This window comes from Ahaetulla prasina, chromosome 1 (assembly GCF_028640845.1).
Source record: "Ahaetulla prasina isolate Xishuangbanna chromosome 1, ASM2864084v1, whole genome shotgun sequence".
NCBI classification, from domain to species: Eukaryota; Metazoa; Chordata; class Lepidosauria; order Squamata; family Colubridae; genus Ahaetulla; species Ahaetulla prasina.
The window spans coordinates 207,432,175-207,561,867 of NC_080539.1; the positions used below are offsets into that span (position 1 = coordinate 207,432,175).

The following is a 129,693-nucleotide window of genomic DNA, read 5'->3' on the forward strand; positions in this document are numbered from 1 at the left end:
GAAAGATGAGCCTCCATAAGCTCCTGTAAAAAATTCCTTAAACCTTCTTTGATATCTTCTTTTAATTTCCGTATCTGAACTGAAGAAATTTCCAGTATTTTAGAAGTAGTTAATTCTCTTTGCTTGAAAGCCATTTTTAAACTAAGTAATACCAAAAACAAGAAGAAAAAAAGAAAAAGAAAAAAGAAAAATTCAGTAAACTTTTCTTCTTAAACACTGTAATAAAAAGATAAAAAAGAGACAAAAAAATTCCATTTAAAAAAATATCTTGTTATATTCTTCTTAAAGGTTCCACTCCAGAGCCCTTTGTTACAATAGACTTTAATTGTTTGGCTGCCATCTTCTATAAAATTGTTTATTTATTTATTTATTTCCAACTTAATATTCACTTTAAATCTTTTTTTTTTATTGAAAAAGTTTTAAAAGACTTTAAATCTTCTTAACCTCCTAAAACACAGTCTTTTAAAGCAATATTTAAAAATCTCCCCTAGATTCTATCAGCAGGCAGCAAACAGCATGCAATTTACCAGCGGCAGACGGCAAGCAGTAAAAGTTCTGTCACTTTCGCTTTCCACTCGTTAGCTTGTTAACAGTTTAGTTTAGTTGCTATTTTCAAGCTTGTTACAAAGTAACGAGGAATTGGCTTGGCTACTTGCATAAAGTTCTCCCACTTTCGTTCTGTCCGGTATAATCCTTTATTGTCCAGAATAGATCTCGGCGTTTGGTCGTGGTGATTGAATCTGCCAAAGCAGAAAAATCCTCGGATCTGGAGCACTTTGGGTTGCTGGAGGGAACTTAACCCTTCAAACCCCTTTTTTCTCAGGGGTTTTAGGGAAGTTCTACCTCTACCCTGCAGCCCACCTCCTCTTCTTTTTCCAAAGAGGGTTTTTTTTGAACCGCTGGACAGAAGATTTAAGCTGTCCTAATGATTCCACATAATCCAGAGGTTGGTGATCGTAAAGATCGGCGCCATCACCTACGGTGCCAAACCGGAAGCCCCATAAAGTGGTACTAATACTTCATGTGAAATGTGCCATCACTGGAATAAGACTTTTTAGAAGTTTAGTTTGCACCCGACAGATTTATGGCTCATGCTTCATATATAAGGGGAATATCTATTTTTAATGTTAGGAATATTTAGCTAAAACATATTGTAAGCACACCCAAGAATATATACTGTAGAGATGGTAATAAATAGAAAAACAATTTTGTTGGGGAAAATGTATTCTCCAAATAATTTCTCTCTCTAGAGTTTTTAAAATAAAGACAGAAATATACTGATATTGAAAAAGCTGAGGTGTTGAAGGAGGCACATTGGGCCTCTGGTGGCTCAACAGACTAATGCAGTCTGTTATTAACAGCAGCTGCTTGCAATTACTGCAGGTTTAAGCCCCACCAAGTCCAAGGTTGACTCAGCCTTCCATCCTTTATAAGGTAGGTAAAATGAGGACCCAGATTGTTGGGGGCAATAAGTTGACTTTGTATATAATATACAAATGGATGAAGACTATTGCTTGACATAGTGTAAGCCGCCCTGAGTCTTCGGAGAAGGGAAGGATATAAATGCAAATAATTTTTTTTTAAAAAAAAAATGCCTGTAAACTCAAGCCCCTGAAGAAAATAAGATGCCTTAGGGACGAAGTATTAGTAATACCTAGAGTTGCAACAATTTAGAATAGATTTTAGAAGATCAGAGTTAAACATGACTTATAGGCTTGAGTTAAGAGTCACATCTTAAACATCTCTTTCTAAAGACCTGAGGCATTGGAGCTATTGTGTTAGACACATCTCTAGGGACTTAAAAGGAGACCTTTTTATTGAAGGATGCCAGATTGTGCTCTCCTTATTGGAGAGAGTAGAATAGACAAATACCCTTCAGAACAAGGGGTCCCACAAATAATCCAACCATGTTGGATTTTGTAGGTGCTGATCAGCACACTGATTTGCCTCCAGAAGCCTATTGGGAGCTGATGCAGCTTGCAAATTAGAAGTGTCATATAGGTACAATGATATATGCCAACATACATATACCGATATTTCTGCATTCTGCACCTGTTGCAGCTTCTAGATGGTCTTCAAGGACAATCCCATGTGTACATGTTATAATAATCCAATTGGGAGGCAACTAAGGCAAGAGTGACCCTCTCTGGGGTTTCTATCCATGAACTGGTACAACTGGTACGTCAAGTGAAGTTGTATGAAGGCACCCCTGGCCACAGCTACCACTTGCTCTTCAAGCAGTAGCTGTGAGTTCAGGAGGACTTTTTCTTTCCCTGGAATAAATTTGCTGATATGGCTTCTCACATTTGTTACTTACAAATGGAATGGAGAATTTAAGGAAGCCATTTATATACTGATCTAATAAAATGTCCAATCTAAACACAGTGCAAGCTTAAGTATCAAGACATGGAATATTACATATTATATACAGTATAAAATAAGTCCATCTTGCTTACATTTTTTCAAATTGAAGATTGTCACAATCTAATGGAAGTAATATGTTCTAAATGAATTGATTTAGCAATCCCCGAAAGGCTATTTTCTACAACTATGTTGCCTTCTGAAGAGCACAAGAGCTCATTCAGAATACAAAGTGATTGTTTGCTCATTTGATTTTCTTTCTCAGCCTTCATCAGAAATACCTACATGTTTTCAGTTTAAGGCATAATTCACACTATCCTATCAACAAACTAATGGAAGAAATAAATAGTGGTCTCCACACTGCATAAGGACACGATTAAATTGAATCTAATGGTGGATGAAAATTTCATAGGTCCATAGAATATTAGTTGACTGGGTTTATTTGGACCATTGAATTCAAATCAAATTTATTACAGTCCTAAGGCTGGATAAAAACAAAATATTGGAAAAAAATCCTTCTGTATAATAACATCTTTCTGTATATAAGTATATCTGTACTAGAGAAAAACCAATAAGCATAATGGTGTATAAAGAAAGCTAGGGAAATGGTTACTAAAACAAATTCCAATAAAATACTATTAGAAATTCCAATTTTAAATAATGGTATGGTGTATCAGACAAATGGTAACACAGAACTGGGCAAATTGAGAGGTCACTTTTACATCCTTGGGTGAGAGTACTAGCATTAAAGAGAAACTGTATTCCCTACATAGACATTTCTTCAAGACAGGGTATATAAGGGTCTGTCTAGAGTCCTTATATAGGGAACAGTATAGTAGCATATGACCTAGAGTTTCTATTAAACCATCCCCACATAGATATAACCAAAAATGTGTAGGAATACTCTTAAAATGTCCAAAAAAAGAACAGAAGGCAACCTGACTAAAATTTTACTAAAGTAAAATTCTTATAAATTTTTTTTTTATAAAAAAATAATTTTTAAATTGTTTGTGTGATCTTCTATTCTACCTCTCTGTATCATCTGAATTAGTAGAGACATTTATGAGATGCAGTTGTGTACTAGAGAAGGACCAAGAAGCTGAGCTGAAACTTAGGTAGACACAGACATGAGGAAAGGTGGGGTCCTTGTCTGGAAAGCAAGGAGATTGCCTATTAAAAACAGCCATACGTATTTTGTGGGTCAATATACTTTTTACACAATACTAACAGTATAATACAATTAAATTTACATAATCCTAATTTTCCAATTTCTGGAAGATATTCTGAGTGAGATTATACTCCTTCTAAAATAACAAATATGTAAATTTGGGATGCTCTTAGAACCAACATAATCTGGAGGACATAAACAGTTTCTGTAGTAACAAGTATCTTAGTCCTGCTCCAGTGATTTGGCAACTACATGCAATCATTACTATCCATAGACTGATAACCCCAAAAATGTACTAATTTTATGGGTTGCTGCAATTTCCAATTTTCTGGGAGGTTATGGTTTATAAAAATTTTCACAGCATATTAATACTTTTGGGTTCTTTGTTTAGCTCTTAATATCCAAGTAATGATTTTTGTTAATATTCTACTATCAACTTACTTGTCTCTACTGTTTATTATTTTTCTTATTATCTTAAGGACTACACTTAAAATCTTTTTATGCATTTCACGTATCTATTTCATCTTTTCTTCTTTGGTTCTTAATTTCCCTGATACTTTCTAACTTAGATTATTAGGGATATTGGTCAATATTTCATACCAAACTTGAAGTAAATTGCACTGCAGGGATAGGGATAATCAACAAAGATCAGCTAAGCGTTGCCATATCTTTCATATAGCTATCTTATAATGTTATATGAAAAGAAAAACTGTAAAAACCAAGATAAGATTTTTTGACTACGTTCCCATATCTTTTGCCTCTGGACATACTGGCTATAACTGATGGCAATTGATGACAAAAGTATCAGGTGAGCACATCTCTCTCTCTCTCTGAGATAATGCAAACTATTAAATTATTAGAAGATAGGAGAGAAGGTTTCACTCAGGTTTTCCATTTACATTATTAAGACTATGTTCAAGTGTATTCTATAAACAAGTCTTGCAAGACGTACATAATTTTGGACTGCACCATTAAACAATTTCAGAAGAGGTTTAAAGTAATTGGAAGGAGAGAAAAGTTAGATGGTCTGGGACAAAGATAGTCATAATATGATCAAGCCAAGAAGGTGTTAAAGGATGGGAACAAGATAGAAATTTAGATCTGAAAAAGAAAGGTCAACAGGAAACAGCAAAGTAAATCTTCAGTCGCTTACTGCAAGACTTGTGAATAATAAAATAATAACATGAAAAGTATGTCAGATAATATAAAGGGGTTTAATAATTCCATTTTGGATATGGAACTCACTAGGAGGTTTCGGTAAAGACCTTTGCTGTTCCTTTTATTGCTTGAGGATTCATTAGGGAACATTTCCAGGCTTATACAAATCTTAAGCCCAGAACAAGGTTCTGTTGGTATAGTGGAATAATTTCACATAAAGTCAGATCCTGGATAGAAAGCCTGACCTTGTATCCAGAATCCTATGTTAGAGGCTTCTCATTGATGTACATCAACTACCTCTAGATCAGTAATAATTTTTTTAACTAACTCCAGTGCATCTTTCAAAACTGGCACTTGAGAAATGGTAGTGTTGTGTCTGCACCACCCCCCCCCGAGCCAGGCCCCCTGCCAGAAAGTGACTCGGAAAGTGAGGGGGAAGGGCCATCAGGACTTACCTTGGGAGCACTGGCTTCCCTGGCTCAGCTCCAGGAGCCAGAGGCAGGCCAGGTGGAGGAGATAACGAGGCCTCCATCCCCTGACTCTTCCCCCCACAGGCCACGCCTCCAGACCTGGCTGATGGCAATCAGGCCTGGCTGGACCCTAGGTTTCGTAGGCAGGAGAGGCGGGACCAACAGAAGCAGGGGTGGGGCAGGTCTAGGAAGTGCTGAGTCATGGGGCCACACCCCATAGAATATAAAAGCAGCAAGGGCTGCTATACAACTTCGTGGCGAGCAAATCAACTGCTTAGAGGGAGAGAACTAGAGCTGAAGTCCTGTTTGTATCTGGTTTCCTGGCTGACTCATCGGCATCAAGAGAGATAACAGAGACACTTGGCAGACGCTTTCTAGTTTGCTGCCAGAGCTGATAGTTGCCGGCTAATTAAGTCATCGCTCTTGTCTCCCAGACTGAGGAGGGGGACAGAACAGGTAGGCTATTGGTTAGAGGGGGCCTCAATCCAGAGAAGTATGTTTTATAACATTTATATTTACATTTCAATCCTGTGCTCTTACAACAAACCTAATAATGCTGAATGGCCCTTATTCAATTTTGCTTGAGGTGACAGGAAACTGTGGGAAAGGTAGGCGAAGTGACAGTATAATAAACATACAGCATTGTCTGCAGGAATTGACGTTTTCATCAGAAGGACACTCGTTGCTCCCATGTAACACCACTACTATGCAGTCTGCACTGGCTTCCTGTGGTCTTTCGGGTGCGCTTTAAGATTCTGATTATCACCTTTAAAGCGCTCCATGGCTTAGGGCCCGGGTACTTACGGGACTGCCTGCTGTTACCTCATGCCTCCCACCGACCCGTACGCTCACACAGAGAGGGTCTTCTCAGGGTGCCGTCCGCCAAACAATGTCGGCTGGCGGCCCCCAGGGGTAGGAGCTTCTCTGTTGGAGCTCCTACGCTTTGGAACGAACTTCCCCCGGTTTACGCCAAGTGCCTGATCTTCGGACTTTTCGCCGTGAGCTGAAAACGCATTTATTTATCCAAGCGGGACTGGATTAAAAGTTTTACTTAGTTTTAACTGGGGTTAGTTATTAATTTTTAGGTAATGGGGTTTTATCATTTTAATTGTAATTTTAAATTTTGGCCTATTTAAATAAGTTTTTTAATTAATGTTTTACCTTGTATGATATTAGTATTTTATCGGGCTGTAAACCGCCCTGACTCCTTCGGGAGATAGGGCAGTATAAAAATTTGATTAAATAAATAAATAAATAGATAAATAAATAAATAAATAAATAAAAGGACAAAAGCAGCCTCAGATTGTCACAACACAAGCTCTGCCCTTTTTGTAACTGTGATGCACAAATAAAAGTGACACAATGCTCAGTTTGTTCACAGAAAGCACCTTATGGGATAGGCACATTATTATGTGCTTCTAGACAGGTTCTTTCAATTATTGGCTACAGTTTTATCTTAAAAAGTTCATCTGTCTAACTTGGTGGGTAGCTCTTGATCTTCCTATAAATGTGGTATTATTGATAAATTGCCATACAGTGGCTATTCTATTTTATTATTTATATATTTATTTATTTATTTATTTATTTATTTATTTATTTATTTATTTATTTATTTATTTATTTATTTATTTATTTATTTATTTATTTACATTTATATCCCGCCCTTCTCCGAAGACTCAGGGCGGCTTACAATGTATAAGGCAATAGTCTCATTCTATTTGTATATTTACAAAGTCAACTTATTGCCCCCCCAACAATCTGGGTCCTCATTTTACCTACCTTATAAAGGATGGAAGGCTGAGTCAACCTCGGGCTGGGCTTGAACCTGCAGTAATTGCAGGCTACTGTGTTCTAATAACAGGCTTCTTACCAGCCTGAGCTTCTTACCAGCCTGAGCTAAATTATTATATTATTTATTTTGTCAAACACGTATGAAATAACAGATGTAAGTATAAACATGATTATGAATACAATATAAGGATACGAATAAATGGGGACATTAGGACAGGGATGGTAGGCACGTTGGTGCGCTTATGCATGCCCCTTACAAACATCTTAGGAATGGGGTGAGGTCAACAGCAGAAAGTCTAAGGTTAAAGTTATGAGGGTTTGAGGATGAAACCACAGAGTCAGGTAGTGCATTCCAGGTATTGACCACTCTGTTGCTGAAGTTGTATTTTCTCTTGGGGTTTTGGGCTACAAACAGGCCATGGTAACCCTAAGCAAATATGGTTTTTATTTGGCCTTAAGCAAAAAGCTCTGGTCATGGAAACAGCTGAATTTAAGTTCAGATGAGAAACCATAAGAACTGTTATGACTAGCTAGGTATTTTGAGCAATTCACAGTTCATACATACTGCAGGCTAACGTGCTTTGGCCCTTACCATCAGCAGTCCTCAAGGATAGATTCAGAAAAATCCCTTTTGTAGAAATAACTTACTGTCTTCTATCAAGCCCACCAGAGTAACCATTAGGTACATATAAAGTGTCCTGTTCTAGAGAGTTCCTGTTCCGGTGAGTAAGACTAGCCTGCCCCATTATATTGTGCATTATTTTCAGGACATGTTCAATTGATTTCCAGCTTCTCTAGAATAAACATGCTGTCAGAATGTTCCATTCTAGTAACTGCTTTTCCTTTCAGCAAACCTAGCAAGCAGAAATATCACGATCAAATGAAAACAACGATCTCTCATCTCTGGACTGGCAAAATCTGTTCGCAACCTGTATAACTGCTGAAGACCACTATAGAGTTTTCCTACTTGAAATCAATAGAGTCATTAACTATATGTACCACAAACGACCACCAAGATCAGGAAAAGCAAACTACCCATATCAATAAAAAAGCTTCAATCAAAAAAAAAAAAATCCCTCTGGAGAAGAAACAAAAAAGGCTATGTAGCAAATTTCAAAAACCGCTACAAAAATATATGCAACCAAATAAAAACTGAATGCACAAATTACCACACCAAGCAAGAAGAGGACCTTCTGCACACAAATACCAATCGTGCCTTTTATAATTTTGTGAACAATAAACTTAAAGACTCAAGATCCATCCCACCACTAAAAGATTCTAATGGCAAAGAATGCAATGACGAAACAGTTAAAGCAAACTTCTTAAACACATTCTTTGGCTCAGTTTTTGTTAACAGTGATGACACATATCCGACATTCCCCAATCGTACTAACAATGAGTACAACGACTTAACACATATAGACTTCACAGAAGATAATGTCAGAAAAGCTCTTCATAACTTGAAACCATCGCTATCTATTGGACCTGATGGACTATGTGCATACTTCTTAAAAAAACTTTCCACTAATATAGCAGAACCCCTAAGCATAATCTTTGATAAAGCTTTCAAGACCAGTTCCCTTCCCAAACTTTGGTCACTAGCCACAGTCATCCCAATCTTCAAAAAAGGAGATCCCAGCTTAGTTGATAATTACAGACCAATCTCTCTATGCTGCGTCACCTGCAAAGTAATGGAATCAATCATCAACCAATCCATTACCCTCCACTTAGAAACAAACAACCTACTCTCTAATAAACAATTTGGTTTCAGAAAAAAATTATCATGTAACTTACAACTTCTCCACTGTAAAAACATATGGACTACAAATCTTGATCAAGGCAAAACAATAGATACATAGACTTCTGCAAAGCTTTTGACTCAGTAGTACACGATAAACTTATCCTAAAACTAAAATCCTATGGCATTTCAGGACCCCTTCACAATTGGATATCTGCTTTTCTGTCTAACAGACAACAAGTGGTTAAAATTGGCAACGCTCTATCAAATCCTGTTCCTGTCAAGAGTGGCGTTCCTCAAGGCAGCGTTCTTGGACCAACATTCTTCATACTATACATAAATGATCTTTGTGACCATATCTCAAGTAATTGTGATCTCTTTGCTGACGATGTCAAACTATTTAACATCACTGACTATACATCTACCATTCAAAAAGACCTTGATCATCTAACCGCTTGGTCTAAAACTTGGCAACTCCAAATCTCAACCAGCAAATGCTCAGTCTTACATATTGGAAAAAAGAACCCAAACACTAAGTACATGCTTGATGGACATTACCTTACAGATGACCACCACCCTGTTAAAGACCTTGGAGTTTTCATATCAAATGATCTAAATGCCAAAGCCCACTGCAACTACATAGCAAAAAAGGCTCTAAGAATTGTAAACCTAATCTTGCGTAGCTTCTTTTCCAAAAACACTACACTACTAACCAGAACATATAAAACATTTGCTAGGCCAATTCTAGAATACAGCTCGCCTGTCTGGAACCCACACCACATTTCTGACATCAATACAATTGAACATGTCCAGAAATATTTTACAAGAAGAGTTCTCCACTCCTCTGAAAACAACAAAATACCTTATCCCACCAGACTTGAAGTCCTAGGCTTAGAAAACTTGGAACTCCGTCGCCTTCGACAAGACCTAAGTTTAACTCATAGAATCATCTATTGTAATGTCCTTCCTGTTAAAGACTTCTTCAGCTTTAATTGCAATAATACAAGAGCAACCAATAGATTTAAACTTAATGTTAACCGCTTTAATCTAGATTGCAGAAAATACGACTTCTGTAACAGAATCATCAGCGCTTGGAACACATTACCTGACTCTGTGGTCTCTTCCCATAATCCCAAAAGCTTTAACCAAAAACTTTCTACTATTGACCTCACCCCATTCCTAAGAGGACCATAAGGGGTGTGCATAAGAGGACAAACGTGCCTACCGTTCCTGTCCTATTGTTTTTCTTTTCCTTCTTATATATATATGCTTATACTTCCTTATATTTCCTCATATATATGTTTATATACTGTATAATCTTTTTGTGTGATACCTATATATATTGTTGTGACAAATAAATAAATAAAATAAATAAAGTCTCAAAGTGGGGGGGGGAGTTATATAAGCTTCTGGGAGCCAAAAATCTCACAAAGATCTTGTGAAATGTGTTGGGGCTGCATTTAGATATGATAAAGAGAAATGGCTGTGACCAAAGTAAATATTGTTTTTATATCAGAGTAAAAAACACATACTCTTTTTCTTTAATTTCACCATCATTTTCCTCACCAAATTCCTTGTGTGTCCAATCACACTTGGGCAATAAAAAATTCTATTCTATTCTATTCTATTCTATTCTATTCTATTCTATTCTATTCTATTCTATTCTAAATGGACTCTCCCATTCCTTTGCTTATTCCTTGTCTGATCAAAAAAACCATTTAAAATTGCAATTGACTTTCCACAAATTTGTGGGTGTTGAGAAGATGAGATAAATCTGTACTTTATGTAGCAATGTATTAGGGCAAGGACTTAAAACTTACTTTTCTTATAAAAATGTGTTTTTGGTATTCATCAGGTGATCACGAATGCTCCCCCCCAAAAGTTGCAGAAAATACTTCCAGGAAATCAGTTTCTTAATCAGGAATTCATAGTGGGCTGATTACCGTTCAATACATCCGCTGGTCTCTGGATTCCAGTTTTACAGCCATAATAATCAAGTTATTGTTGCTCACTCATTACTCTTCTCACAAAAAGTTCTAAGTGCCCTGCTAATACAACAACTCTTGGCATAGGATGAAAGTGTTTTGCCTTCAGAATGATCACTGTGCATATAAGGTAATCAGAATTAATTTGGAAAAGGATGCTTTCATAAAATCAGATGCTTTTCTGAAGGATTAGGGGAGTTTAAACTTAATCCACTGTGAATCAGATTTTTTCAAATGACCTTAAAACAAGTGACACCTTTAAACTGGATCCCAATATCTGTACAATGTTTGGCCACATGTTAAAGCATTCATATGTCAGCCTGCATGCTAACTGCCATTATTGGAAGTGGAGATTCTCTTTAATATATGAAGTAAGTATATCCTGAATTAAAGTTTATTTTGTTCCTGTCATCAAGTTTATGTTTTGTCAAAATATTTGTATACCTCTTTATGCAAAACAAACTTGAAGCAGCTTCCATTTTGTGTGAAATGATTAAATGGCAAGAATTAAACTTTTAACAAAACATGGATTTTCTGTTCTTATGGCATTCTCAGCTGACATGAGAAAAAACAACAACACTTCACCATTTTCTAAAGAGATGTAAAATACTTCTATCAGAAAACATTTCAACCACGTAACAATTGTTCGGATTTTCTAAATTCAAAGCAAAACACATTACTTTGTCTATCTTAAATATTTCTACTGTTCCAAAAGTTGCAGATGCTTTGTTGTTCTGTGGCTGTGTACTGAGTTGTTTTTCTGCTCCCCCACTCTCCAGATTTGGCTCATGAAAGGACCAATCATTAGGTTAGAATAGTTGGGATGCTGTTGGAGGGAAATAGTAAGGGAAAAGCAGCAGTGAAACAGATGGCTAAATAAAAGAAGGAAACTGCAAACAGCTGCATGTGTTGTGTCTTGCCCGCCCTCAGAGCAGCCGGGGCCTTCTTATCTGCTCCCGAACACGGAGGAATGTATGCCTCCCAGCCTCAGTCCTGGCTCCATGCCCAGGCAAACGGAGCAGCTAGCCCCCTCCCCCTCCTCCACAGCATGTGAGCCTGAGGAGGGTTTATTCCCAACAGCTGCTGATTGGTGTGACCCTCGCATCAGAAGGCTGGATAGGCGGAGGCAACAGAAGGAAGGGAGGGGCAGGCCTTAATGAGTGCTGAGTCATGGAGCCACACCCCATGGCCTATATAAAGGATCTGCTTTCTGGCAGTCTCTGAGTCAGGCAAAAGTCGAACTTATCTTGCTGAAGTCACTTACTGGTCTCCTGCCTGCTCTGAGGACTGCTAGGACTTTGGGCAGAGCTGCAGAGGCAAGCCTGATTCGGATTTCCCTGACCTGGCCGTCAGCGGAGGAGTGGGACACGACAGCATGCTAGCCAGACTGCCAGGAAAATTACCATTATTTTAATAGATTAACTTTGAGGGAGTTAGAATTCATGTCAATGAGTTGTATGAATGCAAAATATGCTCTGCTTTCTTTTGCAGTTGCCAGATAATACAAAGAAGTGGAATGTTGCTTTGATTAAATTGTTGAACTTTGATGGGTATATGCATACATCACCAGAGATGTGCAAGTCTGCTATGTTGAGTCTGTGTGTTTATTGAGTTTGAGCAACATATTTGTATTTGCTTTTGGCCCTTGTTGATGTTGTTGACCTTCCTATTTGAAAATTTCTGGCATGGATGGACTTGCAAAATTTTGGGGTACATTTGAGCATATTCTTGTGCTCTGTTGATAATGAGTGACCAGAATTTATTTCAAAATGCTAAGAAGCTGGGTTGGTTTGGTGAGATTGTTGCTAAGCTTGATGCACAGTTGCTTTTTTGCCTTCATAATGCTTGGCTTGCACTTAGGACATATTTTGCTTGCTGGTTGTAAAGTCTCTGACTATAACAGTGTTGCCTGTTCTGCTGCTATATCTGAATGGTTTGTGTATTAATGCAAGAATTATAAGCAAGCAAAAATTAGCAGCAAAATGAATTCCATTTTAAGAAGTTATAAAAACATACCCACAGAATGTAATTTGTGTCTTCCTGGCAGAGCTTTTATTTTATTTATCTCCAGTCTGCGAAGTGTCTCTAACTAAGGGCAGAGTTTTAGCGATAGCAAGCAATAGCACTTAGACTTATATACTACTTTACAGTACTTTACAGCCCTCTCTAAGCGGTTTTACAGAGTCAGCATATTGCCCCCAACAATTTGGGACTTCATTTTACCTACCTCAGAAGGATGGAAGACTGAATCAACCTTGAGCCTGGTGAGATTTGAACTGCCAAATTGCAGTCAGCCAGCAGTCAGCAGAAGTAGCCCGCAATGCTGCACTCTAACCACTGTAGTTTTGATATGATTAGTGATTTTGTCCTATTAGTATGTTAGATGAATACCTCGGGGTTTATTTAAATAGCTGAATAAATTATTGATAAAAATTATTGATAAAAATAATTTGTTAAATGTGTCTGTTACCTGCCTCCCAGCCATGCTGCGGTGATTCTGTGGCTCCCTTTCTAGCTTTGGTCATTTTTATGTAAACTGCCCAGCCCATAACAGTTAGCATAATCCCATCTATATTTTAGGCCTTCATATATTAGAAAACTCCACAAACCTCTAGCTTTGGAATGTTGCCAGATTGACCATTAAAAGGCATAAAGTACCATTCTTTCTTGTGCAAGTAAAGTACCATACTTTTTTGTTACCTCAAATTAACCTTCTCTTTTCACAGTCTTTTTTTATTTATTTATTTACATTTATATCCCGCCCTTCTCCGAAGACTCAGGGCGGCTTACAGTGTATAAGGCAATAGTCTCATTCTATTTGTATATTTACAAAGTCAACTTATTGCCCCCCCAACAATCTGGGTCCTCATTTTACCTACCTTATAAAGGATGGAAGGCTGAGTCAACCTCGGGCCGGGCTTGAACCTGAAGTAATTGCAGGCTGCTGTGTTCTAATAACAGGCTTCTAACAGCCTGAGCTATTACGGCCCTTTTCACAGTCTCTTTTTTTATCATTACAAAATTGCTCTTAGCCCACTGCTGCCTTGGCCTACGTCTTTTTTCTTCCTCCCTTTTGAAAAATGGCTTCATATGCCTTTTATTATATTTCTTCTTCCCCACAGTTCCCCTGTGTATTCTTTATTCATAGTCATCCTCTCAAAAGGAATTATTTCCTGCCTCTCCAGAGTCTTGGAAGATAAATCAGCTCTGCCACCCACCCACCCACACACAAACACACATTTGCAACTCATTCTGTCACCAATTGTGTAGGCTGAGACAACTCCCAACCCACGTTCTCTGACAGCCTGTTGGCATCTGAGTTTCAATCAATATTCAGAAGAGAGAAATGTGCTCTGTAACTTAAAGACAAAGCAATATACCTCACCCCCTCCTTCATTGCTGGAGTTTCAAGATTTGAGTCTTTTTAAAAGAAAAAGAAAAAAAAAGAGGAACAGAGCAACAGTTGTATGCCACAGTGGGGAGAATTAGAGAGCTAAATGCATTCTCTTTTAGCCTCTGATTGAAATGGGATTCCAGGAAGAAATTTCCAGGTAAGGATGGGAACAAAAATCACATTTCTTTCAAGGATTGTCTGTTCTCCATGTGAAAAGGGGGGAAAATAAGATGAGGCCTGTATTGTGTTTTATTTCTGTTCAGCATGTGGTAGCAATTTCTACTTTTCTGAACAATCCAAGGGAATTCTTTGTAAACTCAGTTTTTTCCTCTTGTTTCTCCTCCCTCCCCCTGCATTTAAGTTTGTATCTAAGAAAAAGGCTACTTTCTCTTTATTAACTTCTTATGGATTGAAATACAACTTGGAAGCAATTTATCTTCCTGGAGGTTGCCCAGGCTCATTTTTTGCAATAGACCAGCACCATCTTGTGGTCTGAAATGTCTTTGAATATTAATAGCTTGGGTTGGTAGGCTGTTCCCAGAGCTGTTTCCAGAAGTGAATTTTAGCAAAAGGTTTCTTGGTTGTGAGCTCTGTGCCTTGCTTTTTTTTTTTTTTTGCTTTTTTTTCTGCCTCTGAAAGCTTCTGAAACAGCTTCAGAAAAAAAGCCTCTGAAGCTCTGTTTGGGGGTTTCTTTTCTGAAGCTTCGTTTCTGATGCTTTTTTCAGCCTCTGAAACCTCCATTTGAGAAGCTGGGCAGGGCTACATTCAGAGTATAAGACACATCCAGATTTTCACCCTTTTTTGCGGGAGAGGGAAAGGTGCGTCTTATACTCCAAAAAGTACGGTATGTTGTTGGTTTGAGCTCTGAGCTTGGCCATTTGGTTGCAAACATTTTGTCCCCATTGGGCTTGTCTGGGGGAACACTGCCCTTTAAAGGACTCAGAAAGGTATTTAAAGGCCAGTGCTTCCCCAGACAAGCACAATCCAAAGCGCACTGAAGATATCACCTCAAATGGGAGTGAAACGTTTGCAACCAAATCGTCAAGCTGGGAGCTCAAACCAACAAGATAATCTTGTGGTCTACTTGAAACACTTTGGGGGGGGGGCTTTTGTGTTTTTTCTTTTAAGTTGCTGTCCCTGAATAGCACAGCTTTATCACGATCAGTATTGCTTATTTAAATTTTAATATTTGAAGGTAAGGGCGCTTATATTTTTATGGTTTCTTCTTTCAAACTACCCTTTAGTTTTATTTATCTCTGATGAAATCGATCTAATTCCCAAGAAAAGGAAAAAGAGCAGGAACCTCTGGTTGTATGTCTATGATATAATCAGGGACCTGCAATATAAATATTATTCCAATGACTAAATTTAATCCATAGATGAAGCAGAAAAAATGACAAAAAACTATTTTTTACAGTAAAAGGAAGAGCTGAGGTTTTGTGGTATGTTATACCTGTTTTCTACCAACATCATCTGATCAGCAGGGATATGGAAAGTCACAGAAGTGTCATAAAAATCATAATAACCGCTGTGTGGTGGACCCAGAAACAGAGTAGTAGTCAAGTAGTAGTAAGTAGTCAAGTTCAAGTAGTAGTCAGAAATTGCCTTAAAAAACCAAGACTTTGCCAACCTTATTCTTAGCTTTTAAATTTCAGAATGGAGGAAATGAGAGATTTAGAATGCCTTGAAATTGTACTTATCATACATCAAACTTTACAGAGAGCTGTGAGGATATGTATGACAGCATAATCAAGCCACAGAAATTCACCATCACTCTCACTGCATCTCTAGCTTGCCATGTGAGTTAGGACTACTGGAAATTGTAATTTAACAATACCTGGAATGTTCTTGGCATGTGAGGGTCAAAAAGCATGATCCTGATGCAAGGTCATAATCATGGCAATCCTTTGGCTATATCACTGGGTACACATTTCCGTTTTGGTGTCATTAAGAGCCATGGTGGCGCAGTGGTTAGAATGCAGTATTGCAGGTTAACTCACTGCTTGCTCCAGGAGTTCGATCCTGACCAGCTCAAGGTTGACTCAGCCTTCCATCCTTCCGGTAAAATGAGGATCCTGTAAACTTGCCTTACACAATGTAAGCCGCCCTGAGTCTTCGGAGAAGGGCGGGATATAAATGTAAATAAAAAAAAAACCCTGCTTAAACAAGGCTGTAAAGCACTGTGAAGCAGTATATAAGTCTACGTGCTATTGCTATCATTACAATTTACCATGGGCACGTCTAGCCACAGGGTCTTTCTCTAATAATGTATGAAATGAAGGAACTTCACAATCACATATATGTGATTGTGAAGTTACCATAGCTTAATACTTTGCTTAGATGTACCACAATGGTAGAACTTCCACAGATACACTTGTAGGCAAGTTTTTAGTGTTCCACCATGCTCATTTTTTTTATTGAGAATAGAATGAGTGAATGTGGAGAAGGAAATTTCAGATGCAAGAAATTAAAATGTCACATGAGAATCTTTGTTTCTTATCTGTGGCTCCGTGACTCTTTTCATAGAATCACCGACTCTAGACTCTCTTCATAACCCTCCTACAAAGGAGAGTTATCCCCTATTTGAAGAATCCCAAGTCTTCCTTACCTTTGTAGGGAAAGACAATTTCCCTACAATCAGTTCTTCTGATCCTGGATGTTGTCAATGGCACCAATGTACTTTCTTGTGTCATTTGGCCTCAGGATCTAGAGTTGAGCAGCAGACGTGTTCTTATATTAAAGGAATCCGTATTATCTATATTTAACCACTAAAATATTCTTTATCTATGATTTAAATGGACATTTTGCAAATGCCAGTCATGACTCAAAGAGAAATCTGCTCAACTTTTCACCAGCTCCCTGAATCAGTATCTGATGGGAAGCTCTCAAGTTAATTTCCCACAGATGTTGCATCTGTTTGGCAGTTTAACATAGGGACCTAATTTTGCATTCCTTGGTTTACACAATGACAACAGCACTGACTCAGCTCAGCTGAGCTGTTTCATGTAACTGTTCACACTGAGCATTTTTTTACTACTTTTATAGGACTATAGATCTGATGATCGGATCTCCGTGGGGTAACTGAGAGTGGCTCATGCAGACAATGGCTGCATGTGTAATCCTTCGTACAGGATTATATCCCTTTTCCCCTTTCATTGGATTAGATGTTATCCCATTAAAAAGAAGAAGCACTGAACATTATGCTCCCGTGCTGAGTTTATTATTCACAACATTTCCAAAGAGAGGAATTGCAAAATCCACCCACCCACCCACCCATTTCTAAAATGTAAAATGATCACTGGGTCTGTGGAAAACAAGTCTATCGACATAAGATGTTCTGTGTTGCCTTGCCCGCAGTTCTAATGATTAGAAAAGGCTTCAGTGCAGGCATGGGTGAAAACATATTGGAGCCACTGTAACTGTTGCCATAAAAGGATCAAAAGAAAGGTGAACAGAAGCAGCAAAGCCACGTCATTCTGAAAAAGAAAAGGGCCACATCACTTTGCAATGGAAATTTTAAAGGATGCTTCATTCAAGTGCTCCTTTGAACATCTAAACAGCTCTAATTATAATCGAAGTAGACCACGGGTGTCAAACTCGCCACGTCACGTAACATTGCCGTCATGTGATGTTTAATGACATTTTTCCATTCAAGTGAGACTGCCAGTTTGACACCCCTGAATTAGACACTTTCCTCTTGCGCAATCCAAGAATTGTTTTAAATTGTTTTAAGATTTTATTTTTTAAAAAACTGATTACTAGTTATGTAAACTCTCAGGATTATTTATTCATTTAAGAAATCGCATGCCCATCCAACTTGCAAAAAAGTTACTCTGAGCTGACTGTAATAAAGGTATTTGATTTATGTACACCCTATTATTTGTTGCAAATATTGCTTTTCTTCTGATAAATTCTGTGTAATTTTTTAATGTCTTAATTTTGTTAATCTAGTATCCCAATACTAAACTATTTTGCTGTATATGTTCCATTACTGAATCTAAAAAATCTTTTTGATGGATAAACATTGGTTTAAAATGTAGCAGCCCCCATGGTTTTGTGGAAGTCTAGATTTGTACATGTGATATCTCTCCTGCGGGAGCTGCATCAATTGCCAATTTGCTTTTGAGTTCAATTCAAGGCATTGATTTTTCACCTTCAACTCCTTACATGGTTTGGGACCAGGTTATTTGAAGGACCATCTTTTCCCAATCAGATCTACCCAAACTACCTGAGCAGGGAGGCAGGGAATTCCACTCTCCTTGGTCCATCAAAAAATGGCTAGAAAAAATAACGGACCAACAGATTGATTGGAAGCCAGAGACATTCTTGTTAGGAATATTTACCAGACATTATACCAAAGACATAAAATACTTAACCTTACATATCATAACGGCCACAAGAATTTCATACGCACAAAATTGGAAAAAAGGAAATACACCAACAGAGGAAGAACTGATAAAGAAAATTTTAGATTATGCCGAGATGGACAAATTAACAAAAGAAATTAAAGAAAAGGAAGATACAGAATATTATGTAATATGGGATAAATTGTACAAGTGGCTGGAGACTAGAAAAAATGAATAGTGATGAAAGGGGAGAAACACTAAGTGCATGATTTATGTAAGATAGTGTATAAAATGTAAAAATTTAATATTATAAGTGATAGGGATTATAGAGTAATAAGGGATAATGGGACAAGAAGGATATACATATTATAAAGGGATTTGGGAGAAAATGTAAATATTAGGAGTTCACCGCTACGAAACAGTTGTAAAAAGGGAATGTATGTTATATGTTTTGTGTTTGTTATGTTGTGTTGTAAAAAACTTATTAAAAAAAAGAAAAAAAGAAGGGTCTTCTTTGTGGTGGCTCAATAATAATAATAATAATAATAATAATAATAATAATAATAATAATAATAATAATAATAATAATAATAATAATAATATAATTTAATTTAATTTGTATACCGCCCTTCTCCCGAAGGACTCAGGGTGGTGCACAGCCAGAATAAAATACAAAAAACAACACATACAATACTAAGAACAACCCTTAAAAAACATATTCAATTGGCCAAATTTAAAATACAATATCACCCTATAAAATTTACAAAAATTTAAAACCCATAAAATCAAGTTAAAATTCTAAAAATTCAAGCCAGTCCAGCAAGGCGGAATAAATAAGTTTTAAGTTCGCGGCGAAAGGTCCTGAGGTCAGGTATTGTTGAACATCATCCTCACAGAGATAATATTGGCCTCAGCACTGACACTCTTTGGCAAGGCCTGAAGACACAGTTCTGCCAATGGGCCTGGAGACCCCAGAATGATATGGAGCCCATCAAGAGGCTTGTTTGATCATTGTCATCAGGGGGAATGTGGGTTTGTTTTTAGTATAGTTTGGGATTTTATTCTTGTAAACTGCTCAGAGTCACTGATGAGTTGGGCAGCCATATATATAACCTTAAATAAATAAATGAAATAAATACATATTATCAGAATATAATTTTAATACATGTGTTTTATTTGCCAATTCAGTTCTGAAATGTTTTTTATATCTTGACAATGATTCCTAAACCCAACAGAGTTAAAGGAGAAGAGAGGAGACAATCTCGATTTGTCCTTTTCATTATAAAACACGTTTATGATTTTAAAAAAATCAATTGACCATTACTATAGCAAATTATGGCTGATTGGATTATTGTGATACTAAAAGCAGTAGATTTTAGAGATGTCTCATCTCCCGCCTGGTATGAGAAATGCCACAATAATAATAAATTAAATAGCTAACAATTTGTTGCTTTTTTTATGACACTGAAAATCAGCCTCCTTAGGCAGCCAATTCATTACAGAAGTCGAAAGCCTATAATAAATCTTCTTTATATTGGAGCATAAAGCAATAGCACTATTAATTATATATCAAGCGCTATAGTTTCTATTAATCATACTCACTCTCTTTGTGTCTGTATATATCTGTGTGCTCGATTATTTGCTTACTTCTAAGAGTCCCAGCAGAAAAAGAGTATTGAAGCCTTTGAACTCTGGTGTTGGAGAAGACTCTGGAGGATACAGTGGACTGCCATGAAAATAAACCAATGGATCATCAAACAAATCAACCCGGACTTCTAACTCTAGGCACAAATTCCCATGCTCTAATTCCCATGTTCTTTGGACACATATAGGTAGCCCTCGACTTACCACCACAACTGAGCCCAAAATTTCTGCTGCAAAGTGAGACAGGTGTTAAGTGACTCTTTCCCCATTATACAACCTTTCTTGCAACAGTTGTTAAATGAATCGCTGCAGTTGTTAAATAAGTAGCACGGTTGTTAAGGGAATCGGGCTTCTCCATGGACTTTGCTTGTCAGAAGTTCTCAAAAAGTGATCCCATAACCCAGGGACACTGCAATGGTCATAAATATGAGTCAGTTGCCAAAGGACTGAATTTTGATTTCATGACCATGGGGATGCTGAAATGGTTGTAAGTGTGCAAAACGGTCATAAGTCACTTTTTTCAATTCTGTTGTAGCTTTGAATGGTCACTAAGTGAATTGTTGTAAGTCGAGGACTGCTTGTAATGTGTCCAAAGTAGAAATATGTCCTATTTTGGGCACATTAGGTGAAGAACTAGCTCTCTGGACAAGGCTTTAATGCTGAGAAAGGTGGAAGGAAAGAGAAGAAGAGGAAGTCCAGCAGCAGGGTGGATGGACTCAGTTACAGTGGCAATGAGTGCGCTGTTGGGAGATTTGAAAGAACAGGTTAGGCAGAAAATCTATGTGATTGTTAGGAAATGACTAGATCAGGGGTGAAATGCTCCCGGTTCGGACCGGATCGGTCGATCCGGTAGTGATGGCGGTGGGTGGTTCGGAGAACCGGTAGCAAAAAATCCCTGGTCTCCATGCCCACCCAATGCCTGGTCGCCCGCTTCCCCACTTGCCGCTCTTTTAAAAAATGCTTTTAAAAAGTAAAAAAAAGAGGCTCTGACGATCCCAGCTGAGCTGCCTGATCGTCAGAGCCTTTTTTTTTTTTTTTAACTTTTACCTACTCGGCCGAATAGGTTGTAAAAAAAATGCTTTTAAAAAGTAAAAAATAAAATAAAAAGATTGCATGCCATAGCTGATCACACCCCCCCCTCCACGGCACGCTGTTCTACTTACCCCATACCTCCTTTTGGCGTGCACTGCGTGCGTGCGCACACCTTGCATTTGGTGCAACCGGTTCAGATTTCACCACTGGGCTAGATGGCACACAATCAAATCAGAGACAATTCCGAGATTCTTAGAAAAGCACTAGGCAAGATAAAAATCTTCAGTAGTGCAGAAGACTGGAAATTTTTGAAGTACATAACATTCCAATGAGGAAACAAACGGAGGGCAACCTAAAAGTCTTTGAAAATAGATAGAGAGTTATTCACTGAATATGGGTTCAAAAGAGCATGAACAGGAAATCACCAAATTTTACCAGCAAAAAACTATAAATACTACAAACGCACATGCCCAGGAATGAGGGTTTTTTTGTATAAAAGTTTTATTTTTTTAAAAAAACACACATAAACGTAAAAGCATTTTTAATCCCATCATTGTGTATTGGTGGTGTGGTTACATATCTCTTGTGCACCTTCAATTTATAGATATCCTTAATTTATCTAAAATTATATTACCTCCATTTAATATCTAAACTTTTAATTAACCAATGGCTATAGCCTTTATTCCTCTCATTCCGTATACATATCCACTAGTAAGTGTTTTATCTGGTAATATCATTCATTCTGTCATTCTAAATCATTCAGTTTGATATTTCAATTAATAGTATTCTTTCTCTAATCTTTACTAACATAACTTTCCTTCTAGCCATTGATAAAATATATCCCACATCTTATAATATTGCTTTTCTTCCTCCTCTCTTATTTCAAGTTTCAATTTACTCATTTCAGCACATTCCATTATTTTCCTAATAATTTCGTTTTGCAAAGATATTTTCTCACTTTTCCAATTTTTAGCAAACACAATCCTAGCTTCTGTTATGATATTCACCATCAAATATCTCACTTCTCTACTATATATTTCTGGTATGATCCCAAGTAGAAAAACTTCTGGTTTAAAGTCTATGTGCTCTTTTATCATTTTTTCCAACCATGTGTGTATTCTAGTCCAATATATTTTGGCTTCCACGCATGTCCACCACATGTGATAATATGATCCAGGTGACTGATGACATTTCCAACATTTTTCAGATTTATTCTTAAACAAGGAATGATGTTTTTATTATGATCATCGACCAGAGTTGCAAACAGAAACACGTTAAAAATAAATATCAATTTAAAAACCAATTTAAAAAACACTTGGTGGGCTCATTGGTGAACAATCAATCATTTGCCTTATTTTTCAGGTAATTTTTACTACATTCAAGGAGACTGAATCACACTGATCTGAGAACTACAACTGTACATTTAAAAGATCAACATTTCTCAAGTATTTTACCATGTAAGGAGTTGTAAGAATAGGCTCTTGAGTCCTTATAGAAGGTACAGTATAACAGGGCATGAATTGTGGTTTCAACAGCTCCTTGTCCACAGGGGCACAGTCAACTCATGGGGAACTTTATTGTATTGGCCCTTCAAAATTGCTGTGGGGAGAACATTGAAGCATGCTAGAGTTAATGCTTTTCAGAATTTGAAAAGAGTTATGTGGTGTATCTCGCTTGTAAAAAAAATCAGGGTAATATTCTTAGGTAGAGCAGACTGGTCCTTTGATTAATAATTAATATTGTTAAATGTGCTGAGTACACGCTCATAACCCATTATTGCACAGGAGGTACATAGGCTCACAAAGTAAACTAAAAGCATTCCCCACCTATGTTTAGAAATGGGGACTGTTGTACTGTTGAGCTCCTTTACTTCAATCTTTAATAAAGTGAAACACATCCTCAAATCTGCTTTTTTCAAAAGGTAACTGGACTTTGTTTTTCTTCGAAGACATTTCGTTTCTCATCCAAGAAGCTTCAGAACTTCAGAATTGAAGAAGCTTCTTGGATGAGAAGCAAAACATCTTCAGGGAAAAACAAAGACCAGTTTGCCTTTTGAAAAAGCACCTTTGGGATAACCATGATCAAGATGACTGAGAATCTCCATACACCCCCTCCAAGCTTTGCACAGCACTATATATTCATACAAACACATTCTCAATCCCATTTTGAATATCCTCAGTATGGAAAGATTTCTAACAGCCAGCTCATATTCCTTTCCTATTTTAGCCCTCACATTCTGCAGGGAAAGGTTTGCGTTACGGCTTTCTAAGTCCTTTTTAAGTCCTACTTCTATATATTGATATCCAACCAATATTGCTCAGAATAAACACCCTACCGTGGCAATAGAAACACCATTGATAAATAAATATTGAGACAGGCCAATGTTTAGACATTAGATGGCAGCATTACATAGCATATAAAGTCTTGTGAACTATAAGCTACAGTGATCATTTTACCGTAATTCAAGCTACTGTATTTCCATTTTTGGAAGCTGAGTGCATGTGTTGAACTGATTATGAAATTTTTCTCTGTGTAATTATGCTCTCACAGTTCTTGGTTCTCTACACTATAGTAGAGTTTATGTAGGCATATATAAATTGTGATCTATAGATAACCATCTGGAAACTAGAAGCCAAATAAAATATAGCGTGTTCCATACAATAAAAGAAATTGAAGATTAAGTAATCTTTGCTATATTTTAATAAGGAAAAAAGCTAAATTGCCAGTTTTTTTTCCTCCTCTTATTTCATCGTGTGATATAGGTAGGATTTCAAATATTTTGAAGTCAAATAATTGACTGAGCATCTGGATTGCCAAAGATCAAAATCAAACTTCAGATCAACTTTAGGTGTGGACTTTCTTAGGAAAGAAAATTAGGTGAAAGAGAGTTGGAGAACAGGTTTTTTTCATTTTTTTAAATTTATTTATCATATTATAAAACCTCCCATTTCCATCACAAAGGGACTTTGGGCAGTGTACAAATATTGACACATGTTCACATTTTTTCTTCTTTCCATCTGACTCCTTAGTTTTGTAAAACACAAAACCACAGATTGTGTAATAAAAAACACCTGCAAAGATCAAGTGAGTCACTAATTTCTGTCTTTCAGATGTTCTGGGATTATATCTTCAAGAAATTCTACCCTGTTTAGCTTATATTTAAGCAGTTTATTTCATTAAAAAGATAATAAAAAACATAATTCTGAAGTAGTAAGTAACCTGATGTTGTTGCTATGTTGATGAAAGAGTCAACCAGCAGATAAATGCATATTATAACTCAGCAATACACAGAGGGTCAATAACCAACCTACCTACCTACCTTCCTTCCTTCCTTCCTTCCTTCCTTCCTTCCTTCCTTCCTTCCTTCCTTCCTTCCTTCCTTCCTTCAAGACTGCTTAACAACCACAACTGGAAGTGCCAAGATTGTAGTCATTGAGTGAAGCAATCATATGATATCTCCCTTAATGACTGCTTTGGTCAACAACTGAGATTCTGGCCTCATTTGTGATCTTAAGGACAGGGCCACCTTATTGTTGCCTAATAAAACTTACTTCTCTTTCCTTCCTGGAAGTACCAGTTTTAAGAATACTTTCTTTAAAAGAAAAAGTAAGCCCTAACTATAGAATAGAATAGAATAGAATAGAATTTTATTGGCCAAGTGTGATTGGACACACAAGGAATTTGTCTTGGTGCATATGCTCTCAGTGTACATAAAAGAAAAGATACATTCATCAAGGTATATTGTTTCTTTCTCTGCACACACTCCACTTTGTAAAAATATGTGTCATTCTGGGGGTTGGGGAGATGCCTTCAGTCAGTATTGACTCCTGGAGACAGCCTGGACTAGTATCTGCAGTTTTCTCAGGAAGATTTTGGAAGTGATTAGTCCTTGCCTCCTTCCTAGAGCTGAGAGAGAAAGACTGGCCTAAGGTCACTCAGCTGGCTTTGTGCTTAAGGTTGGATTAGAACTCACCGTCTCTGGAACCTTGCACCAAATTGGTTCTCATGTGCTATCTAACAGAAAGTATTAATTTACAGTCTACTTTTATTCCAAGAACTCAAGGCAATGAATAATAGAGCGGTCTCTCCTCTCATATTTCTGATACCAACAACTGATTTGGGGCGGGGGAGAGTATCTTGGGGTGCTTACACAACTGAGGACAGAGTAGGACCTGGATCTCCCTGCTTTTAGTCCAACACCTTGACTGTTACACCTTAATGCCTCTCAGGAGATGCATATTTGACAGAGAGGGTGCCTAATTCAATGCCCGTTTATCTGGGAAATAGCATGTTCAATCAGATTTACTTGGAAAATTACTCACATCAGCTTCATTCATATGGGGTTACTTCCAAGTAAATGCATGATAGGGCATATATTAAAACCTCTGAGAAACCCAAAATCCGTAGTTTGCTAATTTAATTGTAAACATTTATTCTGTCAGGCAATGAAACATGTAATGTTTAGTAGGCATTTTAATGTATATATAATTTGTACATGTGTACATTAGCTCCACCTATGTCATGCAAGGACTGTAATTCATATTTGGTGCTGGACAATAAAATACCTGAAATTCATTTCCATTTAAATTTGGCAATTTATATTCCTACTACACGATCATTTTGAAGGATGAAAGAATGATCCAAAACCCGGATTCTGATTTCAGTTGAAGTTATGATAAAACGTGAGATTTGAAAGATAAAGGAGATACTTATAAAACCCTTCTGCACAGAAGAAATAATCTACTTTATTATATTCATTACATTGTATGTCAACTCAGTTCTGGGGTCAAAAGTTTAAATATTGCCTTCCTTCCTTTCTTTCCTTCCTATCACCAGTTATATGATGACGTTATAAAACAATCCTGTTTTACTGCACGAATTCAACTCACGCTTTTAGCTGTAACTGAGGAAGCTGTTCAGATGAGTAGGCAGAAGGCCTTTCATATCTCCTTGTCAAGATGACACTCAAATTCTGTTTTCCAAATGCTACGGGGGTGGTGGGGTGAAACCTTGTCATTTCATTTATTCTTTCTCCCAGTTCCTCAGTAGGTAATATCCCAGTGGAGAACTGTTGAAAGTCAAGCCTGAACTGAAGAACCAGAGGTATCAGTGGATTAGCTAGCTGTAATGAGGAGGGAAGGCAATCTCACATGATCATAGGCAAGTGTGTTTAAACTGGATGTTGGGCCAGGGGAATACAGATAGTCCTCGATGTATGACCACAATTGATCCCAAAATTTAAGTGGGACAAGTGAATTTTGCCCCCATTTTATGGCCTTTCTTGCCACAGTTGTTAAGAGAACCACTGCAGTTATTAAATTAGTAACATGGTTGTTAAGTGAATCTGGCTTCCCCATTGACTTTGCTTGTCAGGAGGTTGCAAAAGCTGATCACTATCCCCTGGGACACTGGAACCATCATAAATATGAATCAGTTGCCAAGCATCCAAATTTTGATCATGTGACCATGGGGATGCAGCAACAGTCATAAGTGTGATAAGTCATAAGTCACTTTTTTTCAATACTGTTATAACTTAGAATGGTCATTAAACAAACTGTTGTTTAAGTCGAGGACTACATGTACTGCAGCTGAGTTACCTCACTTATCATCAAGTTACATTTGGAGGAATATGCAGGGAAGTCTTCCCAACCTTCCTCTGAGGAGCTACAAATTATTTTTGTGTCCACCATTTGTAGCATCTCATATTTGCTCACTACAATCATGTGAAGTAGGTTAAGGCTGGAGAAGCAAAAGGACCTTTACTTGGGTCAACCAAGTGTGTTTATACTTGTGTATTTATTGATGGGATTTATGAATTGCAGGTTTCATCTAACAGGCATCAAGTCAACGTACAACACAGGACTTAGGCAGTTGAGTTTCAAGGTTCCTGTAGCTTCTTTTTCTTCCTCTACAGGAAAGTTTGGGGTAGAATATAGAATATTCTTTATTGGCCAAGTGTGATTGGGCGCACAAGAAATTTGTTTCCAGTTCATAAACTCTCAGCATACACACAAGCAACAAAATGATAAGTCGTAGTTTTCAAAACTTCTATGATTGGAATCTCCAACACTCTACAGTAGTGGCCAAAATTGTGGAAACCTTTTGGGAAAAGTGTATTTTCTAAAACTAGGTAACACCATTTTTTTTTGGAGTAGTACCATAAAATTATATATCAATGGAAAGATAATTTAATCACGAATGTAATGCAATAATTTTTATGAACAATTTGATATTAGAATAGCAGTTACAGTATAAAGAAGAAAAGTGAGACACACAGAAAAAAATAAGATATACACAAAAATTATCATCATAGAAAAAACAAGATATACAAATATATAGTTCTGCAGCTGTTATAATGTGAAACCAAGATTGAATGATTGCTTCTATTAACTGGGTTTTATTGCTGGGTCGCTTCTGACTAAAATCCAGCAGGTTCTGAAGAACCGGTAGTGGAAATTTTGAGTAGTTCGGAGAACCCGCCAATACCACCTCTGGCTGGCCCCAGAATAGGTTGGGAATGGAGATTTTGCAATATCCTTCCCCCAGGAGGGGGAGGGAATGGAGATTTTGCAATATCCTTCTCCTGCCACGCCCCCAAGCCACACTACGCCTACCAAGCCACTCCAACAGAACCGGTAGTAAAAAAATTTGATTTCACCACTGGTACCTTCCCTAGGGCGCTTTTACCCACCTCTCCTTGCCCAGGGGAAAAGCCTCGATCTTCAAGTTTCTGCTTTGGGGGAGGGTCGCCCCAAACCGCCCTGCAACCAGGGCTTGCCACTTCGACCTCTACTGACAGGGTCACCCAGCAAGGGTTAATGGGAGTCGATGCCTAGTTGTTCCAATGGGAAAAAAACAGAAGGGCGGGCAGGCAGGCTCCCAGCCCAGGCAGACAGAACCGCGTGGCTTTTTTGCCTTTGGAAAGGAGAGCGAAAGCTCGGGCGGCCCGAGCGCGCGCGTTCTTTGAGAAAGAAAGAAATGTAATCCTCGACACGGGCGGGGTCTCCTCCTGATGTAACAGGAAACGGAGATGTTTCCCCTTCGGCTGCCGATAAGTTACAACCTCACAAGGCTTCTGAGCGCTCCTGGCGGCAGAAGCCGGCCGTCGTCCGCTTCGGGCACCCTCGAAGACCTTTGCTGATTGGATTGTAACCTAGACCTGTAGGGAGCAACTAGCGAGATCGCGGCTCTTTTTTTTTTTTTAACCGTTTCAACTCCTTTCTCGTTTTTATTTTCCTTTTTTAAACATCTTTTATATATATATATATAAATATATACCTCATTTTTTGGGGGGGTGAGGGGTGATTGTGGTGGGAACTCTTTCTACCCAAACCGGGAAAAGCCAAACTCATTTTGATTCCTGATATTAAGCCCGGGAAGAAAAGCACAGCTTTTGGTGAGTAAAAAGGGGAAAAGGGGGAAGAGATGGTGAAACGTTATGGGGGGGGGGCGGAAAGAGAGAAACGCAACCCTTCTACAGTTGCTTGCGGGGAATAAGATTCATAAAAGGCGGGGGAGGAAATTTCTCGGACCATCCAATTCGCTTTGTGGAAGGGGCGGGGGAGGGAGGCGGGGGGAGCGCCCCTTTTCCCCCCCCGCGCTGTTCAATAAATGAATTGCCTTGCAAATATAAACGGGCGCGCTCTGGTGCGGCTTAGAAGCCCGATCCAAAACTTAAGCTAACCCGTGGTTTGCGGTTTCTTTGACCCACGCGTGCTCCTGCTTCTGCTGCCCGAATCTGGAAGCCTAGCGAATTTGGAAACGTGTGTGAGAGAAACGATCTTCTGAATCGAATCGTGGACCAAGTTCTGTAAGCATCTCTTTCTAAAACACACACACACACGACAAGCGGACGGGAGACGGGAACCAGAACGAGCAAGTTGTGCGGTCTTTGTAGCGACCTCCTACTACCCCTCCGGCCTTTCAGTGGATTCATTTCGGCGTGAGAGTCTCAGCAGCGCGGCTGGTCCCTTCGTCCCTGCGGTCCCAAAGGGAGATAGGAAGTTTTTGTTTGTGTGAGCGTGTGTGCGTGACACAGAGAGAACAAAATGTAAAACGGGGCACTAAAGTTAACAGCTTCATCTGAAGTTGGACAAATCAGACCTGGTGTTTGGGGGACGCTCCTTCCTCAAAACGGCGCGACTGTATAGTCGTGTGAGAAACATCTCTTTAACTATAGTTGTCGCAGGGAGATTTATTTCTGGGAGTAAACCAGCATAGGATGTATAGTGAGAGTCAAATAGAAACTCATGAATAACAAAATCTAACATTGGCTTTAGTTTATTTGGACCCATCAGAGTGACACAAAAAGTGTGCCCGGTTTTTTTAAGCTATTCCTCAAAGAGCAGGGCTTAATTAATTCTGTGGCTTCTCAATTAAGGAACTGAAGTATCAAATCTAAGTTTTAGCCTAGAGGCATGTTACTTATCCCTGACTGTTCTTAATATCTTCCCTGAGGATGAGTTGTGGGAAATGTAAAAGCTTGTGAACTTTTTGCCTTTCGCTATTTGCAGTGAAAGTAATACCATCCTATGGCTGTTGTATTTTATTCTTGCATAGAATCAGGCAATACTCTTATGTTTTAAACAGGAACCTGAGGATTGATTTAGTTTTGCCAGTTGATGCGCTTTTAATGCTTTGAAGTAAAACTGTCCATTGATTTCAGAGGAATATGATGAAGAGTTATTTTAGATTTATGTCTACGGCGATTCTCAATCATCCAGGTCATGATCATCCCAAAGTTACTTTTTCAAAGGCAACTGGACTTCTTGGTTTTTTGTTTTCTTGAAAACGTTTTCATTCCTCATCCAAGAAACTTCTTCACTTCTGGTTGAATGGTTGGGAATGGAAGGATTTCTATCCCTTAGTGGTCATCTGGTCATTAGTTCTCTAATGTAGCTATGTAGTTTAATCCTAAATTTTTTAAATGTGCTGAAAATTTCACACTGAATCTGCTTTTGATTAAGTATGATTAATATGGTGAAGTTGGTGGAAGGTGGTGAAAGTTCATCATTAACCTTTCTCTGAGTTGGAGGTTGATAAATCCTTTTTCTTGTAACTTGTTTTAAAACTTGGCAGTTATGAAAATATGAATGGGTACGACATAATAGGTTGACCCAGAACAATCTTGTCTCTCTGTCTGTCCATCCGTCTGTCCATCCATCCATCCATCCATCTATCTATCTATCTAATATTCCTTCCCCACTCCCCACATTGAATTCTAGAACCACAACTTTCAGCTTTTGGGTGTTTGATTTTCAGTATATAAAAAAGAAAGTGCAAAAGTGATGAACTGTCTACAGTGAACATGCCAAAATAGGAATACTGGTTGCTGAAAGAAAATGCCAACATAAATAATAAATCTGAATGTAGTTCCTGATTTCTGTGGTTGTGGGATGTGACTCAAAAAAACGCTTCCTATTTTGTCCTTTTGAAAGCATTCTTTAGTGCTTGGAGCACAGCCCTGCTTCATTTTGGAAATCTGGAAATCAATGGAAGGTATATCAAGGAACCCTATACAAATAAGTGGTGTCTGAAAAACAGAATGTTGTGCTTTAAAGAGACTGACTTTTGCCTGTACAGACTCTTAAGACAAAACTGACTATATACAACAGTGAAATTAAACAAATATGATTTAAGATTGCCTTTGTAATTCCTGGTCCATTCCAGGTACATCAGGTGTAGAATTCTAAATATTGTGGTACATGCACTGTATTCCCAATTCTCTCTGGAGGGCATCAAGTTAAAAATGGTTTAAGATTTGCACCTTTTTAGTAAACGTATGTTTATCTGGAAAAAAAAGAATTGTTTGGCACAGTTAATTTTCAAGCAAGCACTTTTTAGGTACTTTGAGAGTTTGTATATTCTCGCATAATGACAGTACTCTTGAAAGGGAAATCAATATTATTTTATCTCACAAACGAGGATCAAACGAGAAAGGCTGAAAAGATGAGGTAATTAATTAGACTTAAATCATAAGTCATCTTTTACTTAAATTTCTTGATGATGTAAATATACAGTTCTAGTAACAATAGAACAATTGTAATAGTTTGTAAAATGGTATTGCAGAAAAAATAGCTCTGTTCCTCTGAAATTCTGCCCAGGCATTTAAAGGGCTATTCTGTTTTTTATTCTGTTCCGTTCCGTTTTTTATTCCGTTCCGTTCCATCCCATCCCATCCCATCCCATCCCATCCTTCCTTAACAGAAGAAGACAAGCTTTTTGATGTTGGATCAAATCAAAAGCCCATCTTACACAACATCCTGTTTCCCACAATGAACAACCTTTCATGAGAGCAATTCTTACATGCCACAGGAAAGTCTCAAAGATGCTTCTTAGCAACTCATGGAAAAGACAGCAAGTAGGAAAGCCAAAGAACAGAAAGTTAAAAAAGAGTTCAAATGAGAGTGGTAGTCACTTGTGCAAAAACACTTGAGATGAGTGAAGGGCATCTTCAGCAGATGATTAAAAACAAAAAGATCCATCTACCAGAATAAGGAAAGTCAAAAATATTATTTGAAATTTCTCAGTTTAGTCAGTTACTTTCATTTGGAAGAATTTTCAGTAAAAGCAATTTAGAAGTTAGGCTAAAAAATAAGCTTCTTTGATTAAGAAAGAACAACAATATAAAACAAATTAGTAGATTTATTGCTGATCATATTTTATAGAATTGGAACATGTGAATGGACTTTTGGCCTGAATTGAAAGGGACTTGTTAACTCTAAGCTGGTTAGAATTTTAAAACCATTCTGAGGAAATAAAACACTCAATTTTTAGTTGTTTCTTTGAGTTTCCCAGCCATTTTGGAAAAATTACTGTTCTCTTTCTTTGTATAGAGAAGGATTGGAGGAGGAGTTTTTTTGGTTGTTGCTCTATAGCTCTTAAATTTATGTCATAATTTGCACTTGATGCATAATTATTGTTATTCACCGTTCCATGTGGATTTCAACAATTGTCAGTAAAATGTACTGTCAGTTTTGTATGCAGTATGCACAGTATAATTTACTGACATCTTAAATGCAAATCATCTCTATTCATCTAGACATAGCCATAAATATGGGCATGAAATGGGGGAGAGAGGTAAGTGGGAAATTACCTTGTCTGTTATAAACAATGGTAACCATCCAAATTTCTGAACTGTCTGATCACCTCAAAAATATCACTCTATGAAAACTACATATATATATGTAGATCTTTGGTTATTCGGGTTTTCTCCCGTGTAAAATTGGAAGTGTCTTGGCGACGTTTCGACGAAGTCTCATTCGTCATCTTCAGGCTTCAGCTTTGTGCTTCTGGGAGCAATGTGTGACTGCAGCTGTTTCTTCCTTTTTAACTAGTTTAAGCAGTTAAAAAGAAAGAAACAGCTGCAGTCACACATTGCTCCCAGAAGCACGAAGCTGAAGCCTGAAGATGACGAATGAGACTTCGTCGAAACGTCGCCAAGACACTTCCAATTTTACGCGAGAGAAAACCCGAATAACCAAAGACCTATATACAAACACCTCAGAAAACCTCAGAAAACAAATATATATATATATATATATATATATATATATATATATATATATATATATATATATATATATATATATATATATATATATAGATCTTTGGTTATTCGGGTTTTCTCCCGCGTAAAATTGGAAGTGTCTTGGCGACGTTTCGACCAAGTCGCCAAGTCGCCAAGACACTTCCAATTTTACGCGGGAGAAAACCCGAATAACCAAAGACCTACATACAAACACCCGCGAAAACCTCAGAAAACGTATATACACACACACACACACACACACACACACACATACATACACACACACACACTCTTAATTTAATTAGTTAAATTGTCAACCTGGAAAAAATAGGATTGTTAGAAAGTAATGTTTAAAGACTTAAAACAAACAACAGCTTGGCGCTGTCAGCACTTGTCTTCTAAATAATGCTTGACATTTATACCATATTGCAGGTCTCTAGACTTTTGACATGTATTGTCTAGTTGCAGTCTTTGCAGCTAGCTGGTAAATTTAATCAAAATTGCACTGTGGATGGATAAGACTCGGAGTTAATAGTGAAATTCTGATAGAAGTTGAATTGGTTTCAGGCATTGTACAATGCCACTTATACTGCTCTTATATTTGATGTTCTCACTTTGTTCTCAACCATTTATTGACGTTCATTTTAGATGTGGAACTACTATAATATGGAGTTGTATACATTACATACATTGGAGAAAAAAAATTCTGGATTCCTCCATATCTTATCCTAGTTTAGAAGGGAAAAAAACCTTCTTTTATGGCACAGCAGTGTATGTGGATGGATTTTTTTTCTATTCCTTTTGAACTGCTGAAGGTTCTTCTTTCATATAATTGATTTTACAAATAATACTTTTTTTCTTCCTTCGTATGAGATATGCACTGAAAACTACAGAAATGAATTGCTTTTTAAATAAAATGATTTACAATATGAAATGATCTCTACCCATAGATTGATCCTGCTACTTTATAATATAAATTTCTGACTATGTACTATTCTTTTTTGACTATGTAGGCTGAAACATACATTTTATGCTATTTTTGTCTTTGTAAATGAGAGAGAGAGATGTAATTGCAGACTAAGTTTTGGGAATGATTGACAAAAATTAAAAATAATTGATCACAACTATGATAATCACCAGCATTCTTCCTTCATAAAGGATTAATGCTCTTGATTATTCTAACATAAATTGCCAAATTGTGTATTGATTTCAATATAAGATAAGCAACCTTATTTGAATGATTATAAAAGGAGAAAGAGATGTATATACCGGTAAGTGAAAATATTTTCACCTGTGGACTAAATCTTCCTGTCTAAGTCTGGCTTTCACTGGGATGTTTTGTATAAGGATTCAGATATACATGCCTGTCTTTTATGTGTTCAGTTAATCTTATTTCTTAATTGAATGTGCTGAAATGGAAATCAGAAATGCTTGGGATGTTGTTTCTGTATGTTTCTTTAAAGAAAAGCGGCAGTTTAATTATATAATACACAAGTAATTTTATGTGGGCATATAGGATACTGCATTTACCACATTATCTTTTTCTTTCACTTAAATATACTATGATGGATACATACATATATCTAAAGATAAATATTTTTCTCTGTAATATAAAACTCACAGATCAAGCTCAAACTATTAAATTTTAAGAATAAAAATGAAATTATCATGATTTTGTAAAATTCAGAACACAACAAATTTCATTTTAAATAAATGTATACATTGAATAACTGCAAACACTGTGAATGAAAGGATGAGAATACATCTAATAGGAACAATACTGCTTATGCTACTGCTATTACTAGCATTGCGAAACAAAGTTTTGAAAATAAAACAATTTTTGACCTGCAAATTAGTTACTGGAAATGTCATCCCGGAATAGTTTTCTTTGGAGCCATCAGATTATTATTAATAGAAGTATACTGGATTAAATCATTTGTTTATTGAAGCTTTGAGAGAGGAAGAGGTTAAGCAAACAGTTAACGCTATGTTTAGTCTGTTGTATAATAAGGAACTAGATCATAGAGAAGGAGAGAGTCAGATAATGTCCTCATTATCTGGTTAAGATGAAGTATATAGATTATGCCTGCTAAATTCCTTTGCTTTGTGTAACAGAAAATTGCAGAGATCCTTCCTTGAGGACCACTTATATAGACATACATTATGTTACATAAGCATGCACGCACACGCACACATATCCATTAGTTCTCAACAGCAGACTAAACTTCCCTTCATATTTAAGCTTTTATTTCTATCTATTTTTCATAGAATGATAATGGAGTAGATCCAGATTGTATCCGCTGGAAATTTCATTGAAATTAATGCGAGAAAATGTTTGGGATTGCCATCTGTTTGATTTCAATTCAACTATTGGAATCTATATTCAGTTAACTAAAGATAACTTTTAAAATTCCAAAGAAAACTTCTCTAATGAGTAGAGAATATTGCTGAGCTTTTTGCTTATTTTGAGATCCTATGAATGAAAATTCACATCTCCTATTCTTTTTTATCCATAGACTCCAGCAGGTGTCACTCTGGGGACTGCATTTTAGCAACTTTTGAAGACAAAATTTATGGGGAAAAAATACACCTACTATATAACTCTCTCTTTTAGGAACATTTTTATTGCCAACTTTTCCTTCTTTCTCTGTTCCCTTTTGGCTCTATCAACTTTGTGGTTTCTGAGGCAGTTTCTCATAGATAGCAGTTATATTGGCTACAGCTTAAATTAAAATAAATTAGGCACAATTGCAGTTTGTATTCATCTACTCAAATTGATTGGCATCCAGATCAGGAACATGGACTTACAATTACCTTCAATGCATGCAGACTGGATTGGGGATGGACTGAGCAATGGAGTAAGGCTGATTTAAATGTTTGTTTGCCTCATAAAACAATGCTTCCATAGAATGTTCCTTCATAAGAATGATATTGCTGACATGCATCAGCTACAGAGGAGTGTTCAGATGGGTCACGAGAATATCAATTGGCAGTAGGAAGCAAAGGCCTTGCCAATAAATAAATAGCTGTGCATTATGGGTATTACAAAAAGGTTTGGAGGAAGTCTGATGATGTATGATCTAAGTTTTTTTTAAATATTTTTTCTTTATTTCCAAAGTTAAAATTAAAAAAAACCGGGAAAAAAGAAAAAGCACAACAAACAACACCAATAAAAACAAAAAAAATGTGTACAAAATGCTAACAAATGACGAATCTAATAGTTAACACTGATATTCAATATGAAATGTCCATCCTGGTTGAAGAATATATTGGAAATATCTGGTACATTGTCTTTTCCTTAGATAACAGGTCTACAAGTAATTATAAAATTTCCCATCCATATTGAATAAAAATACCACATTGTGTAGCAAGGTGTCATTGATGTGGAAATCTATTTATCAGTCAGATCGATCCACCATCTGTTCACTGTATAAAAAAGCAGTCAACAGGCAACCCCCAAAATAAAACTGAAACAGGTAACCCCAAAACCTGTGTTAACCATCTGTTACTGTACTTAACATGCAGAAAATGCACAATGAGCATCCAATCTCTTATAAACATATCTAATCCATTGTCTGTAATCAATGTGGATAATTTTGCCATCACTGCCAGCTCAAGTCAATTTTAAAGTCCATTTAAAGTTAGTGTCCCTTTTTTTCCCCAATCCTTAGCATAAACAGCCCTTACGGCAGTCACCATGTAAAGAAATGACATCCCAAACTGTTTTTCTATCAATTTATCCGCAATACTTAGAAGAAAGACTTCAGGTTCCATTACTATTTGCATTTTAAATATTTTCTTCATTGTTATTATTATATTTATCCAATATGATTTAGCACATTTACTGTACAGGACCATCACATATGGTAAAATGTATACCTGAAGTAATCAAGTTTTTTTTAAGAGCATATCTATTTGCTTTCAATAAATGTGTGTGTGTGTGTGTGTGTGTGTGTTTCCACATGCACGTGTGTTGAAACTATCTTAGGGGCAATATATCTTTAATTTAATTGTGATTTTGGTAATTGGGGAAAAAAATACTGGATAATAGAAAGACTGAACTGTAATCATAGAATAAAAGATAACTGAATCTTCTTATATTTGTTCTGACCTAGGTTTCCTGATACAGTAAAAGCACACAATGGGTACCAAAAACCCTCTTCTTATTTCAAGGGCTGTGAATTCTGCTCATTCAGAGCCTGTTCATTCTCAACCTGTTCATTCACAGATGAGTCCCAAATAGTTGTAAAGAGTCTGACAGAAATCTGCCACAGTTCTTCTGATAAGGCTGATAAACACCCACCTTTATCTCCCTTGACAGCTGCCAAGTCTTAATTGGCAATTAATTAAGGCCACACGGAACACAGAGTCAACACGGAGCTGCAGTCTTGAAACTGGCCAGCATGAACAACAGTTGCTTCCTGCAAAGGCCCACATGCCTTTGCTCTTCCTTTATGTCTTATGGGAGGGGCCAATCATCCCCAAACTCTATTCCTGAGTTGACTCTTGTTTTAACTGTTCTTGCCTTCTGGCAGCTCTGTGCATGTGCGCACTGGGAACAGGCTCCCCCTGTTCCTCTGCCTCACTGATGTCCGACTCTGGAGGCTCCGGAATCCACACATAACTCCCAGATGGCCCTGGCCCCATCTCTGCCTCCGATGCAGAACCCTCATCCAAGCCTTCCCCAGGCTCCAGGATTGGCCCATGTTCCTCCCCGCCTCCTCACTGTCCGATTCTGTTGCCAGCTCCGCCGGCTGCCAATGGACCACAACAATATTTGCTGCAAAGAAAATTAGATGCTTCTGCTTGCTATTTCTTTTTTTTTTAGGAAGTTTGTCTTTTTTCTTTGTTTTTCTTTTCTTTCTTTTCTGCTTTTTATTAGTTTGTATTAGTTTTTATGTTCTTTGTAAAACTTTCAGTACATTTTTAAAAAAAAAAAATACACACAGTGTGTGACTAAATTTTGAATACTGTCTAGTGCTGCTGAAATGTAGCCTAGAAGTTGTGAAATGGCTTGGCAATTTATGGTATGCTGATATTATATTATTATTAGAATTTCTAACCAGCTAATCCCTGTACTGGAAGGATGCAGTGAATATAATTAATCAATGGACACATCCAGAAGTTGTAACCTCAGGCTACATAAAACATTCCTGTTTCCTTTCTTTCCTCTGTACGTCCATCCTGTTCCTCTTTTATTTTGTTCCATTTCCTCTGCACCAAAGTTACAAAATTAGTCATTCTGGCAGGCATTTAAAAATGTGGCCAGGCAAACTTTGAAAACTATTTTCTGTTAATTTTCAGGTATATTTCAAAATCATTAACAATTGTATGGTTATTAATATTGGTGATATACTCTTGCTTAAATGCTGCTAAAGAAAAAATGTTAAGTAATTATGCAATCCAAAAATAGCCTCATCAACACATAAATATCTGTTTGGTAAGGCGAGAAATGTGCAAAAGCTGAGCATCTCTCTTCTCAGCTCAGGATGTCATATATATTAGAGCCAAATATTGCCCTTAATTATACCATGGTAGAATTGGTTTAGGCTTCAGCTATTGTGATTAATAGCTGAAGCCTAAACTCAGCTATTGTGACTAATAAACATGATTAGTAGGATGTATGAAAGGGCTTCCTAGGCACACTTTGATTAACGTAATTATGGTTTACACAGTGTGTGAATCCAATTTTTTGAAGGCTTTACATTTGTTATTGTATTTGGAACATACCATGATTGTAAAGTAAGACTTCAACCACAATTTACTGTTGCTTTAAATATTATTTTTCTTTCATGCCGGATATTATAATACTGTGGGGGTGCAGTGGTTAGAATGCAGTACTGCCTGCTAACTCATTGCTCACTCCAGGAGTTCGATCCTGACCTGCTCAAGGTTGACTCAGCCTTCCATCCTTCTGAGGTTGGTAAAAATGAGGAGCCAAATTGTTGGGGGCAATATGCTGACTCTGTGAACTGCTTAGAGAGGGCTGTAAAGCACAATGAAGCAGTACATAAGACTAGGTGCTATTGCTGTTGCTACATAAAAAAGAAAGGCAGAAAATCTGAGAGTTTTTAAATGGTTTATTAAATCAAGTCCCCTTCATAGCCCCAAAACTAGGAAGACTCCACATTCCTTAGGTTTTAACATGTTTATTGAGTTATAAGATAAATTAAGATATAAAATACAAAAATAAATAGAAATGCGGTGGGGAGGAAGAGGGGGAAGAGAACTGAGGAAGGATTAGAAAAAAGAAAAAGAAGCATTGATTTCTGACTCTCTTTGTTGCAGTAAAATCTTCATCAATGACTTGGACAAGGGGATGGAAAACTCATCAATTTGCAGATGACGCCAAGCTGGCAGGAATAGCCAACATTCCAAAAGATAGGCTCAAGTTACAGAAGGTTCTTGACAGACTTGAACATTGGGAGCTATCTAACAAAATGAAATTCAACAGTGAAAAAAGTAAGGTTCTACATTTAGGCAAAAAAACCAAAATGCACAGGTACCGTATATCTGGTACCTTGCTCAATAGTAGTACCTGTGAGAGGGATCTTGGAGTCCTAGTGGACAACCATTTAGATATGAGCCAGCAGTGTGCAGCAGCTGCCAAAAAAGCCAACACAGTTTTTTGGGCTGCATAAACAGAGGGATAGAATCAAGATCACGTGAAGTGTTAATACCACTTTATAATGCCTTGGTAAGGCCACACTTGGAATACTGCATTCAGTTTTGGTCACCACGATGTAAAAAAGATATTGAGACTCTAGAAAGAGTGTAGAGAAGAGCAACAAAGATGATTAGGGGACTGGAGACTAAAACATATGAAGAACGGTTGCAGGAACTGGGTATGTCTAGTTTAATGAAAAGAAGGACTAGGGGAGACATGATAGCAGTGTTCCAATATCTCAGGGGTTGCCACAAAGAAGAGGGAGTCAAACTATTCTCCAAAGCACCTGAGGGTAGAACAAGAAGCAGTGGGGGGAAACTAATCAAGGAGAGAAGCAACTTAGAACTAAGGAGAAATTTCCTGACAGAACAATTAACCAGTGGAACTACTTGCCTGCAGAAGTTGTGAATGCTCCAACACTGGAAATTTTTAAGAAAATGTTGGATAACCATTTGTCTGAAATGGTGTAGGGTTTCCTGCCTGGGAAGGGGGTTGGATTAAAAGACCTCCAAGGTCCCTTCCAACTCTGTTATTATGTTATGTTAAAATAAGGCATTAACATAAATCACAACTTTTTGCTTTTTCATAATAATATAAACAAGCCATTTCTCAAAGGATCTATCAGTCTAATCGGTAAAACCCAAAATCAAAGTTTCATTCTTTTCCACTTCAGGCACAAACTTCGGAAGCCATGTGGAAACAAAAGTACTTATATTTTTTTCTTTAATCAAAATAAGTCAATTTTGCCATTTCAGCCAACTCCATCAACTTGTTGAACCATTCATACATAGTGGAAATCGAAGTGTCCTTCCATTTTTGTGCATACAATAATCTTGCTGCTCTCAACATATATAGTAGAAAAGTTCCAATTTTTTTCTCCAGGTCTTTTCCCATTAAACCCCAAAGGAAAAATTCTGGTTTCATCTTTATCTTCATTTTCAAAATTTTCTGTAATAAAATATGAATCATACGCCTTTTTTTTTTGAAGACTCCATATTCCTTTTGCAGATTGAGCTATTTCTTTGGTTGGGTCACATTGTTCTGTCTCCCAAGTTCATTCCCAATTTATACAAATTCTTCTGTAAAGATTATACCATTTGTTCTAGCTTCTCCAATGATGCAATTTTTTTACAGTCCTCACAAATCCTTTGATGTAATTTGGTATAATACTGACAAATTGACTTAACTGTACTTCTTACAGAAATTTGCAAGTTTATATGAATCATATGCCTTTTAAAAGTCGGGTTTACTTTCCTCTGCCCAAAGTCAAAGGGAAGAATAACGGATCCTTGTCTTGACGTACCATTGGCAGCGATTAATTTTAGAACAAGCTTAGTAAAGTAGAAGTGGGGAAAGAATTTATTAAAATTCTTAAGGTTTTTTTCCTTTCTTTCTGAAATCTTGTGATTTTCTCAATTTGATATCCTACTCTTCTTCTGTGGGATAATCTCCCTGAGCAACATAATTATCCTTATACGATTGATTTATGGAATCTAAGCTTCACAAAACTAAAATCCAGAATTCCCTGACCCTTGCTCAGGTACTATATCACACAATTAATCTCTTTAATTATTCAGCTTGATTCGCAACCTTAAAAAAAGAATTAAATTACCCCTGTCAGATTCATATATTTATTATATCTTTAACTGACCACATGGTCCATGAACTTGAAGCAAGTAAATGAATGGCCATTTCTTAGGACAGTTGGTTGTTTTGCTACAGTAGGTTGAATCAAGTTTTGCAATCCGATAGTCACTGAATTAAGGGACCAGGTTGGCATTTTTGTTGATTTCCCTTTCTTACTACAGCTTCCTGTGTCTTCTAAATAGGTATTCTGGGATGGGGGGTTGGAGATCCTTCCATAATAATTGTGGAAGAGGGAATAAGATGGGGTATAGATGAAAAGTCTCATTTTTTTATTTCTTCTAATGGTGAGCTTTATATGAAACAAAGTTCCTCCAACTCTGATATTCTGTTACGTGCCTCAGAAAATTCAATTTCCTTTTACTTACTTATCAAATATATTGCATATGCCGTTCATTTTGCAGTGCCTTTTCATTCTCCAATGAATATTATTATAAATCTGTGTACAGATTCTTAAACACAGAGACAGTGAAATAAAATACACCATAAGGAGACACACCACTTTGCTTTTATTGCAATATTTTCTTTTAGTCATATGCAAATAAATATCTGTACACAATACAAAACAAATATACTTGATCTGTTTTCATGTTTTCTGGAAAGATAGAACTTGATCTATACCTGTAGAACAGTTTTGCTTTATGACATAGATATGGAGATGAATTTGCTGACACCCAAAGTTTCTCCTGGAGTCCTATTTCAACACATGGAAAACTACATCTCAAAACAGCTATATGGGTAGCAGCATAACTGCATTCTCAATAGATAGAATTCTTTATTGGCCAAGTGTGATTGGACACACAAGGAATTTGTCTTTGGTGCATGTTTGGCAAGCTTTTGCTATGGGTGGATGGGGAGGTCAGAAGAGAAGGAGGAGGATACCTGACTCTTGTGAAAGCATAGCTGATGTTCTAAACTGATTTTGATATTTCATCCATTGGAAGCTCTCCATTTGAGCCTCATTTTTCAGTTAAAGTCCTTGACGTGAAACTTCTCCCAACTCAAAAACTTATTTCAACCAACCATGAAATGGGTTCTTCTCTGTGCATGGGAAAACAACTAAAAGAACTAGTGAAGTTTCTCAGATAATGTGTTGAAGATAAGAGCAGCTGATAAAGCTGTGTCAACAAAAAACAGACAACGTGGAGAGAAACAACCTGATTTTCAAACGAAATGTCCTTATTTTTAATGCTTAAAAAGCAGGACTATTATTTTACAGAGGCCTCAGAACCACATGCAGCATTGGGTCTTTGCTGAAGTTGAGAAGGCTAGTATTGGCACTGCCTTTCAGGGTTGTGAAAGCCTATGTGGAGTAGACCATGAAGGAAAGAGTGCTGAAGAAGACAGCTATGAGATATAGAAGAACAGTGGGGAGGGGACAGCTCATAGGATGTTGGAAATGTATTAAACCCTCTCTAGTCAATCGAATCCCTCATCTGGAATTCTGTTTGAGCTTCAGGAATCATATAAGCAACAGGGCAAGTGAGGAAAGTGGTTCTCTTCACAATGTCAAGCAGAGAAAAAAAGGGTGGGGGCAAAGAAAGTGTTAAAGGATCAATATATAGTTAAATAAGCTATTTTAATTTTTTTAATGCATATATTATTTTAGTCTATGTTTCTTAGAAAAGGCTAGTTGTTGCAAGGTTACTAACTGAGGGTGCTTCACAAAGCTGTAGCCAAGTATGTTTGCTGTTCACTCTGTAATACTTAAAGTTACTCTCTATGCCACTAAATTTTAACTGGCTACAACGCTGGTCAACGATTGTACAGCACACACTGCTTCTTTTGGATTTGGGAAAGTGTTACAGGCTTTCCAGTTAAGAAGGTATCAGAATCCTGTAATTCAAGATACTGGTATGAGTTATTGCTCCTAATAGATCTTTCCTTGATAACCTAAATAAGACCACAATTGGGGTGAAAAAAAGGAGAAAGCTGTAGCCGTAAGAATTTTAGATTCAGAGATCTACTTAACGAAGTGTTGGGTGCACTTATCTCCCAATATTCCATTTCATTCTTGTTTTTCCCCATTATTTCAGCATACTCTTCAAATCAAATTTAATTATTGTGTCCTATGCTATATTTTTGGTGTGTGTGTGTGTGTGTGTGTGTGTGTGTGTGTGTGTGTGTATTCAGGTTTTGGTATGTTCGGGTCTTTTCCCGTGTAAGATTGGAAGTATTTAGGCAACGTTTCGATGAGATCTCACTCATCATCTTAAGGCTTTGGCTTTGTTCTTATGTGAGCAAAGTATATATTTATATATGCATTTTTGAATACAGGGTATGAATGCAGGGTATGTCAGTTACACAAAGACTAGAATAAAAAAAAAAGATATTAACACATGAACTCATAACAGTAACTAGTGACAGTGACAGTAACTATAATATGATAACACTGATAATATTCCAGTCCATTCTATTCCATTTTTATGTATTTATTTATTTACTTTTATACTTATTTATTCATTAATTACATTCTTATGCCACCGATCTCACTATCACATGACTCTCTGTGACATTATGCTCAGGTTAATAATCAGGATTAATAAAGGTCTCCATTGGTGTGTGTGTATGTGTGTGTGTGCCTGTATGTCAATAAAACCAAAATGCTGGCAGTGGTTGAGAAATTGAAGCCCTGTCTCTCTCAACATGTGGGCAATGTGTGCAGTGCATATTAAAAAGGGTCATGTTTTCAATTGCCAAGGTGCATCTGCCCTTTTGATGTAGTTGACATTCTCCGGTGCATCTCTGAAATATATATTGTATCATGTATTCTTGTCATGCGAGGAAGTGGGGATAAAATATATTTTAAAACATTTATGTTATTACGCTGAATATTTAATATCACCTGAAATGTTTCTGTCATGATGCATACCTTGTCTGGCAGTGCTAAAACAACGATCAGCTCCCAAACTGTGGCCTTCGAACCATTGCTGGTCTGCTAGGGTATTTCAAGTAATCATTATACATGTATATATTTGTTTAATAATTTTATTAAAAATTGCAATCACAATGAAGAAAATGAATGCAAACTAAAAAAAATTAAAGAATTAAAAAATAGGTGCATGAAAGAAAAATGGAATAAAATAGAAAAGAAAGAAAAAATAAGAATATAGTAAAGAAAAAGGAAAGAAATATATAAAGAAATGATTTTTCCTTTCTTCATAAGTATAAGCAACTTCAGTAATTTAATCACCTCCTGAAATACAACAAATCATCTTTTCTTCCCATATCCCATCTCTTATCTATAAACAGATCCTTAACACCTCATCATTTCAGTTCTGATATTAGCAAATGTCAATTTAGATGACTACATATTTATGTTAACCTTGAAGAAATAAACCAACTTTATATTCTTTTTTAAAAAACTTTTAACAATCTTAAGCTTTAGTCCCATCAAATAATGTCCTATAACTTAATTTCTTGCCGTTTTTTTCTATGTCCCATCTCATAAAATTCTACAAAGCTTTAACAAGCCTTTTTTTGTAAATCCAATATAGGAAAATTATCCTGGTCACTCTCTTGCTTTCTTATTTTTATGTCCTTTAAGACATCAGCTGCTTTCTTTTGTATGTTCTGAGTAGCACATTTTTCTCTATAACCTGTCATTTTTAAATCCACTTTCAAATCAGTCTTGTCTGGATAAAGTTAGTCCAAGACACCTTTTAAACACAGTCTGTCTATAGAAACAGACTTTCTTAAAATTACCTGTTGGTTTCATTGTTCAAAAACATCCTTCAGTATGTCCAATGTTAAAACTTTTTTCTCCATTCTGCATCTGTAAGTCAAATTTAAGTGGTGTTCTTTAATTGTAATCTTTAGTTCCTGCTAGTATCCAACCTTCAATGTCCCATCCTATCATTAAAAAAAAAGAATTCGAACAAAAGCATTGTCCCATGGGGGAAAACTCTTATAATTAATTCCAAAATCTTACTTCATATCCATCTGGAATCTTTGTCTATTTTTAACTTTCCAGAATCATCTTTTGCTGCTTAATCCAAAAAATTCTTACACTTATGCTTAAAACTTCTTTCACCAGATGCTGTAAAACTTGTTAATCCAATAGTTCCTAATAGCTAAAAAGTAGTGGACAAGCAATTTCAAAAATGATTGCAGGTACTCCTCGACTTACAACAGTTTGCTTAGTGACCATTCGAAGTTACAGTGGCACTGAAAAAAGTGACTTACGTATGACCATTGCAGCATCCCCATGTATTTTACATTCAGATGTTTGACAATTGACTCCCATTTATGCCGGTTGTAGCATCCCAGGGTCATGTGATCTCCTTTTGTGACCTTCTGACAAGCAGTCAATGGGGAAACCAAATTCACTTAACAGCCATGTTACTAATTTAACAACTGCAGTGATTCACTTAACAAACAGGGCAATAAAAGTCATAAAATGGGGCAAAACTCACTTAACAAATTTCTCACTTGTCAACATAAATTTTGGGCTAAATTCTAGTCGTAAGTCGAAGACTACCTGTATTCAGAGATTTTTAGCCAAATGAAAACTTGTTATCTTAAAATCAAACTGGTGTTTGCTTGCGGCACTCAATGTTTTAATCACAGAATATTTTATTTAGGTTTTTTTTTCTGGCTGTCGTTGAGTCAGTAGGTGGGGTTCTTTTTCAAATCATTTTGGCTGCATCATGCTTTGTTTTAATTACTTGATGGTTGCTACAAGAGTAACAGTGGCATCAAACCCTTTTTATTCTTATTTCTTATTCTTTTAATTTTTAAAAGAAAAATCATGGTACTGGGAGTGGGTTTCCACACAGTGGAACTTCCCCGTATGATACATAGTCTAACTATGTTGGGGAAAACACTAGAATAGATCTATGGAGATTCTCAGTCATCCAGGTCATGGTTATCCTAAAGGTGCTTTTTCAAGAGGCAACTGCACTTTCTGCGGGTTTTTTTTTCTTTGAAGATGTTTTGCTTCTCATCCAAGAAACTTCTTCTGAAGAAGCTTCCAGAAGCTTCTTAGATGAGTGAACACCCACCCCCCAGAAAGTCCAGTTGCCTCTTGAAGAAGCACCTTTGGAACAACTAGAATAGATCTTATATTCTAATGTCTGTCTACCGGCAATTGAAATGAGACATTGTCTTCCAACTGATGCAAATTGATGTAATCAGGGAGGAACGGAGTGATTATATTTTATTCCCAACATATCCAGTTTGGAGCAGAAAAGTTCGCTATTTGAAACCTTAAAGAACTACTTTAACAGCTTATCTACTTTACTGAACTAGCTTGATCACTGATCTGTTTCAAAACATCACACAGCACGATGTATTCCTAATCCAGATCATAGTTAATTGTTTTAGTGAAAAAAATATGCTTCAGTACTTCAGAAATAGAAAACATTCTTCAATACTTCAGAAATTTCACATGTTCAGATATTATTCATAAGCCCTCACAAGTGGCTGGATATGTGAGGTCATAAATGGGAATTGTAAATGGCTCATTGGAATGATAATTTCAACATATTTCTTTGAAAAGCTACCATTTAGTCATTGAGTGATCCGAGGACATACAATATTACAACTTTTCCCAATCCTAGTGCCATCCAGATGTGTAAACTTCTGTTCCCAGAATTCTCAGCCATAAATTATCCTGGCTGAGAACCTATGGGAGGGGAAATCCCAGGCTGCAGTATTGTATAATTGCTGCTTGTTTCTGTAGTGTATGGCGTTTTGGCAAACCATCATGTCAGCTGCAAAACTGTGTAGCGCTCTCCCGCCCCCCTCTCTCTTGGTGAGATATGGGAGAAAGTACAGGAGTGGACATAGTCTAAAAAAGATCTTAAAATAATCAATCTTGTCTATTTTTGTTGCTTGAAAAGGCAAGAAATAATCCGGGGAATGCCTATCATAACATGTGCTCATGTTTTTGTTAAAAGTGGGGCAGGATTTTGCATTCCAAATGTTGTTGGATAGCAGTTCCCATCATTCCTAGACTACTGAAAAATTTGGTTTTAGGACTTCATTGAATTATGATTAGCACATATTAAGTAAACAGCAATCTGAGCTATAGTTAGGAGGAAACACGACTAGCTGAAATGAAACCTATGGATTTAAATTAAATACTACTGCTTGTTCTTTCAGTGCACAGTGTATCCCTCATACCCATTATAATGGAATGTTTTCCCAATCAATCATTAGCCCATGTAATAATCTCACAGATTTCTTTGACAAATCAAATTGTTTGTTAACCATTTGTAGAAAATTTTTAGAATTTGCTAGTTTCTTATATGTTCGGTATTGGATTAATAAAATTTATTTATTTATTTATTATTTGCATTTCTATACTGCCCTTCTCCGAAGACTCAGGGCGGTTTACAGCCAAGTTAAAAAGACATATACAAAAATTAAAACACGCTATTTCAATTTAAAAATCTGATTCCATAGGCCGAATATTAAAATAACAACTATAAAACTAAAACTATCAATAAAACCACCCATTAAAATTGCCCTTAGGCCAGCCCTGCTCGGTGAAACAAGAAGGTCTTGAGCTCGCGCTTAAAGGCCCGGAGGTCGGGAAGAAGGCGTAGTCCCAAAGGTAATTCATTCCATAGGGTAGGTGCCCCCACAGAGAAGGCTCTTCCCCTGGGGGCCGCCAGTCGACATTGTTTGGCTGACAGCACCCTGAGGAGACCCTCTCTGTGAGAGCGTACAGGTCGATGGGAGGCTATTGGCGGCAGTAGGCGGTCCCGTAAGTAACCTGGTCCCATGCCATGGAGCGCTTTAAAGGTGATCACCAACACCTTGTATTTGCCATTTATATGGCGAGTAGTGTTGAACTTTGTACCAGGATTTAGCAGTAAGTTTACAGAACTCTGGATCTTTAACTTCCTCAGCTAGTTTTGGCAGCATAATATGGCTGGATTAGAAATTTCACTGCAAAAAGATGCACTTGCAATGCTTCACATAACATCCACATTGCGTGCCCACTGCATTGCAAAGAAATGAGGCATGTGTACGCACCTATACATTTAATAATTAAATAAAAAAGATAGAAAGTATATTCCAGGTTATTTCCTTCAGCCTTTCTGAATTAATGGGCATCTTTCGTTGATGGCCTTGAGAACTACCAAAACTTAAAACATTTTCTGTACTCTGGAAAACAGGCTCAGCTCTTACAAAAACCTAGCTGCTTCTTACCTTCTGTGTCCCTAAGCAGAGAAGTGGAAATAGGTTGTGTGTTACTCTTACTTAATCTTATTATATTTTTCCATATTTCCTTTCTTTAGACCAGAAATGGAAACAACTACAAAAATGTCCTGGAAAAAGGCAGAAGCTGTACTCTTACTCTTTGTCTTGGATTATTTATAGCTTGCTGATTTTTATTGTGCAAAAAAAAAATATCTTAACAGAAAGGCCATTGTAATGAGATTCCCATCCCAATCACCAATAGGAAGTTGGAACAGCTTCTTAACACAGCAGCTAATTTACCTGAACGGAACAGGCTCACTGAATCATTTTGAATGCCTGTCCTTTGCCTCTCTCCAGCCTGCCTCACCCTGACCTCCAGTTTCATTTTCCACACGATCTGCACATTTGGAAGGAAACATCTTTGCATTTTCTTCACTCCTGGGCTTTCCCCCCATCAACAGAACAGCCAGTTTCCTTTTCCTTTCTCAGACCCATTTGATAAGATGACTAATCTTTTCCATACAGTGAAGTGCACATCAACAAACACAATGAAGGACAATTAAGTGTATAGCTGTCATTTGTTCAGAGAGAATCAATGTTTTAGGATAAATTTGTTTAGGAAGAACCAATATTTTACAATAAAGACTGCACAAATTAACCTATTAAGAGTTCTCTGGTCTCCAAAATGTACAACTTCTTAGAGACATAATTTTGCTAGAGAACTGACACTAGTGTGAGTATTTTACAGTTTTTGCACCTTCAGCAACCTGGTAGAGTAATCAGACTGGACATTCAGGAAGATACTGTCTCACACTTCTCCTTCGGCACATCAATGATTACATTTGATTTAACCACAGATTTTTTTTTTATTTTCCCCACTCAGCATGCTGTGATTAATCCAAACTATGGTTATTTTAAACATATTTACTTTAAAGCAGTGATGGCTAACCTTTTTGCCTTCCCGTGCCAAAAGCGTGGGAAGCGGGGGGGGGTCACGTGTGTGTCCCCACACTCATAATTCAATGCACCCCATGCATGCACGCGCAATCCCCAATTTTGGCACACAATGGCATGGTGGGCCCGGTAGGCCCATTTTTTGCCCTCCCCAGGCTCCAGAGACTTTCTTGGAGCCTAGGGAGGGCAAAAATGGCTTTCCGCACCCCCCAGGAGGCCCTCTGGAGGCCAGAAATGGTCGTTTGCTGACTTCCAGTGGGACTGGAAGTCACAAAAATCAGGTAGCTAGTGCGCAAATGCGCACTAGAGCTGAGCTAGGGCAATGCTCGCGTGCCCACTGATATGGCTCCATGTGCCACCTATGGCATGCGTGCCATAGGTTTGTCATCACGGCTTTAAAAGGTATATTCCATAGCTGCTCTGTTTAAAGTAGTCATTGTTAATATGCATAATTCTGGAGGAAAAAAGAGTGCATGAGCTGAGGGAAAGGCTTAACTAATTCACATATACTTGAGCAGATGTTTGAAATCTATGATTACATTTACACTATAATACATTTAGAGTGTATTAATTTGCTTAGGCCCCCTATGGTACAACTTGTGTACATGTTTCTGCCTTCTAAGAGCTGCTGGATAAGGCACCCAGCTAGTTCACCAAGTTTGGAATAGCATTCTCTGAAATAATCTGCAGCTAAATATTTTTTTCTATTTTTTGTACATTTCTTTTTCAGGCAAGTGATCAAATGCAAATGTGTACAATATACAGGACATGTTCAATATGCATATCTACAGATAGCTATGCTGTTGAGCTTTTGGGTTGGTGGTGATGCAGAAATTATGTTGTTTTGTTTACTGGTCAGTCTTTTCAGGTGGAAAAGTCTGTTTTTGCTGTTATATCAAGCACTGAAGTGAATCCATTACTGTTATGGTCTCTGCTTGTTTCTATGAGTGGTTGATAGGCTGATACCTCAGCTTGTCAAAAGTATGCTTAACTGTTTGCTTTCATTATTTGCTCTGGGAAATTTGATTTAAAAAAACCCCTATCCTTGGTTCCCCCTCCACCCCATCCAATCCATTGATGATGTACTCAACTTGGATTGCCATCCCATCACTGCCCTAGGACGAAAGATAAAGGAGGCTGGCAACAACATCCCATTTGTTCCTGTGTCACTTGGACAGTTTCGAATTTGTTCCATGATTTTTAATTAAGATTTTCCCAAAAAACATCTCTTTCCTTTTGGTTACTTCCTCCTCCCGCACCAAAATGTATGATCATTTTACTTTTCCTAGTACAGATAGTCCACAACATATGACCACAATAGAGCCCAAAATGTATGTTAAGTGAGAAAGTTTTGCCCCATTTTATGACTTTTCTTACCACATTTGTTAAGTGAATCACTGCAGTTATTAAATTAGTACTACGGTTGTTAAGTCAGTCTGGTTTCTCCATTGATTTTTTTTTTTATTTGAATTTATATCCCGCCCTTCTCCGAAGACTCAGGGTGGCTTACACTGTGTTAAGCATCCATTTGTATATTATATACAAAGTCAACTTTTATTGCCCCCAACAATCTGGGTCCTCATTTTACCTACCTTATAAAGGATGGAAGGCTGAGTCAACCTTGGGCCTGGTGGGACTTGAACTTGCAGTAATTGCAAGCAGCTGTGTTAATAACAGACAGACTTAGTCTGCTGAGCCACCAGAGGCCCCAGAGGATTTTGCTTGTCAGAAGGTTGCAAAAGGGGATCATGTGACCCCAGGACACTGAAACCGTCATAAATGTGAGTAAGTTGTCAAGCATCCAAATGTAAATCACCTGACCATGGGGATACTACAATGGTCATAAATATGAAAAGTGGTCATAAGTCACTTTTTTCAGTGGCATTGTAACTTTGAATGGTCATTAAATGAACTGTTGTTTCTTGAGGACTACCTGTTTACGGCAGTCTAATACTTCCTTACCAGAGGTGGGTTTCAGCAGATTCTGACCAGTTCTAGAGAACCAATAGCGGAAATTTTGAGTAGTTCGGAGAACTGGTAGTAAAAATTCTGACTGGCCTGCCCCCCATCTATTCTCTGCCTCCCGAGTCCTAGCTGATCAGGAGGAAATGGGGATTTTTGCAGTAACCTGCTCCTGGAGTGGGGAGGGAATGGAGATTTTACAGTATCCTTTCCCTGCCACACCTACCAAGCCACACCCACCAAGCCACACCTACAGAACCAGTAGTAAAAAATTTGAAACCCACCACTGCTCCTTATATAGCAAGTTCTAGAGATGAACCCAATACTGTATCATTGTATTAAAACAGCAACCGCTTTCATATTAGATTCCTTCCAGGTTAATCTTGGAGGGGGTTGAAGATAGCGGTGATTAAGCCAGAGCAAAAACTGAACTGGAGAATCAATATTCGTTTGTGGAGTCCTTGGCTCTATTGTCCCTCTATTGGTATTGGTATTCTTCTCTGACATTCTCATTTTCTCCTTCAAACATGCTCTCCTCTTTTTTTCTAGGGATAGATAACTTGTTACAAAAGTTCATACATTGCCCAGGGCTTATAAAATTATGCTAAAGGTTAGAAAAGTCATAAGTTACCCACCTCTGTTCTAAAAGATCAGGCATGAGTTTTAGGCTTCCTTATTTACCTTTCATTTTTCTTCCTTGGTCTCAAAAGCTTTTTCCTTACGGTTTCTAATTGTCTTAACCAAGTTTTTGGGCAGACCATAGTTAGCATTAGTTCTCAAGAAAAACAAATACCTATATTGTTGTTTTGGATTCAGAGCAACCCTATTCGAGCAACATAGCAAGTTGTGTTCAAACCCATCTGGAAATCAAGAAAGAACTAGCTGTTTATGATTATTTTTTTAAAATAGATATTTCATTATTTTTTATCATAAGCTCCATTAAATAGTCTCAGAAGGGAAAGGCAAAATATAGTTTGTATATAATATGCATAAATACACATAAACTAAAATTAAAGTTACAAATGCTATGTGTGAAAAAGAAGTTGGAAGTAGGGATAAAAAGCCTGAGGCAAGTTTTTCATTATTTGAATTGAACTATTTATTATTAATTCAGTTTTGGCATATTTGTTTTGAGAAATTGAACTGGCGTAGCTTTCTCAAAGATAAATATGAACTTTACATTACCAAATACAATTTCTATGTTTCTACTTTTTCAGAGTTTAAAGCAGATGGAAGATATAAATTGAGATCTTTTTTATGTAAGATACTTTGAAACCTTGCTCTTTCATTACAGATAGTCCTCAACTTACAACCACAATTGAGCTCAACATTTCTGTTGCTAAGTGAGACATTTGTTAAGGTAGTTTTACCCCATTTTATAATAATAATAATAATAATATTTTAATTTGTATACCGCCCTTCTCCCGAAGGACTCAGGGCGGTGAACAGGCAGATAAAATATAAATACACACAGTAATTAAAAACATCCCTTGACCTTTCTTGCCACATTTGTTTAGTGAATCACTGCAGTTGTTAAGTTAGTAATACGGTTGTTAAGTGAATCTGACCTCCCCATTGACTTTTTTTGTCAGAAGGGCACAAAAGGTGATCATGTGACCCGGAGACATTGCAACCGCCATAAATATGAACCAGCTGCCAACTGTCTGAATTTTGATCATGTGACCATGGGGATGTGCAAAGGTCGTAATCAGTGGTGGGTTTCTACCAGTTTGCCCCAGTTCTGGCGAACTGGTAGTAGTGGCAGTGGGAGGCTCTGCCCATCCGCCCGAATGTCATCACGGACGTTCTGTGCATGCGCAGAAGCATTGCGCGTGAGCGAAGCAAGCTCGTGCACGCTCCCGATGCCGAACCAGTAGCGAAGGTAAGTGGAACCCACTACTGGTCATAATCATAAGTGAAAAACAGTCATAAGTCACTTTTTTCAGCACTGTTGTAACTTTGAATGGTCACTAAACAAACTGTTGTAAATCGAGGATTACCTGCTGTTGATATTTCTTTTTAGATTTTCCTTTAGATGGTCTTAAGGTTTTTAATTTAGTCTAGCTCCCTGGAGGTGATTAGCTTTTTTAAATATCCACTGTCCTTTCTCCTTTCCTATATTCCAGGCAGTGCTGTCTCTTTACATTATTCCTTACAACAACAAAAATTAGGGAATAAATTTTATTACAAATAATTATGTGAGAATCAATGCCTTCAGTTTGTTTCCCAATTATCCCACCTCTTTCACAGTAATTCAGACTAGAAAAGAAAATAGCTGGCCATCAACAGGCCAATCAACAAAATAAAAAGTCATACGCAACCAGGCATCATATAAATACTACACATAGAATAGCGCAAAGCACATACTCTGGTAGAGAAAAGTTCCCAGAGGATGGGCTCCAACATGAATCCAAAAGTTCGGAAGACTAAACCTCTAGTCTTGATGATCAACTCAGTTTGGATCCTAGAAAAAAATGTGCTATGACTTGCTCTTGATCTGCAGAAAAAAGCAGGCAGGATGTAGATATGGCTAAATAAACTTGGTTAAGGTGGTTGTTATAGCTTAAAACTTATATTATGGTTAAAACATTTATAAAGGACAGGACAGGATAGGACAGGACAGGACAGGACAGAATACTTTATTCTAAGTCCAAGTGTGATTGGACACACAAGCAATTTGTCTTGTTTAATTTGTTTAATGTGAAATCCACATTCAAAAGAGACCAGAATACTGTGCTTAAAACAGTTGGTCAAGGCAAAGGATTTCTCTATCTTCATCATCTCTTTCCCCATGATTCTGTTGATTATGCATCATCAAGTTTATATCAATCTTAACAACCATATATAATATATTTCCTCCAAGGGGATCTGTCCCTAACCTGATCTCTCAGATCTTCCTAAGATGCACCAATTACCATAGTGACTGAGTCCACCTTCCTTGATGCTAGTCACCCTCTTGTCTTTTCTCCTACCTTTCCCAACTTTAGAACTTTCTCCAGAAAGCTAAGTATTCACATAATGTGTCCAAAGCAAGACAATTTGGGCCTGGTCACTTGTGTCTTGAGTGAGAACTCTGGTTTTATTTTTATTAATTGAACAGAAGGCCTCTTCCCACTTGGATCTAGTCACCCTGTTTAATTCTTGTTTGAAAATTATACAAGCCTGATCCGAGGGAGAGTATCAGAAAATAGGAATGTTATACAAGTAATCCTTGTCTTACAACTACAATAGGAACTGGAAAAGCAGTGCGATCAATAAGCGAGACATCACAAAGTTGACATGCAACTTTCCCTGCCAGCTTCCTTGACTTTGCTTGCCAACAGTAAACTGGTTAGGACACAAATCACATGAGTGCAGGATGTTACAACCATCATAAATGCATAACAGTTGGCAAGCACTCAAATCATGATCACGTGACTATGAGGATGCTGCCATGACAATCAATGCTAGTCGTAAGTAACTTTTTACACTTTTTTCATTATAACTTCAAATGTTTGCTAAACAAATGGCTGTAAATCGAGGACTGCTGTGTCTGAATGGTTTAAGCCTGACAACTCTGTAGAAAACTGTGAAATACGTAGACCATACTGATGATTCAATATCAAATACCAGTTTAAAAATTCCATATGGAACTGTTCATTTAATTACTAGGCATATTAGTTTCTTCCTGTCCTGTTAATATGAGAAGTGCTAAACTGACTACAAGTTCTAGATTATTTATTTTAGAAGAGCTGAGCACAGGGTTGGAAGTAAGATCTGGACAAGAAAATCAAGTGAAACTGGAGGGAAAACTAAGATTCAGCTAAATCAAATCTACTAAACCTAGTCGGAAAATTTTCTTCTAAATATTACTTTTGGAAGATCTATCTTTGTCTAGGAACAGAAAAAAAATCAAGCATAAATTTATTTTATACCAACATGCTATGATCCACCGGAGCATATACCACCATACTTCAGGCTATAGCAGTGAACAGAATTCACTTTGTAGAAGTTAGCATCCATTCAGGAAAGACTTGGCCAGAAATGGCATAAACAGCTTTTGCTTATGCAGTGATTTCCATTCATTGGTCCTGGAAAGATCTGTGCAAATTTCCTGTATCTTCATCCATATTATTTCTTTAATGGGAATCCAAACAGAGAGAACCAAAGTCCATTTCCGGACTTTGTTTTGTATGTATTCATTCATAAATCCATTTTGTCCCAGTTCCACATTCTGACGGAATAAGAAATATCGCATTCCATTTTATAATTTCAAAACTATTTTATCCACAAATTGTGAATTTATGTGTGTGTTTTTAAAAGCTTACTGCAAAATTTGGAAAAAGCCTTCTGATATTCCAGTCTGGGAAGTACTAAATTCATTTTTTTTGTCAGAATATGATAGAGAGGAATTCCCCAAACATCCCTATTTGTAAATAAACTACACAGAGAGGGAAAAATATAATACTCTTTCCCAGTTCATGTGGAGCTGCTTATTTAACTCGGTTGCATTGCAATGTGCCACTGGATTACAACATTGGATGAGAAAGTCCACTGAGATAGAAGGCTTACTAAATGGCTATGAGCCCAATGCTATCTTTTAGCCTAACATACTACACTGAGTTATTGTGAAACTAAAATGAGAGCAGCCAAGCTCAGAGAGCACCGAGGATCCACAGTGTTGAAAAAGGTGAGTTTTACCTATTAGTCCAATTTGCTTCAACAGAAAGGGGGCATTATATTTCCTCCACCTTAAGCAGCAAATATCCTAGACCTAGAGCAATCCTCAGGAGGATGGCAACAAATGTGGGTGAAGTCCTACATAGATAATCTGAATTATTAGTTCGGTTATATCTGGGTATTGACCATCAACTGCTTAGAGGATACCAGGTACCCCTTCCCTTCCATCTTTCAAACAGAAGATACTAATGTGTAAAGAAATCTGGGATTGTTGTATTGGTGAAAATAAATTCAAATGTTCCTCCTCATGCTGGCTGAGAATTTGAGGGATCATAAATCCAACTATCTCCACATCATTAGATAAGGAAAGCCTCAACTAATTCCTATTTCAAGGACCACAAACTTAAAAATGCAGTATTAATTTCCTCATTTTAGAACTATCATTTTTCACTCATTCATTTATATCCTATATCACTGGTTCTCAGCCTGTGGTCTGTGGATTCGGGAGGCCACGATATCATCACAGGGGGTCCACGAAAGCTTGAAGAAATGTTATGATTTAAATCTGGAGTTAAGTCTTGGGTGTCCATGACCCTGGTCTGTGGCCCAAAAGGTATTTAAAGGGGGTACATGGTGAAGAAAAAGTTGAGAACCACAATCCTATATTTACTCTAGAAATTTAAGGGTACACACAGAATACGGTAATTAGAATTCTCATTTTCTTAAAGATGTTTCATCATACAACTAGGTAACATTATCAAATCTAGCAGGAGTAGGATTTGCTTTCTGTTTATATACAGCTTGCCCTATCAATGTTAGCGGGAGGGTTGTTTTCTTCTTGGTAGATCCTTGACTAGGCTGTTATACCTAGTCAAATATATACTGTATATACTGTTTAATTGTTTTCTGAATTTGTAATTCAGAAAAGATTGGGGTATTGTTTACTGCTTGATTGTGGGCCTGGTATTAATGTGATTTTTTCCAACACTGGAAATCTAATGACTTTCTCCAGGATGCCTAAGTGGCTAGTTTAGCAAGTATCAAGGCAATGTGCAATAAACATAGTTGTTTGCCCTTGAGAGAAGTGGGGTGGGAAGAAGAAAGATTCATGACTTAAGGTTATGACTTCATTTCCCAAATGGCAGAATCTAATCTTGATGTTGCTCAATCTTCATTTGAGAAGATTGATGTTTCTTACTTTATTTATCTATTTACAGGATTTATAGCTATTACAATCTACCAGCTCTGAACAACAGTAACTGCAAAAAAACTTTTATTGACATCATTGTTATAAGATATAGCATAATGTTCTTGCCAAAGCTCAACTTTAATTAAATTCAAGATGTTTGTGGTTTTCAGGTATTTAATAAAGCTTAACTTGGTTCTAAATATTTCTAATGTTTTCAAAATAGCAATTAACTCTTCATTTCAGCCATCCCACTCATGAATGATTTGTATCGGTAAATATCCAAACTTCAGATTTTAATTGATTCATATCACAAGAGCCTTATACCTACATAGTAGAGAAGAGAGCATGAGACTGTGAGTTCTAGTCCCACCTTTGACTACTTACTTCAAAGGGTTGTTATTGTAGGGAAAAATGGAAGAAGAAATATTATATATGTCCACTGCCTTAAGTTACTTAAAAAACAATAAAGGCAGGATAAAAATCAAGTCAAATAAATAAATAATGAAGTCACTCAAAAATGCATAATTTTTATCCAAACGTATCCACTTAGATTTGTAATTCAGTAAATGGAATATAAATAGGATGAAAAGCTAACCCATGCTTTTCACCCAGTAGCAAAACATTTTCCTTCTGTTCCCATTGGAGAGGCTCTGAATCTAACAATAGTCTTACTGTGTAAGTAGCATTAGCAGAAAGAGAAACTGGTATGTTTGTAGCAGAAGGGAGAGTTGAACTCTTCCTTCAGAATTAAATACTGTATCACAGTTAATTCTTATATATTGTTGCCATGGACGGATGCAGTAATAGCTTTTAAGGTAACTACTCAGCTTTGCTTTCTACTGTAAAATGTATTGTTCAAGGATGTCAGTACTTTTATCATCATTTTTAACTTCAAAGTAAACACTATTCAACAAAATCTGTGCAATTTTCTTTCTCCTTTAATTGTCTCTCCCTTTACCTTTTAAGATGATTAGGGGACTGGAGGCTAAAACATATGAAAAACGGTTGCAGGAACTGGGTATATCTAGTTTAATGAAAAGAAGGACTAGGGGAGACATGATAGCAGTATTCCAATATCTCAGGGGCTGCCACAAAAAAGAGGGTGTCAAGCCATTCTCCAAAGCACCTGAGGGTAGAACAAGAAGCAATGGGTGGAAACTAATCAAGGAGAGAAGCAACTTAGAACTAAGGAGAAATTAGAACAATTAATCAGTGGAACAACTTGCCTCCAGAAGTTGTGAATGCTCCAACACTGGAAGTTTTTAAGAAGATAACCATTTGTCTGAAGTGGTACAGGGTTTCCTGCCTGGGCAGGGGGTTGGACTAGAAGACCTCCAAGGTCCCTTCCAACTCTCTTATTCTGTTATTCTGTTACTGCTTCACCTTTTACAAGGAAGCTCATTAGCTTTTCTCAGTTGTCTTTCTTAGGCAACAGAAATATCAAGTCAAGTAAGATTATTACAGTCAAAGACCAGATAGCAGAACCAGTTAAGAACATTCAAGGAATACCCAGTTAAAAATTCTAGAATAAAATAATAAATAACAGATAAAATATTATTTATTATTTTATTCTAGAGTTTTAAACTGGATATTCCTTGAGTGTTCTTAACTGGTTCTGGTCTCTGGTCTTTGACTGTAATAAACGTATTTGACTTGAAACAGAAATGTCATTTCCTGTACTTCTCCCATTTAAAAATTTCTGGAACAGTTCAATTTCTCATTTAGAGGAGAAAAAGGAGGATCAGCTTAAAGACCTGTTTTGTAGGACAATCGGTGTTTTTTTTCAAGTCTAGCAAAATAATTATTTCTATGGTCCTTGTCCATTCCATGCCCTCGTATAGCATCAGCCAGAACAAAGCATTGTTTCTGATTGTAATAGACTGATGGAAGATTAAATGGGATTATTTCCTCCTGATAACTGTCCTGTGAATTAAATCTAGAGAAATGGCTTGCATAAACCAAATCAGAAAGCATTATGACTGCGCAAGAACCTAACTCTATTTTTTTCTAATTAAAACCCACCCCTATAATTACATTTTAGGAGGGAAGGATTTTAATCAATATAATTTAAATCACAAGGGGGGGGAGGTGTAAAATGAAATAATTAATCTAACTTGCTTCCCAATGCTAGAAAACACACACACATACATATACAGCATAGGCACTCGCTAGTTAATCTAATTCCTCAAGCCATGTTATTGCTAAGTGAAGCATTTTTTGATATCTGTGAGGATATTAATTTGGATATGCCTTTATTTAATTGTTTTATTTACCCTATATGCTAACCATCTTTAAAATTGTGATGTCAAACCAAAAACATAAACCAACAAGGTAAAAAAACAACAACCAAGGAAAATGTGACATAACCAAGGCCAACCAACAGTAATTCAGTTACCAACCACTACATCCAGCAACCTGATCAGATGCCTAGGGCAAAAAAAACCCAAAACATTTTTCCCTTATGGAAAACCAACAGTGTTAGTGCAATCTTAAAATTGGGAGTATGTTGTTCCAGATGGCAAGCAACCAAGAAGGCACATTTTCTAGGTCCTACTAGATGTCAGCGTTTCATAGAAGGGGCCCGGAGTAGGGCCCCTTGTTTGGATCTCGTGAGATGGGCAGCGTCAAATGAAAATAATAATAATAATAATAATAATAATAATAATAATAATAATAATAATTATTATTATTATTATTATTATTATTATTATTATTATTATTATTATTATTATTATTATTATTAATTAGATTTCTAGACCGCCCTTCTCCCGAAGGACTCAGGGCGGTGTACAGCCAGGATAAAACATAAACAATATACAATTAAAAACTGAATTAAGAAACTTATTATACAATTGGCCAAAACATTAAAATATTTAAAATCTAAAAACCCAATTTAAAACATAAATAGAATTTAGAAATTTAAAAATTTAAGCAGTTTAAGAAAAACTTAAGCCAGATAATAAACAAATGCGCAAATAAACAAATGCATTTTTAATTCGCGGCGAAAGGTCCGAAGGTCAGGTATTTGGCGTAAACCAGGGGGAAGTTCATTCCAGAGAGTAGGAGCCCCCACAGAGAAGGATCTTCCCCTGGGGGCCGCCAGCCAACATTGTTTGGCGGACGGCACCCTGAGAAGTCCCTCTCTGTGAGCGTACGGGTCGGTGGGAGGCATGAGGTAACAGTAGGCGGTCCCATAAGTACCCAGGCCCCAAGCCATGGAGCGCTTTGAAGGTGGTAACCAAAACCTTGAAATGCACCCGAAAGGCAACAGGTAGCCAGTGCAGTCTGCGCAGGAGAGGTGTTACATGGGAGCTACGTGGAACTCCCTCTATAACCCGTGCAGCTGCATTCTGGACCAACTGAAGCCTCCGAGTGCACCTCAAGGGGAGCCCCATGTAGAGAGCATTGCAATAATCCAGGCGAGAGGTAATGAGAGCATGAGTGACTGTGCATAAGGCATCCCGATCGAGGAAGGGGCGCAACTGACGAACCAGGCGGACCTGGTGAAAGGCTCTCCTGGAGACGGCCGTCAAATGATCTTCAAACGACAGCCGTGCATCCAGAACCCCCAAGTTGCGCACCCTTTCCCTTGGGCCAATAACTCGCACCCGACAGTCAGCAGCGGCTGCAGCTGACTGTATCGGGGTGTCGGCATCCACAGCCACTCCGTCTTGGAGGGATTGAGCTTGAGTCTGTTCCTCCCCATCCAGACCCGTACAGCTCAAACACCGGGACAGCACTTCGACAGCTTCGTTGGGGTTGCCCGGGGTGGAAAAGTACAGCTGAGTGTCGTCAGCGTACAGCTGATATCTCACCCCGAAGCCACTGAGGATCTCACCCAACGGCTTCATATAGATGTTGAACAGAAGGGGCGAGAGAATCGACCCCTGCGGCACCCCACAAGTAAGGTGCCTCGCGGTCGACCTCTGCCCCCCTGTCAACACCGTCTGCGACCGGTCAGAGAGATAGGAAAAGAACCACCGATAAACGGTGCCTCCCACTCCCAACCCCCCCAACCGGCGCAGCAGGATACCATGGTCGATGGTATCAAAAGCCGCTGAGAGGTCTAACAGGACCAGAGCAGAGGAATAACCCCTGTCTCTGGCCCTCCAGAGATCATCCACCAACGCGACCAAAGCTGTCTCCGTGCTATATCTGGGTCGGAAGCCGGACTGGAACGGGTCTAGATAGACAGCTTCATCCAGGTATTGGGGTAGCTGCCGTGCCACAGCACTCTCTACAACCTTCGCAATAAAGCGAAGGTTGGAGACCGGACGGTAATTACCTAAAATAGCTGGGTCCAGGGAAGGCTTCTTGAGAAGGGGTCTCACCACTGCCTCCTTCAAGGTGGCCGGGAAAACCCCCTCCAACAAAGAAGCGTTGATAATCCCCTGGAGCCAGCCTCGTGTCACTTCCTGTGAGGCCAGCACCAACCAGGAAGGGCATGGGTCCAGTAAACATGTAGTGGTGTGCAGCCTCCCCAACAACCTGTCCACGTCCTCGGGAGCCACAGGGTCAAACTCATCCCAAACAATCTCAACAAGATGCGACTCCGCCCTCTCACCCGGATCATCCCAATTTCGGTCCAAGCCATCCCGGAGCTGAACGATTTTATCGTATAGATAACCACTAAACTCCTCGGCACGTCCCTGCAACGGGTCATCCCGCACCTCCTGATGTAGGAGAGAGCGGGTCACCCGAAGCAGGGCGGTTTTTGACTGTGCAGTATACAGATCCTCAATGGAAGGCAGGTTGGTAGCAATTGTTTTTTCTGCAGTTCTAATTATCCTCTGAAGTCTATGTCTGTCTTATTGGGTTGCAAAACCAAACTAGACAGTTACAAAAGTGCAGATGACAGACTCAATAAATCCTCTTTAGAACTGGATCAGCAGCTCCTTGGGCAGTTTGAGCTTTCTGAGTTGGCGCAGAAAGAACATTCTTTGTTGTGCTTTTTTTGATGTTAGGTGTCCGTTTTAAGTCTTGAGATATGATAAAACGTAGAAACTTGAACATTTCTACTGTTGATACTGTGTTGTCTAATATTGTAAGAGGTGATCTTATAGGAGGGTTTCTCCTAAAAATCGCAGATCTATATTCTGTATTGTTGTCATTTTTTTCTCTCTTAGTGAGTTCATGCAGGGGGGTTGTTACTACTTTTTAATTCATTGTTTAGCCCACATTTTTAGTATAGTGCTATCCAAACTAACTAGGACTAACTTTGCTTAAGTTTATAAATATCCAACAAAGTCACTTATGTTATAATATGGAGCTTGTGTGATATGTGCCTATTTGCAGTATCCCCCACACAACACTTGAACATTCATCTGCTGTGCCTCAAATAGTGTGGGAAGATTTTATTAAGAAAATTGCCTCTCTACATGGTGAACTGTTAAAAATCCCTACTGTGTGAATCGTTTAGAAACAACATTCCACCCTGTTATGTCGTAACTTCATAAAACAATATAGAATCTTAATCAATTCACAACTGCGGTATTTTGAACCAACAAGCTGAATTGTAATAGAAATTATCTAGCCCAACTTTTTCTTATGTAGGATCTACAGTGTGTAATTACAATAGTGTAATAGAGTGTGCAATAAGCTTCCCTTAACTGTTTCATTTCTGTATAAATATCTCCAGAGCAAGCCCACCCAAAACATTTGCTTAACTGCTTCCAGATCCAGATTCCAAATATAATTAAATCAACTTAAGTCTGGTCACAATAACAGAATAGCAGTGTCGTGGAAGGGACCTTAGAGGTCTTCTAGTCCAATGCCTTGTCAAGCAGGAGACCCTATACCAGGGGTGTCAAACTCAAGGCCTGGGGGCCAGATCCAGCCTGCAGGGTGTTCAGATCTGGCTCGCGGGGCCGTCCTGGAAACAGCAAAGAACTGGCCTGTGGTACTTCTGCCAGCAAAAATAGAGCATGGGAGGGCTGCATGCCCCCCCAGCTCCATTTTCATTGGCAGAGGGTTGCAGGAGGCCACAGCAGCTGAAAACAGAGCTCAGGAACCTGTTTTTGCTGTCAGGTTTGGAGTGTCTACCTATAGGAGTGACATCAAACTGGCCACACCCTCCCTGGCCATGCCCACCCTGGCCCTCCGAGGTCAAACATAATCCTGATGTGGCCCTCAATGAATTGAGTTTGACACTCTTGCCCTATACCATTTCAAAAAACTGGTTGTTCAAGCTCTTCTTAAAAAAACTTCCAGTGTTGGCACACTCACAACTTTTGGAAGCAAGTCATTCCACTGATTAATTGTTTTAACTGTCAGGAATTTTCTCCTTAGTTATAAGTTGCTTTTCTCCTTGGTTACTTTCCATCCATTGTTTTTTGTCCTGCCTCCAGGTGCTTTCGAGAATAGATTGACTTTTTCTTTGTGGCTGCCCCTTAGATATTGGAACACTGCTATCACGTCACCCCCTAATCCTTTTCATTAAACTAGATGGACCCAATTACTGCAACTGTTCTTCATATATTTTAGCCTCCAGTCCCCAATTGTCTTTGTCTCTCTTCTCTGTACTCTTTCTAAAGTTTCAACATCTTTTTTATATTGTGGTGACTAAAACTGGATGAAGGGCCGCGGTGTGGCTCAGGCTGTAAGATAGCCTGTTATTAAACACAGCTGCCTGCAATTACTGCAGGCTCGAGTCCCACCAGGCCCAAGGTTGACTCAGCCTTCCATCCTTTATAAGGTAGGTAAAATGAGGACCCAGATTGTTGGGGGGTCAATAAGTTGACTTTGTATATAAATATACAAATAGGATGAGACTATTGCCTTACACAATGTAAGCCGCCCTAAGTCTTCGGAGAAGGGCGGGATATAAATGTAAATTAAAAAAAGAAGTATTCCCAATGTGGTCTTACCAAGGCATTATAAAGTGGTATTAACACTTCATGTGATCTTGATTCTATCCCTCTGTTTATGCAGCCTAGAACTGTGTTGTCTTTTTTGGCAACTGCAGCATACTGCGTGCTCATATTTAAGTGATTGTCCACTAGGATTCCAAGATTCCTCTTGCAATTACTTCTATTGAGCCAGGTACCACCTATACTACACCTGTGCATTTGGGTTTTGTTTTGTTTTTTGCCTAAATGTAGAACCTTACTTTTTTCACCATTGAATTTTGTTAGATAGGGCCGAGTGTTCAAATCCGTCAAGATCCTTCTATATCTTCAGCCTATCTTCTGGAATGTTGGCTATACCTGCCTGCTTGGTGTTGTCTGTAGATTTGATGAGCTCGCCATCTATCCCTTCATCTCAATCTTCAATGAAGATATTGAAGAGTACTGGGGCTAAGACAGAGCCTTGAGGTGCCCCACTGCATACTTCCCTCCATATAGATGCACTTCATTAAGGAGTAAACTTGTTGAGTGTGGTTGGTTGGTTGGTCCCATTCTTGAATTCTTGAACTTAGTGATCTCCTGCTAATGAGTAGCCAAAATTATTTCCTTTATTTTCCAAGCATTTGTTTTAGTTCTGCTCTCTGGATCAATAGAGAATGACTCTCCCATGTTCTGGCTATCAGATATACAAACACAGCAAATTATCTTTTCCCTTAATTTCTTTTTCTCTCAAAGCTTGGCTGTCTTAACATTTTTCTGGATGCATTGTAATTTGTCCAGTTCCTGCTTACATGTTGCTGTCCAGATTTGGAATTAGTATAAATATACAATAGTCTGACTTGTACAGAATGTAATAAAAGTACCAATTCTTGTAATTTGGCTACTATCAAATTCTTTGCAGCCAAATATTTGGCACAGTTCGTCTGTGAATTTCACATACAAACATACCTTTATTCCAAGCCTACTTTGCTGGAGTCGGTTTATTCAACATTTTTTGAAAGTAGCACCGCTGATTTCTAGATAGATACTTCATGCAAACTTCTGAAGAGAGGTAGAACTGCCTAAAATGGAACATTAAGTTTGATTTTTAGTGATGGTGAAGCTAAACTTTTGCCCAGTAGGCTTGATACCCACAACAGTCCTTGACAAATATCAGTCAGACTGGAAGAAAGTCTCATCAGACAGAATATGGTCTTTCATCAGAGTTTTTACCATTAGTGAAATATAAGGAAACTAGAGAAATTCTTAAAGAATGAGTTATAAGTGTAGATTTGGAAACAGATATGAATCTTATGTCCTGAGGCCTTAGGTCTTGGAGACTGAAATATTAGTATGGAACTAACTAATTAACTCATAACCTCATAGTTTCTTAGATATTCCAGAGCTTTATTTTGAATTCATTTTAATGTACTATCACTCTTAATGGAACAATTTAATAAGATTCTCTTTAAGGAACTCATTTGCCACGTAAGTCAGGTACAAGACAAAACAGCTAGTTGTAACTTAAATTACAGTGAGTAGCTTTGGAAAGATTTTTTGTAATTCAAATTTTATTTGTCATCTAAATTATTATTATGTCTCTTATTATCAAATTGTACCCAGTCATTACACATAATCTAGCCCCCTATCTGCATCAACTTATAAAGCCCAGGATGAAATAGCTGTAAGCTCTTAGCAATATTTCTAAAACATTACAGTAGCGACCTTGATTGCTTTTCACCTTTGCATAAATATGTACCTGTTGCTTTTGCCTTCAGTATTTTGACCATTATGGTTAATAACTGATTGATCAAATATTTCTTGCAATACAGGTAGTCCCCACTTACTTACTGACTGCAGTTGGGACTGGCATCTCCAAGACTAAGCAACGGGGTTGTAAAGTGAAATATCACACAATCATGCCCAAATTACAATGTCAGTTCATCAGTTCTGGTTACAGTTGTTAAGAGTAACATCACCTGACCCCCATTTACAACCTCCTGCCAGCTTCTCCATGACTTTTGTTTGTTAGACGCTGACTTCTAGCATGGCATATGATGAACATGGGATGCTGCAACGTTTGTAAATGCATGTGGTATGCTGAATGATCAAATAGTGATCATGTGACTCTTGGGATAATGCAATGGCTCCAGTGAACTTGTTGTAGATCTTGTTCCATGCCATGATAACTTTGAACACCTGCTGAACAAGTGGTCAGTATTGACATTGCATTCCTGTTACAGCAGCTTAGAACTATATTAAATATTTAAAATTTAAAACTAGTGAAACAAATTCACCACTGCTGTTCAGTGAGACTAAGATCTTAATTGATCATCTGTTTTGTATTTTGTTTTATCAATAACTCAAGAGATTTATATTAAAGAAAACCTCAAAGATGTACCTGAACTTTGTTACATTTGGATTTTGTATAGAAGGCACTTGGTATTTTCCAATGTGATCTTCGTTTCATTCATTTTGTTCACTTTCAGCAAATGATCTTGTACAGTCAGAGCATCCTTACTGGGATACCCTCGTGAATTCTGAAATTCAACCAACCAGCGGCTCTTAGAATTACAGCATTTAAGGATGAATTGATTCTAACTTGATAGAATTATTGCATCTTGTGGTAATAAATAATATAATATTTATAGATATTATTGGCTTGTGCCTGGACATAAAGTTTATTATTGTGAAACTACAATACATCTTCTCTAAGATAAAAGATTCTAAGTGCTACAGTTCTTTTCATCTTATTGTATTGTTTAGTCTAAGTCCGTCTCCTTTGTCCCAAAAATAATATTTCTAGTGTGTGTAGTAGGGGTGGGTGGGAGGAAGCAGGTGACAAATGGACCCCTCAGTAATTCTTGAATTATAACATAGCTATACACTGTTTTGAACTGCTTGTTCCTAACCATATGGTTTTTTTTTAGTGCACAATGCTTTTTATTTTTAGTTTAATTTCCTCTTAGCCTTTGCTAAATTTCAAAGATTTCCCATTCTGTTCTAATGGAATATGTACAATTGTTCATTTTTAGCTTACTTCAATATTATTGCTTTGCACAAGTCAGGTAGAATGACAGGGTGGAGTAACTTTGAAAGGATATGGGAGGAGGTAGTCTGTTTATACTTTAGGGGAATGCTAATTGGACTTTAGGTGCCAAGTCTTAGATGCTTCAGACTTTCCCACAACCACACCTTAAGTATATGAGCTTGACCCAAATTCATTACAGTCTTTTGTCTGCTTTTCAAAGAACAATTGAAACTGGCAGTCCTACTTGTGAAGAAAACTCATCTGTGCATGCACGCATGTTTTTGCTACGAGTTCCTACGTCTGTTCATTGCCCCATTGTTCTTTTCCTTGCTGGCTGAAGGAGATATATTTGAATTCTCTCCCAAATGAAGGGGGGTTGTGTGAAGGTATATATCAATACCTTTTGACTCTAGTCTTCTCTATTTATCCTGCTATTAAATAGGCAGCTTAAGGTTAAAAGTTAACTTAAAGGTTAACTTTGCAGGTTAAAAAAGTGGGGGGGGGAGTAATTTTAGTTCATATATAAATACAAATAATTAAAATAGACATCTGTATTTTCAATAACTTTATAGCAGTCTGGTAAGTTATGGGACCTAACAATACAACAGAGTCTTGTCATTAGCTTCAATTATGCTAATGTATCTGTCAAGAAATTTACTTTTAATATAAAAACACTTCTCAATGTTAAAAGTTACAATTAGTTGTAAGTTTGCCACCTTGATTCATTGGCCGGTTTTAAAATGAGATTGATGGATAGCTATATGCAATACTAGTTTAGTGGAGTATTAGAATTAAGGCTATTGATGGTACCACTTCGAAGGGTAATGGAAATAGGAAAATTTATAAGTCTACATAAGCTCTTTGTGGTAATTATTTATTTTTTGCTGGAATTCATTTTTCACCTCTGATTTCTGACTCTGGTAGAAAGATAAGACATCTGCAGATAGGCATTGTTTAATTGTCACAATTTGGACCAGCAACTTGGTCATCAAACAAAGCAATCGCAAAGGGAAACCACAGCTACGCTGACAACGTTAACTTCAACTTTCGTCTGCCTACAGACAGGTTGTAAATGCCTTCAAAGTTACTTTTGCATCACTGTTGTAACTGAAAATGTTTGCTAAACTAGGCAGTAACTAAAGAAAGACTCAGTGTGTTTAAACAGTTGAAACTGCAATAACAAAGGAGTCAAGAAAAACCATTCTTTTCAGCTGTGTGCACAGGTTTCTAGTCAATATGGATTAGAATAGATTAATTAAGCTAACATCTCTGACAACATGCATTTTAAATCATAAACAACTTAAAATTGCACAATACTAGAAACTATCAGCAAGCAGCAACAGCAGGTGGAAGAGTGCCAGTCCATCAAAAGCCTAGGTACCCTGGTCATTTTCAAACTTGCAACAAAGGTTTATGCCAGGGATCTCCAACCTTGGCAACTTTAAGACTTGTGGACTTCAACTCCCAGAATACCTCAGCCAGCAAAGCTGGCTGAGGAATTCTGGGAGTTGAAGTCCACAAGTCTTAAAGTTGTCAAGGTTGTAGACCCCTGGTGTATGCAATTCAGCATCAATCATACCATGAGGGAAAATGGTCTGCAGATGCAGCCTTGGGCTTGCCAGATAGAAAATGGTTGATAAATGCAACATTCTCAAGAAGACATTGCCCGATAGACTTCAAATGATAGGCAAATAGCCATGGGAGGTCAACTCACCTCAGATATACAGTATAGACAAGCCCTTGAAGCTACTCTGCCATTTGTGAACAAAAGATGAAGATATTCTTGCTCACAATGACCTTTTGGAGAAAGCTGATTAAAGGTTGTTTTATCACATGCCCCTTCTCCAAGAGATGGAGAGAGAGACAGAGTCCGAGTTAGAGCAGAGTTGCTATTTTTTATTAGTGACTCCAATCCGGGTGGATGATTTATAAGGACATAGCATTAATTTCATTACTTACAAGCCAGTGATTGTGTTTTGAGTACAATTAAGATAAATACAACATGATAATATTTAATCATTTCTGCCCATTTAGGCTTATATGACAATCAAGTTCTTGCTAGCAAAAGATAAAAGCATCAACGTCTTTAGCTCAATTTCTTCTGGATTCTTAATCGCATTTATCACTTTGCTCTCACACTTGATTTTTACAGTTGCCTTACAATATTCTTTTGGTTGTGCCAGATTCTTTGCTTTTGCAGATCTTGGCATGTGTTCGTGTTTGTGCAAGCATGCCCATCTGTTTATATATGTATATTTCAGTTGATTTAGAATTGCTGAAGATTTTTTCAGTTTTTTGCATTAAAATTATTTTCATTAAACAAAAAAACCTAATTTCTCTTAATGGGAAAGGCATTGTAAATCTTTTGTAAAAACTCTAAGGCCAGTGATTTATTTCCATCTTGAATGCATGACCCTCTTGCTTTGAAATCTGTACTACAGTGACTCAGCTTCTGCTGGATATACACATTAACCTCTTATAATTTGATAAAGTGTCATGTCTGCCTTGTTGTTTGCAAAAAATTTTAGTTGACTTATCCAGAAATTGAATTAAATTGCATTTAAAATTGATACATTTACTTACAAGTTCCTATAGGAACATAGATCACTTTTTCTACTTTTGTATTTTTTGTGTCCTCCTGAGTTGTATTCTTCATTATGATTGTCTGTGTAATGGTTTTATTTTCAGGTAAGTTAATCTTTCATATTATTAAGAAGATGTGTGACCTGAGCTTATTACACTCAAGTCAATGGCATCAACAATGAAAGCCACCGGCTTCAAAATGGTGGGCACATTGCAGCAATTAAAGCTTGACTCCTAATTGGGGTACATTTATATGCTAAAAAGGGGCAGATCTTTGCCCAATTGCATCCACCATTTTGAAGCCAGTGACTATTACAGTTAATCCCCTTCAAACGAAAGTTACTGTAAGTAACTAAAAAAACTTTTATTTTCTGCTGGATTTTCTGGATCCAGACAGTTAAATAGATTCAAGCAAACAAAATCCAAGTAGAGCAGGTTATATGTTCTCTATCATTTGCAGTTTTAGAGCAAGATTTATTGCATGGTTCAAAAGTATATTTTTAAAAGAAGAAGCAGAACTGTAAGGCTACTGCCATAAAACATGCCAAAATATAAAACTCCCCATGATGTTTACATATAAATTTTAATTGTGTTTCTGAAAAAGAAGCTATGTTTAAACTATCTACTTTCTTTATCAGCAAAACCGGAGAGTGTTTTATTAAGTGGAATTAATGTGTTAGCTATGCCGGCAGGCAGTTTTAACTACTATCCTTTAAACCTCTGAACTCTTTTAATGAGATGATCTGATGACAGTAACTTTCTTTGCAAATTGACTTTTTATTTTCATTCCCACAGTAATTCTGTCTAGTAATGCACATGTGTTGCTATTAGGAAAAGTGAATATTTGGGAAATGTGCTTTTGTACTGTTTGAAATCACTCAGACATGACACTGCATTTCTTTTTTAACCAGTCTTTGTTTTAAATAGGTTAAAAAAAATATTTGGCTCCAGGTTATGCAGGAAAGAAAGTTATTTTAACTGTCTATTGAGGACATGTTTTTAAAACAGGAAAAAACACAGCCATGAGTTGATAATAGTTCACTGAAAAGGTTAGCACAACTAAAATGGTTTTGCCTTCTTTTTTAAATGGAACACAACATCCTACACGAATTCACAGTTTAAAAGCTATAATGTGTAACGGAATAGTTTTCTTTCTGTGAAGTTCTGTTTCTAATTTGAAATATACGTTAACTCATTTCTTATGTGTGAACTAAGACAAAGGAAAAAAAGAAAGTCCATGTTTAAGCTAAGATGACCCTGTTTATTTATAAAAAAATAAAAATACTCAGTGAGGAGAACTAGAAAAAACCAAGAACTCTTTAAAAAAGAAGACAAATGTCCAGTGATTTTTACTATATATATTATATGCTTGAATATGTACACCAGAACATTTTTTAATCAAATAATATGACATCATGCATACACCTTTTTTACTTGAGGACATGACATACAGTATTTCAGAAACTAAGAGTCTTTATTGGGTGTCTCACATTCAGCACAAAGTTGCACAATCTGAGGACCCAGAATTAAATTGAATCCTTAAAAATTGCAACCAAATTGTACTTTTCTTTGCGGCAGAAAAACAAAAATAAGCAAAAATGTTTTAAATAAACTTTTATTATATTGAACTGAAAATGGTTAAAAGTAATTATTTAAATAAAAAGTAAAGGTAAAGGTTCCACTCGCACATATGTGCTAGTTGTTGCCGACTCTAGGGGGTGGTGCTCATCTCTGTTTCAAAGCTGAAGAGCCAGCGCTGTCTGAAGACGTCTCTGTGGTCATGTGGCCGGCATGTCTCAACGCCAAAGGCGCACAGAATGCTGTTACCTTCCCACCAAAGATGGTCCCTATTTTTTCTACTTGCATTTTTACGTGCTTTCGAAACTGCTAGGTTGGCAGAGGCTGGGACAAGTAATGGGAGCTCACCCCGTTCCACGGCAGCACTAGGGATTCGAACCGCCGAGCTGTCGATCTTTCGATCGACAAGCTTAATGTCCTAGCCCCTGAGCCATCGCATCCCAATTATTTAAATACAGTTAAGTAAATATAATGAGGGAGCCAGTTTGACGTAATGTTTGAGAAACATGGCTAGAAACTGGGAGATTCTGAATTCTAATTCTGCCTTAGGCATGAAACCAGATGGGTGCCCTGAAAGACTCTCTTTCAGATCTAGGAAGCAGATAATGGCAAACCAGTTCCAAAATCTTGCCACAAAACTGCAGAGACTGGTCCAGGCAAGAAATGACTCAAAGACAGACTCCCTCTCTCATTCACTCACTCCCTCTCTGTCCCTCCCTCCCTCTCTCTCTCCCCTCCCTCTCTGTCCCTCCCCCTCTCTCCCCCTCCCTCTCTCTCTCCATCCCTCTCCCCCTCTCTCTCTTCCTTCCCTCTCCATCCCTCCATCCCTCTCCCCTCCTTCTCTCCTCTCTCTCCCCTCTCCCCTCTCCCCTCCCTCCCTATCACTCTCTCCCTCCTTTCTATCCTCACTCTCTCTCACTTCCTCTCTCTCCCCTCCTCTCTCCCCCACACTTACTTAAGTTTGGACTGGCCCTTCCTACTTTTTGGAATTTGACTCTTGCCATACTATCCAAAGGCCAAACATTGCTGTCTGCTCCCCAAAAGCTGGAAATTCTTGGTTGACTACTACAGAATGAAACTTGGAATATAGATACCCATTATGGAGACTGGATATTGACCTAATCCAAAGGTGATTCTACATCACAAGGAGTCATTAAATAACTTCAAATAGATGCAGAGACAGTTGTTCTTTTGAATATGCATGCATATGCTGTTATTGAGTTGAATCTTTGGTTTTATTATACAAACTGCAGGTTTAAAGGCTTTGAATCACAAGTTTGAATTCTATTGAATTGTCAAATTGCAAATTCAAATTGTATGATTCACTCACATTATAAGTTCTAATAGGAGGCTGCTGTTATTATTTTCCAGCTAACCACAGTCAGCTGTTATTCCTTAGTCAGATAAATCTTAGTTAAAAAGAATTCCTACTTTGGACATCACAAACTATACTCAGAATCAGAAGCATATGTTTTTGGATCCTTAGATGCCCAACAAGAGAGTAGAGAATTGCTCTACTGTGCTGTCCATTATTTTTGCCTATGCTAGCTGTTTCACCATTGTCTTACTTGTAATACTATTTCTACAGTGCCCTACTTTTACTGCATTTCCTCATCCCCTAGTATTTATTTATTTTATTTATTTATTTATTTAATCATATTTATATACCGCCCTATCTCCCGAAGGACTCAGGGCGGTTCACAGGCACTTTAAAAACATATAAATACAATATAAAAGTAATTAAAAAACTTATTCTAATAGCCCGTTAATTAAAATATAAAAATAAAACCCAATTAAAACCCATAAGTTTAAAATCTAGCTCAGTCCTGCACAATTAAATAAGTATGTTTTAAGCCCGCGGCGGAAGGTCCGAAGGTCCGGAAGCTGACAAAGTCCGGGGGGTAGTTCGTTCCAGAGGGTGGGAGCCCCCACAGAGAAGGCCCTTCCCCTGGGCGTCGCCAGACGACATTGCCTCGCTGACGGCACCCTGAGGAGACCCTCTCTATGAGAGTGCACGGGTCGGTGAGAGGTATTCGATAGCAGTAGGCGGTCCCGTAAATAACCCGGCCCAATGCCATGGAGCGCTTTAAAGGTGGTCACCAAAACCTTGAAGCGCACCCGGAAGGCCACAGGTAGCCAGTGCAGTCTGCGCAGGATGGGTGTTATGCGGGAGCCACGAGGGGCTCCATCTATCACCCGCGCAGCCGCATTCTGGACTAACTGTAGCCTCCGGATGCCCTTCAAGGGGAGCCCCATGTAGAGAGCATTGCAGTAATCCAGGCGAGACGTCACGAGTGCGTGAGTGACCGTGCATAGGGCATTCCGGTCCAGAAAGGGGCACAACTGGCGTACCAGGCGAACCTGGTAGAACGCTCTCCTGGAGACGGCCGTCAAATGATCTTCTAGAGACAGCCGTTCATCCAGGAGGACGCCTAAGTTGCGGACCCTCTCCATCGGGGCCAATGACTCGCCACCGATGGTCAGCCGCGGATTTAGCTGACTGTACCGGGATGCCGGCATCCACAGCCACTCTGTCTTGGCGGGATTGAGCTTGAGCCTGTTTCTCCCCATCCAGTACAGTGATGGCTAATCTTTTTGCCATCAAGTGCCAGGAGCAGGGGCGGGGGGTCATGCGCATGGGTGTCCACACCCATAATTCTATGCGCCCCGTGCATGCGTGCATGATCCTCCCCACTCCTCCTGCTCCTGGCACACAATAACCCGGTAGGCCCTTTTTTCTCTCTCACCTCACTCCAGAGCTTTTCTAGGAGTCTGGGGAGGGCGAAAACAGTCTTCCCCACTCCCCCGGAGGTCCTCCGGATGCCAGAAACAGCCCGTTTGCCTGTTTCTGGCATCCGGAAGTTGGCAAATGGGTCATTTTTGGCCTCCAGATGACCTCCGGGGGTGGATGGGGAAGGCCATTTTCACCCTCCCCAGTCCCCAGTCTCCTAGAGAGGCTCTGGAGCCAGGTGAGAGAGAAAAACAGGACTTCCCCACCACCCCCTGAGGCCCTGCGGAAGCAGAAAACAGCCTGTTTCTCTACTTCCCAGAAGGTCTGAAAATCAGCTGGCCGGCGCGCACGTGAGCTGAGCTCACGTGCCCACTGATATGGCTACGCGTGCCACCTGTGGCACGTGTGCCATAGGTTCGCCATCACGGCCCTACTATTTTGGAAGTATTCTCATCAGCTGGAGGCAGCTTTAACTTCAATGAATCAAATGAAGTACCACTGTAGGAATTGGTGTCACAGAATCCATTTAGCTTATTAGTAAATGATGTCAGTATAGTATTACTGTGTGAAAGATTTATTGGTTGCATGTGTAAAATGCACACACACACACATACATACACACACTTTACACTCAGAACTTTAAAATATGCAAATAAGTAGCAGATTTATTTACTGGCTACAAAGTCTCGGCACTTGTTGGCTGAACACTGAAGATCCCTTTTTTAGAAAAACTCTCTTTTCCTTGTAGTTGAAGCATTTGAGATATTTGTTTAGTGAACCTGTGCGGCTACCAGCTCACAAATTGCAATTCTGGGTGGCTAACATAGAGTTAAAACCAAAACAAAAGACTTGGTGCACCTTGCAAAATAATGATTTTATTGTGTGCTTACTGAAGTACAACTAAAACTATTATTCCTGGATGTTCTTCCCATCCCCCTTACCTCTCCTGAATAATTCCTCCTCCCCAGTCAGGAGTGATGTGTAACTTGTAAAGCAGTTGACAAGAAGGTCTTTGCACACCTCCACCTAAATTATATTACAGATGTAAGATATTTCCATAGGATAGGTCCCTGATGGTGAACCTATGGCAGGCATGCTGTAAGTGGCACACAGAGCCATTACTGTGGGCACGTGAGCCATTCCCTTTTGCTCTTCCAGGTTGCAGTGCGCTGGCCAGCTGGTCTTCACTTATGCAGGAGCACTGGAAACTGGAAGAGCAGCTGCCCGGTGCGCATGCAAGTGCCAGGAAGATGATCTTCCGGTTTCCAGCTCATGCATGTGCACCAGCCAGCTGATCTTTGCGCGTGCATGCACATCAGGAACTGGAAGACCAGGTGGACGATGCGCATGCTGGAAACCAGAAGATCATCTTCCCAGCGTGCGCATGTGCTCCGGGCGGCTGCTCTTCCAGTTTTCAGCACACACACTGTATGCTGAAAAGGTTCGCCAGCACTGGGATAGGTGATAACTTACATTATCACCAGTTGGTAGCAAGGCATCATACTATATCCCACGTTGTTCATATCCATCTTTCAGAGTCAGAACTGAAGAGAAAGTGGAGTTTTTTTTCTAGAGCTCTGTTGTGACCTAGGCTCAATTAGGCATTACAAGACATAATTAGTCTTAAACAAACCTATTTTATTATAACAGCTGGGAATTACTTCATTCCCATCTTAGTCCAAATTAATTCCAAAACAAGTCCCTCAGAAAAAGTCATTTGGCTTATCACAAACCTTTATCTTCTTTGGCACCCTGCCAAAGGCCTTTCTTGGCAAAACCCCACGAAGTTCAGAAACAAGAGACGCTGACTGTAAACAGATTTAGCAACGTTGCTTTCCTACAAAGAGCCCAAGAGCCATTGCTGCTCTTTTAAGCCTCATGGGAGGGGCCAATCATCTCCTGGCCTTATTTCCGAGTCGTCCTTTTTGCTTTAGCTGCTCTTGCCTTCTGGCAGCTCTTTGCATGTGTGCACTAGGAACAGGCTCCTCCTGTTCCTCTGCATCTCTGCTGTCTGCCTCTGGAGGCTCCAGAGTTTGCGCATCGTTCCCAGATGGCCCTGGCTCCATCTCTGCCTCCGACGCAAAGCCCTCGTCCGGGCCTTCCCCTGACTCCAGGACTGGCCTATTGTCTTCCCCAGCCTCCTCACTATCCGACTCCGCTGCCAGCTCTGCAGGCTGCTGGCGGACCACAACAAGTTCTGCTATTAGCATTAGCACTGTGAGCACATCTAAGATTGTATTTTCAGATAGTCAGCCAACAAAGCACAGCAGGTTCTTCAGCGAAGTGGAAAAATCTCAACAGGATTGTGAATAATGCTAGGATAGGATTGTATAGGCAGATGTTATGAAAGGAGAGCAGCTAAGCCTGTGGTGGGCATCCCAAAGAGGATAACTGTAATGCAGGGTTTTTTGTTTTATTGTTCCTCTGTTTTTGCTATGATTGTTTTATTTATTGGTTTTATTGTTGTGAGTTGCTAAGATTTCTGAGAACTCAACAAAGATTAGCAAAGTTAAAGAAAACCCTACTTATAAGATTTCAAAGTACATTTCAATGGAATGAAATGGAGATGATGAAGTGTTTTCTAATGTTTTGAGTAGCATTAGCAATTTGCTAACTTTGAGGAAAAAACCCAATTTGTATCAAAGAAATACTCAAGTATTTTTACAATTAACATTTGCCCCTAAGCATCATTCAAGCTTCTTGTCATGATTATATAATAGGTGTGTAATTGGTTTTAGAAAAATATAAATTCATTTATTAAAAGGTCAGAGTTTTGTGATAGTTGGTTAAGGATATTAGACAGAAAATAAAATTAATATTGTTGCACATTTATTGGGTAGTAAACTCTATTTACTATTTAGAACTAGAATTTACTCTATAAATTCTATTTATAGAGCTGCAGTGGCACAGTGGTTAGAGTGCAGTACTGCAGTACAGCAGTTTGGCAGATCGAATCTCACCAGGCTCAAGGCTGACTCAGCCTTCCATTTTTCCGAGGTGGGTAAAAATGAGAACCCAGATTGTTGGGGGCAATAGGCTGACTCTGTAAACAGCTTAGAGAGGACTGTAAAAGCACTGTGAAGTGGTATATAAGTCTAAGTGCTATTGCTATTAAGATTAAGTAATCAATGCATAGGACGTTTACCAAATCATACCAAAATTACTTCATCTCTATTCTGTTATGAATTATCTTGTCTGTTTGAGAAAAGAAAAGAAAAGAAAGCATATCCAGGGAGTCAACTGTTTGTTTATTGACATAAATCTCATACAGGTCATGACTGTTGGCGAAAAGAAATCTAAAGATTAATGGAATACATGAGAAAATGCTACATGAGTTTAAACATATGTAGGTATTTACACAGTGCAGGGATATTTTTGTATTACCAGTTATCAATGTGGCATATAAAAATTGTGCTAATATAATCACCATATTGTTGTTGGTAATATTTCTTCCTATTTTGAGTGATCAAAGGAAGGAAGGAAGTGCCTTGATGAATCTTACTTACTAAGTGTTCTATTCTGACTGGTATCCTTTCAAGGATCAGTCAAATAGGGATACAAATAAATGGAACACAGGAAAACAGCTCTATCATCACTGTTGTTATAATTTGTTTCTATTTTTATCTTTTATCTTTGCCACCCCAAGTTCCTTTGGTACAGAGGCATCTATGTAAATCTGTTGAATACAAAAATAAATAAATTAGTTTTTCCACTTTTACCTGAGATAAACAAGGCAAAGATACTTTCGTGCAATTTCATACTCATTTAAAATTTTAACCATAAAAGATAGATAGAATGTATAATGTGCTGGGTCAGATCAAGCCATTTCAAGTCTGACGTTAAACAGAAAACATCAAAGCCACAGGTAGCAGAGGAGAAAATTCTTTTCAAATGAATGGGGAAAATCAACATTGCTGGAGATCATATCCATTATGAATGATTGAATATGGAACATGGTAATATTGTAGAATACTGGGGAAGAATAAATAGAATAAATAGAAAGAAAGAGGGGGTAAAAGTGATTTTATGAAGATGCATTATATAGACTGTAAAGACAAACATGGGAGACTTGAATGAGAAGAAATACTGTACACCAAGCGTCTCCAACCTTGGCAACTTTATGACTTGTGGATTTCAACTCCCAGAATTCCTCAGTCAGCACATGCCAGCACAATATATTAAAAGTAGAAGAATGAATGAGGACATCAACATTTTTTGTGATAGAGAATAGCAACTTGCTATCCAATTAAATGGAGACTATTGTCACTATCACTTAATTGATAGAGACTGTGTCACTGTTTTTCCTTTTTTCATTGTTAATTATATTTAATTATTGTGTTAATTGTTTCTGAACTATAAGATTAATGAATGTCAACAGTATTTAACTCTCTAAAGAACAATTCCTAAGTGCAAATTTCTTCATATATAAAAGAGCTGTGTTTACAATAATTGCCTCTACGTAGATGGTTGGAAGTAGAACAAAATACTAGCTAACAAAATATGAATCAAGATGTTATATTGGGTTGGATTATCCTTGTTTCCTAGGCTTTAAGAGAAATGTAAAGGGAACTAGGCATCTATTGATAGAATTTCCCTGAACTGCTTTCTTATTTCATACTGTTTATTATGAATAAAAGAAAAAATAAGAAACACTCCCAACGGATACATTATGTAGCAGTTTCAAAAATTGTTCTCTTCTGACTTTTTTTCCCTACCCTTTTTATGTGTGCCTTCATCTTTTTTACTAGTTACAGTAATTGAAGTAAATTTAATGTGGATACAAACTTCTGCAAATTCCCATAGCCAACATTGGTGGGAGTGTGAGAAATGATGATCAAAACTAGAGCTGAGTTGTCATATTGGAATATTCTGACATTATGATTTCAGAGGCCATATTACAGGAGCATTGAGACCTCCCCTTTATTGACCCATCTTTCTTATTTCCATTTTTTCTCAAGCTTCCCAAACAAAAGGAAACAACACAGACAAATTGGCCAGTCTTTTTCGGTTGATTTGTTTTCCCTGAGGGTAAAGACAAAATGACGTATCTTCTGCAGTTTGCTACTGTTATTTTAATTTGGTTTAATAAACACTAAACACTCAGGAACTCAACCAACATTGGATGCTTTTAAGTTTCACTGGCTGAAGTGGGAAAGTTAAGTGCAAACTTTAGCCCTCCCACTGAGAGCTGAGTCATATAGTAATTTTATAGATGACTGCTGAGGGGTAAGCCAGATTACATTCAATGGGATATTTCTCTGGTGAATGAGTTTAGGACTGTGATGGCAAACTCGGCGCACAGGCGCACATGCACGCGCTGGCCAGCTGATTTTCGGGCCTTCTGGGCCCACCAGAAGTAGGGAAACAGGCTGTTTCCTGCCTTTGGAGAGCCTTGGAGGGGAGAAGGCCCATTTTTCTGTCACCTGGCTCCAGAACCTCTCTAGGAGTCTGGGGAGGGTGAAAACGCCTTCCCCACCCCCACCCCTGGAGGTCCTCCGGAGGCCGAAAACAGCCCATTTGCCAACTTCCGGTCCCACCAGAAGTTGGCAAATGGGCTGTTTTCGGCCTCCAGAGGATGTCCAGGTGGGTGGGGAAGGCCATTTTCTCTCTTCCCAGACTCCTAGAAAGACTCTGGAGCCAGGTGAGAGAGAAAAATGGGCCTACCAGGCCATCGCAGGGGAAGTGGGGGGGTCATGTGCACATGCATGGGGGTGGGGCACATAGAATTATGGGTGTGGGCACTCACATGTGCGATTCCTCCCATCCTCCCTCCTGGCACGCAATGGCAAAAAGATTAGCCATCACTGGTTTAGGATCATAACCATAACACTTTAAGATGTTTATAGTTTGTTTTGGGTTTTTTTCACCTACAGTTTTTGCTGAAGTGTAAAGCTACATTTAATGATGGAAGCTGGTTGGACTGTACATCTGCTGCCTCTCTTAGCTCTGACATTGGTGAGTCTGTTCCCTCTACATGCACATCTGCAGATGTTTATATAATAGTGTGTATACAAGAATGGAAGTTTCTCTTAAATTTTGCTTGCTGTTAGCTAGGTAGCTGGATAGATAGCTTATTGATTGATTAGTGGTGGTGCAGTGGTTAGAATGCAGGAGTTTGATTCTCTTTGATCCTCACCAGGCTACAGGTTGACTCAGCCTTCCCTTCTTCTGAAGTTGGTAAAATAAGGATTCAGATTGTTAGGGCCAATATGCTGACTCTGTAAACCACTTAGAGAGGACTCTAAAGCCCTGTGAAGTGGTATATAAGTCTAAGTGCTATTGCTATTATGATGATATTTAATAAAAAACAAAAATAAAATATGGGATAATTCCAGGATAAAATACTTCGTATTTTATCCTGGAAAATACAGTAAGAAAAATACAGTAATAAAATACATATGTGTAAAATACAAAGTATCAACATTCAGGTATATACATTATCTTTGCAGGATACCCCAGTTTGTTCAATATAATGGATCCTTTGGTCAACCGCCTTAGCTACAAATCTAGCAGGAGGTAACTGGAGAGATCCAAGGTAGCAATACAAATAGCCCTTAGACTTATATACTGCTTCATTGTTTTTTACAACCCTCTCTAAATGGTTTACAGAGTCAACATATTATCCCCAACAATCTGGGTCCTCCTTTTATCGACCTCAGAAGGATGGAAGCCTGAGTCAGTCTTGAGCCAGTCAGGATCGAACTCCTGGCAGTGAGCAGTGAGTTAGGCTGCAATACTGCATTCTAACCACTATGCCACCATGGCACCCAGTGGTTATGATCAGAATATCAAACACATCACAAATTACGTTGTATAGCACATGTCCTTTGTGTGGATAGTCTCAGTTTTGGCTTCTTGAGGAAGACGTCTGCTTGAAACAAGTCAATTTTGAAGATCTACTTGTTATCAGCCTTTCTCAACCTGGTGCCTTCCAGATGGGATATCACTCAAAGACTTCTGGATGAGAATTTTGGGGGTTATAGCTAAGCATATCTGTAGAATTCTAATTTAATGAGACACAGTATAGATCAACAACGTCTGTAACACTAACAAACATTGCTCTTAGAGTTGTACCTGAGAGCACATATGCAATAATGTTATCATTCCAAGGTCCCAATTATATTACTTGACATTTGACACACAACATTATGTTGTGATGATAATGATGACATACATGTTTCCACTTGCTTGTCTTGCATTCCAGGAGCCCCATTATATAGGCATCTTGCTATTCTATGTTTTAACCATGTTTTATTAAATAATACCCAGTTGACTGGGTTTCCATGACATACTGTGCCATTAATTATGGGTTACAAACCACGGTGGTTGCTTTGATATTTCATGCTAAACTAAAAACATATAAATCATACTATGGTTTATTATTTCTGAATTCTGCCAGTACAGGTAGTCTTCACTTAATAATGGCAATTGAGACTGGAATTTCCATCACTAAGCAGTGTGGTTGCACATGACATCATGTGACCACACCATTTAGCAATAGCATTTCCAGCAATCCCCAGTTACCATTGTTAACCAGGGCCGTGGTAGCTCAGGCTGGTAAGAAGCCTGTTATTAGAACACAGCAGCCTGCAATTACTGCAGGTTCAAGCCCGGCCCGAGGTTGACTCAGCCTTCCATCCTTTATAAGGTAGGTAAAATGAGGACCCAGATTGTTGGGGGGGGCAATAAGTTGACTTTGTAAATATACAAATAGAATGAGACTATTGCCTTACACACTGTAAGCCGCCCTGAGTCTTTGGAGAAGGGCAGGATATAAATGTAAATAAAAAAAAATAAAAAGCAAGAATCCTGTGGATAATTAAGTCAGGACCTCACGTAATCATAACTTCTGACTTTCTGCCAGTTTCCCTGTTGACTTTTGCTTTTCAGAAGCCAGCAGGGAAGATTGTAAAAAATCACAATCATATGACCACATGTGCTGGACAATCTGTGGCATTTGAACTCTCTGGGTCTTTTCTTATAACCAGTAGCAGTTTGTTTGGCTGGCAGAAGAAAAGATGGAAACAAATGCAATAGAAAACCTTTGCAGGAAATAACAGCAGTTTTTCCTTTCAGCTGTCTCAACTGAAAGGAATTTAGGATTCGTAGTTGGAGACCGCAACTCCAGGTGTCAGAGCTAAGATAAGCAGATATGTTTAAATAATATAAATCTCGATACTTTTACTAAAGCTATATTGATAAAAAGATTTAATGTTAAATTTGCAAAATGCAAAATAATGCCTACATTTCCCCTGCTACAGATAGTCAAAGTCAAGATATTCATTGTTCATTGGGAAACTTCTCCAGTCAGGATGTTAGCCAAGGCAAAAACTGGAGTTTTATTGTTTGTGAAAAGGTATCATAACTGCCTTTCCGAAACTTGTCAGGCTTTTGCAGAGGTAGCGGAAAACCACTCTGAATGGCAAAATAACAATATCAGAATATTTGTGCACAGGGAATCTTAAAGCGGCAATGGTGTCAGCAGGATGATTTACAGGTCAAGTGGAACACAGAAGTGAAAAGAACAAATTTATTACAAAAGGTTGTAATTATTAAATACGCTACAAAAGAGTGTACATATCAATCATAGAGGTAGTGTAGTCCTCGACTTACAACCACAATTGGGACTGGAATATTGGTTGTTGAGTGAAGCGGAATATTGGTTGCTGAGTGAAGCGGTCATTAAGCAAGATGTCACATGCCCATTTCACTCAATGATCAGTGATTTCCGCAGTCCTGGATGCAGTCATTAAGCAGTCTCGTGGATCAATAAGTGGAAAGAGTTCCGGGTAAGGGGAGTAAAATGCCTTGGTGGTAGGGATCCAGACTATGTGAAGGGTGACCTTCTTGCTGACACCACGTCATGCCAATCTCCAAGCAGCCTCCTTTCTCATGATCTTTCAAAAGCTACCTTCTCAAAATTGCACAGTTTGGAGAATGAGGCTTTTGAAGCACTGTGAAAACAAGCTCCATTCTCACAATCCTTTGGAAGCTTCCTTTAATGCTAACATAGCTGATTTGAGTCATTTACAAAATTATGCTGAGGTGCCAGAAACTCAACACATTTTGGACAGTTATACATGGAGATATTTTTGTTAAGAGAGAAAGAAAGAGGGAGAGATTGAGACCGTATCTTTAAAGAGACATTCAGAGGAATTTTTTTTCAGGTACCGTGTTTTCCCAAAAATAAAACCCTGTCTTATATTTTTTTTAACTCTGAAATAAGCGCTTAGCTTTATTGCCATGTGCTCAAAAGCTCGATTGGGCTTATTATCAGGGGATGTCTTATTTTGGGGGAAACGGGGGAACATCAAGATAATAGATTCACAAAATAATGTGTATTAAAAATTGTGAACTTCTTTAACACTCTTCTGCCCAATTCCTTCATGTGCACCTTTTTACATACTTCAAAATGGTTTGCATTAATTTATCCAATTCAATTAACACTCTGTGCAATGTTTGCAATTATTTTGGCAACTGTGACAATCTAGTTTTTCTCTTTATCTCTCCAGGCTTTTGTCACAGCTGTTCCAGATGAAAAAGAAGGAAATTGGTCCAGTGAAATGGGAACTAAGAACCATACAGACCATCAAACAATACTAGGTGTAACGAATAATAAAATCATGACAGCACAGTTTGAATGTTATCAGAAAATTATGCAAACTACTGAAGAATTTGAAGGTAAGCAATGTATATCAACATATTTTGATCTTAAGTTATTTTCCCTAACTAAAGCATTCCATCTGTTAATTCATGCAAATATAATTTAAAAATGGTTTTTACTTACTAATACTGTGTTTATTGCATCCTCCTTGGAAATAATTTAATACTTGAAAGTATAACAGTTTTCGATTCTGTTTTTTTTCCTGTCTAAAGGAGCAGATTCGATCTTTTAAAGTGCTTTACAGAAAGCACTGGAAACTCTTATATGTTCCAATAAATTTTTCAGTAAGGCACTCCAGGGTATTCTTATTTAACACTGTTTAATTTAATTGAATCTCAAGTTTATTTATTTTGAATGTGATAATAACTGCAACAACTATTTGGTTTGTTGGTTTATCTTTTGCATGTAACTCTGGCTTTGGAGTTGTGAAAAGGAATCAATATACTAAAGATAAGTTAATGAATAGTGATGTTTGTTGAAAAATATTTTGCTGCCGAGATACTATAGTTTTTGATAGGCAAAGATAAATAATTGTAATTTATCTGTTATGAAAAGAGGTAAGGTGAATGAAAATCTTACTCAGTGTTGTAATAAAGAGCAGCTTTAATTACACTGCAGAAGTCAAATTATTAATGTACAACAAACCTTGAATATTTTTAAACCATTCTCATTGTTTTAGCAAAAGAAAGGGCTTTTTAAAATGGGGAGGAGGACTTTTAGTAAAAATCAGGAGATTTGCAGTATATATATACAAAATGGGCAAGAGATGGAAGCAAGAGTATCAGAATAAATAATGGCTCCTACCGTTTTTAGCTTCCCTTCTTATACTTCCTAAATTTCAAGAGAAACATCCTAAACAAACTCATTTCACAACTGCTATTTAAGGCAGGCAGCAAGAGAGGCCTTAAACCAGCGGTTCTCAACCTGTGGGTCGGGACCCTGTTGGGGGTCGAATGACGATTTGCCAGGGGTCGCCTAAGACCATCGGAAATATGGAAAGTATACTTGCAAGTCGAAGAATCGCGCTCCAATGGTTGACTCCACAAGCCAGCTGTAGGCTCTTCAAATCGCTAGCCGAATTCGGCTTCAGGCGTGATGAACTAAAAAAGAGAGAAAATCTTTGCTCCGATGTCTCCCTCTCAAGCCAGCTGCAATCACTCCCAATCGCTAGCCTAATCTGGCTTCAGGCGCTATAAACTTAATAGGGGAGGAGTCTCCGCTTTAATGCCTCCGTCCTCAAGGCAATCGCAAGCAGTTCAGATCGCTAGCCAATACGGCTTCAGGCGCGATAAATTCAAAACGAAAATAATTTTATGGTTGGGGTCGCCACATCGTGGGGAATTATATTAAAGGGGTCGCAGCACTATAAAGGTTGAGAACCACTGCCTTAAGCAGATGGAGAGGTGTGCAAGCAAACACAGCAACAATGGGCAGCCACAGCTCTTTCTATCACCTCCCCAGAATAAAGTTCAAAAATACCATCAGTATAAATCCTAGGGTACTAGAGAAACAAAAAAAATAAATACTGTACAGAATTTCTTCTGCAAATGATTTTTTTTTTAAGAAAACATTCTGACCCCAGTTTGGTGGTTTTGAAAGTAGGGAGATTTACTTGGACTGATTTGCTTGGACCAGTTCAAAACCTTCCAGTCTCAGAATAAAATTATGCAACTTCATTTAGAAATGGGATTTCCATGCAATGGATGACTACTACAGATTGGTTGGTTGGTTGGTTGGTTGGTTTATTCTATGTTTGTAAATAACTCAAGGCAGCCAATACATCTAATACTCCTTCCTCCTCCTATTTCCCCCCCCCTTTTTTTAAATTTGAATTTATATCCCGCCCTTCTCCGAAGACTCAGGGCGGCTTACATTGTGTAAGGCAATAGTCTTATTCTATTTGTATATTTATATACAAAGTCAGCTTATTGCCCCCCCAACAATCTGGGTCCTCATTTTACCTACCTTATAAAGGATGGAAGGCTGAGTCAACCTTGGGCCTGGTGGGACTCGAGCCTGCAGTAATTGTAATTGCAGGCAGCTGTGTGTTAATAACAGGCTGCATTAGCCTGTTGAGCCACTTCCCAGCCCTTAACAACAACCCTATGAAATGACTTGGCCTGAGAAACTGGGACTGGCACAATATCACCCAGCTGCTTTTTCATGTGATCTCTGGTAACCAGGTGGAATCTGCCAGGTTTCAGACAAAAATATTTAGAAGCTTCCCTCCCCCCTCTCAGGATTAGGCTTGGATGTGAGTTTCCAATAAAAGTAATACATGTTGTAATCAATGGTGGAATTCATTTTTTTTTACTACCAGTTCTATGGGAGTGGCTTTTTGGGGGTGGCAGGGGAAGGATACTGCAAAATCCCCAATCCCTCCCCACTCCTGGGAGAAGGAAATTGCAAAATCCCCATTCCCACCCCACTCTGGGGCCAGCCAGAGGTGGTATTTGCCAGTTCTCCGAACTACTGAAATTTTCTGCTACCAGTTCTCCAGAACCTGTCAGAACCCTCTGAATAGCACCCTTGGCATTAGTGATATCTGCAGCTAAGAAACCTGCACAAATTCAGAAGGTGAAACACTGATTTCAGCATGCAAAGGAAATGTTCAGAGGTTGGGAGGGTGAGACGGATTTGCTTCCCTTCCCCTGCTTCAGTTGGTTTATTTTGTTTGGGGAAATTTACTGGAAAACAGTTGTGCTTCCAAGCAAGATGCTTGCAAAATTGTAGAGTAACAATTACAGGGTAAGCAAGCATGATAGTGAACATTGTTAAACCTTTCTGTTGTTTTTTGCTCAAGCGCAGTATTTTTAATAGTAAAGATTTAGATGATGGTAGTCAAGATTTAGATGATGGTTTTAGAACTCAAAATGGCAAAGCTTAGAAAGATGTAAACATCGAACAAGTTACTAGGAAGAGCCCAATGCAAGAATAATGGATGGTGTTTTTTCTCTTGGTAGGAAGGGGTTATACAACCAAAGCTTGTATGGAAGCCTCTTTGGAAGCAAATACTGCATATGTCAATCATACGGAGTTTGGATTGGATCCAATTGTTTGCTTCTTTGCAAGGAAAGGATTTTGTGTATGTGCACAGAAAAAAATGTACCCAGCCCTGGTAAATTAGGACGAAATGCTTCAAATGATGCCTCTTCACTTTGTAGGTCCACATTGCAACAGAACGTGGGATGGTTGGTTATGCTGGGATAGTACCGCGGCAGGAAAAACTGTAGAACAAAACTGTCCAGACTACTTTCAGGACTTTGACCCGTCAGGTAAGGATTAAGACTTCAGTACTGTATGTCTACTAGAGAGAACCAGTAAAAATATTTTCTGAGTGCTGAGAATTTGGGTAGAATTATGCAAATTCAACTTCATGACAAATGTTTAAATAATTTGAAAGCAAGCTCTTTCTAGTACAGGATTCTTATTACTTCGGATACACTTGGTATCATGTGTCACATGTCAGGCCTACAGAAATTATACTGTGGCCCATTAAATGTTGACTGGACAGTCAAGTTCTGGAGAGAAAAGTTCCAGGCAGGAAGCAAAGATAGGAATTTAATCAGACTCCAGGATTGTTTTCGCACTTGGCTACTAGACTGTGCCCAACGTGATAGGTCATATGTTGTGTATGCAAGAACAACATTATAGATTTGAGACCTTGTCTTCTTTGTATTTTGAAGTACCATCAGATTTATGTTTCAGATGGACGTTTGACCGAAGATGTCTCAAATAATTAGGAAAATCAAACTGTTCCAAATCTCTTGAAATACTTTGGCGTTTGCATGTGCAGAACAAATATCCATAGATAGATTTGCAACTTGTGGCTTGTTGTCTCGCTTCATCTAAGTTCAGAGCTCAATTACGAAGTCAGACATTTTAAGCAGAGTATTTCAAGCAATTAACGAATTGCTTATTTTGCTATTAAGGAGAGATTATAATCCATCATTTAATTATGTACATTTAAACCTGTTTAAATGCATATTTTATTGCTACAAAGTTAAAGAACATAAATCTTTGGTGATTTATGGATTTAGGGGATGGAAGAGGAGTGCAGATTAAAATAGGCAAGGATGTGTTGAGAAAACATCTGGTTGCATTGAATGAATTCAAGTGCTGAGGCCCATCACAGGGTTGATGTGATCTCTGAACTGCTGACTCAGTGGAGTGTAGAGCGAATGTCTGAAAACTAGACAAGAACTATCATTCTTCCAGTGTTTTAATAAGGGGGGGGGAGAAGACCCAGGAAATACAAAGACTAATCAATTTGACATCACTACCTAGAAAATCCTAATCATCAAGCTGTGGGTTAGACAGCAAGTGTAAGATAAAATACTAAAGAAGGGTTAATTTGTTAAGCATCCCTGAGAAGGTGTTTGATAGAATTTTGATTGAAAGGATTCAGAAAGTGATAACAAGAAAAAATTGAAGAATTCAGTAAGGCTTTCTGCCAATTGGTGGGCTAGATTAGATTTTTGCTGTTTAGCAGATCACTGAAACTGATAAAAACCGAGAAAAAGTTTATTGACTTAAGAGAAGTATGATAAAGTGAGTTTTGTAGGAATCTTTTGTAGGAATATGGACTTCTGAATTGAATTCTGAATATAGTAAGACCACTATATGATGGAAGTTTTAAAGAATGTATTAAAAAAATGAAACCTTTGCAAATGGTTAATAGCTAAGCGGAGAGTAATACAAAAATGTACAGTATAATATCCTCTTGGTTATTTAGGTACACGCACATATGAAAAATGTTTGGGAAGATATTAAAGAAGTGTTGGTTAAGAATTCATATGTTTTTAGGTAGATGATTTTCAGTGAACATTAATACTGTACATTGAAGGAAGAATATGGATTTCATAATTAATATAATTAATAAATATATAGGGAGTAAAAATCTGTGACATAGGAAAAGGAAGGAACAGGTCAAGTTAACTGGCCCAAAAACATGACTAGACCCAAACCAAATAAATGTGTGCTCCTTGGCTGAATGTTTAGCAAATATGAGAAAATGAATAGAGATAGTTTAAGACCTACAAATATTTATTGAAAAGTACTAAGTTTTTAATATGAGATTTGCATATGCAAGAAATATCCATTGGTCCACTAGATTAGATTTTTGCTGTTTAGCAGATCATTGAAACTGCTGAAAACTGACAAAATATGTAATATCCATTTCTTGCAATAAATTGGCAGTATATAAAGGAATTGCTATATGGAAATAATAATACAGTAATTATTATGGAAGTAATAATTCAGTGAATAGAAATATAAAAGTAAATTGGATGCTGTGGGAATGAGAATGAGGTTCTTAAGAAATATGTATGGTAAATAAACATGGATTGAATACAAAAGTGAGTGACCAATATGTTAAAAAAAAAAATACATTGAAGGTCATATATAGAAAAAATGCAGATCCAAACACCGAATGCTATATTTGAGAAAAAGTGGAAGAATGGAAATGGTGGGATTTGTTGGAATTTATGGGATTAAACCAGTGATGGGATTCAGCCAGTTCGCATCACTTCGGGAGAACCGGTTGTTCACTTTCTGAACAGTTTGGCAAACTGGTTGTTAGAAGAAATCATCAGGACAGAGAACCGGTTGTTAAATTACTTGAATCCCACGACTGGATTAAACTGTAAAGAATGTAATGTGTAATGTCTGAAGCAGCGTCTCAGCAAGATAGAAGCAAGGATGGTTTGCAAGCATAGAAAAGTATGGAGTAAATTATAGTGGCTTAAATCAGTTTAAGCAGTTTTGTCTTTTCCTTATTTTGTTCTTCAGTTGTAATTGCTTTACTATTTATTGCTCATTTTCTATGCTCTGTATAATGTTGCTTACACCAAAAGGGAATAATGGTGATGGAAGAATTTGTACTGTATATATGCATTTCAATGCCTTTTTGCTGTTGCATTTATTGAAACATTAACTCTTTTGGAATGCAGAAATTATAATTCACTTTTTTCTCCTTAATTTTTCTCCAAAAGAAAAAGTTTATAAGATCTGTGAAGAAAATGGACACTGGTTTGTGCACCCTGAGAGTAACAGAATTTGGACAAACTATAGCCTTTGCACTCATCAAATATATTATAAATTGCAGGTAATTGCATTCTCGGAAGAATAAAGGATTTTAAAAACCTAACAATTGTGAAATGTCCACTATGTTAACTTCTTCTCGCTTGCCACTGCATTATATTTCAGTAAGGTTAATTAATTTAGATTGCCATCCTAGAATAAGTTGCCCTGGAAGAGGGTGCATTGAATTAAGCAGGGCCTATTTCTCTTAATGTTTATTTTATTATATAAAATACAAGGAAGAGAAGAAAAAATAAGAAATTAAGGGAAGGAAGGGGAGTGGGGAAAGAGGGGGTGAAATGCAAGAGGAAAGAGAAAAAGAAAGAAAAGGGGTATTGACTTCCGACTCTTCTTAGCACAGTACAAGATAAACACACTCCAACCTCAATGTTTTGCTTTTACACATTAATAACTAGCCATTTCTATAACACCAAATCTTTCTGATCAACAAAACCAAAGTCAAAATTTCATGTATAATTTTCTTCACAAGCAGGACATATTTCTCAATAGACACGTGTAGGATGTGTTGTTAGCATTTTAAGTGTTTATATCCATGTATTTTTTACCACTTGCAATCAGGCAGAATGTCATGTGCTATAGAATTGGTTTCACAAATAAGCAGGGAGATCATAAATGTGGGAAGGTGTCCTTGGTGCTCTCTGAGCTTGCTTGTTTTCTTGCTTTTCATTAACCAGTGCTAGACACATCACTGGCGATGTTACCTAGTTTGGGTAATGAAATGTCAGCAAGAAAACAACCAAGTTCCGAGAGCACCAAAGACCACCTCCCCCATTTCAAACCTGAGCTACAAATATGGTCCTTTATCGAGATCATAAATAGCTGGAAGGAAGGAAAGACCATTACAGATAGATATTTTAGCAGTTTTTTATGAAAGAACAAACAAAAAGAATTATTTTTTCTTTTTTAATATCAGTTTATTAATTTTTCTATAAAACATATAGATAAAAAGTAAGAAAAACAATTGTTCAAAGAGAGAAATGGCTGGAAAAGTGATAAAGGTGCAAAAAAAAAAAAAGAAATTCTAGAAACAAAAGCGTAAAAGAAAAAAATTAACTTCTGACTTCTTTTACAGACAATTCAGTTAAAACTTACATTTTTTACTTTATTTTAAAAGTTTATCTTATTTTATTTTATTTATTTTATTTATTTTTATTTATTTATTTTATTTATTTATTTTATTTATTTATTTTATTTATTTTATTTATTTTATTTTATTTTATTTTATTTTTAAAAAAAATTATTTTTATTTTATTTTATTTTAAAAATTTTTCCCAACAATCGATAAATCTTACCAGTCATCAAATCCATATGTCATAATTGGATTTTTTTTCCCCTGTTTCTTGCTAAAAGTCCACAAAAGTCTTGCAATTAGTATTAAATTTTATTTATTTATTTTTTATTTATTTATTTATTTAAATTTTTATACCGCCCTTCTCCCGAAGGACTCAGGGCGGTGTACAGCCAAAGATAAAAACAATAAAATATACAGATTTAAAATATCAATTTAAAATACATATTCAATAATGGCCGAATTAAAACCGTCAATTGACCCAACCTAAAATAGCCCATATAAAATTACAAAAGGTTAAAATTTAAAAATTAAAAATCAGGCCAGTCCCGCTTGGATAAATAAGTAAGTTTTTAATTCCCGGCGAAAGGTCCGAAGGTCAGATATTTGGCGCAAGCCGGGGGGAAGTTCGTTCCAGAGGGTAGGTGCTCCAACAGAGAAGGCCCCTTTTTTGCCAATGTCTTTTCTCTAATGAGGACGATGCCATTATTTTCTCCATGAATGTACACTCAATGTACTGACTTTTATGTTAGGATCAGGACTGACAACATGCAAAAATAGTAGGAAATGGTAAAAAAACCAAAAACACTCAGGTTATCTGATCATAGGGAGGTGTGAATACTTTTTAATATATATAATTTACTAGACACTCAGTTGAGTGTGTTTTCATCTCTCGTCTGGATAGCCATTAACTCTGGATAAACTGTGAGAATAGAGCTAATGTAAAAAGCCTGACTAGGTGGCTCAGTGGCTAAGACACTGAGCTTGTCAATCAGAAAGGTTGGCAGTTTGGCGGTTCGAATCCCTAGTACAGGTCTCCTGCCTGAGCAGGGGGTTGGACTAGGTCACGGGTCTCCAACCATGGCAACTTTTAAGATCTGTGGACTTCAATTCCCAGAATTCCTCAGCCAGCAAAGCTGGGAGTTGGAATTCTGGGAGTTGAAGTCCACAGGTCCTAAAGTTGCCAAGATTGTTGACCCCCTGGACTAGATGACCTCCAAGATCCTTTCCAAATCTGTTACTGTTTACTGTTTAATTCATGGATTTGCTGCAATTTGTAAAAATTGATGTAAAAAAGAATAGAAGGCAAGAAAGCAAACACAGCAGGCAATGATCAAATGTAAATTCCTAACAATAAGCTGTTCTGAATCCCCATTGACAGCCTACTTGCCAAGCTGCCCTTAGTACAGCATGGCTGGTCAAAATTTGTTTGAAGCTTGAGAAGCATGTTCAGATTCCTAACAGCTTAAATCCCAGGAAGCTGCTATTGAATTACAGTGCAGTTGGTTTACAAATTTTATAAGGCCGGTTAATACAGACCTTGACTGACCCTAGAGACTTCATTCCAGAGAGGGGGGGGGAAATAGCTTCGTTTGTGAAGGGCTAATAATGTGCAAGAAATCTGAGAACCTGTTCTATAAAAGCAAAAAAATGGAGCAACAGTACCTGGAACAACAGCGGAAATAATACTGTTTCCATCTAGGACAAACATCTTGTGTGACCCTTCCCCCACGCACTTTACTATCCATCTCATGGCTATATTTTGATTCTGGCCAATTAATCCTGTAGTGTTTTCAAGTTCTATTAAGCAGCAGAATCAAAGGCAGACAGCAGATCTATGCAGAGGTTCATTAGTCATGCAGCCTGGTTTGAAATCTGATCCTCTATTCAAGTTCTGCTCTGCTTTTTCGATGTATGAGAAGCTGGGCAGCCAATTCTACTGACTTCCAGAAGTGACACCCAACCTGGAATCATTTCAAGAGCAAGCAAGGCTACGTTATCTGTCTCTTCTCTCTATGTGTGGATTATTCAGGGCTGCAATGATCAGATTTGGCTGGTAGCTCCATGGCTTTTGAATCTGTCATGGGTACTTTTAAAATTATACTCAATTTTAAAGCACTGGACCTATACAGTTGGATTTTTGTACCTCCCTATAAGAGCTGGGGAGAAGTTTTATTTTGAAAAAAATATCCAAGATACAAAAGTGAAATCCGCAAACATGTATTAGTGATTTCTTTTTATGTCTATTGTCTTGTACTATGCTCTATTTCCATATATTATGTACTATTCTACACACTATAGTCTACTACTATTATTATACTATATACTATACTCACCTGTACTTCTATGCTATATTTTACTATTTCTACTACAAGTATACTACAAGTATACTATTACTATTGCTTCTATACTATTATTACTATACAACAGGGTTTTAACTCCTCCAGACACTGGTCTGTCTTTAAATCCTCTCTTCCTCCCCACTCCCTTTCTCTCTGTCTCTTCCATCTCTCTCTTTCTTTCTCTCTGTCTCTCTCTCTTACTATCTTTGTCTCTCTTCCTTCCCCCTTCTTTCTCTCTCTTCCTCCCTCCTTCTCTCTCTCTCTCTCTCTCTCACACACACACACACACACACACCCCTTCTATTGTTATTTTCACACTAGCTTGTCTGGTATAGTGGTGAAAGTGATGGACCAGGAGTGGGAAAATCCTTCATCAAAATCAACCACAGAGATTCATTGGGAGTCTTTGGGCCAGAGGTGGGTTTCAGTAGGTTCTGACCAGTTCTGAAGAACTGGTAGCAGAAATTTTGAGTAGTTCAGAGAATGGGTAGTAAAAATTCTGACTGGCCCCGCCCCTTCTATTCTCTGCCTCCCAAGTCCTCCCAAATGATTGGGAGGAAATGGGGATTTTGCAGTATCCTTCCCCTGGAATGGGGTGGGAATGGAGTTTTTAAAGTATCCTTCCCCTGCCATGCCCACCAAGCCATACCCACAGAACCGGTAGTAAAAAAATTGGAAACTGCTTTGGGTCAGTCCTTCTCAGCATAGGTGACCCCAGAGAGGAAGAGTTGTGAGAGTAAAATACGCGGACCAATAACAATAATGATGTGTTTGTACATTTCTTTAGAGTTAGAAAAACCCCTCTCCAAACAAACATGTTTGCCCAAATTTAACTGTGCCCTTCCTATGAGCTCCCTATAATTCCTGGCACAGAAAGGTTACCAGCCCTTTTGGTTGTGGAACATTCAAATCCTAACCTTGATAGGTCAGCTGGTGAGTGCTACAATGAAAGAGAAATATTTGATAGAGAAAAGAGAGGTCAAGCCAAGCTTGCCATTAATCTCTTTATTTCAGAAATATTTCCTGTTGTTTTCCATTTGTATCAGATTGCCTTACTTACATTTGTGCTAGCATTTGTTTATTTCCCCTCCTCCTGAAAACATGGTGGAAAATTCGTATTTGCCATGTCATCTTTAGAGTATAAATGTTCCTTCTTATGCTGTTTACAACTGTACCACAATACACATGGCCTTCATAAAAAATTTTTTGGGAAGTATGTTCACTTGTAGAAAATGAGCTCAATATGTATATATATACTTAGTACAGTATATACTCAGAACATATGCTCACTTGTAAAAAGAAATAGGGATGGCATGGAATTAATTAGTACAGTCAGTAAAATGTGTAGAAAAATAAGTAAAATATTCTTAAACTATAGCATGGGAGATTGTGTTAGTATTGCTGTTGTGTTTAACAAAACAATGCTTGAAGTTTACTGAGCATAGACAATGCTCATTGTTTTCAGAGAGACTGCACTACAAATAAGCAAGGCAGAATAATTGTTACAAAAAAGCAGCTCATTAATATTTTAAAAAGTTAAGTTAAGATCTGATATTTATCATTTGATAACATTCATTCTGATAGTTCATGCTACCTATCAGGACAAAACCTCCCAAAATATTATACAGTAAAATAAAGAGAAGTTTCAAGATTGAAGTAAAAAAATGTGCTTCGTTTTTAGGGTAGAACAAAATGCTTGGTATACTCAGATTTTTTTTCTGTCAGTTCACAGCCAACTTGGTAGAACATTTTGAGCGGGATGGCTCCAAGCTCAGATATTGTTTTCAGATTCTGATTTTGTCCATGTTCCCACAATGAAATACATAAAATAAAAAACAGAATAATATTTTCTTTAAAAGAGTAGCAAAGGGAAGTAGATTTTAAAATAGTTTTTTAAAAAGCCCCAGCGATCAGAAAATCAGAAGAAACAAGAGTTCCTGTTTAAAACTCCACAGAAATTCTTAGCAGAGGGACTTAAGAATGAGAGACCACTGGTGAAAATGGCCACCCCTTGTCCTGCCAACTTGATCATCCTTAAAGAAAAAGAAGGGAGATGGATTTCGGAAGATAATCAGACTAGCCTCTATCTAGCATAGCAGCACAATTTCAGAAATTGTTGTCACCAGCCCTAGCCCACACCAAGATATGTTGAAATGTTTCTCAGATATTAGATTTTATACTCTTGTTCTCCAGCAATTATTTTGAAATAATGTTTGGGCTAATGCTTAGTAAACTATACTTAAATGCTCATTCTTCTTTCTACGTTTTATTACAGACAGCTCTGAATCTGTACTATATCTCTATAATTGGCCATAGCCTTTCAATTGTTTCACTTCTTATTTCCCTTGGCATATTCTTCTATTTTAAGTAAGTATAATTTTCATTTATAAATTGCATTCACCGATATAGCTTATACAGTAGTCATTATCTGTATGTAATTAATAATAAGTTACTTCTGGCATTCTGAGTACTGATTCACAGCTGGATTTGTTAAGTTGTATTCATATTATCCTAATATTAAATTATTGAAATTACCTGATAGAAAACTGTTGGGATCGTATGACTCCAAAGTCTATGCCTGATTTTATGGAATTTTTGATATAGGAGAGACATAATGAAACCACTGTTAACTGGGATGGGTATATAGAGAACAAATCTGCAAGTACAATATAGTTTATATGTCAATTTTTCTGGCAAGTTGTAAGTCCAAATATGAATTTGTGTTTAGCCCATATGCATGACTGACTGTTAGTGGCAGTTGATTTAAACTGCTGTGGTAAACAACCTTCAAGATGCCAGAAATCAGGAGAAGGACTAATAAAACAATAAGAAATATACACTTGTCACAAGTCACTCTGACCTCTGTTTTGTTCTTTATATTATATAAACAATGTATTACTATTCCAAATTCCAAATGTTGAAATACTTCAGTGTAATGCTGTTCTATCTCATCCAAGTAAATTGTTTAAGGAACTTTGGCTTACATCTAGAATTCATCTTCTGCCTTAATTCTTTTTTTAAATGAATGCTGTTTATATGCTTGCAATTGTTTCTTTAATGCACATCAGTCATGTTCAGACAAATATGTAGTTATCTTTTAACATTAATACCACTAAATAATTCCCCTTTTTGGGGTAAAGAACCTCTGTTTTTGTTCTATTCAAACCAGAAAGCAATGGTGATCGGGTTCAAAATAAATCAGAATACTACACCAACTTCAGAATATAGCTTGATATTTTCTTTTGTCTTGATACTGATCACCCTAGTTTTCTAATGAGGCCAACTCTCCCAATTTAATGGTTTCCTGGAGTAATTAAGGTACTACGGTCAGAGGTGGGCATCATATAATGTAACAACTGGTTCACCCAGCACCAAAAATGCATGCACGTGGCTTCAAAATCACGGCGATATAGGACGGGATAGCAGCTGGGCAGATGGTCGCAACTACCAGTTCACCTGAACTGGCAGGAACCTACTTCTGACTATGGCCAATTTTTCACTCACAATGTAGAATGAACATTTGTACAATATTTTATCACACAAGACTTGGAGCGCTGACTGGAAGTAAATGTGTTCAGTTCAGAGAGTCAGTTAGGTTACTGTGGGCTCTTCCTGGCTCTATTCCAAGGGTCAAATGCTCTTGAACTACAAAGCAACTTTCCAGTTAGCAATTAAACCACTAACAAGAAATTGTTAGGAATTAGAAGGAAAGAAATTTCTCTCTCTCTAACTTAACTTTCTCTTGCTCATTTTCTTTTAGGAGCCTCAGTTGCCAAAGGATCACGTTGCATAAGAATCTTTTTTTCTCTTTTGTTTGCAACTCTATTGTAACAATTATTATTCTATCAGGAGCTGCCAACAACCAAGCAGTGGCTGCAGATAACCCAGTAAGTGTCTATCACCATGATGGCAAACCGATGGCGCGTGTGCTGAAAGTGGCATGTAGACCAGTCGCCCATTGCTCTTCTGGGTTCTGGCGTACCAGCCAGCTGGTCTTCACGCGCGCATGCCTGCCAGAAACTGGAAGACCAGGTGGCCAGTGCTGGAAACTGGAAAATCATCTTCCCGGTATGCGCCTGCGCCCCGAGCAGCTGTTCTTCCTGTTTCCAGCATGCATGTGCGTGCGTGCTCCCGTTTCGGCACTTGGTGCCGAAAAGGTTCTCGAACACTGGTCTACCACATTATTATTTTTGCTGCTTCATAAAACACCTGGCAATATGATCTACTAAACTCGAGAGAATGTCATTCTATATAAATATGCATAGCTTCATCTAATTAAGCAATTATAATAATCAGTGAAATAATATGAAAGAGGAGCACTGTTTATAGGAAACGTCATACGTTCCCCTAATATAATCCTGATTATTCTGTGTTATATTTTTATTGGAAAAAAAATCTTGATAGTAATCTATACAGTAGCCTTCTATCTCTCTTTTTCTTTCTTTTGGGTCCTTTCAACTGGATATGTCCATGCAAATTTTTTCAGCTACTTTTCCAAAGGAATTTATTTTGCTGCTATAAATACTATGTTTCCCCAAAAACAAGCCCTTCCCAAAAATAAGTGCATGCGCAGCCGTTCCCCACCATTTCTTCGGGTTTGGGTTAGGAGACAGAGGTGGAAATCAGGTAAGATGGCAAGAGGAGTCCCATCTTGCTCCACATGCCCCAAAACAATAAGACCTCCCCTGAAAATAAGGCCAAGCGCTTATTTTGGGGTTCAAAAAAAATAAGACAGAGTCTTATTTTTGGAGAAACATGGTAATACTGAGCTAGATAAACCAGAGGTCTTTCATGGTAGAAGCTTCCTATATTCCCAAGGGTAAGATTAGTGATATAACAAAATTTAGTAATAAAAGCGGCACAAAGCAATGCCTGAAAAACAGTAGAGCCATGAAGAAGCAGGTCTCCTTCAAATTAAGCTTGATTCCTAGTGACCTGAATATGCAGGGGGTATAGGCAAAAGATCCAATGATTAGTCACTGCCTTTTTCCAGGATATGTTTTGGTATTTTGATATCCTTGGTAACTCTCCTATCCAGATACAAGGAGACCCTGCTCCCAAGCCCAGATAAGATCAGCTTGCTTTCTTATTGTTACTGGCTAATGCAAATCAAGTTTTAAATATCTAGAATCCAAGATCCTGGAAATTAATGTCCTCCACATTCTCATTCCTATGGGCAGACGAGAAATTGGGGTGGTTTAGTTTTTGTTTTTTGTTTTTTTTGAGATTCTAAGGTCTTCCAAATTCTTCCCCAAAAGGTGTGTGATCTCAACGTAGTGTTTTGAAGCAGAGAGGGTTATCTTTGTTTTCTCTTTGTGTTTCCATCATTGCTAGTCCAATACAAATTGAACTGGTTCTATCCCTTGCATATTACAAGAATAGTGATAATCGTATTGGTCTTTTCTCACCATAGGTTGGATGCAAAGTGGCACAATTCATTCACTTTTACTTAATGGTTTGCAATTACTTCTGGATGCTCTGTGAAGGCATTTACTTGCACACTCTGATTGTGGTGGCTGTATTTGCAGAAAAGCAGCATTTACTTTGGTATTACCTCCTGGGATGGGGTAAGCTATTTTTCTTCTTCCCCTCCCCCTTCCTAAGTATTTTAATACCACTTTCTGGGCCCACTCATACTGTAATTTTAATTCAAGGGGAATTTTAATATCATCCAAAGGAAACCCAGCAGCAATTTGTAACCTCCTGTTACTTTATTCACAGTGACCTGAGTGACACCCCCAACAGATGCTAAGTATCATTTTATGTTAGATACCACTCCCCACACTGTTAATATATCATTTGTGTGGCTTTTAAGCATATATTACTGACTTACAAATCTTATCTTAGCTAAATGGGGAAAGTGTTAGGCAGGAAATGACTTCTTTGATTTAGAAAAAGTAGTCTTCTATTAGGAAAGGGCATGAGGGCGTGATTATTCATTGTTTCCTGTCTTAGGAGTGTTTATACAGGCAACATTAATTGTTGGGGGGAAAAAATATTACCCATTCCTACAGTGGGGGATAAGCCCACATTTATTTTTCCAGGCGTTCCTTTGACCTCTTTTGTTCAGCAAAGTAAAATGAAGCCACGCCTCTTGAAAAACCTACACTTCCTCCCCCCTTTAATGGGTCAATAGGCGTTGATTTGCTTTATTCTCTCATTAAATTCCAAAAGGGAGGAACCGTTTCTCGCCCTGGATGTCTTGCATCACGCCCGTGATCTAAGTGCACCTCCTGCCCCAAAGCCCACAATTGTTGTTTGCGACTGTTTATTTGTTGCTAATGCATCTGGGGTCCATCACTTCTTTGGCTGACTTCAAGGTGCTATTTCAAGTTCAGTTTTGCATCTCAGGCTCCGAACATGTTATGTGTTCTAGCCTGTGCTGTCTCTTGCTCCTCTCACAATCGCGTAAAGCCTCTTTCCAACTGAAAACGCTTTTTAGACAAGTAGATATGGTCATTAATCATCAAATATTATAGGCATTTAAGAATGATTTCTCGCTTTAGCCAAAATGATATGCAAATAATAGGAAAGGAATTATTTAGGTTCATGTGAGAGGTGAATCTCTGCACTTGTGGCATTGTGAGGGAACAGGATAAGCTTCAATATTTCCTAGTCCTATCGTCTCCTGATCTCATGTGAGGGAGAGAAAGACTAGAAATAATTTCTGGGGTTTGGAGAGGACTCTGGTTTTTTTCCTGATATTGAAACCTCCTAATAACCATCTTTGTTACAGGCCACATTATGCTAATAAATACAGGCCTACCTTGTGCAGGGTTATTATGACCATAAGCTTTTATTCTGAGTAATTTAGATTTGAGCCTACTGTTTTTAAATCAAGGGTGTTGGATGCTATGCAGCCTCTGGGATCAATTTTTATTCTTTCATAACACATGCTTATTTTAAGAACTATTAACAATCCATTAAATGTGGATCTAACTGAGAGCTTTAATTTATGGAGACCCATGTACAAAGACATTTTAATGTCACTTTAATTAGATGAATCAAGACTTAAATCGAGGTGGATTTATAGCTTCAAATGACAGTATTATAAAAATAAATTGTTCTATATTAAAGCATATTTATTGCTAAGGTTGATTTTAATTCTCTATGGGTATTGACTCATTTTATTAATTAGTGGTAAATGTGCTACAATAAATTATAAACAAATCAACCATGAGTGTGTGTGTGTGTGTGTGTGTGTATGTTAAACTTATAGATATTTCTGCTATTGCAAAAGTATCCAAATGTAGATTTATATAATTCCAAATCAGTTCTTAAAATTTCTTGATTATTTTCATTTCATGTTAATGTATATATAGAAGGCATATCTGTAGGATCAGCAATCAGGAGCAAATTTCTTTAGAAAATTAGCCTTCTCTTGTTTGTTTTGCCTTTTCGTATTTTACCTTTTATGATAAAACAAAATAAATATACTTAAGCAGAAAATTAGCCTTCCCCCAAATTAGCTATCCTCCAGATGTGTGGACATCATCTCCCACAATATTCTTCAGGGACTATTTGCAGTGGAGAATTCCACATATTTCTGTCAATTGCTGCTTCAATTCAAATGAGATTTTGACAGCATTGTGAGAGCAACTGTGCCACCAAGAAACCATACCTGCTGTTTTCAGCACTTTGCACTCCTAGTCTCATGATGCTGTTTTGTGACAAGGTTAGCCAAGGGATTTGAATAGTCAAGTAATAAGCTCCTGTATACACATCCTGGAATCACCATGAGATTAGATTGATGAAGCCAATCTAGAAGCAAACAAAGTAATAACCAAAAGCCAACATGGGTTTGTCAAAAACAGATCATGCCAGACTAATCTTATTGCATTCTTTGACAAAATGACAAAATTAGTGGACCAGAGGAATGCTGTCGATATAATTTACTTGGACTTCAGAAAAGCATTTGATAAAGTAGACCATAACCTACTACTAGATAAAGTAGAAAAATGTGGGTTAGACAGCATCACCACCAGATGGATTCATAACTGACTGACCAACCGCCCTCAAAGTGTAGTCCTCAATGGAACTACATCTACATGGAGGGAAGTATGCAGTGGAGTACCCCAAGACTCTGTTTTAGGCCCAGTACTCTTCAACATCTTCATCAATGACTTGGACGAGGAGATAGATGGGGAACTCATCAAATTTGCAGATGACACCAAGCTGGCAGGAATAGCCAACACTCCAGAAGATAAACTCAAGATACAGAAGGAACTTGACAGACTTGAACATTGGGTGCTATCTAACAAAATGAAATTCAACAGTGAAAAAAGTAAGGTTCTACATTTAGGGAAAAAAACCAAAATGCACAGATACCATATATATTTTTTTTGTTTACATTTATATATGTGGCACCTTGCTCAATAGTAGTACCTGTGAGAGGGATCTTGGAGTCCGAGTGGATAACCATTTAGATATGAGCCAGCAGTGTGCAACAGCTGCCAAAAAAGCCAACACAGTTCTGGGCTGCATAAACAGGGATAGAATCAAGATCACATGAAGTGTTAATACCACTTTATAATGCCTTGGTAAGGCCACACTTGGAATACTGCATTCAGTTTTGGTCGCCATGATGTAAAAAAGATGTTGAGACTCTAGAAAGAGTGCAGAGAAGAGCAACAAAGATGATTAGGGGACTGGAGGCTAAAACATATGAAGAAAGGTTGCAGGAACTAGGTATGTCTAGTTTAATGAAAAGAAGGACTAGGGGAGACATGATAGCTGTGTTCCAATATCTCAGGGGTTGCCACAAAGAAGAGGGAGTCGGGCTGTTCTCCAAAGCACCTGAGGGTAGAACAAGAAGCAATGGGTGGAAACTAATCAAGGAGAGAAGCAACTTAGAAGTAAGGAGAAAAATCCTGACAGTTAGAACAATTAATAAGTGGAACAACTTGCCTGCAGAAGTTGTGAATGCTCAAACACTGGAAATCTTTAAGAAAATGTTGGATAACCATTTGTCTGAAGTGATGTAGGGTTTCCTGCCTGGGCAGGGGGTTGGATTAGAAGACCTCCAAGGTCCCTTCCAATTCTGTTATTATTATTAATAACAGAATAATAATAATCCCGGTACAGTCAGCTAAATCCGCGGCTGACCATCGGTGGCGAGTCATTGGCCCCGATGGAGGGGGTGCGCAACTTAGGCGTCCTCCTGGATGAACGGCTGTCTTTGGAAGATCATTTGACGGCCGTCTCCAGGAGAGCGTTTTACCAGGTTCGCCTGGTGCGCCAGCTGCGCCCCTTTCTGGACCGGGATGCCCTGTGCACAGTCACCCACGCACTCGTGACGTCTCGCCTGGATTACTGCAATGCTCTCTACATGGGGCTCCCCTTGAAGGGCATCCGGAGGCTGCAGTTAGTCCAGAATGCGGCTGCGCGGGTGATAGAGGAGCCCTCGTGGCTCCGTATAACACCATCCTGCGCAGACTGCACTGGCTGCCTGTGGCCTTCCGGGTGCGCTTCAAGGTTTTGGTGACCACCTTTAAAGCGCTCCATGGCATAGGGCCGGGTTATCTACGGGACCGCCTGCTGCTACCGAATACCTCTCACCGACCCGTGCGCTCTCACAGAGAGGGACTCCTCAGGGTGCCGTCAGCGAGGCAATGTCGTCTGGCGACGCCCAGGGGAAGGGCCTTCTCTGTGGGGCTCCCACCCTCTGGAATGAACTGCCCCAGGACTTTGTCAGCTTCGGACCTTGGACCTTCCATGAGCTTAAAACATATCTATTTAACTGCGCAGGACTGAGTTAGATTTTAGTTTGTGGGTTTTATCTTGGGTTTTAATTTTTATATTTTTAATTAAGGCTTTTGAATAAGTTTTTTAATTGTTTTTAGAATTGTATTTATTGTATTTTTTGCTTTTAAATGCCTGTAAACTGCCCTGAGTCCTTTGGGAGATAGGGCGGTATATAAATATAAACAATAAATAAATAAATAAATAAATATTATTATTAAAGCCCAGTGGTGGGTTTCAAATTTTTTTTCTAATAGTTCTGTGGGTATGGCTTGGTGGGCATGGCATGGCTTGGTGGCCGTGGCTTGGTGGGCATGGCAGGGGAAGGATGCTCTAAAAGCTCCATTCCCTCACCACTCCAGGGGAAGGATATTGCAAAATCTCCATTCCCTCCCCACTCCTGGGGGAAGGATTTTCCAAAATCTCTATTCCCACCCCACTCTGGGGCCAGCCAGCAGTGGTATTTATCTACAGAACTGGTCAGAACCTGCTGAAACTCACCTCTGAAGAAGCCAGTTAGAGTTGGAAAATATCAGAAATCTGAATTTAAAACTGTGCTCTAAAATATTCTTGTGAACATTTTGATTATTTACTGGCTGAATTGATTCCTACCCACTTTTTCATCCAAAAGGGCAACTAACAGATATGGAGCATAATTAAAATATGCATGGTTAAAATATACATAATTAACATATGAATATAAATTATGATAAAACGAAGAGGAGCAGGCACCAAGAATGGTTTTGAATCCGCCCAACTGTAATTTCGACTGACCTGAGTCAGAATAAACTGGCTGACATCCAGCCTGAAGTATGTATATATGTCTAATGTCTACTTCTTCTATGGGAATTTCTCTACTGCCAGTATTGCATCAAAAGTTGAGATGTTTTACTGATGCAATACTCAAAATTCCCTTGCCACATCAGTTGAGTAGCAAAACTTGGTCTCAAGCCACTTGTGCTTTCTTGCTTTCTCTTCTGATGAAACTGGCTTGAAAACAAGCATGGTGGTAAGGGAAAAGATGCTTGTGGTCAACTTTCATGGGCTGAGTTCCAATGAAGCACTTAGAATGTTTGCCTGACTGCATGAATTTAGTGGCCTCCCTCTGAAAACCTCATGTGCTTATGAATGGATTAAAGGTGCAATGGGCTTTAACATCTGGCTAAAATTATATCTTAATGGCAATGGGACTAAAACAAGCTTATTTAGTCAACTGAGATTTGTTAAATGTTAGAATTAGTTGCAGGAGCATTGGCAGTTTAACAAACAACAGTCTTTCATTTCCTAAACAGAAATAGCTTTTTAGCTTTCTTGACAAAGGCCCTTTCCAAGCAAATGATTTTTAATCAGGCTCGTGGAACAAAGTCAAATGATTACAATGCCGACGTGATGTTAAATTGTATTTGTTTTTAAACAAAAATGGAAATTTTCCATGTACGAAGAGCTCTGGATAACCATTCTTGGACAATAGCAAAAAAAAGAGATGATATTGTGATAGATCCGTGAATACCCATGATACGGTTGGTTTAGGCACCTGAGGTAAGACTTGTGATAGGAGTTGGGGGGTGGTCAATTTCTCCTTGAGGGAGGGGAGACCCACCAACTTTAAAAAGGTCATGGTGACTGACTCCTCAAGTGGCCATCACCTGACTCAACTGTATCATTTTCATCCATTCTCCAATCTTCCCTTTTTTAGAGAAGGTTCTAGAAAAGACAGTCACATTACAGCTTCAGAGAACTCTCAAAAAAATGGATTGTCTGGACTTCTTTCAGTTGGGATTTAGACCTGGGGGGAGGTACTGAGGTGGCTTTGTGTTGTTCAACATCTCCTTCCTCCAGAGCTGGTTCCAATAGTTGTTGGGGTAGGGAGCAAGATCTAGTGCACACCCTCTACAATGTGGAGTATTGCAGGATTCAGTTCTCTCTTCTTTCCTATTTAGCATCTATATGTTAAACTTTCAGTGAGGTCATGCAAAGGTTGGGGATTATATCACCAGTATCTCTCCCAGGCGTTTTGAGTGATGTCATGGACATCCTATTCTAGTACCCAGAGACTGGACTCTAGTATCTAGAGGCCTGGGTGGGGTGGAATAAATTTTGGCTCATCTCAAGGAAGACTGAGAAGCTTTAGGTGTTCAGACCTCCTGGTACTGGGAATCTTTCATATTTGGTTCTCATAGAAGAATGAGGTGGCATTGCTTCAGACCTGGTGCACAATCTGGAGATCCTGCTGAACTCACAGTTCCTGCTTGAAGATGAGGCTTACGCATGGGTTTGTCATGTCATCATGGCTTCCATCAGGGCTACTGCAAAGAGCTCTACATGGGGCTTTCCTTGAAGAACATTCAGAAGTTGCAGTTGGTGCATAATGCAGTTGATGGCACAGATTATTTCATGCATTCAACACCATTACTCCGTGAGCTGCATTGGTTGCCAGTGTGCTGCTGAGTGTTATTACCTTTAAAACCTGGGGCCTGGTTACTTAAAGGACCATCTTTTCCAGTTGTTTCCCCATGTCTTATCTCTCCAGCAGGATGGCATGATCTTTTTCTAGATCACTTTCAGTACCTGAAAACGCAGGCTCACAGGATTCAGAAAATGAGCATTTTCTGCCATTGCACTCAGTTTTTGGCACATTCTTCCCTTGGAGATTAGGTTGGCCCCGATCTTGCTGTGCTTTCATAAGTCTCTAAAAACTTGGTTCTGTGCTCAGGCAAGCGACCCTAAGTATGTGACAGGACCTGTCTCCTGGCAATGTGGATGATTATTGGCTTTCCTGACTGCTATGTATTTTAATTTTTGCATATGTATTTGTTTTACTTTAATCATTGTCCACCACCTAGACTCACAGAGATGGACAGCTATATAAATAGATAGAATAAATAAAGTTTGGTCTGATTATATATATCAGTTTTGAGCCTTCTGGATGGCCTGGCATCAGTGGAAAAGTATGATTAGGCAATAAGCTTCTGAATGCTCCACAGCCAATTCACTGTTTAATAATCAAATTGTACGCTATACAACATTGATCTTATATTGAAAGTATAGAAAAGTAGTGTTATCTTCCCTTTATTTGTATTATATCCATATAGTACAGAGCCAGAGGATGCTACTGTAGAACTAACTGATAAGGAAATGCCCAACATTCAGAAGAGCCAGTGAAAAACAAAAACCACCCAAAAAAACCTATATATAAAATCCCTCAAAGATTAGCAGATTTATTGTAACATATGTTTTGATAAACTACAGTCTATATTGCCCCAAAGGTGCTTTGTCAAGAGGCAACTGGACTTTCTGGTTTTTCTTTGAAGACGTTTAACTTCTCATCCAAGAAGCTTCTTCAGCTCTGGATGAGAAGCGAAATGTCTTCAAAGAAAAACTAGAAAGTCCAGTTGCCTCTTGACAAAGCACCTTTGCGACAACCATGACCTGGATGACTGAAAATCTCCATAGACATATATTGTTATGGAGTTAGTTGGTTCTTTTTCTAGATCACTTTCAGTACCTGTTGAAATGGACACCAGTCTCACAGTAATGACCGCGTTTTGGTACCATAGCGGACAATATGGTTCAAAGCAGGGGTGAAATCCAGGAGGTTCTTATAGGTTCTGGAGAACCAGTAGTGGAAATTTTGAGTAGTTCAGAGAACTGGCAAATACCACCTCTGGCTGGCCTCAGAGTGGGGTGAGAATGGATATTTTACAATATTCTTCTCCCAGGAGTGGGGAGGGAATGGAGATTTTGCAGTATCCTTCCCCTGGAGTGGGGTGGGAATGGAGATTTCCCCTACCATGCCCAGCAAGTCACACCACATCCAACAAGCCATGCCCACAGAACTCGTAGTAAAAAAATTTGTATTTCATCACTAGTTCAAAGAAAGCATTTCCAAGAATAGCAGTTTTCTATCTTTGTCCCACTGGTAACAATGGAATAGGAACATAAGAATCTGCATCCATGTATGAGCGTTGGTTGAAAATTTCCCAATCCCTAAACCTTATAACCTCACATATTAAGAACTGAGCTTGAGATCTTCTGCTTCCAAAGTATATATTATCCCACTAAGATTTGCATCTGAATCTCAAAATGAATGCAGCGTATGTGATTATGGTGCCGTGCTATGATCCTTGGGACTGGTGGGGGGACGGGACAGAACAGCAATATGCTAATGTCATCCAGGGGACCTTGCTGTCCTTAAAGATTAAAAGAACCTCCCTCACTCCCTCCTTTTGTTTTCTTGATTTGTTTTTGATGTATTGAAAGTGTGAAAATCTACACAGTTTTTTTTAATTGTCCTGCTGAAAACTGTTCCTTTAGTTGTTGCTCAAATTTGGTTACACGGACTGTTGCTCTCCGTGGGTATGCCAATAGCTAGGTATCCAGAATGAAGGAAGCTGCACGATAAGATGCCTGAAGCAAAGCCAGCCAGTCAGTGCTATTGTTCTGAAGACACATAATGGATAATATATTTGAAAAGGGTGGTTGAGTGACTGCAGATGCAATACTAGATTATATGCTTATTTTATTATATTTTACATGAGTGTTTTTTAGTCAAAAGCAATTAGTCCTATAAGGGAAGGAAAACTAGGGCCTAGGGGTGTCTGCAACCTTAAACACTCCAAGAGCCATTTGGACCCGTTTCCCACAGAAAAGAAAACACCCGGAGCCACAAAACCCTTCCCATGCCTGACTATTTCCTGAGCAGCTACAAAACTATCATATTTAGTTGTATTAAACATTCTGTTTTCTTCCAAAACTTTTCTTTTCTTGGATTTATTCATGGTTGGCCTACTGGGGGTTGAAAAGCTCAATAAATCACATGCTGGTAGGTGTCACACATTGGCGGTTGTGACACATATTTTGAGTGACAGGGAGCTGCAGCAGAGAGGTGAAAGAGCCATATATGGCTCCAGAGCTGCAGATTGCTGACCCCTAGCCTAGGCAATAGGAGATAGAGCCGGGCTGTGAAACTCACGGCCCACAGGCCGGATGTATCACACCCTGGCCACACCCACACCTGGTTTAGCCAAGGGGGGAGAAATTGCAATATGTCACATGACGCCACCATGATGTCACAAGTTTGACACCCCTGAGATAGAGGAAGAAGGTACAAGACCAAGGTATTAAAAAGACCATTCTGAGGATCTAAGAGCTGAGGTGGCAGTGGTTAGAGTTCAGCAATGCAGGTTACTTCAGCTGACTGCTAGCTGTAGTTCGGCAGTTCAAATCTCACCAGGCTGAAGGTTGACTCAACCTTTCATCCTTCCGAGGTCAGTAAAAAGAGGATCCAGATTGTTGGGGGCAATAGGGCGACTCTGTAAACCACTTAGAGAGGGCTGTAAAAGCACTATGAAGCAGTATATAAGTCTAAGGGCTATTGCTGTTGCTAACTGAGGGTTGCAAATGGGAAGATTCTTCCATCACGCTGCCTTCTGCTGCCAGTCAGTTGAAGCCCCTATCTCCAAGTGCCTGCTCTTCCATCTGCTGGGAGGGAAGGTTGATAATTTCCTAGTGGTCCTTGTGAGAATCCTGGCAAAGGCCATACCACCTTTTGCTTCTGCACTCCCAAAGTTGAGATGTCTCAGTAAGAAACCCATCATTTGCTCTTCACAGGCTTCCCGTTGATACCTTCCTGCATACATGCTGTAGCCAGAAGCTTATATTTCGATGACAAGTAAGTCACTCCTGTCTTTGAAAGAGTTTCTAATTTAAAAAAAAAAAGTCTCTTACAAGAAAGAGGACAACATTATCATTATTCTTTAACTTTTTTTTTTTTTTGCTTTTGTTTTAATATTCTGCAGCTGCTGGATCAGTTCAGAGACTCATCTGCTATACATCGTCCATGGTCCTATTTGCGTTGCTCTTTTGGTATGAAACTTTTAAAGACAATCTCTTTAAAAAAAAAGAAGAACATCCTTGGTTTTATGTTTTCTCAATCTGTAAGGACTGTTAATTTTTTATTTAAATGGCCGTAAACTAAACAACAAGCAAATCGAACGTGGTCACCTACATTTGAGGGTAGGGATTTCTTGTGAAGTTATGAAATGTGTCAGCGTTTGATGTCAGTGTTGTGATAGTCTTGTTTCATTGGTTGGAATCCAAAGAGTTGCGTGTCTGTACTATTGGGCCCCTGGGACAGATTGACGTTAGCATGGAGCAGGATAAGTTGCTCCAGCCGGCCTGATAATGTACCTGCTGAGCAGGGCTGTTTCCACCAGTTTTCCTCGCCTCCTGGCAGGCTGATTTAGTTATGCAATAGCAGCACTGTGATGCTTAGGAGTTCTATGGTTACCATTTATATTCATGCTCAACAGATGTTCAGTTTTTTTCTCTCCAACCTTGCTTATAAAAACAAAGTGATGGGAGGGGGGCAAAGCTCTTGTTTTGAGGGTGCCTTCAACTTCAGCTACAACTTCCATTGTAAAAAAGAAATCTCTCCAGTATTCTGCAGCCTCCCTAGCTTTTCCACTTTTCATCCCCAGCGAAGGGAGCCTGAGAGAATAGCTTTGTGAGCTATTCTCTCGGTTTTTGAAATAGCTTTTCAAAGCAGGAAACAGTTTGGGGGAACTGCAGAATGATAAGGAACATGGTAATGGAAAACAGCAGGAGCAGCACTACCAACCTTAGCTATTGTAACACCATAGCCTTCTAAATAGCCGGCGAAGCCAGAGAAGATGAATTTTTTTTAAAAAAAGATCTCTGATGAAAAAGAAAACTTTGGAGAAATGGAAAAAAGCGATCTTGGCTCAAGCACTAGACGCTGCAGATACTAATAGCAAAGGTCTTGGCTGGAACTCGTTGAGGAGTGGCATTCATAAGAAGTGTGCCAAAGTCCCATCAACAATTTTCTCATAAGCTTGAACAAGAAGTTCTCCTTTCCAGCAACTGTTTGTCTTCTGAAAAAGTTTGCCTGAAGTCAGGATAGTCATCCAAGTGCCTTTTGAGAGTTATAGCCTTCACATGTTTGGGAAACAAGCACTTTCCTAATCAGATCCTGGCCTCAGCTGTTGCTTGTATGCATTAGGAAAGAGGCTGAAACTAAAACTACTTGTTGCATAATCACTGGTTTTAATACTGAATATTGGATGTCATTTTGGCTTCCCGCAGTATAAAAACATCCGAGAAATTATCATAAATGAATAGTGGTAAGTTGCGTATATAAATTGATACAGCTATATTTTTAAATACTTGCTCTGATTCTGGTCACCCACTGAACAGTTATATTACAGTATTGGAAAAGGTGTGGTGCCTAGAAGTGGAGCTCTTGCCTCACAGTCAGGAGGCTATGAGTTCAATCTGCTGAACAAAACTCCGCATTGGTGACAGGAAGGGCATCCAGCCAGTAAACACTCTGCTAGCTTCGTTCAGTTGCCCAGACTCCATCCTGCAAGGGATTATGGGTTCGTTAAAAGAAGATGATGGTGATTGGAAAAGGTATGGAAAAGGGCAATGAATATCATGAAAGGACATCAAGCATTGACAGATCTGCTTTCAAAAGAGTGGTAACATATGCGATGTAAGTTCCATTATATTTAATGGAATTTATTCCAAGATTGCAGACTAAGAATCAATGTAAAAGTTTATAGTAGTAGACCAATGTTTTGTTTTGCTTTCATCATTGGGGTTTTTCTGTAATGAGGGTTCTTATGAAATGGTTAGCTTAGAGAGGGAATTGTATCTATTCCAGTAGTGGCTAGTCTCAATGTCCTCATTCATCAGGAAGCAAATTAGCCGACTTGTACCTTGCCATTTCCTCCACAGGATAGAATAGAATAGAATTCCTTATTGGCCAAGTGTGATTGGACACACAAGGAATTAGTCTTGGTGCATATGCTAGTGTACGTAAAAGAAAAGATATGTTCATCAAGAATCATAAGGTACAACACTTAATGACAGTCATAGGGAAACAGACAATATAAATCTTAAGGATACCAGCAACAAAGTTACAATCGTACAGTCATAAGTGGGAGGAGATGGATGACAGGAACAATGAGAAGACTAATAATAGCTCAGACTTAGTAAATAGTTTGACAGTGTTGAGGGAATTATTTGTTTAGCAGAGTGATGGCGTTTGGGAAAAAACTGTTCTTGTGTCTAGTGGTTCTGGTGTGCTGTGCCCTATAGCGTCGTTTTGAAGGTAGGAGCTGAAACAGTTTATGTCCAGGATGTGAGGGGGTCTGTAAATATTTTCACAGTTCTCTTTTTGACTCATGCAGTATACAAGTCCTCAATGGAAGGCAGGTTGGATGCTTTCTACAGTCACACTTTCCCTCTATTTTTTTCCCCCTGACAAGACAACTTTATTTCCAAAGAAAGTAATGGATTACAATAAAGTCCCTCTTAACTGATGATTGGTAGAGAACCTGGCAAATATCAGAGGAATTGGAGTTTGAAGGATTAAGCGATTGGTCACAGCTTGGTGACCAATACTCACAGAAATGAATGGTGATCACATTAACATTGGCTGTTGCTCTTATGGCCTTTTGATGGTCTACTTCCTGGCTCCAGGAGAGAGCTCAAATCAGTAGAAAATACAAAACGCAAAGAGACCAGGACCATGCACTTAATCCTACCCCAGTTTCTCTGCAGCCTTCACTGAATCTGGAAGTGGGGGTGATTGTATTTGCCTTGGCTTGAGGCAGTAGTTATCAGAACAAACCAGCCTCCTTATTTGATTCTCTCACAAAAAGGTGTAGTCACATTAATGTCAACACAAATAAGCTGTCCTCCTCCACCGAATGTGTGGAGGCTGGAAAGAAGAGAAGCTGGGACTGTGTGCACAGTCATACTCCCAAGTGAGATTAAGCTTTTCATGCAGTTATGCAAACACCAGAATTGTCTCCTATTGTCTCCTAAGAAACAAAAGGAGATGATTCTATTGTCCTATTGTCTCCTAAGAGAAAAGAATGCTGGTACCATTACCTAGTAGGAGCCTCCTTCAGCCTAACTTAGAGATCTGGAATTGCTTTTCTTTGTGAGGCATAGTTTCTTATTCTATTTTCCTGGAGCTTATTCTTAAAATAGTTTCATGCTACAGCAGTGAGTCAAAAGGCTCAAATTCTGATGAAATTCATGTCTTTTGGGACTACTCCATATTTGGAGGGGACAGAGGGAAATTCTAGTTACAAAATGTAAAGAAAGAGCATGTTTCTCAAAATAGTTCCTTACATCACTTACATAGAAGATAAAACGTATACTGTACAGATTTTGAGGTAGGACCAAAAGGAGCTGAAGAACTGGCCATCATCACTGGGGGAAGCAAAGGTATCAAGAGTTGCTCTTCTATAAATTTCTGATGACCGATACTTCGTGTGATTCTCCTTTGCAACCATCTTGACAGACAAAGTCAATGGGGAACCATCGTAACTACGAGAAGGTTGCCAAGTGTCCAAATTTTGATCACGTGACCATGGGGATGCAGCAATGGACGTAACTGAGAAAAACATTATAACAGCACTTTTTTTCAGTGCTGTTATAACTTTGAATGGTCACTAAACGAACTGAGGACTACTTGTATGTGTGCATGGATATTTTCCTCTGATTTTATTCCTTAAATACAAAAAAAAAAAAAAGGAAAGAACAATAACTCCAGCAACATAATAACAAAAATTTAAAAATCCAAATGTCAAGTTTGATACATTTACATAATACTGAACCCCTGTGCTTTAAATAATCAGGACAATTACTAACATCATATTAATACAGAATTTAAAAGCAGGAGGAACAAAAAAAAATAGAGGAAACAGAACAACATATGAGAAGATCCAAAACAATTCCAAAACGTTTGACCAGTTTCCTTGAAAATATTGTAGATTTAACTAGCTGTAGTTATTCTATGTATGATGTAGAAAACTTTTAATTTGTTATGTCTTTCTTCAAGGTAACGTTCTTTCGTGATAAACCATGTAAAATGTATTAATAGTGCTAAGAATAACCTAATAAAGTCGCCTTTATTAGTTTTTGGTAAAAATTGGTTTTTGACAGGATTGGTCTGGTCTATCCAGAGATGTTTCAGAGATTGTTCCTGAATTTTCATTATTTACTGATGCAAAGTGACCAAATCATTTACTAATTATAGCTATCTTGGAAAAATATAATAAAACAATGCAAACAATCATTTATCCTCTTTTGAAATAAAAGGGTCTTTAAATCATATAGTAGGGTTAATGCCAAATACGTGCTATTTTAAACACTTGCATTTTTAAAGTTTTTTATCACAAATAATTTGGACCTCCTATCCCTATCATTTCAACCACAAATCTTCCCATCACAATTCAGATACTTTTGGGGATTCAGTTTGAATGTGCAACATATGATCTGTAAAAGAAAATCATAAACATTCACAGAATGTTCTTCTTTCCCTTCCAGGTGAATCTCTTTTTCCTGTTGAACATTGTCCGTGTTCTAATCACAAAGTTAAAAGTCACCCATCAGGCGGAATCCAATCTCTACATGAAGGCAGTCAGAGCCACCCTCATACTGGTGCCCCTACTCGGCATTGAATTTGTGTTGGTCCCATGGCAGCCCCAAGGTCGTGTTGCTATAGAGATTTTCAACTATGTGACGCATATCCTGATGCACTATCAGGTATCAAGGCTTCAGAAGTGTTGGGAATTTATAGTGCTTGGAACCGATACAAAATGAGTAAATTAACTGATTTCTTATTGAAGCAGCAGTTGGAAGTCCTGAATATATATTTGAGTACACTATTTTTCTCAGATTTCTCATGTTGAGAACTGAATGACAATGTAAGAATGAGGGAAAGGGAACAAGTCCTTCACATTTTTTGCCTTCAGGATTGCCTTTCTGAAGATAGAATAGAATAGAATAGAATTTTTATTGGCCAAGTGTGATTGGACACACAAGTAATTTGTCTTGGTGCATATGCTCTCAGTGTACATAAAAGAAAAGATACGTTCATCAAGGTACAACATTTACAACACCGTTGATGGTCAATATATCAATATAAACCATAAGGATTGCCAGCAACAAGTTATAATCATACAGTCATAAATGGAAAGAGATTAGTGATGGGAACTATGAGAAGATTAATAGTAGTGCAGATTCAGTAAATAGTTTGACAGTGTTGATGGAATTATTTGTTTAGCAGAGTGATATAAAATGTTTAGTTTTTTTTGTTTAGCAGAGTGATATAAAAGATATAAAAGGGATTAAAAATGTTTTTTGTAGCCTGGCCTTTTACAATCATGCATGAGTTCCTTCTAATCTAAACTTTGTAGCTAACTGCTCTGGCAGACCTCTTTCTAAGATCAGTTTTCTTAGCCAGTAACATCTGACTATGGAATAAGCCACCTGATCCAATGTAAACTCAGTAACATTTGGCTATGGAATAGCCATAAGATCCAGTGTAAAGCCAAGTGAAATCATGATTAGAAAGAGAAGAACAATTTTCAGATTAGAGCAAATGACATCAAAGCTGCAGCCAGCAGAGAGCTAGTGCATGAAAGGTATCATTTTTGGGTAGATATTTTAGAATCCCCTTCTTCCAGTCCTATTTAAGTTGGTCTAACTAGGATGGATCAATGAAGATTAAATCAAATGATATTCATGAACTGTAAACCCCACTGGCTTCCAGCTGCCTGTCACTCTTTCGCCAAAGTATTCTTGATAATTAAGATTCCTCTGGAATGGCATGAGATACAGTTCAGGGATCTGCTAAAAGCATAGCCATGGAATGACTTCAGAGGGTATGCCTGGTTTGGGTTATAATATCATTCATTTATCAAATACAAACATATGTAAGGCAAGTAATAATTTTTTCTTTTACTCTGCAGGGTTTGCTGGTGGCAACGATTTTCTGTTTTTTTAATGGAGAGGTACAGTAATTCATTTATATATCTTTTTGTTTTTTTATGAATGAGTTGGATTGCTGGTTTGAAGCCTAGCTGTATTTGAGGTTCTAAAAGTAACTAGAGCTAATAGTAGTAAAGAAAAGGCTTTTAGGATGGTTCCAGATCAAGCTTAAATCATTCTGCATCTTTCATGGAATTTTAAGAAGATTGTCTTCCATTAGCTATTAACCGTCTTTCCCCACCCCCAGCCCCTCTGCTACTTTAGTCATTTTCCCACACAAATGCTCAAAGAGAATGCACTACACCATGGATGTCAAACTTGCTGCATCATGTTGCTGTCATGTGACATTTTGTGACATTTTCCCATTTGCAGAGCTGGGATAGGCATGGCCTGTGTGTGACACATCTGGCCCATGGGCCGCCAGTTTGATACCCCTGCACTGTACCTTTCAATGAGTCACACTGAACTTTCTGTCTGGAATAATTTCTTGCCTGTAGCTGAAAAGGGAAACAATGACTTTCTAAAATATAAGCACCAAATATAATAAATAAATTTCTAGCAAGTAAAAACAAAATAAATCAATGGATTTAAGCCAGAATTATCCGTGAAACCTACACATGGCTGTAGGTTTTTCAGTTATTATTTTGATGGTCTCAAACTACAAGACCCTTACAACCTGTTGATTAGTTTTCAAAGTATAAATCTTTATGATTCATGACAGAAAATTGTTGCTCTCCAAATAATTATTATGAATGGGAAACATTGCTCAGGACCTGATGATTTTGAGCCCAAGATTCCCTTCAACATCTCTTAAATCTATAACAGAGCAGATTTGCAGTCTTTCTCTTCTGCTATCAACTGTTCTTAGAGGCAATGAATTCCATTCACATTTCATCAAGGCCTCTAGTAAATCAAACTTCCTGTTGCACAGGTGGCTTACCACATTGTATGAACGGAAACTATTGTAAAACAGAACATCCTTCCAAAGAAATGGGTAAACAAATTCAGACCTTATGTGGCTTCATTTGTATTGGCCAACATATTTTTAACCAAGGTGAACTCTATTCAGGAAACAGTTTTTCCACCAGCTTGATGGGAATATAAATCAGATTTGTCAACTCAAAAATCCTGCAGAATTAAGCCAACAAAAATATACTGTCTCACATGCCGCTGAGCATCTAAAATTGATCAGTAGTGTTACAGAAAATATATTACGTACATATGTAATCTCTCTGTCCTTATAATTGATCGGAGAGATATATGTGGATTCTCAAGCAGCCTTTCAACCAGAGATTTCCCTTGCAGGCCAACAATTTCAAGGCTAATTATAACAATTGTTATGGAACTATTAGAAGTGTTAGAAGTGATCAAGTTCCATAAAAGCTTCTATAATGCATGTGTGTTAATCTTTTTGTGCTGCCTGAAAGTTCTTTGCTGTTCTTGTAACAGGTTAACACAACTACTATTTTGGGAAGCGTTTTGTAACATTTTCCAGTCATTGAATTCACATTTCTGTGTCTTTAAGCACCTAAATCAAAGGCTCTTTTGGTTATTAGAGAACTGGGATGAACTGAAATTCAATTAACGGTATTTGGGATACATTTGGGGCCATAAAGTTCCTAAGGAGAATAACCCCCCATTACAGAATTCAGGTCTCAGTGCGGTGGAAATGGAAAGTGGAAATATAAATATAAATCAGCATTTAATAGTTATTAATGCTATTCAAGAACGCTTACTCCGTAATTTGTATAGCATTAAATTATTCAAGTGACTTAATAAACCATCTAAAAATGCAAGGTTATTGTATATGTTTTTCCCCTTATACCTTGACTTTTTGAGATATCTTTTCTTGTCTTGTCTAGTTGCTCAGTGCTGTGTTCTTCCTTCTAAGTCACTGGAAAGGGGGAAAAATTCAATAGACTTAAATCTTGACCAACGATATGCAATTGTTGATCTAGAGTAGAAGAGAAAGAAAACAAGTCCCAGTTTTTTCCCCCTTTAACGTCTATCGGTTATTATTTTTTTCTTCTTTTCTAAAATAGGTTCAGTCTGTCCTACGGAGGCACTGGAATCAGTACAGGATCCAGTTCGAACACAGTTTTGCCCACTCCGATGGTCTCCGGTCAGCTTCTTATACAGTTTCTTCCTCCTTCACCGATGGCCAAAGCTTCAGTTTTAACCACGACTGCCCCAGTGAACATTTAAATGGAAAAAGCTTTAGCGAGATGGAAAATGTTGCTTTTAAACCTGAAAAGCTGTATGGGTGATTACAGAAGACTGTCAGTTCTGAACCAATATGTTATTTCAAATAGATGGGTCCCTGAGCAGCAGTGACTTTTGGGGGAAATGGCTGTTCTTGAAGAATGCAATGAGTTTCAATTTGTTTATTGTGTTCACATGCATTAGCATATCTTCGCATGTGAATGCTGGTATACTGGAGCTGGTGACACCCAATCATTGGAACGCTAAGCTTCAACCTCTGGATTTAAAACATTCAGAAAGATGCTGGTTGAGATTTTAATGGGATCAATCATGCCCTAGTTAGATCTGTACTTGTATATATGTTTTCTGCATATGAATATATCTGGAGATAGATAAACTTTGCCTCTTCAACTTCTACTGTGTAGACAAATTGGGCAATTTATTTTGTATGAAGGGAATCAAAGAAAGTTCTGTATTTTTTTCAGCAGTTTGTATCTTGACTGGGTTGTCATTTTGCAGCCATTTTGTTGCTTCAAAACTTGTATATATGGTATTTATCATATTCTGTTGTCTTAAGTGCAACCAACAAACACAGTCTAAATCTTGAAGGGGGAAAAAATCACTAAATGCAAAGCATTTTTTGGTTTGACTGTGCAACTTCTATGTCTGACAAAGATGGATGCAAACCAATCTGCAATATTCTAAATAAAGTGGATTCAAATTTACTAGACATATGAGGGCCAACATTTTCAAATATGCCTCTTCCCTTCAGTTCCTGTAAGCAATGGAAAAGAATATAGTCATCCCAATATCTGGTAGGCATAGGAACTGTGATGACAAGGTGGATTTTCTGTGCCTCTGTGGCTTCCCATTTGTTTTAATACATACATACATACATACATACATACATACATACATACATACATACATACATGTATTGCAGGACATGTTTTGAAGGTATTATGGCAGTGTTGGTGGTTGATTTGTATCCAGTAAAGAAGTCTGGTGCCAATTTTTTTTTTAAAAAAAGTATGGTAATTTGCAAATAGGCTTCTCTGATTGGGCAGATGCTTTAATAAGAACAACAGAAGACAGTGCAACAGCTGAGTCTTTTAGAGAGCAGAGAGGACTGATGAGGCTCATACCCTAATTTATTTATTTTTCCTGAGTGGGAACCTTGGGTGAGAAAAATCATTATGAGAAGTCTAGTAACAGATGTAGCATACCCACAGGGGCTCCATGATCCCCACAGCCAGAATGTGGAATACTTATAAACGTCGTTGATCGTATCCTTCTATAACCGGGATGGCGAACCTATGGCACGAGTGCCACAAGTGGCACGCAGAGCCATTTCTGCGGGCAGACAAGCTGTCGCCTTAGGTCAGCTCCAATGCGCATGTGCGTGTGTCTCCCGCTGGCCAGCTGATTTTTAGGGCTCTTCCGCACATGTGGGAAATGTGCATGCATGCCCATGCTGCCCCTCCCTCCCAGAAGTCTCCACGTGGCTGCAGGAAAGCCTCCAGAGCCTGTGGAAGGCGAAAAACAGGCCTCTCAGAAGTCCGGAAATGGGCTGTTTCTGGCCTCCAGAGCAGGGGTCTCCAACCTTGGTCCCTTTAAGACTTGTGGACTTCAACTCCCAGAGCCCCTCAGCCAGCAGAGATGGCTGAAGAACTCTGGGAGTTGAAGTCCACAAGTCTTAAAGGGACCAAGGTTGAAGACCCCTGCTCCAGAGGGCCAGGGGAGTCTGTTTTCACCCTCCTGGAGGCTCCAGGAAAATCTCCAGAGCCTCCAAAGCCTGGGGGGGGGGTAAAAAATGGGCCTACCGAAAATCCAAAAATGGACCATTTCCGGCCTACAGAAGCTTCAGGGAGACCTGCTAAGTCCAAAGTGGGGGGGAGGGGTGTCGCACACGCCTGCGTGGGCCATGCATGGGAGACATTGCATTATGGGTGTGGGTATGCGCGCACGTGCTATCCCCTGTGCTTTTGGCAAAAAAGGTTAGCCATCATTGCTCTATAAACTTCAAAGATGCAGAGACATTCTCACTCAACATCCTAGCTAGAAATGGGTTGTTCCTACTGGGGTGAGCAAAGACCAAATGTTGATGATCTAATCATATTGGGCACCTCAATTCAGACACCTAAGACAGGTAATCTTTTGGCTTCAAACATATAGATGTTGGCCAAGCACAAGTAGGGTGGTTTAGACCACGACTTTTTTTTTTAAAAGAGCTAATGAGAAAAGTGCAGTTCTTTCCTTCCATTGACGACCGGAGGGAAAGGAAAGAAGGGCAAATTATTTTTTCCCTTTTACAGCCCTGTGTATAGTCTCCAAATCTACTCTGGATCATTGGGGAACTCTCCAGAGCCAGTTCAGGCAGAATTGACAAAGTGAAATTAGCAAAAAAAAATAAAAATGTTGTTATACAGGCAGATTTCCATATTTGATATTTGGGGGGGGGGGCTTGCCTCACTTTGTTCATTTGTAGAAAATGGATGAAATGGCCAATGAGGCCATCCTATTGGAATTTGTAGAGAATCCTTAAGGGGCTACAGTTAGCACTTTACATTAACAAAGTGTCCTCCACTCTTATCCACAAACATGGAAGCCACATGGAAGTCAGTAGGATTTGAGGCCATCTTAGTTGTTTGGAAGATTGTAGCTGTAGCCTTCTGAAGTGAAGCCTCTTCTGGCTTGCATAGGAGAACTGGTTTAACTTTGTATTGCTCAGGATTATTGGGTGTTATTCTTCTGCCTTTACATACACTCAGAAGTGATTTACCACTGTTACTGTATTTTTAACTCCAGAACTGTGCAAAATATGAATAAGGTAAATGTCTTTCAAGGAAGTTTGGTAAGAACTTTATGCCGTGCCTTTGTGAAACGTTCTTTTCTTTTTTTTTTTTAAAGGAAGATAAATCTTGTATAACTGAATAGCAAAATAAAGATGCAGGAGCACACGAAGTTAGGTGAAATAAACCTTTCAAAACTCATAAAAATATCTTGACTGCAATTTAATTTGAAAGCAGAAGAATGGTCAAGTCGCTGCTGTTGATCATGCATGCACATAACTGAAGTTCTTCCGATGCCTGAAATAAATGAACAAAATGTTCCTCTTCAGCAGAATCTCCCTCCAAGTATTCTGAAGCGTGTGGATCTCCTCTTTTCTCAGAGTTACACATTAACTGTCATTCTGCAACCAGACAGCCGCTGTTTGGTTATTTGAGATGGCTTCAGAGCTAACTGCTTTATCTGGGTTTACCTCCAACTAAGGTTATAATGTAGCTGATTTCATTTCAAGTTAGCTTCCTCTGTCGACCTAGCCATTGAAACAGTTTTTGTTTAACCATATAGGTGAAAGCTCTTGGGGGATGTTCTAAAACTTATATATAAAGCCAACCACTGAAAAAGAATGACAACTTTATTATCAATAATCCTAGGGGCAAATTTAGGTGACAGTTGATAAATGCTTATATCTTACTTTTTCATTGCATGGCCAGTGTATTTATTTGGGTATTATAATTGCTGATGATAGCAGACATTTAAGGTCCTTAAATTTTCAGGCACATCTCTTTGTTTCGAAAAACACGACTGCAATCAAGATTGTGTCCAGGCTATGATGATTATCTTTTGAAAAAAAGATATTGTTAAGCTTTTATCCTTCAAACCAAAACTAAGTGGATAATTATATGCTGCATCTCAGAAACAAAAACAGAACGGAATCCAACAACAACAGCAACCAGCTTCCCCTAAAAGTTCGTTCCACATCTTCAGCCCAAGGCTAAGAAGAACGTAACAGGTAATGTAAATGAGACAAATGAAGCAAAACTGTATAACAGAATGCAGGTCAGAGAAATCATATTTTCAAAAAATGGATTTGGACTTCTGATGTTATTTGCGTAAAGTAAGTCCAATGTGCTGACATCTGGAATCACATCTGGATCCAACCTGCACAACAAAATGTAATGTTTTGATTCTAATACAGCCTTCTTCCATCTGTTTTAAGTGTTGCATCATGGAAAGCCAAGTGCTCATGTTCCAGCTTTTTTGTTTTCCTTTTTTTTTTTGGTCATGGTTATGGTAACTTCATCTCTATGAAGTAGGAGATGATGACTTCTGAGAAGTTGTAATCTTCTAGAACACGGGTGTCAAACTCGCAGCGTCACATCATCGTGATGTTTCATGACTTTGTTCCCTTTGTGGAGCTGGGGTGGGTGTGGCCTGCACATGTCTCATCTGGCCGGCGGGCCACCAATTTGACACCCATGTTCTAGGATATCATCTTTCCTACAGTGTACAATGTGTAGCGTCATTTTGGTTGGCACAAATCTGAAGACAATTCAGAACAGACTTACACAGCTAAACCCATTTACTAAGACTTTATTTTATTTTTTTTTAATTAGTGAGCAAGGCACTGCTTTGAGAAGGTAATTTGGAACACCAGTGCATGCAGCTGAAATATTTATTTCATAGAACGCAATGGAAACTGATCCATCAAATGTTTCTTGCCCCAAATCTTAATACTTCACTGCTGTACTATTATAAGTCTGAAAGCATTACATTTGAATGGAAACAAGATGGTGAAAATGTTCCCTCTCAGGTAGCTTATTCAAACATAAGTGCCACCATATTTATACATATTACTATAAAAGACAGCTCTTGAAACAATGGCGTTTCAGACTACAGTTGAAACTTCTTTTAAGAATTTGACATTGAAAATATGCAAGAGAACGAAACAGAACTTATTTTACTTTTAGTATCTCATAAAAATACTTAATATTGCATAATTTTACTTCAAACGAATGAACATTTTTGTTTTGAAAATGAGGTCAGTTTATGAAATGTCAAAAAGCACCATTTCCTCAGGATTCCTAGAATAAGAGAATAACACAGTTGGAAGGGACCTTGGAGGTCTTCCAGTCCAACCTCATGCTCAGGCAGGAATATATACTGTTTCAGACAAATGGTCGTCCAATCTCTTCTTAAAAACTTCCAGTGTTGGAGCATTCCCACAACTTCTGGAGGCAAGTCATTCCATTGATTAATTGTTCTAACCATCAGGAAATTTCTTCTTCGTTCTAAGTTGCTTCTCTCCTTGATTAGTTTCCACCCATTGCTTTTTGTCCTGCCCTCAGGTGCTTTGGAGAGTAGGTTGACTCCCTCTTCTTTGTGGCAGGCCCTCAGATAATGGAAGACTGTTATCATATCACCCTTAGACCTTTTCATTAAACTAGACATACCCAATTCCAGCAACTGTTCCTTATATATTTTAGCATCCAATCCCCTAGTCATCTTTGTTGGTCTTCTCTGTACTCTTTCTAGAGTCTCAAAATCTGGGTGATTGTTGGTCTTCTCTCAGTTTTACTATCCTCATCAGTAGTTATCAACAGACTGTTTCATTTTCATCTTACGAGTGTTTGCAATTCAAATAATATTCGGTGTTGAAAAAAGTTGAAGAGTAATATATGAATAATATAATATAATATGCATGGGTTGGATCCAAAGAAATACAGTTGAAAGGAATTGGGTAATAGATGTGTTTTTCCTTGATTGCAGCTGCATTGCCAAACTATTCTTAAACATTGAAGTCTGTTGATGAATACAGCAGGCTTTGGTAGAAATGACTGACAGAAATAGAGGGGATTGTTGAAAAGTAGGGAGATGACATTTTTCACAAATGGGATTTCCTCTCCCCAATTTTGGGCAATTTCCCTTATTTGTCGTCCAATTATTTATGCTTCAAGACAGTATCACAGAGCACGGATTTTCCAGTACACTTGTACAAAATGAGGCAAAATGTGCCTGTTAATATTAGAAGATCACGTTTGGATTTGGAATTTCTCAATATTAATTCTATAAATTCATTTTTAACTGAATTTTAAAGATGTATATGTAGCGATTCAGGCAATCTTATTGTCATGTGATGAGAATTTCAACTCTAATATTGGGTTGGCTGCCATACTGTAAATAGGGAATGAGGTTTTTTAAGGTGAGATCAAAATCAAAATAAATTAATAAATTAAATATAGTCCCTATGATTACACACACACACACACACACACCATATTTCATACAATAGAGTAGCAGCTTTGAAAAGTACTCCAGCAGCTACATCAAAAAAATTGGTGGACACAGGCAGCCAATAAAGATTGTGGAGCCATAACATATAATAATAGTGGGGTTCACATGAAATTAACTGCAGCAATGCCTTGTTGGAATGAACTGAATCTGATTAAAACCCGATGGGAGCAATGGTGGAGATCTTACTTTGTTGTAATAAAAATCTCTTTACTTAGAGGTACCCAAGAGGTATATAGGGTTGCAATCTGGATGAAAAGAGTGTGTGAGCTTCAAAGAAACACTCCCAAGCATAGAATTTAACAATCTTAGTATCTCAACTTTTTCATTTCCAGCGCTGATATAGTTTGATACATATTGAACCACGCCAATATGCACACACAAACACACATTCTATTGAATTTCTATGAAAACAGAGTGAATAAAGGTAGCCAGTTTCAAACAGCCATGTCCTTTTTTCTATCAGTGGTAACTTACATTTTAAAGTGAAAATCCATCTATTCTAGCTAATCAGATCCCCTTGTCTGTGGTGTAATTGAATTAGGTGACTGAGCCTGAAGAGTTTTGAGTCTCTCAGTTTAATGTGTTTCCAGCTTCTTGAAGGAAAAATAGGGCAAATCTGGTAAAAATGATTCAGTTTCTTGGTGGAAATCAATTTTTGATCAATGAACTTTTTAAAATGTAAAATACAACTGAGTGCTTAGATAAATCAGCCTTTTTGGCAGTTCACAGTGATGTGCTGTTTTTGGCATCAGGATGTAATTTGTTGTTTCTTTTGCCACATTATGATAATGCCAGGAGAAAAGTACAATTCTACTGTTCTAAATTATGGAAATGAGAAAACGCTAATGAATAGAAAGTATTATATTGGTTATTCAATTGGCTGTTGCAAAGCAAACATTAACCTAACTAGTAAGTGGATTTTCGCAAGAGCTTGATATTTGTAGTGGATTTTCTTCTTTAATTTTCTTTCTGAGAACTGATAATATCAAATAACTAAGTTTGTTTTCAAAAAGGTGAGCTGCATCCAGATTTGTGCAGAACTTTTTAAATGAGATGGTACCACAGATTAAGAAGAGGAAGAACTCTGCTCCGCCCCCATCATCTACCCTTAATAATTCAGAATTGCAAGAAGTAAATTCAGCATCTTCCATTGTGTTTTTCCCCTGAATCCTAATTTCTTCCACAAACAGAAGAAATAGAGTGAAGCCAATGAACTTAATATTTAAAAAGAGAAACAAACTAGAAAACGAAAAACAATACAAAAGTTTACAAAAGAGACATGGCATCATATAATCTTACCAGCACATCAATATGAATAAGAAAACTGACATTTAATAATGGACAGGCATAGTTTTGATCCAGGAAGGAAAACTTTTCTCTGTTTCTGTGAGCAAACAGTATTGTGAGCAAACTAGTATTGAAAGGAGTATAGTATTACTTTCTAGCCTTCAATGAGACAATATGAGAGAGTGGGTCTAGTGGTTAAGGCAACAGGCTAGAGACTGGGAAATTGTGAGTTCAAGTCTGACCTTAGCCTTGAAAGCCAGCTGGCTGATCTTAGCCAGTTGTTCTCTCTCAGCCCAACTCACTTCACAGGGTTGTTGTTATGGCGAAAACAGGAGGAAGAAGGAGCATTAGATATGTTCGCCATTTGAGTTGTTTATAAAAAATAATAAAGATGGGATATAAATAAAAGAAATGAGCAAATACAAATACATTGAACGGCAAAAACACAGATTTAAGGTTTCCTCGATAAAGAAATCTGATATAATTGAAAATTTGCTCGGTCATACTTTAGATATTAGCTGTTAGGGACATGAAACATGCATACAAACCAGATCTGAAAATACATCAAGTTGGATAGTCCAGTGTTCTAAATCAGCGGTCACCAACTGGTAGCCCGTGGACCACTGGTGGTCTGTGAGAAAATTTTGGTGGCCCTCAGAAAAATTATATTGCACTAAATCAGGGGTTCTCAAGCTACGGCCTCTGGGACGGATACGTGCAATGAGCATTTGTTTTGCTGCAGAGAGTCTCCCCCTTCGAGGTCTTTTTGTGTGGGTTGGAGGAGACAGAAATGTCAACTGGGGGTCTGCTTCAGCCTCCTGGTGCAGGGCTTGGGCAAAGGCTGGAGGGAAGTGCCGCTGGTGGCAAAGAACTGGAGGACCTTGTTCCAGTGGGACTGCATCATGGCCTGGAACTGGCTGACCATCTCAGCCCGCTGAGCCCCCAGGCATCTGTACCTGTCCTTGCACTCCTGCAGGTCTTCCCTCTGCTTGGAAAGCCTATGCTCCTAGTCCTCAGTGAAGTGCTTTTGCTGAGCCTTCTTCTTGGTCAGATCCAATTTGAACTGAGCTGTTTTGCCAACTCTTTCTCGTGGTGGCTCCAACAACTGCTTCCTGTTGGGGCCCTAAGAAGCCCGAGCGGGTAGGCAAGGAGTTGGCCATGCTCACCCAGTCACATGACCACCAACCACGCCTACCCAGCTCGCCATTAGGCAGATCATATTAGTGGTCCGCGGGATTTAAAATTATGAATTTAGTGGTTCCTGAGGTCCGAAAGATTGATGACCCCTGTTCTAAATGGATGTAACAATGAAAAAACTAATTAAGATTTCCTATGCTTTTGCCCACTGTTTTTTCAATCAGAATTTATACTGAGAAACCAGCCTGATATTACTATTGACCATATGGCCAATTTTTCTGACTTAACATCAGAGAAGACCAAGATGCAAGTAAAATACAAAGCAGCCAAAGAAGAGTGAAATAGCTTATGACTGATTCTCACATACATGATTATTTTTTTCTGTACTAAACACTAGGTTTGGGACTGGAATTATGATTTTGACTGTAAAGAATTTAACCCTCAGTACCCATTCAGAAACCGAGAAAGTCCCAATTTCCAAAGAGAGAAAAGCATATGACTGATTCAAGGCAAGCAATGACATTAATAGCATCATCTCTTCTGGAAGAGATTTTCTCTTTGTGGAAATTTGAAGTGAAGAAAGCCTTGTTCTTAACCCACCTACGTGCTTTGCCTTTAATTTTTATACTTGGATGTTTAATTTCATGCTTAGAAACAAGTGTCTGTAGCCAAGCAAAAGCAGATGATATATTTTTATAAGGTTTATACTAGAATGCTGTATCAATTGGATTGTGAGCCATCTACTGTCAAAACATGAAAGAAATGTTCTGGAAACATTAAACTAATACTTTGCTTTTTCTTAAATAGTGTTGCTTCCAACACTATTGTATGTGCATAAATGTGTGTGTTGAAGATGACAGGGCATTGTATCTATTTTAGTGCAATGCTCTTCTGTGATATAAAACAGCTACATGTATGGTGTTGCCTGGAAGAGTTATTTTATTAGTCATCAGCTCTCCCCAAGAATGCCATTCTTCTGGTATAGAAGTTCCTGGTACTACCAGTTTGTTTGTTTGTTTTTGAGAATAGTTACAGAAGCTAAATTAATGGTATGTTATTTGGGAAAAAAGAATTGCAGACATGCTTGTGGTCTGGTGGAGCTTTTTAGAATTGGAGTGCTGTCTAGCCCTTTGAATAAAAACTAAGTTACAGTTACATAGCTATACTTACATCTACAATGCCCAGATTTTCTGAACCCGTGAAAAGTGTTCTAATATTTAAATTCCAAATAAAAGGGTAGCATAAGGTTCTGGAAAATCACCACCTCTAATACCTACCAAGCTAATTCTTTTTTTTTTTGTAAAAAGTTTTTTTTTATTTTTTACCACAAACAAACATAAAAACATCTTCAATCCAAAAACAATGTGTCGGTGGGCTGATTACAAATCCTTTGTGCAATTTCAACATATACATGTCATAAATTTATCTAATCTTACATTATGCCAATCTTATCTTATTACATCATTCATCCCATCATCTTCAATCAATTTAATTCAACATTTTCCCTTATAATAACCTTTCTCAAATCTATTTTATTGTATCTTCCCTTCTAACCGTTGATAAAATAAATCCCATATCTTATAATATTGTTTATCTTCCTGTTCTCTAATTTCAAATGTCAATTTATTCATTTCTGCACATTCCATTATTTTTTGAATAATTTCATCTTGCATAGGTAATTTCTCATTTTTCCAATTTTTAGCAAACACAATCCTAGCTGCTGTTATAACATTCACAATCAAATGTCTCAATTCTCTGCTATATATTTCAGGTATAATCCCCAGTAGAAAATCTTCTGGTTTAAAGTCTATGTGTTTTTTAATCATTTTTTCCAACCATGTGTGTATTTTAGTCCAGTATCTTTTAGCCTCCACGCACGTCCACCACATATGGTAATATGAGCCAGGTTTCTGATGACCTACCAAACTAATTCTTAAGATCTTTTACCAAAGTTCTGCTCTAAGAAATCCCTTTAGATCAGTGGACAAATTTACTTACCTTCGCTACCGGTTTGCAAATGTGAGCATGCGTGCTCGCTTGCTATGCTCGCATGTACCTCCACCATGCAAGCTCAGAGCCTTCTGCAGAGGGTCAAAAACGGGACACGATGACATCTGGGTGGGTGAGCGGAGCCTCCCACTGCCAGGGCTACCATTTTGCCTGAGCAGGATAGAAGTGGCTCAATTTCACCACTGCTTTAGATGTGGGAAAGAATTTTTTATTTATTTATTTATTTATTATTCACACTTTTATACCGCCCTATCTCCCTAGGGACTCAGGGCGGTTTACAGCCATATAAAAAACATATATATATATATACAGGATAAAACATTAATTAAAAAAACTTATTACATAGGCCGAATATTTAAAATAGAGATATAAATAATAAAACCCATTTAAAACCAAATTTAAAATTTAAAAATTTAAAAATTTAAAATTTTAGTCCAGTCCTGCGCAGATAAATAGATGTGTCTTAAGCTCGCGGCGGAAGGTTCGAAGGTCAGGAAGTTGGCGAAGACCTGAGGGAAGCTCGTTCCAGAGGGTGGGGGCCCCCACAGAAAAGGCCCTTCCCCTGGGTGTCGCCAGTCGGCACTGCCTGGCCGACGGCACCCTGAGGAGTCCCTCTCTGTGAGAGCGCACGGGTCGGTGAGAGGCATTCGGTGGCAGCAGACGGTCCCGTAAGTAGCCCGGCCCTATGCCATGGAGCGCTTTGAAGATAATTACCAAAACCTTGAAGCGCACCCGGAAGGCCACAGGCAGCCAGTGCAGTCTGCGCAGGAGAGGTGTTACGTGGGAGCCACGAGGGGCTCCCTCTATCACCCGCGCAGCCGCATTCTGAACTACCTGGAGTCTCCGGGTGCTCCTCAAGGGGAGCCCCATGTAGAGAGCATTGCAGTAATCCAGACGAGATGTCACGAGAGCATGAGTGACCGTGCATAGGGCCGTGCATAGGGATCCCGGTCTAGAAAGGGGCGCAACTGGCGAACCAGGCAAAAGAATGTGATCCTGAGGCTTTTTTTTTTGGTCGTGGCATCGCAGTTATAGAACATTCTTTAAGATATTCCCCTTGAATGCCTTGTGGTATCTTTTTTTTTATTGAAAAAGTTTTACAATATTTTTTCCCCTTTACATCCCACCCCCATCCCCCCACCCACCATCACCCCCTCTCCCCACCCACCACCCCCACCCCGGACTACCCAGAGCAGAGTACAAGGTATACAATCTAACAATCATAAGCTAGAATACCCTAATTATACATAAATTCCTCTCCCTCCCCTATAACCTCAACTTTCCTTCTCCATAAAAAGAAACAAAAAAGAAGGAAATGTTCATTCATAAAATATGTGATGTTTCTTCTTCCAATAATTGTTCTAATTATAGTCAGTCCATCTTCCTCATTCCAGTATGTTTTCTTGTGGGTTTTCAGTCTGGTATGTTGATGTTTCCAACAAGTTCAATATTTTTAACCTCCAGTCTTTGATAACAAACATATAGTCCATCTTCCAATATTATACTAACATCTTCACAATAAATTACAAATATTTTATAACCATTTTAACATTTTAACCTTAAGCAACTCTTTCTATTTTAATTTTTATTTTAATTTCCCTCCCCCAACACTTTAAACCCAACATCAATTTTTATCCAAAGTAGCTAAATCCACCATTAATAAAGTAACATCAATAAAATATATCTCCCTCATTTTACTTACAAATTAAAACAAATACACCCCAACTTAATTTCCAAATACCATCTATAAAACATTTTATATATTTTATATGAAAAAGAAAAAAGTATCCTTCCTTGCTTTCAATTTTTATCCAAAATAGATAAATCCACTGTATATAATAATAACAGCATAAATATAATACACCCACATTTAACTTACAGACTCAAACAAATGCACATTATCCTTTCTATTTCTTTTATGTTCAGACATTTTTACTTACAGTTTACCCTTTCCCATAAAAAGAAACACTTTTCATCTGACAATGTTGCTTCTTTACTCCTTGTTCTTTTTTAAAGGGTACCATCCTTTGCTCCTCCCCCAATATTTTCTGTGTTTCTTCTCCCAAAGTTACAGCCCCAATTTCAAATTGTGTTTGCGTTACTTCCTTCTCCCTTTTTTTAGCCATTTCCACTTCTCCTCCCACCTTAACTTCTAAATCTAATAAACTTTCAGCCTTCAATACCTTAACATAAAATTCTCTTGCTTTAGTAACTGCGTTAAGACAATACTTCCCTCCCATATAATTTACTGTTAATCCGGCTGGCAAATTCCATCTATACCATACATGGCAGTTTCTAAGTTACTTTACCAAAAAAGCATATTCTTTTCTATCCCTCAATATTTTGGAAGGAATTTCTTTCAACACCAAAACCTCTTGACCCAATATTTTAATTTTACTTTTATAGAAGGCTTGTGAAATTTCACTCCTAATCTTCCTAGATGTAAAATAAATCACTATATCCCTTGGCAGTTGTCTCTGCCTTGCCACCCATGAGGTAACACGATAAATTTTCTCAATTTGATTTTCAAGATCCACTAATGTCAGTCCAAGCACCTGTGAGAAGGCTTCTGCAAATATCTTCTTTAGATTCTCTCTCTTATTTTCTTTTAAACCTCTCACCCTTAATGCAGATTCCATTGTTTTATATTGTAATA

At 38.1% G+C, this 129,693-nt stretch overlaps 1 protein-coding gene across 4 annotated transcripts; it reads left to right on the forward strand.

The window, feature by feature from the left end:
• Positions 1-28,010: 28,010 nt before the first annotated feature.
• CALCRL (calcitonin receptor like receptor) lies at positions 28,011-119,521 on the forward strand. 4 transcript variants are annotated; one of them, XM_058189125.1, is made up of 14 exons: positions 28,011-28,483; positions 79,465-79,546; positions 83,104-83,272; positions 86,420-86,530; positions 89,249-89,361; positions 95,044-95,135; positions 96,529-96,655; positions 98,182-98,335; positions 100,861-101,052; positions 108,120-108,180; positions 108,308-108,374; positions 112,875-113,093; positions 114,302-114,343; positions 116,363-119,521. In XM_058189125.1, exons 2-14 carry the CDS (start codon positions 79,493-79,495, stop codon positions 116,585-116,587), a joined length of 1,626 nt encoding a protein of 541 aa, XP_058045108.1. In that variant the 5' UTR covers positions 28,011-28,483; positions 79,465-79,492; the 3' UTR covers positions 116,588-119,521. The 4 variants fall into 4 exon arrangements, with proteins under 4 accessions (XP_058045108.1, XP_058045127.1, XP_058045115.1 ...); XM_058189132.1 differs by lacking the exon at positions 28,011-28,483 and adding an exon at positions 28,733-28,897; XM_058189139.1 differs by lacking the exon at positions 28,011-28,483 and adding an exon at positions 38,931-39,079.
• Positions 119,522-129,693: the final 10,172 nt, after the last annotated feature.

Bases quoted from the DNA above. Each gene is read 5' to 3' on its own strand.
- CALCRL (XM_058189125.1), top strand. From the start codon at position 79,493: ATGATGGAAGCTGGTTGGACTGTACATCTGCTGCCTCTCTTAGCTCTG. The intron at 89,362-95,043 runs GTAATTGCATTC...GTTTTATTACAG, and splicing joins AAATATATTATAAATTGCAG to ACAGCTCTGAATCTGTACTA. The intron at 101,053-108,119 runs GTAAGGTTCTAC...TGCTCTTCACAG, and splicing joins GAAATTCAACAGTGAAAAAA to GCTTCCCGTTGATACCTTCC.